Here is a 121,221-nt window from a genome sequence, read left to right on the forward strand (position 1 = left end):
ATTCACCAGTTTTTAACATAAAGTTTGTGATTGAAATTTCACGATGCCGTTCATGAAAAATTTCCAAGAGTTCTACTAAAGTCTTATCATTCAACAAGTGCTTTTCAAGAAAAGTTCCAGGATTATGCTGCATACCACTTATTCCATTTGAGCGTAAGTATACAGTTTATCGTTTCTAACACACAACTTTCACTAATGTTTTGTCCACAATTCTCACTATCACAATACATGATTACTAATAAAAGGAAATCAAACAATTAAAAAATGAAAACAATACACAATTTACCATATGTCCACGTATTTCTCATAATCTTTTTCTAGTAAAATTTTTAATAGAATGGGTCTATATTCAAAGTCCCACACAAGATCTCGGAAACGTTCAATAAAATTCCATATAATTGCAAAAGGTTGTCCATGCTTTTTTCTGTAAATTGATAATAATTCTTCACGAACTTCAACTTTCGTTACAGCATCTATAGCTTTCCGTTCAAGAGATTCCGTAGCCAACACCAAACAATCATGTGTCCATTGACTGCCGTCTCCGAAGCCGCAAGCAAATCAAATACATATATCGTCTGGTTTCCAGTATATTATACAGTCTTTTATACAATCCAATGATGTACGTTCCACAGTACACTCACATGGCAAATTCAAAAATTCTTCCAACTCCCAATTCTCCACCGGAGAATTACTCACTGTTGGTGAAGGTGTAGGGGGATATTCTTCTATATCCAGTGGCGGAGGTTGCGGGCTCACCACCGGTTGGGATAAAAATTCTGTTTCCGGCAATACATCCAAGTTGGCCGGGGTAACTTCTGTTTCCAGTGGCGGAGGTTGCGGGCTCACCACCGGTTGGGATGAAAATTCTGTTCCCGGTAATACATCCAAGTTAGACGGAGTAACTTCTGTTTTCAATGGCGGAAAGTGAGGGATCACCACCGGTTGGGATAAAACCTCTGTTCTCGGCAAAGATGACGATTCTGCGAGATCACTTTCACCTCTTGTACTAAAATTCAAAGGTTTCGGTAAATCCATGCTTTAAAACCAATCTATAACTCCTTTTCACTAAAACACGAGGTATTTAATATGTTTCGTCCATCACGTGATATCCCATTCCAACGATCAAAATTCCAGAAGATTCTCCAACAGCTGCCGCGTTACATGTCATGCATATTAATATATTAAATTGTTCTACGTGTGTGATCTGCTTATTTTATTTCCGAAAGGTCTTTCTGTATTCTGCTTGTCCAATTAACATTTCTTTCACCGGAAAACATTTATTATATGTCATGTTCTCTATACAACCTCCGGCTGTAGGTGTATACATTATCGTATTTCTTCTGTGTCATTAATATGCGGAAAAAAGGGTGTATTCATACTTCAACTGCTACCATGTCAGGAAAGTACACACTCATGAATATTCATGAGTGTTTACTAGATGGTAACAAACTACTCGCATTGTTTTAGTCATTAATGAATAGTGTGTAGTTTGCAACACTTAACTGTTCCAAGGTACAAATTTTGAGCAGTAATATTATACTGATGTATACGAATGTAGGAAAGAGAAAAAGAAGCTTGAAAATAAAAAAAATATTTGTGATTAATAGTGAATAGTGAAGGCCAGAAATGAAAGGGGTACGTAAGATATGTGAAAGTAACAACAGGTAAGTTGTAATACAATGTTGGAAATAGATTTATGTGTGTGCGGCAGTTTAGCCTTGATAATATGCATGTGATTGACTGCTGTAACACAAAATCGTATTTTCTGTGTGCATATTTTCATTCATAAAATATTAATTTCTGTATGTACTAAATGCAATCTCACTGTCTTACGAAATGTTCCTTAAGGGAGTTATTGCGTACTATTTTATTTTAGGATAGCACAGTTACATTCATGAAATATATTAACAATGTACTTTTACTGCCTTAGAAAGTGTTTCTGGAGGGTGTAAAGTATATTATGCACCTGTAGCCAAGCTACACGAGGTTTGTGTTCATTGTGAGCATTGTACCATTTTCTGTAGCATAAAAAATCTCAATTCCTACCATACACATTTCTGCACGGAAGGTTAAATTGAAATTTCAAATTTCTTACGTATGTCAGAAATTCTCCGAAAGTCGGAATATTCTTTTTCCCATGCACTCACCCATTTCATCCGTGGATTACCAATTTTATTCCTAACTATTGTAAATCTGCAACAAATATTTTATTTAACTTGCCAACCTACTCCACGTCTACGCGCTTGATACTAATTAAAAAAGCGATGGATAACATACACGGGCTCCATAATCTTACATTTTACAGTGCATGTGCGCGAGAAGGCGCGTAGATACCATGTGCCATTCCTCTACGAATGTAAAGTTCAGTACTTGGGCGAGAAAGTGTGTGAATGCAAAATTGTCAATTGTTTAAAGACGAGGCTCCGTACGCGGGTGCAATAAGGAGCGTGAATACAATTTCTTTAAAGATAAGGTTCCATACATGAGGGTAATAGGTAACACGAAGACTTACTATGTAATGAGGAAAACAAAGGTAAATATGTCTGTATGCTCCAACGAAAGATATTTTTTAAATATATGTACAATTTTTTTTACAATTTGTGTAAGCCTAATTCTTTGTGGGATTGCATCCAGTACTTCCCCCAAATGCATTGACGGCTCCGGAGTCGGCACTGTGACTTCCAGTAAGCGTTGAGAGTCACGGCTCAGTGGTCTTCACATGTTTAAGGCTTTGTCCTTAATGAATATCTTCAGTTATTTTAAGCATCGTGTCTTATTTTTAACCTGTAACTTCACATTTTATTATTGGTGGAAGTTATCCTGAGCATTCGGCCCTCTCTTTCTTATGAATTTTAATGTAAGTGCACGGAACGCAAAATAGATTATTACAATTTTTATCTTTTGCACGTAAATAGAAGTATTTTGTCTTGTTCTTGACACTTTCTTCAATAGGGTTTGAAAACAGCGTAGTATTATATTAACTATTGGAAGAAGCAACCGATTTTTTACTACTAATTACTCTATACGTTGAATTTAATAATACACAAAGAAGGAAAAAGTGCATGACTGGACCGGGACTCGAACCTGGGATATTGGGTGTACTGTGCCAATGCGTTAACCACTACGCTACTTATTTCACTCACTGTGACCTAGTGAAAGAGCATTGACTTCAATAGTGAGAGTATATGGTTGTTCAGGAAGCGGACTCGGTAGCATAGTGGTTAACGCATCGGGTTGATACGCCGAAGATCATTGATTCGATTTGATTTCATTATATTTGAATTTTAGTTTAGTCCCTTTAGCAGCGATTCTATATGGGACGTGGACTACAGCTTAACGTGGAATCAGATCCACATTAACTAACGCCGGGAATCGAACCCGGGTCTCCCACACCAAAGAATCCTTGATTCGAATCTCGGTGTAGTGATGCACTTTTTCACCCTTTCTGTAATTCTGTACTAGTTTTTTAATTCCATAGTGTATGAGGTAGGAGATTGAAAAAGCGAGAAAAACCCGTCAATGTACCTGTAAAATATAAAAATTGTAATAGGTATTATTTTTTGGTGTTAAATGTTGTTACATTAAGTTTAATTTAAAAAAAACTATTTCTTTTATTTAGGGTAGGTCCTAAAAACAAGGTGAATTATCTAAAGAAGTTACAAGATAGAAAATAAAATACGTTTCTTTTCAAAGTATAGAAGTTCAAGCTTTAACAGTGAAGAGCTGTTTGCTAAACATATTATAAGCCTTCAGGGTCCTTGATATTGGAAACTTGATAAGAACTCCATAACATTGTATGGTATTTTCTTCAGGAATACAAAGAGGATTCTATAGCGGTTTTAGGTTCGGAAGCATACGTCCCTGTTCGGTCGCCATTCTATTGCGGTCATTGGTTTTCGTCCCAATGAGAGAACGCCATTCTCTAGCGTTGCCTTGTTTGACGCATCTCGCTACTTCCAACATCAAAATACAGGCTGGGATGTGAATGATTGTATGGTGCTTCCGTACCGGTCCTTATTTTGGCTTTAGTGCTCCCTTAGCCTACAAAAAGTTACACTAATACGCTTTGCACTATAGTTTAACTTGCGAGTCCCCCCAGCTATACCCCGCCCGAGTCCACCATGCAATAGTACCGTAATTTATTGTATACCAGACCCGTGGACAGCTTCACTTAGAGGCACCCACAAAGTTTACCTGTTACAACCATCACTTCAGATCTGTTTAACCCAAAGTTCGTAGACCAGAATTTGCTCGTGTAACCCTTTGTACGGGCTCAATATTAAGCTGTATCAACAATACACATTAAATTGGACTTTTGCACAGCTTTTTGATCACATGCACACTTAAAAAAATATTGTGCATGCCTGCGGAAATTCACAAAAACACAAAGATATCATGCATAATTACGTATTTATCCAAATATCAATTGAAATGTTTTTATACATTTATACAAGTATATTTTATATTAACTGTACGATTTTAACCCTATATTGTGCAATTTATTAATTGTTTCAAGAAAAAATATGTAGATGTTTTTCTTACTGCATTCGCGTATCTAAAACGAACTAATAACAAATTTTGACTCACAAATTTACCATATGACGTAAGGAGGATTGTGTATTTGAATTAACATTGCGCTATTATGAACCTTATTTCTTTAATTTTTCATTGATATCCAATACAAAATTTCTTTTAGACGTTACAAACTTTCTTAACACAGAGTATTGTGCAGATTTTCATAACATGCTTTAGTAAACAATATGTATTTTAAGATATGCTGAAACACACCACATTTAATCTGAAATTACTAACATATCTTTCATGGATCACACCTATTGTGTATGGAATGATAGTAAATAATTTTTCTTTGAAGTAAAACACAATGCCGTAAGACATGTTATTAGTAACTTGGCGAATTCTATAGGACGAACTTGAATACCATCTTGTCCTTGGTATACGAATAATGGACATGAACATTACGATTCCTAAATATTTCTAATTCTAACTTAGTTAGTTCCAAAGGTTTATTGGGGTCCTTCTGGTTAGAATATAATATGCTTTCACGAACGATTAACTCCAGAATATCAGCACTAAAACATTCGAAAATATTCAAATTGGAGATTTGACTTCATTTGGAGAAGACAAACACGATTTCTATTGTGGTGCCTGAAGAGGTGGATCATTTCTTGTTATTCTTTTCCATTAGGGCAGACGACTGGCAGCAGTTGTAGCCTGACTGGAATTGGCATTTACTGTTTCATCTGTAAAAAATACAAACGATTCAATCAATTTACTAATCTAAAAGTATCGATTTCAATGAAATCAATGCAAAATACTCGAGTGCAATAGTTTTGAACATATCTTCTGATCTATTTGAAGTTTCAGATTTAGGACGCCATTCTTAATTATCTGAATCTAAAACTCCTAAATTTTCATCGCTTACCTGGAGCTGCTCATCCTCATTGTCGTCAGGCGGTATGTACGGCTGAACGAGTTGTCTTTCCGAAAATATATTCTCTTAACGTAATATAAGCTTTTACAATCAAGATCTTTATCGGGCAATAAATCGGTAAATAATACGAAAGAGTAACATAAAGGAAACTGAGAAAGAGTGACAGAGGTTTTCAAAATAACACAAAATCGAAATCAATAGAGGAAGATGTCAGAAATGACGTTACGTTTAGAAATTTTTTCGTGTTCAACTTCGGATTATTTTCATTGATAAGTTGGTAACACTGAAAGCATACACTTCACGCAACAATGCTTTCCATGAGCCAATAAAAAATCCAACAAAATTCAAAGAAAAAAGGTAAGAAACCAACCTTTCAAACTTTCTATTAGACCTATCGAAGAAATGTTTGATTCTTAGTAAAAGAGGTTCGTAATAGCAGGGAGTAATCTACACCCCCCAACACCCCCCTAACACCCCTCCAAATTTCTTCACACACACCCCTAGATGGAAAAGGAATACTCCCCCAAATCCAATTGTATCAATCAGTATCATATAGGTTGTAAAGGTTTAGCGTTTAGGAAAGAAGGCAATATTCTTAGTTATTTATTTCACTTCAAAATATGAAGTGACCTCGTTCTCATGTACGGCTTCGAAAACCACATGACCTCATTGTTTCGGTCTGTGTTTCGATTGAAACAATTGACAAAACAGACCGCTCATACCTACCCTCCTGGGCTCCGCGGTCGTTTCCAAGAAAAGAGGTTGATGGACAGATGCAGATGACTGAAATTGGCAACGTCTTGAGCGGTCATTCACCTACCTCCTCCTCAATAAGGGAAAATGTGACAATATAGTAATAAGCCTATACCAGATTCAGTTGGTAAGTGCTACTCTGCAACAGGCTCGCAACTAGAGGTGGGGGCTAGGGAGGGCCTGGCCCTCCCTAAATTTTTCATGTCCCCTCCAGACCTCAATACAAAATGCACAATTTAGATATTTGTAAGGGAATTTTTAATGACTTGGCTCCTCCTAACATATTCATGGACCCTAAAGCTCTGTGGCTGGTTTCGAGCCTGCTCTGCAAGTAGTGTATCAACGGACGGACGTTAGAATGGTTTAGTCAAGACGTTTTAGAAATGAATAGATCGATCAAAGTAAGAATTATATATTTTTTAGACTGAGTCTAGTGTTATGCAGGAACGCATTTGGCGCTATCTTAATTTTTGTAAAGTATATTTTATTCAGGTAAATTCATTGAGCGGAACAGGGCTCATAGCGAGTCACTTTTTAAATTAAAATTTACTTTTTTCAAGTTGGTCACTAAAAGTTACTTTTTTCAAATTTGTCACTAAAAGTTACTTTTTTGAGAGGTAAAGTGACTTTTTCGTGTGATTTATGTTTTGCATTGGCAGTTTTCTAAGAAAAATATAAAAATAAATGAAAAAAAGCAGAAACTTGTTACTCATTACTCTTCTGAAAGCTTCAGTACTTGCTGCCACATGTGAAACAGTCAGCTTTATTCTCACTTCAGCTTTTATTCTTTCTAAAGCACAATGGATGGTTGGTGGACGCTTAAGCTCTCAAGGTGGGGTTGAGAACTTTTCTGTGTCTATTTTTTCTTCTATCATAATAATCTTTTAGTTTTCTCTCGTAATAGTTAACGCTCCGTTCAACGTTGTGTGCGTGTGTGTTTGTGTGATTCATGTTCGTCTTGTGTTATGCTTCTTTTATGTTCTTCTTAAGAGTAGGTGATGAATTTGAATATTTCACGTTTTTGAGAACTCTTAATGCGAAATTAAATATAATGTCTGGGATGAAGAAATTCGGAAATAGGCCAGAACTGGTTCCACTTACCCAGAAGCTTTTTACATCTGCTAAGTCTGCTTACCGTAACTACAAAGCATACTTTGAAAATCTAAGAAAGGAGGAAGCTCAAAAAGAAGAAGTAAAGAAGAAACAAAAGAACAAACAAAGAGAGAGATGATGGAGAAATCGAAAAAGGAAAAAGGGGCATGATGAGATTTTGGTTAATTTTTCCTTTGTTTTTGGTCATTTTTTGGTCACTTTTCAACTATTTACAAGAGATCAGACCACTATGAGTCCTGGAATTATTAAAATTAAGGTATATTAAAGAAGACAAAACAGAAAGATACAACATATTTGTAAATTGAAGAACTGGATTTCTGGAAAATAACTAAATCAATGTATAATTTTCTTATGAAAGATATTCAGAGCATTAACGTAGCCAGGAAGGAGCAGGAACGGAGATTAAGAGATCAAATAATATTACAACAATTAACGTTAACAACAGGGTTAGAATATTAAAATAATGAAATTGGAACTATGTACATTATTAATTACTAAACGAATGTGATTTCAGCATGGGACGAGGGATTTTTTCCTGATTAATATTTTGGAAAAAAAAAATCACCTACTAAAACTTGCTGGGGTGAATAAATTGAAATAATAGCAGAAATTTGCAAAATAATTACAATAATTCGTATGCAATCAATTCACATGTAATTACTGGGTAAAACAGTAGAGGTTAATTCCTAATACAGTGAAACCTCTCTTAACGGACATCTCTCAATATTGGACATCTTCGTAAGAGGACAAACTTTCTTATTATTCCATGTCATAAATATGTGTGGTGGTGTGGTGTTATGCGAGAGAACTCTTCCTTTAGGGACACCTTCATTTACGGACAAACAATCGGTTTCACCGATGTCCGTTTTGAGAGGTTTCACTGTATTACTTAGTTTAATAATAATGATAAATGCTCAAATGTGTGAACTTACTTTATTGAACCTACCGCTGCGAAGAGCTGATATTATTATTATTATTATTATTATTATTATTATTATTATTATTATTATTATTATTAGTAGTAGTAGTAGTAGTAGTAGTAGTAGTAGTAGTAGTAGTAGTATTGCAATTGTTGCGTAAAAATATACTGTTTTCTTTGAGTTCGTTAAAAAATTATATCACTATTCTGAGAGCACCCCCCTTTTATTTTGAACACCCCCCCAAGTAAAAATTTCTGGCGTACTTACTGAATAATAGCTCAATGTTATTCAGAATATACAAACACATTTTGGACGATCATATACAAAACGAAATTAGTAAGATAAGTTACAAGCATTTAAAATAAACAACAGACACCTACCTTCTAGAAAAATATTTTTCAAAGAAAAATTTCCGTTTTCGACTCCTCTTGCTTCAAAAATAAACAAAACAATGCATTTCACGTATGCTGTATCCGTCCTCGCAACAGAAACTGCTGGAAAACTTCTTCTTCCGAAAGAGACGCAGTTATAAGTGTTCATAACAGATGGCACAGCATAAAGGAAACCACCTGAAACAGAAGTAGCACCATCTATGGTAGACCTTCAAAGTATCACGCTCAACATGGTTTGTTAATTTGAATTAACATGGCGCAATATAAGGTTAAGTTTATTAAAGGTCCTGGTTTTGCGAGCGTCGCGAACTGTTCGTCCCCGGAAAAAACCCTTTCAACCGTAACTTATCTGAATGTGTTGGTTCCTGTCCATCCTCTTCACATGAAGGCACAATTTTTGCGATTTTTCCTGCTCTTGTCTATTGTACAGTTTTTTTTCTTTTTTATCATTATAGATGCACTTATCACTATTATTTTGTATTTTTCATATTGAAGACTTAAATATGTTGACGCAGCAAGCCACTGTCAAAACCGCTTGTTCTGTTCTTCGGGTTCCTGCCAGCAGGATTGCACTGTTGCCATTCCCTCCTCACAAAGGTGCTCCCAACTACCACGCAACACAATGGTTAACATAATAGTTAAAGATAGCCATGAAGCACTGTGGTTAAGAATGCAGAGGGAGTAGATTTCCTCTTTGGGTTACATTTTATAACCATATTTGGTGAAGTCAAAGGATTTTCTGCGTCGCACAGACACATACATACATATACACTTTTGTCTGTTTGCAAAGAAAAATTTCTCAGAGCTGCCTTTATACGAGATTAATTTAAAAAGTTAAAATTTTTCTTAACTAATGATAAATGAGATCCATTAGTGTTAGAATTCTACTAACTTTAGTTGAATTATTTCTTGATTATTTTTACATCCCACGATTATACCCTCTAGGCTAAATGACATAAGGATTCCACCATAAATTCACATAGCCTTGGAACGAACTACGAACTCCTAGTGCCGGAAGTGGGTGTTCTACCATTGAGCCAGTCTGATTATTTCTTTTTCTTTCTTAAGCCCAAGAGGTAGAAATCCATTGGTATAAGGTCTAGAGATATCATCATGAAACTGGAGACTCAGCCATTACGGAAAATTAATCTATAATGCCGTGGAACTTAGTCTATTTGGAACAATTTGGAGAAATCGTCAGTTCCATTTATCATGCTTGGGAACATGTATTCTTTAGGATATGTAATTGGGAACACGTCGACATATATAATTTTTTTTATCACAATTTCAGATTACTAATAAAACTCCAATTGACCAAAGCAGTATATATATATTTTAAAATTATATATTTGTGTTACAGTTTCGTCTATGTAACATAGCCGAAACTGTAACACAAATATATAATTTTAAAATATATATACTGCTTTGGTCAGTTGGAGTTTTATTAGTAATCCAATAGTATTTTCCAAAGCGACAATGAATAATCATAATTTAATTACAGGTTCTTCTGCTTTCACATAAAACGTCCAATAGATATAAATCATAAGGGCTAAAGATAAAAGGACGACACAAAAAGTAAAATAAAATGGAATCTTTCAGTTTGACGTCCCATGATTATGCTTTTCACAGCAAGATAGACCGATGATTAAGGCAAGTGAATGATTATGGAAGAATCGGTGGAGAAGATCCACTTAAACGATGTAATCCACCGCGAACTTACTTGTTCGGAGATCGAACCACAGACCTAACGCACCAGAAGTAAGCGCGCGCCTACTTTTTATTTTAATTCGCTCCAATCGGGATATTGTTCACCAGTGGCACCTCACGTCCTTTCGGCGTATTCCAAACACTACATCATACGAACATAGAAATATCGAAGACAGTTAAAATGCTGACTTTGCCCTTCAGAAGAATCTGAACCGCCATTGGCTTCATCTCACAATAGTCAACGTAACGTCTCAGAGCTCTCAGCTTAAAATGATTTTTTTTAGTTTAACATCCCACAAATATGCCCTTTAGCCTAAGTGAGACGTTGATTAAAGAACAAATGAATGATGAAATAATAATTGGTGGAATGAGAAAATGGAAGGAAACAGGGATACACCGAGAAAACCCACGGACACGATGATCTCTACCAGAAACTTACTTGGCCGTAGATCGAACGAGGGAACCCACACCGGAGGCTACCACTGTGCTACCGCGCTTCCCGTATGGCAAAAAGTGAGATAGGATAATGTCAGTCGATTCTTTAGAGTTGGAATTCTCTGCTTATCCCGCACACGTATCACCTGAAAATTTTAATTTAATTCACTTTCAGGCCTGTCATATCTTTATGTGTCCAAACGCAAGATAAATGATGTTAAAATACTACACAGATCGAATTAAGAAATAATTTTTTATTATTATTTTTATGTGAACAGAAAATCCTAGACTGAGTTTTGATAATAGCAAGTTAAACAAAAAATGGGACATTAATTAACTATTATTTGAAATAACTATGAAGTCAGTGGATTAAATGATCAACACAGGTTTATTTTCACACAGCTTCATTTCCGAACATATTTGTATTTTCAATACAATAACTTGTCGAAACTAAATCTACAATAATTAACTAAAAATTTAACCTATAAATTAAAGAGGTGTAGTTAGGGTATTTATTATTTTAACTTTCACTTACCAGCAAAATTCTTAGTTTTAATTTTTTTCCTTTACTTTGCAGAATCATATTCAGTCGTATAAAAGGGATTCCAATTACGCTTTGTGTAAAATAACCACTGAACGTATGCCAAAAGATTATGTCGTAACGTTTTCACAAGACGAAGATACTAGTATAAATATTTTTTGCGAGAGGAAAAGTGACAAAAAATCAAGAGTGCAGAGTTTTTTGTTGAAAACGTCGAGTTATTTGTGCTGAAAGAAACATTTTTGTTTTAATACTTCGGTGTAATATGAAATGCTATTAATGTTTTAAGAAAGAATCTCTGAGGAAAGTGGTAGTTCTCATTGAAAATTTTCTCAATTTCTATATGATACATGTGCACCTATACTGTTTATTTCAAGTGATATACTGGTTTCTCTTAAGCACTGTGCCCATACCCCATTGCGGTTTCATTTATGAATTCTCATTTAAAGAAACGAGAAAAAATGGTCAGGATAATATGTGGAAACACATAAGCGATAGTGATCCCCGTCTGCATAGCAATGCATAATGGGATTGGAATTCAACTATTCATTATTCAGTTGAATGCACACTCTTTGGCTCATCGGGGCTTCTAGAACAAAGTACAAACTTCTTACAGATAGAAAGAAGAAAGAATTAAAAATAACTTTTTACTCTACACTTTGTAAAGTCTTACAAGCTTGCCTGTATACGGAATTCATATACTATTTTTTTTTCTTTTGGTTGGTTGATTCGGAATGTATTGCTCCGTTCAATGCTGAAGCTGTATGAGACGGGAACCTACAACATAAAATTGGGATCCGAACCACATGAGCTTCCTGTCAGTGGTAATCCCTTGTGAACAAGGCTAAACAGGAGTGTGCGTTAAACTGGGAGATACATACTCGATTTCCGCTGCCGTTATTTCCTGTATTGTGTATTCGAGTTAATTATCGCAGGCTTTCCAATGCTTTTATATTTTCCTATTTTTCCTATATATATTTGCGTCTCTTCCTATAAACTCTTATATTTCCTACATTTTAACGAAACCTCCTCTATTTTTGTGGCATTGCTACTTCCACTTGTATATATATATATATATATATATATATATATATATATATATATATATATATATATATATATATATATATATATATATAAAAGGAAATAAGGTGTGGATGATTGGAGGGCCTTTTGTCTCCACAGTAAAGAGGTTGAATAGATACCCTTTTGTGTTTCGTCCTTCTCTGCTTATTGTCTAACGATAATTACACCAAACAATATACAGTTAGTGCAAAAAGTATTAATACACCTACAAAATGGAACAAAAATAAACTAGTGCAAAAAGTATTGATACACCTACAAAGTGGAACAAAAATAAACTAGTTTCGTCATATTCATTAAAAAGTTCTATGGAGTGTGATTTTAAAGACAAGTAATTTATTTAGATTTTAATTAATATTAATCAATACTTTTTGCACTAACTGTAGGCAAATAATTGCAGAACATGTTGCACATAGTCAAATCTTACCTTAAAATCGCCAGCTGCAGAATGTTTACATTTTAGATTTTATTTTACATTTCAGATAATTGTTCAAGGAAGGGTGTAACGGTGTTTCTGCGTCTTCTCCGCAGCGTTTTCAGTATTCGATTGTCATTTTCTATACTAAGAAACTCGTATAAAATTTTGCAACGAGATAATTATCCATTTGGTTATATTTAGAGTGGAATGTATGTTCATATAACAATTGGTGTAATTTGCGTGTGCATTTTTTTTTATTTTTACCCATTCGATAATTGAAATGTTCCTTTTTTCACAGCTTCACGAAACCGATATTTTTTCGTCGTGATTTCCTATATTTTTTCAATAGCATTGGAAAGCCTGTTATTGTTACAAATAAGTTCTAAATTGCGTAACAGTTTCGATTCAACACCGAGTAACCAAACATCGAACGGGTTGTGCAAGGAAAAATGAATATTGTGTGTTTCAGGTGTTGTGTTTGTTACTTGTGTTTAGTAGGCTACTTTTATGCATTCTTTAATATACGAAAGTTCTTGTTACATATGCAAATTTTGAGTTAATAAAGATGACGTTGATAACGTAATTTTATGTATATAAATCACAGAGCAAATATGGACACATTCTGTCTATGTGCTCCATAGTGAACGGATGGGAAGAAATTTATTCGTGGGTGGGTAAATATTGTTTCATATTTTACGCAGGGGTGCCCACAAGGGGGGGCTATGACGCAAAGTGCGTCATTGAAATATTTTTGGGGGGTAAAAATCTGTATAAATATGTTTGAGGGAGTGTAAAAATTAATCGAAAAGAAGATTTTTTTTTCATGGAAGAACACCTACGGGTAGACAATTGGGGGGGTGCGTCATGGACATAAGGGGGGGTGGGCACCACTGTTTTACGGACATGTTTTCTCTCAAGATTTAATTACGTAAAGTATTAGGCTATGGTGTAATTCCATAAGGTATTGGGAAATTTGGTCGCAAGTGTACGGAATATCTTTTATCCGCTTCGATGGAGCATATAGTAATATCGACACAGATTATGTGTTTAGATATTAGATAATTTTGTAAATTTACATACCTATGCCTATTCTTATTTTCATGTATGTATGTATGTAAAATTACAAACGGAGATGGTGCCAATCTGTTTGTAAATCTATTTATACTCTGGAATTTCTAAAACAATATACATTTTTGACAGTAAAATATTTTCTATTCCACGATGTATGAGAGAGGGGGATACGGTGTACGATTTTTACTTACCCGAGATTTTAGAACATATCGTCAGCTTGAGAAACATGATTGTTTTTCCTACTTAAACTGTGATTCTTTAGCTACATTTACAATGTACAATATTGTTTCTACTAATATCCTACCTGGAGTAAATTACATTTTGCGAAGGGTCTGCAATCTGTACCAATCTGCCCCATGTACGGGCAGATTGGTACGAGCAAAGTGAAATATCGCACAGACTTTTTGATAATAGAGATAACGTAATTTTTGGTTTTATTTTTCCATGAAATATTTTGAGATATAATATTCTATTAAACTTTAAAAAAACTCAGGTATTTTAACAATAGATTTAAGCACCTACAGCAGCAAAAATATAAAATAAAAACATGTTTCATAAAAAGAATGTGAAGATTTGTAAGAATCTTTAGTAATTCAAAAGATCTAGTTCAACCTGTTACAAAAAATAAAAAAATAAGATAAAAAGTCCAATGCTTGCTTGAGTTTTCATCAAAATTTAAAAATGCCGCAAGCTATTTACAAAGATAAAAACATACTATAAATGAGGTTCTGTCTCTATAAGGAAAAATAGAAGTAAATAATCCAAGGGCTACCTACAGTTTTACATTTTTAATTTTTCATACCTCAACTGCTAACTGGAAAAGATATTATACTTTTGTTTCGAGCATACTCCTTGTCTCCAAAGGAGGCGGAGCTTTGTTATTACAAAGGCAACCAAGAAAGTTCTGTCGCTTTTCCCCTTACAACCTTCGAACATCGATATGTCACCTAAGACGTCCTTGGAAGATCAAAAATAGTCCCTCAGCATCGACGGAACGTTCTGGAAGGTCATGGATTCCATTGCTGCAGAACAGGTGATAATCGGATGTGCAATATCAGGGAAATATGACGGATGCAGTAGCGTTTCCCATCTAAGGCATAGAATGGTGTCGGTAATCCTAGCCACGTGAAGCTTAGTGTTGTCCTATAACAGGAGAACCCCTTTGCGATTCAGATGTACTGGCTCCATAGTTTTGAGTTGTTCTTGAATACAATCCAACTACTGAAAGTCCACAGTTGCATTGATGCTCTGACAAGTTGATAGCAGTTCCCGATGCACGATGCCACGAGCATTCCACCAAACACACAGGAGGACTTTCTTCTAGTGCAGTGCTGGTGTTGGCTGCTTTTGAACCGGTTCATGGGATGCTAGCCTGTGATGACGGCGTCGTGAAGCTTCGTATAGGACCCACTTCTCATCATATGTCAACACCCTGTCCAGCAATTAATCCTTCCTCAGACAAGGTAGCAAAGAAACATAGGTGTCTGCTCGCGTTGCCTTCTGGCCCGGATTCAATCATATGGTACCCATCGACCCAACTTGTAGTGCTTCCCAAGTTGATGGAGGTGCTGCCGAATGGTTTCTTCACTCACACTGAATTGTAGTTTCTGTTCCTCACATGTCTGGTCACTGTTTGCCTTAATTGCTGCATGAAGATTTTCGTTTTGTACATGTGTTGGTCTTCCGGCACGTGGATGCGTCTTTCAGTGTTTCGTCACCGCCCTTAAACTTGTTAAACCGCCGTTGCACTGTCCGCGTAGTCACGACACCCTCCCCAAAGGCCTGGCAAAGTGACAGAACTTTCTTGGTTACCTTTTAATATTAAAGTTTCAAGAACTTCGCCGAATAACTTTCAAATAGGTTGCTGAAAGTCGAATAAATATTACGCTTACTATATGCTGGCTTTTAGCGTCCATGTACAAATATATATATATTTGAGGTTGATTTTGTTAGACATATACCTATTAAAATCACTCGCATGTTATCACCTGGGGGACGAATTTTCACATTTTTGCTATCATGGCTTCTAAATGGTTAAACGATTTTCCATTCGAAAGTTTGTGTACTTATCGGCTATACCTATAGTTCCGGAAAGTCGGAAATATAATAAAAGGAAAGTTTTCCATATTATTTTGGTTTATTTATTTGTGTGCTTTGATTACGGAAATCAAGCGATCACACAAAAGATAGCCTATATTATTAGTAACTTTTCTACTTGATGTTCATCACAGTGAAAACTGTGATACATGGGAAATGCACAAAGAGTAGTCTACCCTTACAATTACAAATGGAAGGGATCGATTGGTACAGAACAGTGGGGGCGCATTGATCCGTACTAATCTGCCCCACATGCATGTGTATTAATGTGATCCAACCGAACTTCAGGATCATTAATTCCTATAACTGAAAAATTACTCCAAGCAGGGCAATTGAACATAAATGAAATTATTTGTAAAGAATTACACTTTCATACAACATACATAAGTTTTCAAAAATTCTTTGCTTATTACAAATACAAGCTTACAAAGACATAATTGAAAACCTACTTTTGCTCTAAGAAATCAAGATTTTTTTCCGCACAGAGAAAAGAACGCTGCGTTCATCCATCAACTGTGCCTCACGATGTTCGTTTGTCACCAATGTTGCCAACACCAAACTGTTGTCCATTTACCTCTTCAGAGTGGAGAAATATCTACCTCGTACATATGTGCCCCGTGTACCAAGGCCCACCCTCTCCTCTATTTTCACACGACACAGAGTGGAAATACATCTTCAAGTGTAAAATATTTTACAATGGAAAATATATTTTGTTTTACGACTTTAAGAGATGTCAATTTATTTACATAGAGGCTTGCCAAACAGATTGCCACTTTTTTGTGTGTAAACATACCTACGAATTCCTTAAAGTGTGCTTAGTATTGAGTTGTGAGTACAATTGGCTTTAACTTACTTGAAATAACAAATCCCCAGTATTGTTTACAGTCTCGATAGTTTTTATACAATGCTTGCAGTTTATATCGACTGTTATTCATGAGTTCAAGTGTAGAGGGGATTCTGGTTTGAAAAGGTTATTATCCCATAATGTGATCACCATGAAAAGAAAACCATGGGAAACGGATACAGGACTTTCGTAAGTAGCAATTGAATCCACCAAAACACGATGGAATTCCATGCAGGAACAAGAATATAAATCCACCAAAGCATGTTAGAATTTCTTGCTAAAATCAGCATAAAATCTACCAAAGCATGCTATAATTTTTTTGCAATTACTAGCATAAAATCCAACAAAACATGCTTGAATTTCTTGCTAGAGCCAGCATACACATCCATCAAAGCATGCTACAATTTCTTGCTGGATTTAGCTTAAAATCCACCATAATATGATAGAATTCCTCGCTGGAACTAGCATAAGATCCATTTTTAAAGCTGGATGATCCAGCTACACATGGTGGAAGTTTTCCCAATAACCAGGAAAAATGCTGGCCTCTTTTCTTAGTCCAGCAACAAGTTGTTGTTGGATTTGATGGAAATTTTTGCTGGAAAATCTGTAGTTCATGCTGGAGCAGCAATAATTTTCCATCAGAAATTTCAACCTGGGGGAAGTGTGTAACGGCACCTTGTTTACCAATATATGTATATCAGAGAGAGATAACGTTTATATTTGCAATAACACATTATTCTAATTACTTTGAGGAGTAATGAAACTATTGTATATGATGAATGAAGGTATTATTAAAATCATTTGTAATACAATATAACTTTCGTGTTGTGAATTTTGATTATATGATCATAATCTTTGGGATGTTTAAGTAGGTCTGGCTGTACACTTCAAAGTTAAAAAGAGGGAAAGAAATCGTCTACATACTTATAGTTTCAGTGATATTTTGAATGATCAGTTTTCTCTGCTTATTTTGGTTTTGAAAAAGAATACAAACAGTTCAATGTGAATCCTATTGTTAAGGTTACATTCAGTTAATTGTAGATTTCATTATAAACTTTGTACACAACCTGTGGAAGGTTATTCCTGGAAAAAATTCTTGTAGATTAAATTTTATATTATCTGTATATTATCCTGAAAGAGCGGCTATCTTCCTTAACCGAACCTCCCACATTTATGGTTTTCGGTCATTTACTGTGAGAATAATTTTAAAAATCACTGTCCGATTCAGAACTGCTGCTGCTGCTACTAATACTGCTAGGAGAACTAAGACTGCTGCTGCTGCTAGAACTGCTACGACTTCTGCTGCTGGAACTTCTGCAGGTGCAGTTTTCACATCGCTCAATTGTAATGAACACTCTCCTGGTTTTAGTGCCTCCGGGACTACGATCAATGCGTTCAGTTACTCTTCTTCTAACCACAACTCTTCCTCTGCGAGGGGAACGATCACGTTCTTTGCGACTATGGGCGACTGTAGAAGGTCTTGGTCTTGAATTTTGGCCGTCTTGTAGTTCTTGGGAAGTAGGTTGAACTCTACTTTGGTGGCGGTTTCTTTGTGGAAGTCTCTGAGGTGAACGCGAATGTTTTCTATTATATTTCCTTTGTTGTCCATTTTGAGACGTTCTTCGTTCGTCAGACATTGTAAAATTGATTCTATGGCTTCAAATATTAAATCAGAACACTATTTTATTTAAATTAGAGATGATATACAGGTCATACCTTCAGACTCTTTCCTTCCTTAGGATGATAAGTTTACTGGAATCGCATATTCGTTAAGACTGTCCTTCCAGTCCCGAAAGGGAAACTGAAAATCTTTATAATATCAATTTAAATGATGATGTTTCTATGGATTAAATGAAAAAAACATTTTCAGTACTGTTACTCGTAATTTGTAAAACAATAACATGTTATAATGATAATTTTACGTTGCATTATAATATGATTTTGATTACTCATAAAATAATTTGATTACTGAACTTAATGCTTTTCATTAGCCATCTTAAATAATCGTGAAAAGCGAAAGGTTTCATGTAAGATATCAAATAGTTAAAACGTCATGAAATATATTTTGATACTCTTACATCCGTGATTTGAGGATATTACGAACATTTCTCTTTGGTACTGTGCCGGGACCAGGAACCATTTTTTTGTTCAAAAATCTCGCGTCTTGTATAAATCGATACTGTCCATTCTTCTTTTTAACAAGCATTACCGGAGAATTATACGGACTAATACTAGGCTCAATGATCTTACTTTTCAATAAAATATCTACTTGTTTTTTTTTATCTCATCCCATAGATGAAATGGTATCGAAAATTGGGGTCGATTTACTGGGATATTGTCTACTAATTCAATTTTATGCTTATATCCTTTAGCACAACCATAATCAAATTCATTCCAAGAAAAACTAGAATAAAATTCTTCTACTAAGTCATATAATTGCTGTTGTTGATGTGGCAACAATGCAGGATTAACATTTACTCGATATTTATCATAACCTTCAGGAAAAGATTTCGTATCTACTGCATTAACTTGATGAACCTTATTGTTAGTGCTATTTTGTTTCTTGAAGTTGGTATCACTGATAACATATTCGGCAGAACCCAAAACAACATCTTTTTTTAAGTAAAGTTTACTTTTGGTTGGATTTATCACAGAAATTACCGGATGAATTTCGTCTACAACTGATTTACGCACAAAAATTTCTGCCTGCGTATCTATTAATTCATTGGGAACTAATAAATTGCGAGTTCCTGCAATATCATTTACTTTTTTTAATGTAACTTGAACACTTGAACTTGGAGGCAAAACAACAGAGCGAGCCACTAAAAATTGAGGTTTATACAATTTCGCTATATGGTTAGAAATTTCATCAAAAGATACGTATGGCGGCAATTCAACTCTTGGAGGAATACCAAATTTAACAAAACTAAATGAATTCTTATTGTGATCAACCATTTCAAGATGATTTTTCAAGAAATCTTGGCCAATTATGCTATTGTACGGAAAATCTTTATACACTCGAAAAGGATGTGTAAAATACTATCCTTCTAATTTAAATTTAACTAAAGCGATTTGATCACTTCCTTGAGAATTTCCAGTGACGCCACGAATAAAAGTCGTTCCTTTAAGTATTTTATGCTTATTGCTTAAACTATTACAAGAAATTATGCTAACAGTGCTGCCTGAATCCAATAGAAATAAATGCGGCTTATTGTCTATATATGCTTTAACATGAGGCAAATCAGCTTCATATTGAATAGGAACATAATATAGTTTACTATTTCCAACATTATTACACTTGTTATTGTCTGATTTATTCCTATTCAATTTAACGTTCTCATTTACATTGACTGCATTGACAGATGCAGGAAGCAACGAATGAGAGGAGGATGCGTTGGATGGATTTCTTCGCTCGAAACGCGAATGCTCATAAGATTGTATACACACAGATTTTCCTTTGTGTGCGTGGGAAACTTTTGCGAGCGCAGTTCGTTGCACAAGGCTTTCTAACTGGATTTTGATACCGTCTAACTGAGCTATCAATGTATTTTTTTCTTCAGGATGACTTACAATTTCATTTTCGTTCTGAATATTAACATCTAAAGTATTCTCTTTTTGCTGTATAGCATTATTACTAACAGGATGTATATTGTATTCGTTTGTTATTGCCAAGGACTTCGATTGCTGACTACGCATGCTGACAAGAAAATTAATTCTTTCCTCTAAACCTAAGGACTTTGCTAACTCAATAACAGTCTTATATGATTTTCTTACAACTACAGAATAAAACGAAGGCAATAACCCATTGATTATCAAGTTAATTTGTTCGGACACTGGCATCTTCGGATCGTACTCAAGTATTAACTTCCATTTATGAAAAATGTAATCTAGGACAGATTCAGAATGTAACTGTTCTCTATTTCTCATTTCTTGCTCTAAAACTTGCGAAACTATATTATCTTCATAAGCCTCTATTAACTTCTTCTTAATCTGTACATACATAAGATTATCATATTCTGCGGTTGATTGTAAAGCTAACAGATAAGAACGAGCCCCATTTTCTAAGCAATACGGCAACAAATGACGTTTCTGTACATCACGTAGGTTATGAAGGACAGAAAAATCCTCAAAATGACTAAAAAATGACTGAACTGATTCGTTCAATTTGCCAGAAAATTTGGGGGGTTCTACTAAACAATCTATAGCAGAAGATATACCACTAGTATTCTCCATTATATCTATTTTCAAAATCACACTTGAGATAAATATCTTACACTACTATGTATATATATCCAACACCAAAATGTAAATAACACTTCTTATGTACTAACACAAAGAAAAACAAAATATAATAACTTGGCAAAATTTTCTCTTCTCACCCACTTAATCATTCAACTAAGAAACAATAAAACAAGAATTACTCTAACTGAGCAAATGAGTGAACGTAGCGAGGGTAGGAGGGTGGGCTAAAAATAACTCTACTCAATTTCTCTCGACAAACTATAAATTACACTGTACAAATTACTCAAAATGCATCGTTTCTACCGTTTAAAATCTCTAAAGTACCTGACTTATCTATCGAAATTTTAGGATCGTAACAAAGGCGTAAGCCTTACAGCATCTCCATCATGTGCCGTTGCTGTGTCATCAGTTATAGCTCAGAATACATAATAAATAAATGCAACCAAATGGGGATGGAACTGATGCACAACACGGTACTTAACTGTAAAATTGTGGTTGAATTTAATGAAATTCAAATGTTTCTAATTTCAAAATGACTAGTTGGGAAAGCTGAGAGAGAGAAATAGGTTATGATTGAAAGATAGATAATGAGCACTAGCCTGACAAATCCAATGAAGCTGGCGTCGTCCTAGTCATCTGGAACGATGAATGGTTTTCCCCTGGAAGAGCCTGGACAAGCTGGAAACAGTCAACATCTGGATCACTATCCTGTTGATCTGCAAGGGGCGTCGATAATACGTCTTTACGATGATGTCCTCCTACACCTTCATTCTACTAGTCTGCTGAAGCTTAATAAGTCTGCGGTGATAAACCAACAGAATGGTACTCTTGAACTTGGAGTCGGTGGTCCTCCAACGGTGCGATCCGCTATTCTTGTCGATCCTGCACCTATCCTAACCGTGTGTCGAATACCCCTTGTTGTTCTGTTCCTCGTGGTTTTGATCAATTCAAGAATGATGACCTAATCGGGAAGTATCAGGCAGTGCTTGAAGGTATGCGGAAAGGCAATGAGGAAACTAGTCGTGTTTATTAACAAATATGCGTTTACAAAAGCTGTCTGAGAATGTACACTTCTAATCAAAGTTTTCTTTCAAAGTTTTCAAAAGTTCATGTTTCTATATATCCAATACATAGTTACTTCAGTTACTTCACAGTACTAAATATAAACACTTTTGGACACCAATCATGCACAGTTTGGTGGTTCGAATCCGCTGCTCTGTTCGTTTTATTTATTTATTTTTTTAAACTTTTATATTTCCCTATTTGTGAGCTTACACACGTATCTTCCTTAATTATATAACGTATAAACATTTTCTCTGCAACATACAACCCTAATAGCAGAGACAACTTGCAAACAGCTTGCTATAAGCTTGAATTGCAAGTCGGCCAAGCTTGCATACACCTTGATTGGAAAACGTGCAAGTATGCCGCAAGCTGGGTTCTAGTAACGAACTTACATGGGGGCAACCTTGCATTCAGTGTTGCATTCAAACTTGACGCAAGCGTTTTACAAGTCAAGTCAATAGCCAATGAACGGCCAGTAATGCCATAACGCTCTGCGAAGGATCTAAAGCATTGCTTGCAAGTACAACAAAAGGCAGATTGTATGAAAGCATGCGTTTCAAGTGCAAGCGTAGAAAGTCAAAACATAAACACATGCCAACTGGTCGAAAGCTTTCTTGCTACTAATGTTAGTTTTACATTTAATACACCTCTTTGTATTAGATTTGATTTGATATTTACGTGGTAGTCGACGGACCTTCTAAACACGGGACCTACAGTTTTATACGTGGGTTCTGAACTAGTTAGGTGACGGCGAATGTAGAGACCCGTAGGATATCTAGCATATGGTTTCCCCTTACACTACCTAACTTCCAAGATAGCTGGATGAAGTACGTATTGTTAATTTCTCTGATATTTGATTTTGCTTATTCCTACATTCGGCGGGTACATTGGAGGGAAGATTTGTTTGTTTCTCCTTTGGTCTTGAGCACACAAATTGACTGCTACAGGTTGCTTGGAATATCCATGTATCCTGATGTAAACAAACCACTCTGCTCTTCAGAGATCAAGGGAAACTAGTACTCTGAACAGTAAAACGTTCTGCAATGATTGGTTTGCTGTAAACAAACCAATTGGTACGGTACATTCTACTGTTGGTCTGCTGGTGTTAGCGTCAAACAAGGAAGTACTACATATTAGAACGCACTGTAACGCAACTTGAAGTACATTTCGGATATTACTACTTTTCTTATTGATACAGTGAATCTTGTTTTGGTATATTCTTACATTTGATTTCGTCTATTCGGTTGCCATTCTTCTGATATGCTGGTATTCAGTAAGAAGAAAAAAATTAGAGTCTTCTCATTTACGATGAATGTCACAGAAATGCAACCACAGCTGTGGCACTGTACGCTGAACGCTACCCAGATCGACGGTGTCCTTCACCTCGTACCGTTGCCAATACCTGCATAAATCTCACAGAAACAGGAAGCTGGGCTCCCAGAAAGCGTCAGTGTACCAACAGTAACGAAATTGTTGTTTTGGCTACTGTAGCGCACAATACGGAAATTAGTACAACAGATTGAACGTGGTTCTCGAATAAGACGCAGTAGTGTGTGGAACATTTTGCATAGGCATTTGAGTTCAGCATTGTATTCTGTCTTTTTGAACTTCAGCGATTACAAGATCATTCCTCATTTCTACGTAATACTTTGTTTACGGATGAAACTTTGTTCACCAATCATGGCAATGTGAATCTCCGAAACAAACACTACTGATCCGTGCGAAATTTTCATTGGGTTCGCACGGTTGCTCATCAACGGCAGTGCAATGTCAATGAATGGTGCGGTATAATTGTTAATCGTATTATAGGTTCGTATTTTTATCAGCGAACAATAGGCGGGAAGCGATATGCATCCTTTCTGCAAGACAATCTACCGCTTCTCATAGAGGACCTGTATTTGGAAACGCGTTTATTAATTTGTTACCGGAATGACGAATGCCTCGCACACTTCACACATGTCTTCAGAGCAATTTTTGGATGCATAGTTTCCAAGCAGGTGAATAGGGCGAGGTGGGCTTGTGCCATTGCCATCTAAGTCCCCCAACTTGACTCAATTACACTTCATTCTCTGGGGCACAGTGAAAGATATAGTGTATCAAGAACCACCAACGACACGAAAGAATATACAAGAATGTATTACCACGGAATGTGCAGCAATATTTGTGCAAACACTACAACGCTCTCTTGTTTGCAGTTTCCAAAAGTGTATTGATGCAAACGGCGGGCACTTCAAACATCTGCTGAAGTGAAACAGTTGCATCAGGTAAGAGATTTCTAATTCTTTTGTGAGTACGTTTTTCGTGCTGGTTGTAATTTACAAACATGAAACTTCTATGGGCTACTGTATAGACCACTAGTAAGTGTATTTAGAAAAGTTCAACCATGTCCATTATCACTAATTGCACCTGTAATTTTAAGTTTGCTAGAGACAACATACATTTTTGATGGTCATTTGAAAACAGTGCCCCATATTGCAGATGTTTTCTCCGACTGTTATTGCATTCTCCAAGATCTCTCGAACGAGTTTCTGACATCTCTATTTTACACAATTAAAAAAAAATTACGGACATAACTTCTCCTGGAATATGACGCTCCGATTTATTGTAATTCAAAACCCGAAACTATTTCTGCATATTCTAGAAGTCGTGGGTTGCGTTACTTTTTCAAAGTAAGGGAATGTCCTTATGTGTCTGATAAAATTGTATAGTTTTACATGAAATCCAAAAAAAAAAAAAAAAAAAAACATAACAACTTGTGCCGACTCAGTTCCTGGATGGGTAATCTTACGCCAGACTGCGCATACAAAAAATAGGAAAGGAAATTCTTGGAGTCTTTGTGTGACAATTTTTGCCTATGTGCAGTGTGTGATATACGATGGTACGTTGTGTGAGTCGTTGACAGTCACTTCGTGTTGAAGCTAATCCAGGTATGTAATATATATATTTTCTCAAACGCAAAGAAAGTGCAGTTATGAAGGTAGGGAGGCTTAAACTAGGACTGCAACGACTTTCCACCACTTGTAACATTAACATTAGCTAGCAGATTATTTCTGTGACTTTCCTTTATTTCCTTGGGAAGGACGCCAGTAGAATGACCTACAGTCATGAGATGTTTGGCTACGGGCATATAATTTGAAGTACTCGACAACTACCTCTATAACAATTGTTGCGGAAGTACCGGAGGATTCTGAATCATGGATATTTAGATAGGGCATATACTAGTTTCTAAGTGAAGTCTTGACCCGACTACGGTAGGCGGCAAACTTTTGGAGCTACGGACCTTTAAAAATAATTTTTTCATGTTTTCGGCAGCCTATAACTCCAAAAGGAAGCATTTGTGCTCCCAGGTTGGTTTATACTTTTTGTCTTATCTTGGTGTCAGGAATCACCTCCCAAACGTTGTCGGTGTTGTTTTGAAACACCCTGCATATAGGCCCATATATGCGCGGATCCAAGGGGACAGCTATAGGGGATAGGGGCTATAGCCCCTCCTTAACGCTCAAGTATACACTGAATAAAATGGGCTTCAATCTCACTTTCTTTACACTGGTTAAAGCGGCAAACTATGGTTCAGCCTCTCCCTTGATCATATCCTGGATCCGTGGCTGTATATAAAAACGGAGGGACTTTGCCTTCCTGTTTTCATATCAGTGGCGTAGGAGAAAAATTTCTTGAAGGAGTCTAATAATTACCATGTCGAAGAGCTCGCACACATATATATATATGTGTACAGCATTTGACATGAGAAAGCCAATACAGATGGCGCTGAAAGTCCATGCACTAATGATGCGTTAATGGCTGAAATATACGTCATATTGCAGAACGGACTCTTGCGACCCGAAGTTTAGTATTTTATTTCAGTACATAGGGGTGTGGCTAATTGCGGAAGAGATAGACAATAAAGAACTCGTTTCTTTTGTTCTCTCTAGTTACAGGATATCGAAGTACTAATGAAATTAGCTAATAGATTAAAGAAGTACTAAACTAAATTATCTGGCGTTACAGCCATTGATGAGCTATGACCGGTCAGATGGCCCATGTTCAAGTGGATAAGGTGTAGTCGGCGCATCGGCTCCCAGGTACCATTATTTCTAGCTTTTTGAATCGGAGTTTGCTACCTCTTAATTCAGATACCATCCTAATTACTCACGATGGTGGGTCAATAACACAAAATTTTAGTGTTTTGACCGTATATAGAACCTGGATATACATACTGAAGTCACGCGAACTAACAATTCAGCTAAAGAGAAGCTCAGTATATTACTAAAAAATTAATTAATTAAAACAAAAACTTTATCATCTATTTTCTTTTTAATACTCTCTATTCGCACCCGTATATGCTAATGATAAACAGCTTTAGAAAATGAAAAAATACAGTATGAAACTCACAAGTTTTATTTTTAACGTGACTGTACAATACTTGTTTATTGTGATCCAGGGCCGTGCCTTGGAAAATCGGCGCCCGGGGCGAAAGTATACTTCGGCGCCCCCATACATATATTCCAAGTAATTTTTCCTTTCTTTTGCCCCTTTTTCTCCCGATTTTTTCGCCCTCTTACTTCGGCGCCGGGGCCATCGCCCTGCTCGCCCCCCTGTTGTAACCACATCAAAAGTGTGGGGAATCACAAATATAACATACTGCATGTAAGCAGAATACATTTTCGGTATCACTGTTCTAAGAGGAGTAGATTTGAACAGTATCAGCCCCTTGCCTACGCCACTGCTTTCTACTGTATATTTTCCACATACATGTACTTTTAGTTCAATACTAAATATAATACATTTACTGCGGTTGCTTACTTATAGATTTCTCTCCTTGTAGCTACATTATAATATGAATAGTATTTTGCCCTTAAAACGAAACAAAAGATAAACGCATTATGTTTTTAACAAAATATACATCAAATCCTTTTCGTGTGTGTACGGAGACTGACTTTTTATCTCATTTCTCCATATTTACATATGAATACTGTAGATTACATATGAAATAGATTCTCTTTCACATCCTCAAAAAAGCAAAATGCGTTGTTTCTATAGACACTAAAAATATTTTCTTTTCTCTCATGATTTTTTTAAATCTCAAGACCACCTGTCGATTTACAGTGAAGTAAAACCAAATACGAAATAAAAGAGCAATGATGTTATCTATTCTTCACAAATCAAAATAACATTTTTATTCTTAAACTAAAATGGTTTGGAACTATCTAGACACACACATACAATGTATCATTTGAATAACAAATTACATAAAGCTTCAATTTTAACCTTTAAAAAAAGAAGCAAAATTGTTTCTTGAAAAGGAACAGATTTTAAATGTTGATATCCCTTGTTTGTGCTGTTAGGTCTTGGTTACTGTTGGTCTGTTTCTGTTACTCTCCTCTGCATAGTCTACATTTAGCTCTGTGACACTAGAAAAGCGTTGTGTCTGGGCATCGTTTGAGCGGGGGAAAAAAAATTAAGGTAAGTCTCCAATCTCAGTTTTTCGGCGAAAACAAATTCTTGTTTATACTATTTAGTGCATTCGAACATTGATTACTTTCTAAGAATAAAATTAAGAAAAAAATGTTGTAGTTGAGTTGATTTAGAGTTTAACGTCTCTTTCAGCAGCGAGACGATATGAGACGGGACCTACTGATTAACATGGAATCCGAACTAGATTAGCCCCCACCGGGAACCGAATCCGAGTCTCCCACGAAAAAGGCGCGTACGTTAACCCTTAGCCACAAAGGAGCTCAAAAATGTAGTAATATTATAACACTGTTCTTTTTTCCGTTATTAGGATCATGATAGTGGCCCTTATAATATTAATGTTATTATCATCACGCTAGCGGGCTTTATAAGATTGTAAGTTATTAGTGGGTCTTCTAAGATTGTAACGTTATTATGATCAAGCTAGTAGGTTTCATAAGATTGTAAGTTATTAGAAACACGCTAGTTGGGCTTATAAGATTGTAATGTTATTAGGTTCACGCTAGTGAGTCTTATATGATTGTAAGTTATTAGAATCACGCTAGTCGGGCTTATAAGATTGTAATGTTATTAGGATCACGCTAGTGAGTCTTATATGATTGTAAGTTATTAGAATCACGCTAGCGGGCCATATAAGATTGTAATGTTAGTACGTCTGTCTGTTACTTCAAACGAAAAGTCTTGAATGAAAGCGAATTTTTGAATTTATTGCAATAGTCTAGATATGGCTAGAGCGATTGTCTCGGCTGCTCAATCCGTTAGCATCTTCTATACAGGTAACGGTAACTTAAAAGGTGGCTATTCATATTCCAATCATTCATAAGTGTAATGAATGAGATTTCGCGTAACGCTAATACCCAATCCTCTAAACATTTAAGGGGCCGCGGTGGCTCAGTGGTAGAACGTTTACCTCTGGCGCATGGGATCCCTGGTTCGATCCCAGCTCGCGCCAAGTGAACTTTGTGGTGGACAAACACCGTGTGCGTGAGTTTCCTTGGGTATTTCCTGTTTCCTCCCACTTCCTCACTCCACCGTCTCTTTTAGCCTAGCCGGCATAACCGTGGGACGTAAAACCCAAAGATTTCATTTAATTTCTAAACACTTAATTGTTGGGGGGTTACATAAATCTAGGCAAACATGTTGCGATAACCTTTATCATAAACTCTAACTTTATAATAGACTTAACTTATTGTAAGTGTACATTTCGCGTGATCCTCTTTAATGTATTTAGCAGAGTTTATTGTTGTTGTTATTATTATTATTATTGTTATTATTATTATTATTATTATTATTGTTATTATTATTTCAATATAGATAAGGAGAAGATAGTGTATAACAATGGTCAGTGATCGAGTACTTTTCACAAAATTTAAAAAGTGTTTCTTACAACCTCGTAAACTATTTATGGGGCAGAAACAATACAATGCTACAGTGCCCGAGAATTAACCTGGCAGTGACGTAGACTTCGCTCTTGCTCAAATGCTATCCCACTGGTTATAGCAGACGCTTCGTTCAATTCAACGTCCAATCACAGGAAACAGAAAATGCGCGAACACAAATACCAACTTACAAGCACGCTCCCTTCTCTACAACAGGAAAGCGAAAGGAAATGAACCGAAATGGGAGATTCATTTTTGATAAATATACTTCTCATCTTTGTATAACGATAACTGGAGTTCGAGAAGACATAAATGCTACATTTTTTGCTATTATATTTATATAACTTTCATGAAGAACATGGTTATTTTATATTTGAATTTTATATTATAAGTATGTGGAAAATAATTTTAAATGATAGCCATTTATGTTTATTATGTTCTAACAATACTCAGATTTCAACATGCTACAAACTTTCGTTCTATTGACGATAGACACAAACATGCTGTGGACGAAATGGGAAGGGAAGTCCAAAGTTTATTCTAAAGAAACTCCCATGTCTTTACATATCTCGGTTCTTGAGTTAGAGGATGATATGTGAACGTGTTTCCTGGTCGCGGAAACAGAACGTGGGGGTTAGTGAATGTAGCTTCGAAAAGTATAACATTTACCAATAGGACATAAGAACAGCACTTCCAGGAAAAACACACAAACAAATTAAAAAACAAAAGCGAAATGAAATGAACTGAAAAGCGCATGTTTTCTTTGTGTAGGGCTGTTGGTGAAAGTTGTCAATCCTTTGTTTTATTCTCGTTCTCGAAATTTTGTGTATAAGAATGGGTGATGGTACTCTAAAGAAAGGCAAGCCGTTGCATTGTGATACAGGAGACATTGTTTTTAATGTTTACAACTTTTCTTGCAGCAAACAATAATAAATCTGGCAGTGTTCATGAAACCTCCCGAGCAACATGTGTCAGTGAGAGATCCGTGTGGCGAATTGTGAAAGAGAAGGAGTAAAGTCTGGACAACATGTCGTAACACCCTGTAAAGCAAGGCCAATTACACAGAAAAAACAAATAAATTTAGATTCTTTCGATGAAGTAGTAGTTCGTAGAACAATTCACAATCTCTATGCTGAAGGCATTGTCGCCACCTTAAATAAATTATTGTGCGAACTTAAGAAAAGCACTGACTTCAAAGGTTTTGAGTGGGCATTACAACAAATACTGCGCATGTTGAGATTTGGGTTTAAACAAAAATCTATTGGAAATAGAAAACTGCTTTTTGAAAGGAAAGATATTGTCGTTTGACGACATAAATATAGGGTCTAATCTTAATTTTTCTTTCTTTGTCGTAACAATGCACATATATATGCTAGTATTATTCAAATACATTGTTATCTAAATTCTCTCTACTTCGCTACCATCATTATTTTAAACTGTAGTTACGACGTGACGTGCGAAGCGTTCAGTGCGCCATCTAAGCACTATTTGTGAATAGCTTAAGTTGGTAGCCTTGCAACTGAGAGCGTTGACGTCACTGCCAAGATAGTTCTCGCCGACTGTAGTAGAAGTCATTTATAAATATCATACTAGTGCTGTTACTTTCTATTTGTTTACTTTTATGGTACACACAATAAATTGTAAAAGTTATTATTTTTCTTATTCCACGTTAGTATTCGTACAAGACTAGACTCTTTGTGAAACATATCACTGACAGATTCTAAGCTTCATACCAAGTCGCGCTATGAAGTTTAAGCTTGGTAATGCTTAAAAATGATCAGTGAACTCTTTTCCACTATTCTTTTGAACAGGAGTTTTTCTCTGTGTGCTTTACTTTCAATTTTAGCAGGTGATGTATTTTCAAATTTGTATGTATATTTTGGAGTTTGAACACCTTTCGAAATATCCAGCCCTCGGTTTCGGATACCCGATTCTCGGATTCGAATTCGGATACCTGATTCTCGGTTCTGAAGCCGGGTACCCAATCTTCGGTTCTTATCTGGGTAGTTATTCTCGGTTCGGGAACCAGGCATCCGATTCTCGGTTTTGATCTGGATAACTGATATTCCATTCTCGAACCGGGCATCTAATTCTAAGAACCCGGTATCCGATTCTCACTGGATCCGGAACTATAGGTAACTCGGACCCGAAATTTTCTGACCATTTCTAGTGAACGGTGTATTTTAATTTTCTTTATTCAACAGTCAGGTTCCATTTCATTAGTCTATCAACATAATCTAAGTACTATTCATAGTCTTATCTTTAGCGTTAGGCTACGGCAACTTACATAGAACAGAATTATAGTGCAATAAAACACCGTTTAACATGTAGTACTTAATGGTGTACTCATTAACTGCGTTCCAGACACTAGCGGATCCAGAAGGATCGTTTGGAGGGGGCGGTTCGCGTCCTGGAAGATAAGTGTAGCCTCAAGGTGACTAGAATTTTAGTTTGCCAGAATAAGACGTATATGATTCCAGGACTGGAGGGGGGTGTAAACTTTATTCCCAGATTCTACATTGGGACCCGAATTTGTATGCTTTTTAAATGAACGTATATTCTTTCTGTAGATTTAGATCAAATACGCACTTCCATTTCGGAGGTATGAAGGTGTCATGATTCACTTCACACAGAGTCACCGCGATATATCAGATGTGCTGTCTTGCACAGTAAATAGATAACAAAAGTATACATGCATAAAGAATAATATAAAATGTCAATAAATAACAAAAGACATTATGATATACCTACGTACTTTTCTTGGTAGCTTAAAATTAATAGAATAATTGATTATAAAGTGATGTTTAGTAGTATATGGCACATATTGTTCCAAATAGTTCAAAATATAGAGGAGGAAGCTCTAGATATTGCTTTCATTTCTGTTTATATCAGATATAATTCAGTAAATTGAAAATTGAAAAGTAAAAATATAATATTCAAACTGAACCCCAAGGATGTTTTAGTGACTGATTATTTCTCGTGGTAGTGATTGCCCGAACATGAATTTCGTTGCTTTCCCCCGAAATAAGAATGTTATGTTTTCTCCCTTACAAGAACTGGCCTGCTCACTCAAAGGGACAGATCAAGTACTGGAGAATGAAATGGATACACTTTCTAATACATAATACTAATCATCACTGCATTTAAACCTTGTACCGTACTACTAACAGGAACCCAGAGCGACGGTTTGGAGTTAAACTACAGCAGTAACATTTAAAGAAATGAATTGTGAATATAAATCCTATATAAATATAATATTGTAGTACTCCTTAACTATATAAATCACTACTAAGGTAAATGTACAATTCATTCAGTAAAATGCTGCAAATAATGTAATAAAAATATCAATGCTAAACTTTCTCTTAAAGAAACTAGACAAAAAAATTTTGTCAAATCTAGCACGAACTGTGTATATATTTTACATGAATGAAAATATGAATTAAAATTATTTAGAATTACAATATAAGCCATTATAATCCATAAATAGTAAAAAAAAATGAAACCTCTGAAAGATTTACAAATCCTACAATAAAATGAACGAAAGAAGATCAGAAATGTAAAACCAAAGTGTTATTTCCGTTCATTAGTGCACACGAACTATATTTCCTTTAACATACCGACTAGTGATATTTGACAATATCAAATATTTGAAAAAATGCAAATTAAAATTTAATTTTGAAAAATTCTCATCTTTAAATGAAATTACTAATAGAGAATAAAGCACGTGTAACTTGTTGTTTTTCTTTCATCTCAGATATAATATGAGCCCCATTTGGCCTAATGATATGCCCTCTCGCTAGCACATGCACCTTTGGTGTACGGGGTCCCGGGTTCGATTCCCGGTGGGAGAGCCTTTGGAATTTTAATCGTCCTCAATGTTTCTGCGTTCGTGTCCTTGTTGTTCGAGGTTAATGCAAAAACGAGCAAAAAGGAGTAAAATAAGTAGAAACCTAGTGTTAAGTAGTTAAGCAAGTTAATGAGGCACATTTGGTGGATTAGTTAACTTTTTAAAAATATATATATAATGGCTAACACGCTTACTTTTGGTGCGCGTGCTCCCGGGTTCGATTCCCGGTGGGAGTACAGTTGAACGAAAAAATATGTTCGGATTCCACTATAATGATTAGATCCACGTCTTCTTTAGCCGTTCTGGTACAATCGTGGGACGTTAAAGAAACAAATCGAATATCATATGTATAATATACGTATAATTGTTTATTAAAAATATACACATTTTTTACGATTGTAGTTGTGCCCTTTTGATTCATTTAAAGATTTAGAAAAAGCGATTTCAAACTTTTTCGAGTTCGTTCATCCATTTTTCTTGATTTTATTTGCGATTCAGATAAATCCAAAGACTTCAACTTTAGACTCACTCATAACTTTCTGGAAATACACGAGTTGAAAATAATTACGGGCAAAGACCACGACTTGCGGAAACCACCCAACGGTCTTAATTACCTTGCAGTCCATCTCTGTGATGTTACAGCACAAGCTAAAATCTACCTTGTTTCTGGCAAATTCCATGTTTCTAACCTTCAAAGATTCTTACAAGCAAGGTCCACAACGAGGCACACTCAGATCCGACTCAAACTTCGCCCAGAGGACACATAATGGAAAAGAAGAAAAAATGCCAAATTGGAGCTGCCCAATGCCAGAAACACCGGAGTTATGCTCCCCAAGATAACGCACCACGCGACAATATGATCTAAGGTAAGAAGCACTGGGATGATATCAAAAAGATACCTGATATGTTATAACAATGTTTTGGTGGCCATCTTGAAAGCCACGATCTTGGATATAGCGTAAGGTATTGAAATGAGAAGTGGGATGTGTGATATATCAATGTAAGGTAAAATGCAAAATGAAAATCAATGATGTAATCGCGAAAAACATATATGTAATGGTGAGAACGTGATGAAGTGTAGAAGAAAAATTGAAATTTTTTAGTTTTACATACCGCGCTTATGCCGACCAGGTTAAAGGAGACGGTGATTATGAGAAATGAATGAAAGGTTGGAATGATGAAAGTGTAGAAGACTCGGGTAAAACAAACGTGTATGCGAAGGACAAGACGCCACGGTATTGGGTAACATGCCACGGCAATGGTACGCGACAAGTAAACGTAACAGTGTCTGTACATGGAAGCGTCTCTTTATTGGCGCATTATGTCTTTCAAGGATATTGGGACCCGGCTTGGTACAGTAAAATCCATAGTTGCACCCGCGATACGAGCGTTCGTTTGAAGACTACAGGAACTACAAAGGGCTATCTATTGTGAAACAGCATGAAGGCAGTTCGATCGGGAGAGTAGGTAATATAATATTGGATTGGTTACCAAAAGCAGGACCTACCTGGGATCGAAACTCACTCCTGGGCAACGTTTTGTACGTTTCTTATTCACTTTTCCTGCTTTTTCGTGAGAACAAAGGACATTTCGGCCTGCGTTTGTTTAAACAACAGTATTTGAAACAAAGTATGCATGGGTGATAAGGCCCAGCCATGTTCTAGCTGACATTTCTTTACGAATGTTTCTTTTCTTTTGCGCAATGTGCTACACTGTTTTTCGACGGGAGACGCGGCGACTCTGTGGTAGAGCGTCCACCTTTGGTGCTTGGGGTCCCTGGTTCGATCCCAGCTCGCGCAGTGTGGACTTTGTGGTGTACAAACACCGTGCTCGTGGGTTTTCTCGGGGTTCTCCCGTTTCCTCCCTCTTTCTTCATTCCACCATTTCACTCATCTCTCATCATCACTGTCTCCTTTAGCCTAACCGGCATAACCGTGGGACGTAAAGCTCAAAGATTTCATTTCATTTTTTTATTTCTCGACGGTCCGAAACAGAATCACAATATCAGTGAAAGGCAGCACTGCGGAGTCGAGTTCCATGAGTTGTTGCAATCTCCCACGAGAGAGCTAATTTACCACACAGTGAGACCACTCGAATTGTGTTTACGGGTTTCACTGGCACAGATGGAACGAAGTGAGCGTGACAGCAGGTGCTAGCCCGTGAGAAGTGATAGTGTGTTTTTGGCATACGCGAGTCAAAACGCGCAATATTCTGTATAGTGAATGTGTCCGCACTATTGTTCATCTAAAAACGCCAGTGTAGACCTGCAATATGAACCCTCTCAATGTGGTGTTAGTTATGCAAAGGGAGCTTTCAAAACAATGGTACGTTCAATCGACAGAACCGACAGTGGCGGAACGAAAAGCAGCTGAATACATGCTGGAGTTTTTGAACAACTACGATGTAACAGAAATAAATGTGGACGAGACTCTCGACATTGATGAATACGAACCCGGTCCGGCCCAAACAGGTGAAGAGGATGCCGCGGATAGTGGTGACAGCACGCTGCCTTGGAGTGATTCTTCGCCCGAACCACAGGCAACACTGTTCTCGTCCGACAGTGACTATGAGCCGAATGGAAACGAAGGTAATACAAAATAATATACGCTAGAGGACAAAGTTAACATGTTACACTACTGGCTTGACGTAAAAGGCAAAGGACGTCAAACATTCGCACATCGTTCATATCGCTCGATGAAACACAGATTCCGCAACTGTCCCTCGGTGACGAAACCAAGACCATCATGGAGGGGTTTGAGAATGCAAATATATGGAATGCTGATGAATCCGGTTTTGCGAAAGAGTTGACAAGTGGGCGCACATTAGCCAGAAGAGGATCATTGCACATTCAGGGCTGTGTCCAGTCTGTGCATGAAACGACGCATACGTACACTGTGGTGCCGTTGTTGTCGAAAGCAGGGGTGGTGGCGGATAAACTATTTGTCATTCTCCAGGAACCCGTAGCTTTAAGTACTAGGGTTCAGGACAGTATGTTCGCCGCACCAAATTTAGTGGTATTCTGGACGTCTTCTCGTAAAATGACAAGGGAAGCGTATTCGGTTTTCATCAAAGAATGCGTAATACCACAAGTAGCAGCAGATGCTCCCAACACACAAAGCCTTCTGTTGCTAGATTCATATGGACTTTACAAGGACAGAGACACAATTGCAAGGCTACTTCATGAAAGTGGTTTCACCGCCGATCATATTCGCATCCATATTATACCTGAAAAAACTACTTCGCAGTGCCAACCGTTGGATCTGTATTACTTCCGTATGTATAAACACATGGTATGACAGATTTCGGAGGCATTGCGTGACCATACCAACGTAAACCTTCACCAGCGAGACACCGTCCTTAAGCTGCATTCACTGGTACACAACCAATTTTGTTGTCCACGATTTCATATGGCACACCAATACGGGTGGAAACTAGCTGGATTAGCAGAGGACGTTGATTTCCAGTACAACACAACTGACTTTTGTTTCAATCTACGACAGCGTGAATGTTGTAAAGACGAGTGCGCAGAACTTTCTGTGATCAAATGTGCTTGGTGTTTGCGGGAGCTGTGTGTCACCCATTTCTTTACTTACTATCACTACTGCCGATATATCTGTATCTATGTATATATATCTGTGTGTGTATGTAGCATTCCAACTCAAATGTATATGTTTCTCTCTATGTGTGTGCGTGTGTGTTTTTTTGTCGCATCGTCCATGTGTTCTGGGTTCCTTTGGCCGTTTCTGTTTCATCGCGTTAAGAACATAACTTCAGCTGTTTTTCCATACTCTGCTCGCATGAATTCCTCTTCACTTTAATACCATGCTCGATACGTTATTAGAGTTTGGGCATTGGTTTTCTGTTTCTAATTCTATCCGACATCGATCTTTCACAAGACATCCTTCACGTTTCAATACCTTACGATATATTCACGATAACGGCTTTCAAGATGGCGGCCAAGTCTGTGTTATAGCATATCAGGTATCTTGGTATCATCTCGGTGCTTCTCGTCCTTTCCGATTTCGACCTAAACGGGTATCTTGCGACGTTTACCTTATATCATATTGCCGCGTGGTGCGTTATGTTGGGGAGCATAACTCCGGTGTTTCTGGTATTGGGCAACTCCAATTTGGCATTTTTTCTTCTTTTCCATGATGTGGCCTCTGGGCGAAGTTTGAGTCGGATCTGAGTGTGCCTCGTTGTGGACCTTGCTTGTTAGATATTGATATCTTATTATAATAATTGTAATCCCGCCCCTTTTTCTTTCCACCTGTTTTTTCCCCATTTTATTACGTTGAAATGCGTGTCAAATTATTTTAAATGAGGAATCGAAATTCCAAATTTCAAGTGTGTAACCTTAAGAGATTCGGAAATATGGCCATCTTATTAAAACAATGTCTACTCTGTCCCCCTTCCTTTCTTCGAATTTCCAAAAAGAATACTTTCTTAGTGATACCCTACGTCACAAATCTTATCTACTGTTCGAATTTCAAGTTTCTAGCTTAATCATTTTGGCCTGTGCGAAGATCAGTTATTCACTCAGGACATCGTCTTTTATGTATGAATTACAATAACAGCTTAGCTTGTGTTATTTCACAAGAAAGACGAAATGCCATTAAAAATCACAATGAATCTCTGGTGCCTTCCTGATGTTTCCATGTTGAACCCTAAAACTCACGGCTCTCTTTGTTGATCTAGCTAGCACAATGCACCATTGACCTTTGATACATCAGGTTCTGTGTTTTGATTCCCGGTGAGTGAGCATCGAACGCACTACAGTAGTTTAGACCCAACTTTAAACTTTAGTACTCGTTCTGTAAAGTATCGCTTTTGACAAACGACATAAATATATATCAATCAATCAACAAACAAACAAGACTCAGTTTCAGAGAGCTTTTTGGTAAGGAGCGCTGAAGAGTCTATATTTATCTTTATTCAAGATAAAAGTAATTGAACTCTCGGGACCCGAATTTCATTTCCACATCTTTTTCTAGGACACAATTTTAAAATACACATTTTTAGTTCAAAGAGTGAGTCGTCTTAGCCTCCTTCCTACAGCTGTTCGTCCAACGAATGAATCATATGCTCGCTTCTTTGGGGCTTATGGTGACCGTCTCAAGGAACTAAGGACAGAAGTAGTCACAATTCAAATATGTCTGTATTAAGTACTATTAAGTCAAACAAATTTTGGTCAGACTCTGCTAGGCTTGTCACACAGATTGGATCGGTTGGGAAAAGAGCATATTTGTGTATCTCCCAACGGCAAATGTCGGAAGTAAAAACAGACCTTTGGAGGGGGCGGTCGCCCCCTCCGCCCCCCACGTGGATCCGCCAGTGGTTCCAGATACACCAATGTGTTTATTTCTCAAAACCTACAACTTTGCAAAACTTTGTTTTAATGTTATAAAATATGAAAAATGTGAGCAATATAGCAAATGTGATTTTTAAACACTTGTTACATCTAATTTGTCGTGTTTGATTGTAATTTTATACATTGGAAAAAGATGAATTTTTATCAGCTCTTCGCTAACCACAAAACTTCATGAAATATACCCTAAATGGTAATTTTACTCTTAGAAAGAACTGAGCCCTTTGTCTCTAGACACAGGAGGTACTACAAGAAAGGCATTTTTTAAGGTAAAATTTTGAAAAAATCACCTTAAAAATAAAACTAGACAGTGTCAACGCAATATCCTTTAAGCAAGTCCAGTCTATGACACTCATGAGTCAGGACTTTAGGGTAATGTGTGGTCAGCACATCGCCTCCACTCGCCGTTAAGGTTGGATTTCTAGACTGGAGTTTGCTACTTCTTTCTTTCAAGTAGCTCTCCAATTGCCCTCATGACGCTGAGTTGACGCCAGAATGCAAAAAACATCTAGTGACTATGAACTGTCACATATCTTTCCTTGGACCAAACCTGACACTGCCTGACGTCGCTGACCTCACGAGAAGTGATATTCCAGTGGGTAGGACGTTGTCATAAAATATTTTAATTATGAGATGTAAACATTATCTCTCACCACGTCTATTCGGTATAGATTACTTATGCTGGAAATAATCCTACTAGTTTTTAAGGTACCGGTACATTATACCCAAAATCCAACTAATCTACCGATCTGAGGGCCAGTGCACCTTCTTCAATTTTGCTATTGAATGCACTCTATCTCTTGAGCTATACCCTCCAATTTTAAAGTTAAAGCGCTCTAAGAAGTGATATTTCACACTTTCGGCAGCTTAAATGTCTTTTCTTATTTATTAGCTATATAACAATTTGCAATCATAGTGGTACGTACATTAATTCAAGTTGCCTGTGTTAAAGCTCAAATCAAATCAAATTAAATTGCACTAAATAATTGTTATTTTGGCGCTAGATATGTTCTACTTGGTCTACATATAAAAATTCACCTAAGAGTATAAATCGTCCATAAATCAAAATGTATCAAAGAGTAAAACTCAGTTCCCGGTACCCATTTTTGTCTCAATAGCTTATACCACAAGTCTAAAAGAAGCTCCAGATAACTGCAGTAAGTACAGGAGAAGTGCTTCTCTGTTACTAATTCAAAGTATAAGGGACTAGTTTTCCTGCATATTTCTTTTTCTGTAATTTCAATCAGAAATGTGAGCGAGCACGGGATGAACATAATTTTCTTTCCACAAAATTAGGCAGATGTTAAACAATAATATTATTTATATTGCTCTGCTGGCATTAAACAAATCGTTTTAAAATATACCAACTTATCAACTGCTAAGGCTGATACAGGAGCAACTTGATTTAAAGTTGAATGTTTCATCGTGTGGCCCGTAAAGTTCTTTCCATCATTCTAACATAACGAATACTAGTGTGTGTGTATATATACATCAAGGCCTATTAGCCCATATAGCAAATACGGCATATTATTATTACTAATTAAGTATTTCTCTTTATTTTCAGGATGATTATAATAGTAGCTGTGTTGGTAGTGGTCATAACTCTTCTTGTTTATCTGGATGTACGGAAACCTTACAATTTTCCTCCAGGTATAGTTTCTAATAATGTTTAAGTCCTGATTAGGGAAGATATATTTTATTGCTCACGTTTTATGAATTCACTGTAAATATATTTTTAATATATAACAGGAGATGAAGGTACACGACTGATTTTTTTTAATCTAGAAAGGATTAAGTTATAATACCGGTATATATAAATGTGTGTATGTTTATGAATCTGAAGTTCTATAAGTCTTTTATTTTTTCAAAGATCAGAAAACATATTTCAGCAGTGTATTTAATTTTACTGCTACTGTAATCTTACATACATAATACAATAATTTTAAAAAAAATTTACAATTACTCATTTTTAAACATTTGAAACAAGAGAAATTTTCACAATTTTGGAAAATAGAAGTTTTCTTTCATTCTTTTTTATAAATTATATTTTCTTTGGGAACATAGTAAGATCTCTTTTTAAGTAACTGAAGCAATATATATAAATGTGAATTCACTGATGATATACGGGATTTGAAATATTGCATATCAAATTGTCTTTTATTCGTATTTCTTTGCATCCGTTTGGAAAACTAAAATTTTGCATAGTAATCAACTTTACAAATACTAAAACACGTAACACAATCATAATTACTATACCGAAATCATATTAATACCTAGGTACTTATATTACCCTCAAAAATCCTTAACAGTCGTTAATAAGCTCTTTAAATGTTAAGCACATCGAGATCGTCGATGTGATTATACAATTCAATCTCTGATGTGTCATTATATTGCAAACAGAAAATGTTAATCTTCCAAAATTTTCTTATTTACATTTCATTAAGGTTCTTCAATTTGGTAAAAGCACTATTCATGGGAAGACGTTTTATATAACTATAAAACAATTAGAGCGAAGTTTTATTGCTTGATGAAATAATGGAAATGCTAATTTCATAAGACGAAGACTCCTGAATTATATGTTAATCATGTTGTCCTGGAAAGAATACAAAAAGTGGATGGAAGTATAAATAAGTATTTGTTGCTCTTTAGAATTAAGAATATAAGTAATACACCAAAACAATTATCTGATTAACATAATAGCACGATGAAGAGGGTATATAGTACTTATTCATCAAAATTTAGAGATTTACAAAGTACTCCTGTACCAGTTCCCGCGATCTTCTCAAAATATTTTTAAAAAAATAATATTTTGTAAATATTGTTTTATTTAAACTTATACATAAATGCAAATATACTCTTCCGGCTAAAATAAAATTACTATACAATATAAGTTTAAATAAAACATATTACAAAATAAGAGATAATATAATTGTTTCTTGTTATGTAATTTACAATCGATATAATTGATAATATAATTTACAAGAGATAATATAATTGTTTCTTGTTAAAGTTAGTGTTCATTCTAATCAGTTGGTAAAATACACTTAGATTTAGGCTCACAATCAGCGACTGATTATAAACAGCTCAAAATCAACAATTTTATTATTGTTTCTTATGACTTTTCAGAAAACTCAAATATATTAAGTGGCACAAGGTAAAATGCTAAATTTTCTTAACAACTGTCCTCCTTAATAATAATAATAATAATAATAATAATAATAATAATAATAATAATAATAATAATAATAATAATAATAATAATTATTATTATTATTATTATTATTATTATTATTATTATTATTATTATTATTATTATTATTATCATCATCATCATTGGTCGCGGTGGTCCAGTGGAGAATGCTCACTTCTGATTCGTGAGGTCCCAGGTTTGATCTTAACTCGCCCAAAGTGGATTTCGTGGATTTTTACGGGATTTTCTCGTTTCCTTTCACTTTCTTCATTTAATCATTTCATTCAATATCATCGTCGTTTCCCTTAGCCTCGGTGCATAATTGTAAGACGTTAAGAATTTTCTGATTAAAGCATCATGACTAAAAGTATTTATTCATTTATTATTAATGTTACCATTTATTGGAATCTATGTATAATGGACATGGAATCTATAGCTATATATTTGTTAATAAATCAATAAATAATACATAATACATAAGAAACTGTCTTTATGGATACAAATTTTCCTCTTTAGAATTCAAAACTCAAAGTCACATCTGAGCTTAAGAGAGTGTTCTCACTTTGTCAGTGGAAGGTCTGACTTATAATCACGTGGAAAACCAATGTGGTAGTTTAAGTTATAGGTTTACATCATACATTATCTCAACGTTAAAACGTGACGCACGTGAAACTCCCTTTAAAAAAATAAAAGAAAATACCTTAAAATGGCACATGCAATACATATTTTGAAACGGCTTTGTTATATAAGTCTTCAGGACATTAATTTCTGACTATAATTTCTACCAAAACTGAAGAGAAAATAAAGGTATTAAGGATCTGGAAAGACCATCATATTATCATCAAGTACTTACGTCAGGTTAGTTATTACTTAGTTATAAAAGGAAAAAATATATAGTATTTAAATCCATGAGAAAGAGAGAATTCATTTGATACAATTACTGTTGTTACTTGCTTCTTCGAAATTCGTCTGGTGATATGAGTAAAAAGGAAACTGGGATTTTTTTTTAAATGCAAAAGATCTAATTCTCAAGTAAGCAGGTTATAAATTGCATCATACGGCTAACGTTATATTTTTATTTTCTCTTCTTTCAAAATACTGTTTTTCGTTTTGTATGTATATTTTACACACTGAACATTTATATGTAGGTGTTCAATATTCTACATGTATGTTTTATATGCTGAAAATTATATTGAACTTAAAGTATTTTTACCAACAGTTGCAGCATAAAATTGCAAAATGACAGATTGCTTAAATGAATTACATTAATTAAAAGCAAAGAAGTTTAGTTTTTGATAATGGTGCATAATAGCATAAATTCAGTTTCTAATCAAAGAACATTGATATTCAATTTCATGAAATTTTCAAATCCTGTACTCTATTTTATAATTGGTGACAAAATTTATACAGTCAAATGGTTGATGAACCTGCCTTAAATGAACACGGTTTAATTTTTGATTACCGATACTTTATTGAGTATTCGATGTTAGACTCAGAATAAAAAGGTAATTATTAAGCTATTTGAACCGAGCAGCCATGTTGACTACACATCGCTCGTTTATTTATTTATATATTTTTAAATTTTGTTTTATTTACGTTAATTAAAGTTTAACCCTTTATTTGGCACTGTTGCTCTGAAGCAACATCGCATTCTATTGCGTTATCCGCACTGATTATGACTTCAGTGATCATTTAATTGGCGTTATTGCTTTCATACAATATTCATATACATGCTTTGCGGGTCGCTTCTTTAGATACTTCTAATCTTCGTCAACAGAGGACAGTCAAATTTAGTATTGTAGAAGCTTTATCTCCTATGTTCCGCGAAAGTTCTTTTTTATTTATTTTTTTTTATTTGTGGTTTCTTGCTCTGTAGGAAAATATTTAAACGAAACTGCTGCTAATTACTGAGAATATTCTTATGATATTTTACCATAATAGGGTAAAGCTGCTCAGTAGCTACACATAAGACCCTATTTTGTGGCAATGTTGCTTTGAAATGAACACCCTGTATTTTGTAAACCCAAGTTCAAAAATACTTTTAAAATTACGAAATTATGATCAGGAAGACATGGTTCAACCACAAAAGCAAACTAAATAATTTAATGGTAACGTAATGCTATCAATGCTTGCCAATTAAAGGGTTAAACGTTCCACGATTATGTACCGAGGCTAAGAGAGACGGTGATGAGATAGGTGATGATGGTGGAATGACGGAAGTGGTAGGAAATTGAAGAACCCTGAGAATTCGATTTACAGGTCTCTGGTTGACTAAAAAAGTGCTATTCAACCTTTTTTTCTTGCGTACTCCTAGACAGTTCGTCACCCAATTGCGTACCCCTGAAGCTGTTTAAAAGAAATTAAATCGAAATTAACTTATTAAACTTAATACACAAACATGTTCAGTTGATTAAAAACGGAGAGCAAATAGAGACGAAGCAAAATGACAATCAGTGTGTCAATCAGAAGACTATTTACAAGGGGATAAAGTGCACATCCAAAAAAATTTAACCTGGGAAATTTCAAAACATATGGGAGGCATCCAGTTCTACTGAGGAGGATTTCCCCCTCATCCTCCCTGTTAATTCGCACACTGAGGACAATGTTAAAAATTCAAAAAGTAAAACTAACTTTAGAACTAACTTGTTGATGAGATGACTGAGCTTGTTTTCGCTACACCAGCTCCTCGATTCTTGGTCAAATCTTCGAGAATGCGAAAATCAGAGCTTAATGTCGATTCAAGCAGTTTATGTACTTCGCTTTTATTGATGTTAATGCAGGGAAACCCTATTCACACAAATATGTTGATGGAAATGGAAGAAGTTGTGAAATAGCACTGTCACTAACTTCATTGTACTCTTTTCGAGCATAAATCCAAAACTCACAAATGGACAAGTTGTCGAATTTCATTTGCAGTGAACTGTCAACCGACATTTCTAGCAGACCCCAGAAGCATCATTACGTACCCCCAGAAACATCTTCGCGTACCCCCGGTTGAATAGCACTGGACTAAAACTCTTCGTTAGCTGTAATGCTTTGGAAAGTTTTATTTTGTATTAAGAATAACTTCCGGACTTGTATTTGTGTCTAATACTTGAATCGTAATCGAATACTTTCTCATTTTATTCAGTCTTATTCAGTCCTTCAGGTTTAATACTATCTTTGTATGTCTTTTCAGGTTCAGTTTCTTTGAGTAATCTGACAATAGTTAAAAATTTAATTTTAAAAGAGTTAATAGACAAGATCAATTGACCATATCTCTTTAAAGTGCAATAATTTACTGAGAAAAAAATTAAATCACATAATATACGTATATTACTACAAGGGTTTACTTTGGGAGCAATTACAGAAGGATTCTGCAAATTAGTCACTTCATCTTCCCTAGAAATAAAACAGCAGATGCATACTTATTTGGATATCGAAGCGACAGTGGTAATGGATATTGGATGCACAGTAATTGAAGGATTTCTGTACTGGCATGAGTTTATTTCACATTTGATTATGGAACAATTTTGGTCTTCGAAAAATATGTTAACTGTCCTGGAGAAACTTCAGTACGATATACCAAATTCCTATAGTTATTATTATTATGTTTTAGCTAGCATTACTGATAATAATGTAGTACGAGTAACATGATTCGATTGAGCATTCTTTACAGTACTAAGACTATCTTAAATTGAATCGTTGAGTTCGAAAACCGGTCATCTTCATCGAAGCAAATTTGAGAGGAATGACAAACAAAACTGAATTATTCAATATGTATCTCGCATATAGGTTTATTTTCATTTTTGGAAAGTAGAAAAATGTCAGTTCTACGGTCCGAAAATAAAAACAGTCCTATATGTCATATGTATATTGACTAATTCAGTTTTGTTTGCCACTCCTCTCAAATTAGCTTCGATAGAGATGACCGGTTTTCGAACTCAACGATTCAATTGAATCTACAACCTAAACCGTGATCCGAAACACTACTTGAGTTTGTGTCAGAGGAAAATGCCCAGCACCAGTAATCGAACTTGGGACCATTACACACGTTAGCCGGGAAGAGGTAAAAACATCGTTATATAAAATTACTTTGTACAAAATTATGATTTCAGTCACATTGCGTATTTCTGGTTATAGTACTAGTGTGTAATTTTATAAACTGTTATTTCGTCAATAACATTTCACCAGATTGACAGTTCCTGTGAACCGTTTAATTGCCTTTATTTTTAAGAAATTATTTTTTTATTTTATTTATTTAACAATCATCAGATACAGCTCAGAGGCCATTTTACACTGGATATCTAACAACAACAATAACAATGGAAAGGATTTGGGAAAGTATCGGCCAGGGCCTCTTTAGTAGGTACCATCCCAGAATTTGCCTGGCAAGACTGAGGAAAACCCTGGAAAACCCCAGTCAGGATGATCGGCAGCGGGAATAGAACCCGCGACCTCCCGAATGCGAAGCCAACGCTCTACCACATTAGCTTATAAGTGTCTTCTCATGCGCTTGCATGTTCTAAAAGCAATTAATATACATAAGAACCAAAATTCATCCGCTGTCACTGGCCTTAAAGTGCAGAAGTCCTAGAACACAAGAAGCCAATTCCAAAGAACGATGTAATCCAGAAGACGTAAAAGAATTCCTTTAGCTGCAAAAGTCCTGAGGTAGGGAAGCAGGCCGGTAGCCAGCCCTTAAATGTAGGGGGGCCGGTAGAAGTTAGGGGGCGCCGATTCAAACATATTATAGTTCATTTGCAAGCTTACCGTGAAACTTTTAAGGGGCAGCAAAAATTTAGGGGACGGCCCCCTAGACCCTCCTGGATACGGGCCTGTAGAGAAGTTCTACAATTTAGAATTTGCACTCAAATTTTTAGGATTTCTGAACTTTGTGGATTATGAATGTCACTCTATTAATATAAATCTACCTATTTCAATGTATAATTACCTTATTTTATTACCTTCAGGTCCTCCGTGGCTTCCAATAGTTGGTAATTTTCCGATGCTGAAGCGAGATCTGAAGAAGTTTGGTTATCATCATTTGGTTTGGGAGAATTTATGTCGCATCTATGGGCCCGTAGTGGGCTTAAAATTGGGTAAAGATCGAGTTGTAGTTGTATCTGGATACAAAGCTGTGAATCTTGTTCTTAATAACGAAGATTTTGATGGACGTCCCAAAGGATTCTTCTTCCAGCTGAGAACTTTAGGAGAACGAAGGGGTAAGTTTTCCATCGGTTTTTCTTTAGTCTTGCTTCAAATTCAAGTAATTTTGTCGTATTACACCCAGAGATGAAGCGGGACATTAATTTCGTGACTCATGATCCGCATTCCTAGAAGTAGTCAGATCTGTGGCTTGAAGTGACTCAAAGACGACAAAACATCGTCATTTACTGTATGCAGAGAGTCTGTATAAGGCTTCTAATGTACTGTAGGCCTACTTTTAACAAATATGATATCTTCTCTCTTTCTCTTTTCTCCTAAATTTATAATTTTCTTTCTCTCTTGTTGTGTCATTCTGTCTGCGTGAAACATTGCACTAAAAGTTAACGGGATGATCTACCTTTTCTCGGCACAAAAATTTTTATATTGGACCTTATGGGGAGAACATGGCTACCGAATTTCCTCAGTTTCTAAGGAACTAGGTATCTCTAATGGGAAAGAAAAAATTTGCAGCATTCTACAGAAGTTTATTAACAAGTTGAAATACTTAAATTGTATATTTGTCTGCTACTTTAGCAGAAATAAATTATTAAAAAATAAATAAATTAGTTTCTTTTTATACAAATTATAATATGTCTAACTTTGGAACCAATTATGATATTTGGTCTAGGAATTAATTCGTGCGGTTGGTACGCACACATTGAAGCTGTAGTACAAACACAAAATACATAAATACCTTAAGAAAAATATTGTCCATCGCTAGCCACCACTTTCGCCCATCTGTCAGGCAATGTACGGATTCCGTGGCGAAAGAAGTCCTCATCCTTGGAAGCGATCCAGTCAGAGACCCATGTTTCGATATCTTCTGAAGAAGTAAACCGCTGTCCAATCAAATCGTTGTTCATGCAATCGAACAAGTAGTAGTCCGAAGGAGCAACGTCTTGTGAATACGGCGGGTGGGGTAAAACTTCCCATCCGACATTTTCTAAATAGGTTTTGACCGGTTTTGCGACATGTGGGCGAGCGTTATCATGTTGAACAATAAGTTTATCATGTCTGTTCTCCCATTCTGGTCGTGTTTTGGCTAGAGCTTGCTTCAAACGCATTAATTGTCGTCGATAACGTTCTCCATTCATAGTTTCACCCGGTTGCAGCAGCTCATAGTACACCACACCTTTCATATCCCACCATATGCACAGCATAACCTTTGCACAGTGAATATCTCGTTTTGGTTGTGATGGACCTGGTTCACCTGGTTTCACCCAGGCCTTTTTTCGTTTAGGGTTCTCGTAATGGATCCACTTCTCATCACCCGTAATAATTCGATGCAGAAACCCCTTTCTGCTCTGTCGTTGAAGCAGCAATTCGCAAATGGTTTTTCGTCTTTCAACGTCTCTGTCTTTCAATTCATGTAGAACCCAATGTGACATCTTTTGAATCATTCCCATGGCTTTCAAGCGTTTGGAGACTGTTGTTTGATCAACGCCTAATGCTGCTGCAAGTTGTTCCTGCGTTTGACACGAATCCTGCTCGAGCAATGCTGTCAATTCTTCGTCTTGAAATTTTTTTGGCTGTCCAGCTCGCTCTTGGTCTGCCAAGCCGAAATCACCACTTCTAAACCGTGCAAACCACTTCTGACACGTTCGCTCAGCTAGAGCATGGTCACCATACACTTCCACCAAAATACGATGACTTTCAGTCGCACTTTTCTGCATGTTAAAGTAATGCAGCAGGACACCCCGCAAAAACACTTTATCAGGCACAAATTGCGCCATGTTCACTTAACTACAAACTGGTGTTGTTGACGCGTTAATCCACTGCCCTATACTACGAACGATACGCGATGACAGGGGTTTGCAACACATGTGTGGATACACGGAACTGTGGAACGCTCCGTTCGTTGCGCCATCTCTTGTCCACCCGCACGAATTAATTCCTAGACCAAATAGAAAGATCAACTTTTTTTTGTTTTATTCCTTGAGAAGAAACGACTCTAATAGTTTTAATCACAACTATATCTGATACGCCAATTAAAAAATAGTATTTTAATATAAGTATTAAAGTCCACCTGTCACGAAGTTTGACGAGGGTAAGGCATCCGCGCCCACCCTTTTCTTCTGTTTTCATCCCGAGAGATATGAAGAGACCGTTTTCACAGCAGGTGTCAATGCGAATGTAAACATCCTGTCCTCACGTTCAATAGCCCAAGTTCGGCCACTTTCTCTCTCTCTTTTTTTTCTCTCTCTCTTCCGAGGAGGTGTTTCTACCCTGTAAGAAAATTATAGATATGTAGAGAAAATGGTGATCAATTATTTCTGATAGCCAGATGATAGACAAGCATTCTAAAATGCCTTCGAATTCCAAAAATGTATCGACCATAACTTTACCATCTGGTTATTTTCAGGAGGCAAAAGTTATATTATTATTATTATTATTATTATTATTATTATTATTATTATTATTATTATTATTATTATTATTATTATTATTATTATTATTATTATTATTATTTGGAGTTAGGGTGCAAAGCCACGAAGATACAAATGGCTCCATTGGCTAAACATATACATAGCTGCCCCCATTCAGAACATCCCTTTGTGCGTTAGAAAACATGCTATAACAATGCGCCCCTCGCAAAAATATAATTCAACTATTATTGACCTCAGTAGGGCTTACTAATAGCGTAAATGCTATAAATCAGGCATTTGCAAGTAGGAACAAGGATTGGCCGAATCACAGAAATCTTACTGTCGTCACGGGCTGTAAAAGGTAATATATGACATTTTCACAAGAAATAATTATCGGATAATTTAATAACTGACAATTTCGCGGGCTGTATAAAAGAAGTCGGCGTGTCATATCCGGTCCTGTAAGGACTATTATGAACGGAAGGTGGCAGTCAGTAGTGAAAGAATCAAGATAATTGAGGAACAAACACGTGATCAAAGCCTAACTGAGACTTGGTTTGAGGGAAAAAAATCCGAATTACTGCATCAAATGCAAAAAGGATTGCTTGCAGAAAACAAAACACTAGTTGTGCAAAGATAGTGAAGGACCTGGTGTATCCTAAGGAATATAACACTGTTGCGACAAATTGGGGGAAAGCACACGAGGCTATAGCACGAAGAAAATATGAGCAGGTTCTAGGAGTCTGTTATTCCTTGTGGTCTATTCATAGATAAACAAAACCTCTTCCTAGGGGCAAGTCCTGATGGTGTCGTTTATCCAGATGAAGGAGAACCATATCTCTTGGAAATAAAGTGCCCTTACAGTGCACGATTTTGCGAAAGTATCGCTGAAGCTTGCGAAAAAATAAAATCCTTCTGGCTACGCAAGAATGAAAATTTTTTTCTCCCAAAAAACCACACGTACTACTACCAAATTCAACAGCAAATGCTTTGTGCTGGAATGAAGAAGTGTGATCTTTTCGTGTTCATCCCTGTAGCAAGTGAGATACCTAGTAATCAGAATGAAAATTATGCCATTATAACAATAGAACGTAATGAAGACTTCCTCAATGACCTTGTGCCAAAACTGCGATGGTTTTACGTATATGAAATGTATACTACCAGAGCTCGCTGATTCTCGTGTGTTTCGTGGGCCTCCAATCAGGGAACCAAAGAGGCCATTCACGAAGGCAGATGACAATCCACAAAAAAGGTACAAAGAAAGTAATGATGTGAACCTCGGTGTCAGTAACAATAAAACTATTTAGTGGTCATAAATATAAAGCATATTGTAAGTATGTACTGGGCAGTGTAACGCATTCTTAAGCACAAGTTTATTTGTGAGAAACTGTCACTTTGTGTAAATATACAAATTCATATATCACTCAAATATGAGTAGTACATGGGAAGAACGATGAAAGCCACATTTTCAGTCAGGTTTGGCTATGTTCAGAAAATGTTTTTTCTGCACCAAAATATATAAAATGGATGGTGAATGCAGGTTGTAGTTCACTCATGGGTACATCCACGAGTGGATTACAACTTATTGTTACCACCCATGTTATATATCTTGGTGCAGGGGGAAAAAAATTCTAAACCTAACAACCAAACCTTACTAAAAATGTGATATTCGTCATTCTTCCCCTGTACTATTCATATGTAATTCATCACAGTAAACATTTGCAATAACCTATTGTTTACAAAATATTACTCGTATTCTAATGTAAATATTGTAAATAAGTGCATGGATGTCATTAGTGAATAGTCTCAGTAGCTTAATCTGAGTTGAGTTGATTTTGAGTTTAAAGTCCCGTTCAGCAGCGAGGCTATATGAGACGTGGACCTACTGATTAACGTGGAATCCGAACCACATGAGCTCCCGCCGGGAATCGAACCCGGGCCTCCCACGCCAAAGGCGCGTACGCTAATCGCTTAGACACGAAGGAGCTCACTAGCTTAATCTGAATACAGAAACTGCAAATCAATGGTTTCATATGCCTACAGAGGAACCTTCCATTGTAAAAGTAAAAAGGTAACGCATCATGGATAGTACCCCTCGGGTGATGTGGAAATCTATCCAGTTTTTTTCTGCATATATACATCTATATCTGCATATATATATATATATATATATATATATATATATATATATATATATATATATATATATATGTTTGTATGTGTGTGTCGTGGATGAATAGTTACGCTCATCCCTTATAATCATGGAGTCCTTTGTTTGATTCCCGATGAAGACACAAGTGGTTCGGATCCTACGTTAAACTGTAAGTCCCACCCATAGGACGTCATCATTCTGAAAGTATGTTCTTTTCTGCGTATCCTGCTTCTTGTTTCAACTCTTTAAGATAAATCGAGACTAACTGACAGTGCGTAGTCTTAGCTGGGTAAGCGCGGAAAACGAAAAAGTCAAAGAAAACAGGGCTTTGCTCCCTTGTCCCCATATAACAATGCACAGTATGGACACCGTTCCAAATGGGTCTTATAGGAGCTATCATGGCAACATTTTTGTATAAGACAATTGGTGTGTGTCGTCTGCATGGTTGTCTGAGGACAAAATAGGGCAAACATGTTTTTCAATAAATAAATAAATAAATAAAAGAAAACGTGCATTTTTCAATTCCCATATCCTCGTCCTAAGAAGGCGCTTAGCGCAACGAGCCTAAACTTTAAATGCTTTGAAAGTTTGTTCTTTTTTGCGTATCCTGCTTCTTGTTTCAACTCCCTAGGACAGTGATGATTTCAGGGATGATTCTGGGGGGAATTCTCCCAAGAGCTACGAAATTCACCCTCGGGTGCTTGAGATCTTCGCAGAAATTTCTGTGGAGCACGCAATTTTTAGTCGCTTTCCCCCCTGTGCGTGGTGCCTCCGGAGGAAATGATCTGAAATTAAAACTGCTATAGGATAATTGGAGATTGGCTTACAATGCTTAGTCTTAGCGAAGTAAGCACGAGAAACCAGAAATATCACAAAAAACAGGGCTTTTGCTCCGCTGTTCCCCCGTGAAAATGCACGGTTTACACACAATACAGGTTGGATCTAACAGGGCTATTTAGAGAACGTCTTATATAGCATTTGGTGTGCAGTGTTGTCTGCGGACAAGGAGGCAAAACCGTGTTTTTCATTAAAAAATGGAGTATTTTAAATTTTCCTCGCCCCCTCAGGAGACGCTTCTTCAATGAGACCGTATCCTGCCTCTTTCTCCCATTCTCTAGGCTCTAGGCCAATTAGGACTGACAGGCATTTGAATAAGTCCATTACTTGGTTGCCTAGTAATTAGCCATCATATTGGCTGCCATATTGGATTTAGACAAATGTTCTCTCATGTTACCATGTAAAATATGTCTTGTCGTGGTGAAAGCTACCAGAAAAAGTAGGTTTCGTTTAGTCCTGAGGAAGTACGCTACATCCTAGAGTAATGCGTGCATATACGCATTTGTAACTTTGTACAGTTAATCGTTAGACAACAGTGTTGCCAGGTTGTAAAGTTTCTAAGTGCAATAAACAATGCCATATTTAAATTCATCGGCCTCAGAAACCTATAGTTTGACACCAAAATTATCTTTCTAAGTGCCTTGGTTCACGATCTCTCTCTTTATATATATAGGCCTTATATATATATATATATATATATATATATATATATATATATAGAGAGAGAGAGAGAGAGAGAGAGAGAGAGAGAGAGATTTACGTAGGGCGGCGGCCATATTGGAAAATGACGGCTACCAGGAAATCACCTCAAATTTGAAATATATTCCCAAGACATTATTATAAAAAAACTTAGGGGACATTTTTTTACGGACACCTATATATGAGGGCCAGGACTTTACATTGTCGGAATCTTGTGGGGGGGCACCCCTCTGCCCCCTTCCCTTCGCCACTACTGTATGCTATAATATTTGTCCGGAAGGGAAAAAAATCCCAAAATAACAGCGTTTTCTGATATATACTGTTCTTCCCGCGCACTCTAGAATGCATCTTGATGAACTTCTAGGTTCCAGTGGTAACGGGGAAAAGAGGATACTTCATACCACATAGTCCAGTCTCTTAGTATGGAACCATTGAGGGAGACAAACTCTGTAAAGTTAACAGTATTTGGCAGCTGACAGGTAATCTCAGAAACTGATCGAGAACCTGTTTCATTCAGACATCCACCCCCTTCCCCCTCCATTTCACCACCCCCACCCTTTCCGCGGCCAAGCTTAGAGTGGGGCGTGACTTACCCTCGTCAATCTTTGACAGGTGGACTTTAATACTTATATTAAAATACTATTTTTAATTGGCGTATCAGATATGGTTGTGATTAAAACTATTAGAGTCGTTTCTTCTCAAGGAATAAAACAAAAAAAAAGTTGATCTTTCTACCATAATTGGTTCCAAAGTTAGACATATTATAATTTGTATAAAAAGAAACTAATTTATTTATTTTTTAATAATTTATTTCTGCTAAAGTAGCAGACAAATATACAATTTAAGTATTTCAACTTGTTAATAAACTTCTGTAGAATGCTGCAAATTTTTTCTTTCCCATTAGAGATACCTAGTTCCTTAGAAACTGAGGAAATTCGGTAGCCATGTTCTCCCCATAAGGTCCAATATAAAAATTTTTGTGCCGAGAAAAGGTAGATCATCCCGTTAACTACAAGCTTTATCAGATTATAACGCGTGAGAATCTCAGAAAAGAAGGGCCTCGTGATTATTTTAATGAGGGATCATCAAAATGTAATCGAACGAGGTTGTAACCCTTATCATGTAGATGTCAGAAGTACCACAGATCATGAACAATATACATATATTGTATATCACTGCACTCCAAACCACTGCATTATTCTTCAATTTAGGAAGACGAATAATCAGTGCGTTTCGTTCAAATCTTCGTAGTTTCAATTAACTACCGTGAAGAAGTACGACGATTTGTGAAACAACTGTAACACTTAATCTAGAACCAGATCTTCAGGTTTTGTTTTCTTGACTTGAAGTCGCCTGTTTTCACTACGCAGAGCCACTGTCGCATAAATAAAAATGACAGCTCTTCAAAATGCACGGAGGCACTGGTGTGGTATGCTGAGACAAAATTCATGAATTTAACGCAACGAGATTTCAGACAAGTGTACGGACAAGTTGCACTTGATGCTAAATCAAATTAAGCTGTGGTCAAGAGGTTTCTAAAAAGTAGGCAATGTCCTAAAGCAATCTGGTAGTATTCATCGTCGTGTGTCAGATGAAAATGTTAAAGAAATTCAAACAGAGTTTCAGAGTAGCCCGAGTAAATCCATCCGTCAGGTCCTTGGCAATCCAATTTGTATCCAAAAATACTGCATCGAATTCTACACAAGCGACTTTGGTTGTATCCATATAAAGTGCAGATTGTGAAACAATTGAAGCCAGATGACAAGTCGTATCGCAAAGATTTTTCTTACGGAAATGCTGCAGCGTATCGACATGAACACGTACCGGTACTTTCTTAACAGCATTCTGTTTTCAGACGAAGCAACATTTCACGTGTTGGAGAGTCTCAATCGGCATAACGTATGGATCTGGGGATCAGAAAACCCACGTGTACATAGAGAACATGTCCGCGATAGTCCAAATTGAATGTTTAGTGTGATCCAATGACGGATAGAATCATAGGTCCTTTTTTTTATGAAGATACAATAAGAGGCCCTGTTATTTGGACATGTTGCAGGAGTTCGTGTAACCTAAGTAGTTGCTGTACAACTGGATATAATCTTCCAACACTGTGTGATTGCCCCACACTTGGGACTGAATATTCGGAGATCGCTCAATTCGGCATTTCTTTATAGCTGGATTGGACGCAATGAACCGATATGGTAGCCGTCATGTTCGCCGAACCTCGCTTCCTTGGAGTTCTTACTCTGGTATTACGTCAAGGATGGTATGTTAGTGACTCCAGTAAATACAATTCCAGTGATACGAACGAACCAAAATCCGTGATACAATTACAACGGTAACAGGAAACATACTGGAGAGAACATGGCAAGAAGTTGAATACATACTAGTAGTGTTCATATTACCAATGGGACACATGTGGAGGTGTATTAGTATGTGGCAAATAACATTTATGAGTTTTTTCTTGAATTCTCTCAGATTTCATTGCTTCGTCATTCATACTTACATTTCTATGATTAATTGAAATTAGGGAAATTTTAATGCAATCCTGGTCAGTTCGGGTCACTGGATTAGATCGGGTTTGAGAAGCAATACCCACTCGTTCCATCACCCCTTACTCAGAGGTTTTGTAATTTATTTTATATTAAATAATACTGTATTATGAGTATTATTTTTAAATTGTTACCAATATTAATACACATTTGGTATTATTAAAACGTAAGAAATATATTATATTTCCGATATATTGGGTATCCGAATAAGACAGCAAGATTTAGTGTTTAATAAAAAGTATTTTCAGTTACTCAGAGAAGCCGATATGTGTAGTCGAGCGGTTTGAGGCGTTAGTGTAACTTCCGTAAGGCGAAACCCATCAGGGATTCGAGTCCCTCTAAAGAGCATGGGTATTTTTAATATATTAAACGTTTCTGTGTTCATGTCCCTGTAGAACTGGTAGTAAAGTAAAGGAAAGACATAATAAGGACAAGAAATAACTTTCTTTATGATGATAGTGTGCTCACCTCTGATACGAATATCAAAATGAACAAGGAAGTAAAATTTGGAAGAAATAAGGCATATTACCATGGCAGTAGAAAATAAGAATGGGAAGGTAGTTAGAAAAAGGAGTAAAATGTCAGAAAGATGGGAAGAATGTACTGAGGATTTGTATGAGAATGGGAGTAGAGCGCAAGCCCTAGATGCTGATGCAGAAAATGTATTACGCGGAGATGATAAAGAGTTTAATATACTTTGCGACAGCAGTTTGGAAAGGGTATATTGAAGATGAAGAATGTAAAGTCTACCAGAATAGATAATATGAGGCGAAAAGGAGAGGAAAGGATTGTTTAGACTCTGTAATGCAGTGGTGCCCCCCCCTCATGTCCATGACGCACCCCCCTCAATTGCCTATCCATAGGGGTTCTTCCATGAAAAAAATCTTTTCGATTAATTTTTACACCCTCTCAAACATATTTATATAGATTTTTAACCCCCCCAAATATTTCAATGACGCAGTTTGCGTCATAGCCCCCCTTGTGGGCACCCCTGCTGTAATGAAATGTACGAAACTGGACAATGAACGAAATATTTTCTAAAGACGATGATAATACCATTGACAAAAAATTCGAATTTAGAGAGATTTGTGGACTAAAACTATTAGTCTCATATCGCATGTGGCAAAAATTTATGTTCTGAATACTGCAAAGAAGGTTGTATGGATTAATAAATTAAAAAATTGAGGAGGAACAGTTGGTTTTAGGGCAGTAAAAACACAAAAAATGCAATTGGCTTATTTAGAGTAATATATGAAAGTTTTATACAGAAAGAAGGAGGAGTACGTTATGTTCATTGATCTAGAAAAGGTTTTTGACCTGGTGAACCAGACATTGTTAATGAGAATTCTAGAGAAGGTTGAGTTGGAATGGAAAGCTCGAAGACCCATAAGAATCTTACGTATATATCTGATTCAACAATAGGGATGGGCACGAGTCGAGCTAAAACTCGACTCGACTCGAAACTCGAAGCGAATTCAGTCGAGTTTCGAGTCGAGACAAAGGTAATATTGTCGAGTCGAGTTCCGAGTCGAGTCACTGTTTTAAGGTCGAGTTTCGAGTCGAGTCGAGTCGAGTCTTATAAATGACTCGCTCGTTTAGCTCGTTTTAACTCGTTTTGAAATCATTGCCTGATTAGACTGGAAAGCGAAAGCTATGAAAAATGTAAGCAGTAATGTGGAATATTTTTAATGTTGCTCACGAGATGGGACGCTGGTCGCATCTTGTCTCGTCTCGATTAACAAGATGGCAATGGAATTTTATAACGAGACAGATTCAAATGTCGTGAGCACCAATATAAGTATATAGTGTAGTTCTTACCACCAAGGCTGAGACCTGCACGGTCGAAGTTTTGAGCTCAAGCAGAAGCCCGGTTCAAGTGAGCGAACAGCTCGAGCTTCTCGGTAGAGATGAGGCACCAACTCGACTCAGGTAAGCCATCGGCTCGAACCAGCTCGGTTGAGGTGAGCCATCAGCTCGATTGTTTCGGCTCGAGCCGGCTCGGTTGGGTGAACTGTTGGCTCAGCTCAATAGTGAATGAGCTGTGAGCCGAGCCGTTCTTGCAGTTGACAATCCTAAACCTGGGCCGAACAGTTTTGAACATGTGTGGCCGGCCCCCTCTAACTTTTAACTATTTTTGTCTCGAGCCAGATACTTGCTCTTCCGGAACTCAAACCCAGTACCCCGTAAACGACTCCTAGACTCCTAGAATAAAAGATATGAAACAATTTAAGGAAGTGTTACGAAGAATTAGAATGAAAATAAACGTTACAAAAGCAAAAGCAATGGAGATTGAAACGAAGCAGTCGGTATTCAATATAGAAGTAGGAGACGAGAAAATAGAACGGGTGACTAGTATTCGGTACCTGGGTAGTATTATTAGTGAGGACATGAAGTGTGAACGCGAAATAAAAGCAAGGATAGGAATGGCGAAAGATGGCTATTGTGACTGTGAAGAAGATTGGAGAGAATTAGCTCGTTCGAACAGGAAACGAACGTGGAAATGTGGCAAACAGTAGAGAGTAAAGAATAATTTTAGATTTATCAATAATTAAAAAGAGAGAAAGGAACTTGTTGAGATATTGGCTGAGAAGGAATTGTATCATGGAAGATGTGATAGAAGACATGATGACAGGAAAAAGATGGAGGAGTGAAAGACTACAGTTGGTGGACGGTATTAAAACAGAAAATTCTGTATGAAGACGAATAGATTAGCTGAAGACTGCAGTGGATGGAAGTTTCTCAGTTTATGACAAATGACTTAGTAATAATACAAAATAATGATGACGATTTCAATTTTCTCGCTGTATAATTCTTCCTTCCGTTCCTTCTTTAATGTTCTCATCTTCTCATATATTTTCACATTTCATATTTTTTCAGTCCATTATTTAAATTTCCTAGTATCCTTTGTAAACCTTCTCATCAGTGCAATCTCATCTACAAATCTATTAAATGTACGTACTGAATAACTTTTCGCTTGCTTTTATGCCATTCTATTATGAGTAAAAATGTGTTTTATTTAACTGCTTGTGAGTTACTTAACATTAAATAAATTCGATTTTCTCCTACAGGAATAGTATTTACTGATGGACGTGCATGGCAGGAACAGCGGAGATTCTCTCTACGGCATCTGAAAGAATTTGGCTTCGGCAGGAGAAACATGGAGTCACTAATTCGAAACGAAACTGAAGCTCTCATCGATGGTCTGAAAAAGAAGGCATCCTGCTCTTTGGCCATCCCCATGCACGATGCTTTTGACATCACTGTTCTCAATAGTCTGTGGGCCATGACTGCAGGGACTCGTTTCACTCACGATGACCAACGTCTTGCGGAATTACTGGAGCTGCTCCATTTAGCATTTCGAATGATTGATATGTCAGGAGGCCTTCTGAACCAAATGCCATTTCTAAGGTATTTGGCACCTGAGAGATCAGGATATAACGAGCTGATGAGGATTCTCAATAGAATGTGGAATTTCCTTCAGGTAACCTGGTCTACATATAATCATGAAAGCTACCTAACATTATTTGTGTATGGCAGAATATTAGAATAAACGTGAAGAATATTTGGAATGCGTCTCCTTTAAAATATGTCTATTTCTAATACTGTAGTATTTACTAAATGTCTTTGGAGGAATATTTGAACGGACTATAAATATTCCTCTCGAACTCTCGGGTACCACCTACTAAACTCCACCAATTTACTTTGGCTATGCAACTGGGAGACCATGGATATAACAGCAAGAAATGCTATATCATTTGTACTAAAAGCAATTCTTTAAAAGCATTTTCAAATTTTCTTGAATCAAACAAGGATTTTAGTACTTTTGCTTAACAAAATCAATTTAGTTTTATATGAAATGAAATTATTCTAAACTTTCTTTAAAACTACAATACATATGGTTAATTATTTGATGGTACAAAAAAAAATTGTACTTACCCCTACATCCAGGGCTAAACATGGATTTAGAGCTCCTTCGTAGATAAATAGCTAATGTTCCTATTGGATTTGATTGTCAGAGAGGTGCTTGTCTCTAATAAAAGACCCTATTAGTTTTTTATGATTTATTTTAACCAGTAAGTACCAACTTATGTATTTTTGGTATTGTAGAGGGAAGTTAAACTCCAATTAACCAATATATTGATTAAGAAACTTTATTGCAACTCATCTTAGAAATGCGTTGAATCACCCAAGAAGAGATGTTCCAACATACACCCATAGCTTCTACTCCCAGACTTCAAGAAAATCTTTCCCTGATGACAAGAGACCAAACTACAATATTAGCTTCATGTGTATTCAAATTCCAGTATCATTAACTGGTCCTTAGATAGAAACAGGTCCGGTGCTTATTCAGAACTTTCGCCGAAATTCAAAAGCAAATATCTGACATAGCGCCATTCCACCAATATTGAACGCCATTTCCTTTCCTTAAATTTTTCCTTACTCAGTACTGAACATGTAATATCATATCCTGTCATAACAAATTCACGAGAAACTGTAAGCTACGTGACTCAATTCTTTGCAATTCAATTATACTTCCAATGTATTAAAATCGCATTTTACAATTGATTAATTATAAACTTATAAAATGTATATTACTTGTTTTAAAATTATGTGTAATTGCTCATTTACCAATCTGAAATACGTGGCGGACTCTTCTACAATACAGGAAAAACTATTAGTAATGTCGGATAAGGTAACTCAGCCCTTTTTAGTTTAAAAACATATAATTATTTATTAATGGTATTTTCTGTTTAGAAAACGTTAAAGGAATCTTATTGATATATGGTACGAAAATTGTTTGGGAATTTGTTTTAATTATTATTTATGATTGGACTTGAAGTTGTAATGGTAGATGTGGCAGTTTAGTACAGTTAAAATTGAAATAGTATAAAATACAATTAGACTTACCCTAATCTATTCACAAATCTTGGTATAAGTTCCGTTTGTCAAACATGTTCGAAACTTTCATTTACAGTTAATAATAATAATAATAATAATAATAATAATAATAATAATAATAATAATAATAATAATAATAATAATAATAATAATAATAATAATAATAAGTGAAATTACATGAAAGGGTATTTGTTAAGTTAATGTGTTTTATTGACATGGAGGATACAATCTTTGAAACAGGTATAACAAATGGTACAAAAAAGAAAAGTATTGGAGCCAATACTCTAAAAGATGTTTGAATGCTAAAACGAATTAAGACCTTCCGTATATGAACCAAATCGTTCAGCTATAGATTTCCCTATGAATTTTATCTCAATATTAATTATTCGCATCTTAAGGATATAAATATCATTAATTCTATTTTCATTCAGTGAACGAAGCGGTTTCTTTTCTTTTCCAGGAGACCATAAACAATCACAGGGAAACTTTATACGAAGATCAACCGCGAGACCTCATTGACGTCTTTCTTCTTGAAATTCAGAAAAACAAAGGAAAGAATTCCACTTTTACAGGTAAACTTTTATATATCTTTAAAATGGATATTTTTTAACAATAAAGCTCTTTGTTAAGTTCTCTAAACAGTTTTCAGTTTTATTGTTGTTTAATTAACACAGATAGAGAAGCAGAATAATTCTTAAAAAATAGGGTATTTTCTGTTTATATAATATAAGATGATACAGGATGTAATTAAGAAAGGAATGCGCTTCTAACATGTTTATTATGTAGAATGCTTTTTGTAGCAGGATTGAAATAATCTATATGTTATAGAATGGAATATACACAGTATTTTATAGTATACTAAAGTCAATTACCCGCTTTACTGGATTGAAATAAGAAAAAAAGAGTAATATGTTTCGTTAGTCAATCACTTTGTTCTATTACTACAGTGCTCTCGGTTGGGCGGTTCAAGAGTTCTTAAGTTACAAACATAGTCACTTTCATTATTTTTATTGATGTAAATTCGTCTTCAGTTTCATTTGCTTTTTCAACTTACGATCACTTCAATTTTCTTTTTCAGAGGAACAATTGTTGTCACTGTGTTTGGACTTATTCATGGCAGGAACAGAGACAACTAGTAACTCTCTAAGCTTTGCCATTCTCTATATGATTTTGTATCCAGAGATACAGAAGAAGGTCCAAGAAGAAATTGATGCAGTAGTTCCACGAGAACGACAACCAACATTGGCTGATAGAGTAAAGTAAGTATTGTAACATCTTTAAAGATCATTGAATAATGATTAATAAAATAGTGAATTTAAAGATCATTGAAACTAGAATGCAGAGTTTATTTATGTTTCATCCTTTTATTTTTCTGAGAACATCTTCAGGAAGGTTTCTGAAAATATCACCGAACTACGTCTTTTTCATAGCCTTCTGATTTATTCTTAATTTATAGTAAATCAAATTTCCACTCTGGATCACAAAAAGCCCAAGTAAAGCAGTAAGTACTGATTTTCCACAAAAAATATTGTTTGTTACGGAGACATCCGCAGAAATCATATTCAGTAATAGACAAGACAAAACAAAAACTATTACAATAAATTGATACTATTGAAAATAAAAATATCAGCCATTGTTTGCTGATTTCTTCAGGTATTAAGGTGGATCACCACCCGGAAGTCAGTACATATTTTAGCTCATTCCTTTAACTACTGCGCAACGAAACGTTACACATTATAAATATTTTACTATAAGATAAAGTTATGTTTCAGCTACAACACAAGACACTAATTCATTTGGTTGTGTCTTCTGATATCGTAAAAGGTAACAAATAAAAGAAAATATTTGATTCGTTTTACGATGAGCACACAGGATGGCACTTGCTGTTAGATCTTACTAAAAGTGCTCAATTTTATGAAATGTTTATTTGAATGTGTAAAGTACTTTAAAGTAACGATCATATTACGAAATAGATATACTGTTTGACCGGTTTTCGTGTTACGTTACACATTTTATTTAAATATTAATTTACACTTAAGGAAATAGATTTTGAGAAGAAACTTGCACAGAACGCCATAATGCGTTGTTGCTAAATTTGTACGTTTAATTCCTGGATTCTAGCGTTGTAGTTCGAGAAGCGGACTTAACTGTGAATTGCGGTAAGGTTCGAAAACTTATTTCACCAGTAAGTATCCAAGCAGAATTCCATCATTACTTCCTTTATTATCTGTCACCAGTAAACACTCGACACTATCTGGCAACGCCGCACTTTTCAAGCAGTGTTTAGCATAACACCGAGAACAGCTAGTGATCCACCTTAATATCCTCTGTTGAAAGTAAAAGAGACAAGATAATCTTAGAGGTTGTATATGTGAATTGAGTGCTAGTTTGTGTAGTTCCTGGCGTAAGCACACCTGAGCTAATACTTTCACTCCAGGTAATCCTTCTTAAGTTATATTTTATCTTAATGCTTCATAGGTTGCATGAATGTTCAATTAATATTTTCACGAATTTTCACAAAACTATATATATATAGAGTTTTGTGAAAATTCGTGAAAATATTAATTGAACATTCATGCAACCTATGAAGCATTAAGATAAAATATAACATAAGAAGGATTATATCTCCCAATCTTAAATTAAAACCCATTTACAATTTCAGACAATAATCCACTTGAGCAGACAGATGAATTGGAATACCTTCTGCATCCTTAAAAAGCACCATTACAGTGTAAACTTAGAGCTTACTCCTTGTCTTAAAATTTGATGCTTACAGCCTTTTGTGAACAAAAATAGAAGTATGCTTTTCTGTTAATTATGAAGAAATAAGAAGGATTCGAAAGAAAATTAATTCTGACATTTTGACAAATCTGCCTGAAGATGTCCTCTGAATAGTAAGAAGACGAAATATTGCAGCAGATTATAAATAAACTATGCAATCCGGGTAAATAACTATTTTATTATTCAACTACAGATGATGATCAGAAAAATGGAAACACCTGTAGTTGGCAACACGTCAGATGTATGGGTTGGCAGTGGTGTCGTGGCGCCCGCAGCGCCGGACCGCTAGTGGTAGTGTGTTAGGTCGGTCTCCATACTACGTCAGGCGCAGTGGAACACTAGTGTCTAGTGGCTGCAGTAGACGGAGGTAGTGTAAAATGGGAGACCTCTCACATTTTCAAAGAGGGCAAATTGTTGGTGCGCGGTTATGTGGAGTGAGTGTGACGGCAGTGGCTACTGTGTTAGGTGTGTCGCGTGGGACAGTGTTGAAGGTGATGACGGCCTACACAACACACGGGAAAACCACATCGGGGAAGCGGATCAGTCAGCGGAAGAAAATCATAAGTGACAGGTCACGCCGGGTATTAAAGCGCATTGCCACGCAGAACCGTCGTGCCACTGCGGAGCAAGTGACGGAGGAACTCAATCAGCACCTCCCTCACCCTGTTTCGACAATCACAGTCCGCCGCGAATTACATGACATGAACTTACGGCGTCGTGTTGCACGGGCCAAACCGCTCATCAGGGACCATAACGCTTTCGCACGCCGCAAATAGTGCCGCGACCATGCAACTTGGACCGTTGAGGACTGGAAACGTGTGATATGGTCGGATGAGTCATCCTTCACTCTATTCCCAAAAACGGGCCGTGTTTATGTATAGAGAACGCCCAAAGAAGCTTATGATCTGCAGTGTCTCTGTCCAACTGTGAAACATGGCGGTCGCTCGGTGATGCTGTGGGACGCCATATCATGGTTTTCATTAGGTCCTGTGGTCACACTTAGCGGACGAATCACTGCCAACGATTATGTCGCAATTTTAGGAGACCACTTGCATCCTATGGTCCGGATGTTGTTCCCGGACAATGACGCCATCTTCCAGGATGTTAATGCACCCATTCACACAGCTGGCGTTGTTGCAGCGTGATTTGAGGAACATCGGGATGAAGTTCAACACCTCCCCTGGCCCGCCCAATCCCCAGCTCTCAACACAATTGAACATCTGTGGTCCGTCTTGGAAACACGACTCCAGCGACGATTTCTATCTCCATCCTCTCTCACAGAACTGGCCGATGCCCTGCACGAGGAATGGTGTAAAATTCCACTTGCTACCGTTCACGATCTCTATGCCTCCATCCTACGTCGCATCACGGCTGTTCTGAAGGCGAAAGGTGGCCCGACACCATATTAATCTGGTAAGTTGCAATTTCGTTAAGGTGTTTCCATTTTTCTGATCAACATCTGTATATAAAAGTGTATAAATATGCGTAATTTAACTTATTCATTATTTTTTCACTATGTCTGGTGAAATAATCGTTTTCACTATTTCTGCCATTGTACAGCCAGACATAATATTGATAGCGATTATAAGGATTCATCGGGTTTTAAAATGAAGTAGCTGAAGATTGCGTTCGTGCTAATTACAAAACGAAAGAACAACTGAAATTTTTAATTTATCATATCCATAATACTCACTTGTGGTGATAGTTGGCACCACAAGTCTGGTTTCCAAAATGGCGTCTCCAAGATGACTTAACCTCCTAGATCCTCGAATCTGAAAGTTTGTGAATTTTTTTTGGGGGGGGAGGGTGAAAGACATAATATATATGCCTCTACTATCAACAACTTTGAGTGAGCTTCAGGATCGCGTTACAGATACATTTACGACCATTAGTAGATATCCTAGAGCGTGCGTGGGGCGAACTAGACTACTTTATAGATCGTGTCGTGTGACGAAAGGAAGCCACATCGAACATTTGTAACAGTATATCTAAAACGTGGACAATTTCTGCATATTTTCAAGTATTATTCGTTATTATTGTACTTTATATCTTTTGTTAATCCTGTCTTTTCAAACCCGATGAATCATTTATGATTACTTGAAAATCTCTAGTTTCGTCTTTTACTAGAAAATTTAGTAGCAATGATCTTTATTACTAGTATTTAGAATTCTAATAATTGAATATTTTCAAACAATCAAATCAAATAATTAATTAGCGAGCGTTAAACATTAGAGAATTTATCAATGTAATTTCCATAGCATATGTCTCTACAATGCATCCATATTGTAATATGGTATAATAATTAATAATAGTCAGGATCTATTGATGCTTTGAGATAAACTTAAGCTTCTAATAAATAATTTATTTTGTCTTAGTATATTTTATTTATCCGTGACAGGATGCCGTATGTGGACGCTGTTCTAATGGAAGTGCAAAGGCGAGCATCGATTGCTCCGGTTTCCGTTGCACATAGAACTCTAAAAACCACCAAACTTCTTGGATACAAAATTCCTCAGGTAATAAATTACGTAAATGCAGTGTAAATCGGTAAATGAGAGCTCTGAGCTCACTTATCTCTTCCACAATACACACAAAGTTTATTCAAATCTATAGCAATAATTTAACATTAATGTTATATGGATACTGTAATGAACATGTTTAACGTAGCGAATATTGTTTAACCTGTGAGGTTCTAGTGTCCTCAGTTTGAATTTTTTTTTAGTTTTAAACCCATATCTCGTACAAAATAGCATTCTGTTAACAGCTGTTATACTGAAATCCTTGTTTAATAACTCCAAAATACATAACTAAATCGAAATTCCTGTGTTGGATTGCAGTGCGCGTTAACTAAAGCTCTGAAAATGGTTGATTGATTTGAAACTTTAACGTCCTTTCTCAGCACTGACTCTACGTGATACATGGACCTACAAATTAGCGTGGGATCCTAACTAAATGAGTTCTCACCAGTAATTGAATCCTGGTCTCCCACAGGCCCATATGCTTACCATATAGTCATGAAGGACCTTTAAGCTTTGCAAATGAAAATGGATGTCAGGGCAAGAGGAAGAGTTTATCTTCTTCTTAAAGGAGATATGCCAGAATTAATTTTGTCTTTTTTCTGATGAAAAGGGATAAACCAAATATCTCGAAAACATAAATATTACTTTATTTTTAAAATATGCTTTTAAAACTTACCTCGAAGATCAAAACACTGAGACAGGTGAAGGTTATGAACCTAACTGTGCACTATACAATTTGATATTTTTACCGAATCTCTTTATTTGTATAAACCAGGTAGAATTAGCTATGTAGATTAGCCAGGTAACGTTAGAAATTGACATCGATAAGTCTTTTCTTCGGCTAATATACAGAATAGGCCTGTAACGAATAAATATGTATTTATAAATAAGAAGAAACCCAGATCCAGTATATATTTTTTTTATTATTAATGGCAAACCGTTACAAAAAATCTGGCTGGTTACAACTCTTGGAAGGTAGTACCTGACGAAGGTTATTAGTTCAATTTTTTAAAAATGTGATATAAGCAATGATGTGTTATAATCTCTGATATAGTTTTCATGCGTATCAAAGTTTCGTACTATAATCTACATTACTGCATTGAAATTACAACACCAACAAGGAATAAATCCAAACACCCGATTTAGTACAGCAAGGTATGTCATATGAACAATTATAATTTCAATGTGAATGTACACCCTATTGCAAAAAGAATGAGCGCATTCATTATGGCTATTTTAAGCTAAAAAAAAATTCTGTCTAATTTCGGGTGCCGTCGGAAACAGTAAACCAAAGACGAAAATTCGATCTCACAAACCAACCTTCGCAATCGAAAAAAAATGCGCGAATGTTTTTTTTCCTTCCTTTAAGTGTAATAAGACATTGAAATGAGTGTGGAAAAAAATAATATTCATTGAACTACACAATCATACAGTATTTCGAAGCTATGCATATATGTGAGCACATGCTGATTTTGTTACTTACGTTCTCATACTTAAAAAAACCTTTCCAATGAAAGACAGAGAATATAGTTGTTGTAGTATCCATTTTAAAATAAAAAAAGACAAAGAAGAAAAAGAATAGCATATGCTACGGATATGTCATTGTCTTGGAAAATCAGTTACATTTCTTCAGAAGGTGTTCCGCAGGATTGTTTGTTAGCTCAGCGGTAAACTGCGTGAAATATAATCATAAAATTATAAGTTCAATTTCCGTTTTGGTCAAACTTTTTGGTGTGTAATGCTATATTCCTTAATGCATGAATATTTATACAAAATAATTACATTAACACAATGAGCTCTGTATATATATTCATATGATCATTTTAGGACAAAAATAATTATATTTAAAATGTACCATCTGAAATGCGGTGGAAGTAGTACTGGCCCCACCCTATGTCACTTTTGATTATGCAATTCGGGACCTCATGGACCATAGTGAATGAATCAGAGATGCTTTGGCCCGGGATTGCGTCACCTATTGAAATTTTGCTTATGCTTATTCAGGGGCCATGCACGCTGGTGCGAATGAGTCAGAGATACCTTGACCTTGCTATGACGTCATTGAATTGGAAGTTTTGGATCAGATGTTATGATGATTCTTTAAAATTACTAAAAATTTGGTCTTGATGATTCATTACGTTATGAAATAATACAGGTTTACGAGTGCTTTTTATTTTTCGTTCCCTTTTATGGCATAAAATTTGGAGATTGTTATCCCTTTGATGAAATGGACTAACACTGGTGCAAATGAAATCCACCCACGGTTATGCCGTTTAAGCTAAAGGAGACGGTGACGATGAGAAATGAATGAAAGTGTGGGAGAAAATTGGAGTATCCCGAGCATAATGTTGCCCACCACAAAACTATTTTGGCGGGGTTTGAACCAGGGACCACATACAGCAGAGGTGAACGCTCTACCACTGAGCCACCGCACCCCTACTGGTATGAATGAATTAGAGGTATTTGGTTCAAGCTAATATGTTCGTTTGACGTCACTGAACTGGGATTTTTAGCTTGGAGGTTATGATGGCTTTTTCGTTCCCTTTTATGGGTATAAAATTACTAAAACAAGGTTTGATCTCTTTCTTGATGATCTATTACATTATGAATTAGTAGACCACAGTAATAGTTTAAATAGTATTAGTATTAATATGAAACTCGAAAACTTTGGAGTTCCTCCGTGGCTAACCGGTTAGCGTATGCGCCTTAACGTGGGAGACCAGGGTTCGATTCCCGGAAGGAGCTCATGCGGTCTGGATTTCACGTTATTTAGTAGGTTCTATCCTCACTGCTGAACGGGACGTTAAACTCAAAATCAACTTAACTCGAAAACTTTGGGAGGAATACTTGATTTTAGTTAAGGTTTAGTTTCATTCATGGAACTTATGGGACTCGAACCACGATATTCAATTGTCAAAAAGTGTGTCCAGGAAAGTATACATTTATTTGAGCCGCATAAAAGAGGGGGAGAAGCGATCCCGGACTTGGTTAACAATAATAATTTATATTGTATTCGTTTGTGGATTAAATAAAACTGTTGGAAAGATTTAAAAAGCTTCTTTCTGCATTGACTTATAATCATATGTTGAAAAGGAAACTTCAACTATATCGTGTTACATATGCTTAAGTATTCGTTGTCACAGTATCGTTGGCATTATTTGTTCGAACAAGTACGGTGTTTAATTGTCAAATAGTGTGTAATGGTTTACTTTGAAAAAATATATTCATTCTTTGAGAAGGAGAAAAGGGATGAGATGAGGTTATTTTGGACCTAGTTAGTACCTCTTGTTTTCGTCTGTGACGCCACATTTACTTTTTGCTTAAAACTGATTGGTTCATTGTAATAACGATTAATCATACTTCTGTAACGAGATAACATTGAGGAGTTATTTCTTATGACAAACAAGAACACTTATGTGTAATGGTTTACTTTGAAAGAATACATTCATTCCTAGAGAAGGTAAAAGAGGGAAGTGATGAGCTGAACCTAGTAACTACTTTTCGTTTCCGTTCGTGGATAAATAATAATGACGTCATAAGTATAGGTTTTTATAGGGCATGGGTACATGAACGAACATAAAATTTCATGATTGGTGGATTAATTTGGCAGAACCAAAGTCATTGTCTCCATAACTAATTTTAGTATTTGATCACCTAAAATTGCTAAAGATATAATTTGGTAAGGTTTCTAACCTCATGTATTTTCTTTATTATATTATAGGCATGCACTATCTAGATTTAGTTTCCGAAGGTCATGTGTTTGATTCTCGATGAGAGCTTATATGACTGATATTAACAAATTTTTGTGCTGTTTTGGATTTATACTCTACATAGACGTTGTGTGAGCTCTTCAAACTAGAGTTTACTGTCACTTTATTTACATATAATGAGGATATGCGTACCTTAATGCACTCATCTTAAGCTTTCTGATAAGAGAGAACCACGATACTTTAAGGTTACGTTCTTGGTCATGTTGTTAGTTCGTGTAATTTATATCTTAAATAACATTGATGGTTTAGTTAAAATCATCATCTCAAAATATTGTAGCCAAAAATTTTCAGTGGGTACAAATAGGGAATTGTTTCACGGTTAACCGTTAAACCTTATCCGGTTTTTAACTATTCGATTAACAAATAAACGGTTTTTAACTATTCGTGTGTTACATGTGCTTACGTATTCGTTGTCAGTATCATTGCCATTCTTTTGTTATTGCATACTGAACGTATACAGTATTTAATTGTCAATGGTTTACTTTGAAAGGATATATTTATTCTTTGAGAAGGATAAAAGGGATGGGATGATGTGATTTTGGACCTAGTTAGTACCTCTCGTTTCCGTTCGTGGATTAAATAAAAAGATGATTCTTTGCTTAAATCTGATTAGTTCATTGTTCGAGCGATTTTTAAAACGCTCCGCGTTTGTTGATCAGTAAGCGCTTCATTGATGGAAACAATGTTGCCAGATTTTGAAAATCTAAACTGCTCCGATTCTTTTTCGAAATGGTTCCGCTGAGTGCAAGAATTTTCAAAACTAAAAATTTTGAAAACAAAATATTCAAACAAAAATTCAAACAAACTTTTGAAAACAAAAAAATTTTCGAACTAAAATTTTCAAATAAAAAAAAATAAACAAGAAATGTCAAACAAAAATTTCAAACTAAAAGATTTCAAATAAAATTTTGAAGCAAATTTTGAAAATCTAAAACTTTTAAAACTAAAAAAAATAAAACCAAACTTTCTGGAACGTAATTTTTTAAACTTAAAATTTTCGAACTTAATATTTCAAACCGAATTTGAAAACTAAAAACTTTTCGAACCAAATTTTCAAACAAGTTTTTCGAACTCAGAAAGTTTCAAACAAATCTTGCAAATCAAAATTTCAAACTAAAAATTTTCGATCTAAAATTTTGAACTAAAAAAATTCGAACTCAAAGTTCAAACAAAATTTTCAAACTCAGAAAGTTTAAAATCAAAATTTGAAACTCGTTTCGAATTAAAAATATTTTCGAACTACAATTATCCAACTCAAACTTTTCGAAAATATTAAAAGAGATTGAAAGTGATCACCTAAACAGATTACATCGTAGATTGTGAATTGTTGCTAAAGTTGAAAGTGCAGTCAGTTTAACGACTTTTAGTTTTATGATTTGAATTTAAATTACCTTGGAGAAGTATTCAGGATTAAATTTGATATATGATGATGAACCGTTTGGCTAGTCATTGCTAGTCATTTATTTCGTAACGAAACATTGAAATGAAGTCTCAAGCTCATCTCATAAGACAAACTATCTAGTCAGCCCTAACTCACAAATCGTTTCGCTAGCCAAAGACCGTTGGTAAGCCGTAACTTTTAGTAATGTAACACAGTTTACGTTTTAAGATTTATATTGTCTTGAGAACGATTGAGTTCGTTTATGTAATGAACCCGTTGGTCAGCCATAGCCTGATTTCACATCGTAGCTCACGAAAGCAATCTTGTAGTTGTTTAGCCGTGACCATTTTTTTGGACATAGCCTGTATGATCACCAGGAATGAAATACTACTTAGTTTAGCGACCATTGAGACGTGAAATAAGGTGAAATATGAACCATCAAATGTTAAGACACCCTGCTTTAGAACAAACAAAAATCTGTTTCCTTACCTGGAGTCGAACTCCGGATTGATTTCGCAAAGGTGTAACACTTCATACAAGTTCAAGTGTTAAAGTGGCTAATATTTATTAAATCACGTCTTAATGGTCGCTAAACTAAGTAGTATTTCATTCCTGGTGATCATACAGGCTATGTCCAGAAAAAATGGTCACGGCTAAACAACTACAACAAGATTGCTTTCGTGAGCTACGATGTGAAATCAGGCAATGGCTGGACAACGGGTTCATTACATAAACGAACTCAATCGTTCTCAAGACAATATAAATCTTAAAACGTAAACTGTGTTACATTACTAAAAGTTACGGCTTACCAACGGTCTTTGGCTAGCGAAACGATTTGTGAGTTAGGGCTGACTAGATAGTTTGTCTTATGAGATGAGCTTGAGACTTCATTTCAATGTTCCGTTACGAAATAAATGACTAGCAATGACTAGCCAAACGGTTCATCATCATATATCAAATTCAATCCTGAATACTTCTCCAAGATAATTTAAATTCAAATCATAAAACTAAAAGTCGTTAAACTGACTGCACTTTCAACTTAGCAACAATTCACAATCTACGATGTAATCTGTTTACGTGATCACTTTCAAACTCTGTTAAGATTTTCGAAAAGTTTGAGTTGGATAATTGTAGTTCGAAAATATTTTTAATTCGAAACTTGTTTCAAATTTTGATTTTAAACTTTCTGAGTTCGAAAATTTTTAGTTTGAACTTTGAGTTCGAATTTTTTTAGTTCAAAATTTTAGATCGAAAACTTTTAGTTTGAAATTTTGATTTGCAAGATTTAAGTCTGAAACTTTCTGAGTTCGAAAAACTTGTTTGAAAATTTGGTTCGAAAAGTTTTTAGTTTTCAAATTCGGTTTGAAATATTAAGTTCGAAAATTTTAAGTTTAAAAAATTACGTTCCAGAAAGTTTGTTTTTTCTTTTTTTAGTTTTAAAAGTTTTAGATTTTCAAAATTTGCTTCAAAATTTTATTTGAAATCTTTTAGTCTGAAATTTTTGTTTGACATTTTTTGTTTAATTTTTTTTGATTTGAAAATTTTAGTTCGAAATTTTTTTGTTTTGAAAAGTTTGTTTAAATTTTTCAGTTTGAAAATTTTTAGTTTTGAAAATTCTTGCACTCAGCGGAACCATTTCGAAAAAGAATCGGAGCAGTTTAGATTTTCAAAATCTGGCAACATTGTTTCCATCAATGAAGCTCTTACTGATCAACAAACGCGGAGCGTTTTAAAAATCGTTCGAACAATGAACTAATCAGATTTAAGCAAAGAATCATCTTTTTATTTAATCCACGAACGGAAACGAGAGGTACTAACTAGGTCCAAAATCACATCATCCCATCCCTTTTATCCTTCTCAAAGAATAAATATATCCTTTCAAAGTAAACCATTGACAATTAAATACTGTATATGTTCAGTATGCAATAACAAAAGAATGGCAATGATACTGACAACGAATACGTAAGCACATGTAACACACGAATAGTTAAAAACCGTTTATTTGTTAATCGAATAGTTAAAAACCGGATAAGGTTTGACGGTTAACCGTGAAACAATTCCCTCTTTGTACTCACTGAAAATTTTTGGCTACAATATTTTGAGATGATGATTTTAACTAAACCGTCAATGTTATTTAAGATACAAATTACACGAACTAACAACATGACCAAGAACGTAACCTTAAAGTATCGTGGTTCTCTCTTATCAGAAAGCTTAAGATGAGTGCATTAAGGTACGCATATCCCCATTATATGTAAATAAAGTGACAGTAAACTCTAGTTTGAAGAGCTCACACAACGTCTATGTAGAGTATAAATCCAAAACAGCACAAAAATTTGTTAATATCAGTCATATAAGCTCTCATCGAGAATCAAACACATGACCTTCGGAAACTAAATCTAGATAGTGCATGCCTATAACATAATAAAGAAAATACATGAGGTTAGAAACCTTACCAAATTATATCTTTAGCAATTTTAGGTGATCAAATACTAAAATTAGTTATGGAGACCATGACTTTGGTTCTGCCAAATTAATCCACTAATCATGAAATTTTATGTTCGTTCATGTACCCATGCCCTATAAAAACCTATACTTATGACGTCATTATTATTTATCCACGAACGGAAACGAAAAGTAGTTACTAGGTTCAGCTCATCACTTCCCTCTTTTACCTTCTCTAGGAATGAATGTATTCTTTCAAAGTAAACCATTACACATAAATGTTCTTGTTTGTCATAAGAAATAACTCCTCAATGTTATCTCGTTACAGAAGTATGATTAATCGTTATTACAATGAACCAATCAGTTTTAAGCAAAAAGTAAATGTGGCGTCACAGACGAAAACAAGAGGTACTAACTAGGTCCAAAATAACCTCATCTCATCCCTTTTCTCCTTCTCAAAGAATGAATATATTTTTTCAAAGTAAACCATTACACACTATTTGACAATTAAACACCGTACTTGTTCGAACAAACAATGCCAACGATACTGTGACAACGAATACTTAAGCATATGTAACACGATATAGTTGACGTTTCCTTTTCAACATATGATTATAAGTCAATGCAGAAAGAAGCTTTTTAAATCTTTCCAACAGTTTTATTTAATCCACAAACGAATACAATATAAATTATTATTGTTAACCAAGTCCGGGATCGCTTCTCCCCCTCTTTTATGCGGCTCAAATAAATGTATACTTTCCTGGACACACTTTTTGACAATTGAATATCGTGGTTCGAGTCCCATAAGTTCCATGAATGAAACTAAACCTTAACTAAAATCAAGTATTCCTCCCAAAGTTTTCGAGTTAAGTTGATTTTGAGTTTAACGTCCCGTTCAGCAGCGAGGATAGAACCTACTAAATAACATGAAATCCAGACCGCATGAACTCCTTCCGGGAGTCGAACCCTGGTCTCCCACGTTAAGGCGCATACGCTAACCGGTTAGCCACGGAGGAACTCCAAAGTTTTCGAGTTTCATATTAATACTAATACTAATTTAAACTATTACTGTGGTCTACTAATTCATAATGTAATAGATCATCAAGAAAGAGATCAAACCTTGTTTTAGTAATTTTATACCCATAAAAGGGAACGAAAAAGCCATCATAACCTCCAAGCTAAAAGTCCCAGTTCAGTGACGTCAAACGAACATATTAGCTCGAACCAAATACCTCTAATTCATTCATACCAGTAGGGGTGCGGTGGCTCAGTGATAGAGCGTTCACCTCTGCTGTATGTGGTCCCTGGTTCAAACCCCGCCAAAATAGTTTTGTGGTGGGCAACATTATGCTCGGGATACTCCAATTTTCTCCCACACTTTCATTCATTTCTCATCGTCACCGTCTCCTTTAGCCTAAACGGCATAACCGTGGGTGGATTTCATTTGCACCAGTGTTAGTCCATTTCATCAAAGGGATAACAATCTCCAAATTTTATGCCATAAAAGGGAACGAAAAATAAAAAGCACTCGTAAACCTGTATTATTTCATAACGTAATGAATCATCAAGACCAAATTTTTAGTAATTTTAAAGAATCATCATAACATCTGATCCAAAACTTCCATTTCAATGACGTCATAGCAAGGTCAAGGTATCTCTGACTCATTCGCACCAGCGTGCATGGCCCCTGAATAAGCATAAGCAAAATTTCAATAGGTGACGCAATCCCGGGCCAAAGCATCCCTGATTCATTCACTATGGTCCATGAGCCCCGAATTGCATAATCAAAAGTGAGATAGGGTGGGGCCAGTACTACTGTGGATATTGACAGAATGTTGTTATATTATATGTGAATACTAGCAGCGTTCACCCCGCTTCGCTGGGGTCACCCCGGAACGCAATAAACTTTGTTACTTAGATAATTTTTCCTTTTTCGCTTTCAAGTGATATGATAAAAACCATAGAAGATTGCAGTAAATGTTAACATTATATCGCCTGTCATTTATGTTAACCCGCCGAGTGACACGGTCATGTGGGTTGCATATAAATACGGTTAGATTTAGCTATGATGAGCTAACAAAGGATTTCTACGTTATGGACACTTGAATGGTCAATTATCTCAAGACACTGGTAATTGAAAATTAAAGTGATATGATAAAAACCATCTAGGGTCCAAATCTTAATAACCCCCCAAAAATGAAAGAAATTGGTTCAGCCGTATTAGCGTGATGAGCTAACAAAGGATTTGTACGTTCTCTTTTATATGTGAATATTAAATACAAATTAAGAAAATGATGTAATAGCAATAAATAAGTGTATATAGTGTACTTATCTGCAAATATTTGTCATGTTTTTTTCCTCAATATTATTACAACATGGGATTTACGTCCTTGAAATATAGTCAGAGGCGTAAAAAAAAGAAAATGCGGTTATAAACAGAGAATATTCAAAATCGGATCATGGTTCCAAACAGAAAACTCACTATCCTTAAAACCATGTCCACAGGAAGTTTACGATCCCCAAAAGCCACTTTAAAATTGCACTTTAGTAAGGAAGGCAGAACTTCTTTCCATAAGTTTTCAGTTCAATACTCTGAAATGGTTGTGTATATGAGAATGGGGGGGCTTTGATTGCTTTCTCCTTCTCTTATCCAAAATAATTGAACATGACCGATATTAGTATAGAATTTATAGCTTTGGGGTCTGAAAAGTTTATTGGTAGCAGCTCGGATGACCTTCAAGGTTGAGGAAGGAGTGCGGTAACATCCTTTAAATGCAACACTTATTTGAGACGTGTACTTGCAGCTTAAAGTAGGACCTAAATAACATCAGCTGTCATCGCGAATAAAATTTAAAAATCCAACTGCTATCTCACAGACCAAGCTTCTAGTATAAAATTATATAACTTTATTTTTTCGGAAGATATTAAATTAAGAGATGACTTTTATTTTTCCCTCCTAAAGTAACTTTATGAAAAATTCATATCCTTGTGTTCTCCTCTTTAGGATACGACTATATTGGTGAGTCTTTGGAGTGTTCACATGGACCCAAATCACTGGGAGGAACCAGAAAAATTTCAACCAGAACGATTTATGGATAAAAATGGAAAACTACAGCAGGATGATTGGCTTATTCCTTTTGGTTTTGGTAAGATGCCTAAATAAAAATTATGTTACGATTATTAATAAAATTATATTGAATAAACTTTTAAATATGAATAATTCTATTATGCTTTTCAGCCAGAATTGAGAGTAGAAAATTTAGATATCTTTATTGTAAATTTACATGTGTAATCGAGGCATTATACGTTCAGTAATTATATCATTAATATTATTGCCTAAAATTGATTAACACTGCATCACTTCTCCCGAATTGACAATTTGCCGCCATCGATGGCAGACCGCCTCCTACTTCAGCGGTGAGGCCGTCAACACAGGCGATGTCAAGTCGGGATGTTGGCGTTGCCCGCTTATGCCTTTTGTGGCTCTTTCCCGCTGGCAGCTCGCCAGCGACGATAGCAGTTGTTCCGCTAAAGTGCCCGCGATGCAGTTTTGTAGCTCAAGAGCCTGATTGGAGAAATCGTCGTCTGGTCGCGCTGCTTGTAAGTTCGGTTCGCGTTCTTCATTTGTTACATAGTGATGCAGTATGGGTGGAGTCCTTCAAACTTTTACAAAGAGAGTTTACACGTTTACAAATGGGAGAAGACTTTTTGTGAGTGATGAAAATGTGCGTACATTATACCGTAGTGCTTTAGCAAATGAACAATTGTTTGGCAACTGTACCAAGTTGCTGGTCAAGCGAAAATGACAAGAACATATGTGTAAGTGGCCCCCGGTGAGGAAGACGACGAATAAAGTAAATGTTCACCGGCTAATGATATTTCATGTAAAATCTGTGGACGAAGTGGTAGAGCTATAAATATGTGGTGAGTTACACTAGCGCAATTATGCACACTACTGTTCCTACAAAGCAATTTTTCGATTATTTTTTCAGTTTGATTACAGGAAAACGGTAATATTTAGTAATTTAATTTGATTCCTCCGAAACCTGGCCCTTGAGACCCAGGCATTTATTCATCCGGCTGCTTGCGTACGGATTTGTGGTCGTAAAACCCATAAATCGCTGACCAACGAGCGTGCGACATTTTGGCGGAAGCAGTCACGTTACCGCTAAGCGAGCCGCCGGCGGAAAAAGTGTAAAGTCGTTGTCGAGCCGCTGTCGATACTGGTAAGTCCTGAACAAGTATATATAAACGTATCGAATTCAGAACCACCTCCTTTATTTGAAACCTGAAGATTAAATGTTAAACGTAAACCATGTTGAACTTGGCATCATGAACATTCCGCCATCACTGGCACAAACGGTCGTCACATTGGAGGCATTTCCAGTATTATGCGAATCACAGCTAATCTCTTTCTTCTTCTATCTCTTTTAATATAAATGTTTAATTTTCAAATTAGATAATGGTATATTCAAATAAATATGTATATAAACCAAGGATCTTATAAAATAGAGGATCTGCCCTTACAACAAAATCTTGAAGATATACATCACAGTTTCGCCACCCCTACTCTGCCCACTCCGCCCAATAGGATCGCAATGTTTTCAGCAAACAATCATGGTGGAAACGAAAGTAACCAATCAGACGATGGCAGAAACGAGAGTAGCCAATCAGACGTGCCGATGCTCGGTTGTTTTTGGCTTTATCGATTTAATAGGATGAAGATACATATTTGCAGATCCTCTACTTATAACATCCTTGATATAAACAAATCAATATATATATATATAGTTTTAAAGAATGTCTCATAATTTTAAATAACTTAATTGAAATTTGATATTACTAGCATGAACATTTGGTCGTTAATTGGAAAAGTTCAGTTAAAACAAGTGAGTATCGATTCACAGTATAAAACTAAGACCTCCAAATAACGTGAAATCAATATTCAAACTTGAAGTGGTGCATGTATCAGTACTGGTTGCAATAGAGTATTAAGATCAAGGACAGAACCTGTTCCTCGGACGTTGAAACCATATTTGAAAAAGTCATTAATTACTATCCTTTACCGTACTGTTTCTGTTCTATGGATAAAGGTTGAAGCCAAAAATATTTTATTTCAGCCACTTCTGGTTTGAATATAGAGCTAAGGGAGGGGATAAAACTATTCTTGGGACTCTGAATCGATTGCGAGAAACTACATATTGATAGCATTTATCGTTTCTGTTCTACAAAAATATCTATTTGAAACAAGAAGTAATAGTAAATTTAACTCACTTTCGATTTCGGTAGAGTATTGTGCATAATCATAGTATGTTGTCTTGAGACGCTTAATCGCCTAAAGAAACACTTCTTGCTATCTGCTGCCGTTCTTGTTTTATAGCGATAGATTGAAACTGAAAATTGTTAATTTTAACAACTTGTCATATTGTCTTGGGACACTGAATCGTTTGCAAAAAAGCGCTTCTTGCTATCTGTTGCCGTTTTCGTTCCTTGGCGATAAAGGTTGCAATCGAAAATGGTTTGTTTTAACCACTTCTGGTTTAAATAGATGGTTAATGGAAAGGCAGAAGATATTCTTAGAACGTTGAATCAGTTATTTTTTTAAAAAAAAACGCATCTCAATATCTTTTACCGTTTCTGTCGCTTGAAATTCAGTACCGAAACCGGAAGTAGTAGTAAATTTCGACCATTTCCGATTTTAGTAGAATGTTCGGGAAAGTCATAGTACGTTGCCTTGAGACTCGCGTGCAAAAACAACTTCTTGCTGTTTTCGTTTTCGTTCTATCGTGATATACATTGAAACAAAAACAGCTAATTTTAACCACTTACGTTTTGAAGAGAAGGTTAATGGCGAAAATAGATCGTATTCTTGAAATGCTGAATCAATTAAAAAAAATTGCATCTTGATAGCATCTACTGCTTTTGTTTTACGAAAATTAGTATTGAAACCGGAAGTAACAGTAAATTTGAACTTCTGGTTTTGGTAGAGTGTTCTGGATAGTCACATTATGTTGCCTTAGACGCTGAACCAATTACAACTTTGCCATAGTTGGCTTTGCTGTTATAGTTACTTATTGCATTATTGACATTGCGTTGCGTTGCGTTGCAATCCGCAAATTTCGCGACGACTGTTGTGTAAATGAAGCCCTTGGTAATAAATTACTAAAACGAGCGTATAACCAAACTAAATACAACAAAAGGCAATTTACCTTTGTTTATTATTAGTTAACAACGTATGTTCTCTTATTTTTCTTGTTTGTTAAAGGTAAACGCCGTTGTTTGGGAGAAGGCCTGGCACGTACGAGCATGTTTCTGATTTTCACCGCTGTTCTTCAGACATTCAACATAACCTCAGCACCAAACCATTCACTACCAAGTCAACATGGACATGACGGAGTTACTCTATCTCCGAAGCCTTACTTTGTAACACTAAATATTCGAGAGTAACTAACAACTAATACTTTGTATTGCCACACCGATTAATTTTTCTCTATCTATTAATTATAAATAATAAATCTTGATAGAAATCGTACATAAGTTACATTGATTAAAGACAGTTATAATTATTTGAATTTTAAGCTCTAGTTAGGTTAGATTATTTACATGTTCTTTGTATAATCCAATGCAATATGAAAAAAAAATCATATGTTGATTTGCTGAATCAAAATCTGTTTCAATTTATTGAATATATCGTACTTAAAGCATTTAACCTAAGTTATATGTTCTGGCTAGAGTATGTGAAGATTTATGAAATACAGTGTGGGCCAAAAGAAACTTCCTAATTTCATTGTAATATTATATGTGGAATACATAACAAAAGTAGAAATTGAACGCATTGTATGGTTCAACACACTAGAAAGTTTCGTTTAGGTAGGATTACCCCCTTTACGTGTTAAAACTATTGTTTCTAGTGTCTTTCTCCTGAACATGTAAACAGTAGGCCTACTGATTTCAGATTTCGGCCTGAGACTCTTTATAGGGTTTAGATGAGCAGTTGAAAAAGCGTGATGTCCAGATACCAGTAACCTACATTGAGCATGAACTGTGATATGGCTGGGAGGATTTTTTTTTTTTTTTTTTTTTGCCCCTGAGGGAATTTTCCCTTTTGTCGTTCCCTGAAGTCATCAGAATGCATTTAGACCATTTGACTTTTATCATTGCCTTTTCCATAACTTTCGACAACACTTCAAATTTCAATTTCTGAACTTCGAGCGGAATGTGATGTTGAACTATTTGACTGATTAACCTGAGTATACTCGATTTCATTCGACTTATCCACCTTAATTCATACAAGCATGTCGTTTTCAATATTAATACTTGTAAATCAAACTTTTGGCTCTACGTTGTAACGAACAAGTTTTCTCTTAGTTACAGATAGTGTTTAATTGCTCCTGCCTTTCTGTAATTTCTTATATCACGTCCATGTAACTTTATTATTGTTTAGGCTACTTTTGTGTTAGTTATTTCTTTTACATTTGTTAACGATATTTCTCGTAATTAATTTCACATTTACATGTACTTCCTATCTTTATTTAAAGCGATTTTGAAAATTATCTCAAATATCTTGAAAATGTATGTTTTAATTTATTATAAAGTTATAGAGACTAATGTAATCAAGTATGTATTTCAATGTAAACTTTCTTATCGTTAGAGAATATAAAGACCGAAATGTAATGTAATGGGTTATTTTCGTCCTGTTGATATTTGTAGTTTTTTCATTGACATTGTTAACACTCCCAGCAGTTTCGCCATATTCTTCTGGCCCTACTTCTTCTTGATTCAGCTGTTAATCTTATCATTCTATCCTATGTTAGGGAGTTAAGCTTACATTGATAAAATATTGACTTCTCTTAACAGAAAATGTACTCTTACTGCCTTAGAAAGTGTTTCATAAGCGAAAAATTGCATTAATGAGTGCAAATTGTGTTTAAGAGAGCTGAGTTGGCAAAAAACTACAATGTATAAAACACAAACCACTTGTGCTAGGTGTCCATTAAAAAAGCACGAATATTATCTAACCAAATCAGAGCAGGAGCTCCCAGAGGTGCCTTCATATGTGTTAGCCCGTCCGCGACGTTGAGTATACGTATAAAAGAGGACAGTGGGAAAATAAGTTCATATGGTATAAAAACACATGCGTTGAGTGTGGCCCTGTTTTGCGAGACTCATGTGATCATTTTGTATATCTGTATTCATATTGTTCATCACATCATCATGTCTTCGTTGTGGATACCTGGTAAAGAACACATTTACTTCTGCTCTAATTTTGTATTTGAATAGCACATCACTGAGTTTCACCGTTCTCTTACACTATTTTTGGACACTATCATCATTGTCAATATGTTATTTCAGACTGCTCAGTGAAAGGAGTCGGAGAACTTTCGAATACTTCGATTATTAGGGATCACGACCTACAACACTGTTTACTATGGCTTCTGTGTTTAAGGGTGCGTTCTTACGTGCTTACAAATGTACACTTTGTAGTACATATTCTCGTATTTTACACATATCACAAGTAAGATACACAAATTCAGATTACTCATGTGTTCCTCTTTCGAAATCAGAATTCATATGTCTTCCGTAAACTTTACAAAAGTATGCCTCCTAAATTAGGATAGCATCGATCCTGTTTCCATGAACGATTTCATCAACGTTCGAATGCAAGAAATGGGCGAAATAGCCTTAATCTTGAAAACACATATGACCTCTGGGTTGCAGTTGTGGACCTATTGATACTAAAGTAAATATCAACAGTTTATGCTGTGTATGGCGTTTTCTGTCTAATTTCCGTCATTTATCTTAAAACCTGTAGCTCAAAAGACAAAAATTAAATACCAGTATATAAAACGTTCCCCTTATTTCTAAGGGGAACGTTTTATGAGAACACTTGAAAGACATTATTTTTAACAAATAAACAAGGATAAACAAAGTTCCCAAATCGGTTGATTTATGTAAAAGTCATTTTAATATTCTAAAATATTTTCTATTAACTTTCATTTTAACATGACATATGCTTAACATTTTGATTCGGTGCCAGAATATGAAATTTACCTTTTTTCACAAAGTATAATATTTCACCTTCATGCCTCTGTATTCGTAAACGTGAATTATTTCCTTTTATTACTGCTATCTTAATTACAATTAAGAATGTATGATTCATCAATTTTTCTATTTGTTGTATTTTCAAAGGCATATGTAGTATATTTTCACAATTTATAAACTTCTACGTCTTATCATTTCTATGTTTATATTTATTAAAAAGGTAACAGTTATTTAATAGAAATAGTAATTACGTACCAATTATCATAAATTGTTGTAATAAATAGGTAATTAATGAAATTCTACATTAATATAATAAATAGGTAATGAATGAAATTCTACATGAGATGAACAAAATTAACTATATAAGTGGAAAGGCTCATGCGTGTTTTCCAAACAAAATGGAGAAAAGCCGATTAATTTGTAAACAAAGAAATTGATGTTGCTTGAGGACCAACCAACTTACTGATATGAAACTGATGCTGAAATGTACTCTCCGTAAGCTCTTCATTCGGACCCTAACAAGACAACCATGCACAATATGGTTAGTGGGAAAGAACTCATCAACTCTTAAATTGTAATTTCCGTTCAACATAAATATTTTCAAAGTATCCGGTTATAAGTAAATTTTTTACCATATTTATTGTATTTAAGGGGGAGAAGCGGCGCTAAACATATTTAAATTATAATGAGTATTTTAAGATTGCAATGAACTTAAATTGTTTAAAGTTAAAAAAGTGATAAAAATTATAGCAAACCTATCTTATACTTATCTACTTGGACTCCATCTTCTTTCTCCTACCAGGACAAATTTCCACGTCAGTTTTCAAGAAAATAAGAAAGACACTTCTGTAACGCTAAACCGTGTCATTCAGTAACAATAATAATTTTGAGAGTTTTTATTTTGTTGAAATCATTATTTACTTAGGCCAACTTACTGTACGTAGGTATATTATTCGTGTATTTATCTGATGTATTTAAATAATAATAATAATAATACAGAAACTGCAAAGAGTTTTAGGTTTGAAGCAATATATAAGATTCAATATATAAGTTATTAGGGACTTTTGATCAAGGTAGTGATCTAAATGTTCTTAAAATCATGTATGATCTGGGATTTGAGAGAAAGAACTTGAAGCCACTGAGAGAGCAATTTATTTTATATAATTCCTATTATTTCGAGAGTCATATTCAACGAAATAAAGTTTGTTCCCAATCAAAGTTTGGTCATGGATTTCATGTAATTTAGTAATTTTACATAAGAGGATGAAGAAAATATTAATTCGTAATATTGATGTAATGATTTATGACTACATTATTATACACTATATCTATAATAAGTAATAAAATAAAATACAATCATTGAATGTATGTACAAAAGTTAAGTTTAGTAGCAGGAATAGAGTAGCTGTTCTTCATTCGTTAATGAAGGTCTTTATTAGTAAGAATATAATTGTAAGAAAGATGATACAAATAGTAAACATAATTGATGTGAACAGCAGTATAGAGAACCTGAAATAAATTATTCTCATTTCGTTTATTTATCTACAGTTATTAGGATTTGCCATTACTCTTTTTGGTAATAAACGACATTTTATAAAACATTCAGATGTTTTAATTACGATCTGTAAGCTGCATGTGTATCCATTGGAGGTAAAATATAGGAATTCACAGACATTAGCGGAGATATTATTATGGTGAGTCAAATATTGGCAGTAATAATCACATTAGGGTTTCGAAAGTGGGTCCGTATTTGGATGGGTGCTTTTATTGCTAAAAATTAAAGGGATCATTTATTTGAGGAACCAAATATAAGGGTCAAAAACTAGGTAAAAGACATGTAATCTTTCCCAAGTTGTGAAATTAAATGGATAAGACATCTGTGACGCATCAAAATCTGATTTCTTACATCCTAGAGAGGTCCTTCAAATTTTGGCAATAATCGAGATGTGCCCACCAAATCAAACATTCAAGAAATTAGGCTGACAACTTTTAGATAACATCTCAGAGAGGATGGTCCTGGTCAAATTTGATGGGTCGAAATATAACCATTTCAATGAAAACCATTATAACCTCTAAATTTACTCAATAACCAAGACAGAGCCTCGGTCTCTAGTGAGAGTAATAAAAATTTGTTTGGAAAAGAGGAATATTTGATAAGTAACTTATACCAAGGGCAATATACATAGTCGACCGCGTAGGGGTTCCCTACACGAACCGTACCTGTGGGATACCTCAAACTTTCCCTTGACTGTGCAATGCTTAAAGTTTTTAAACTGATCCCTCGGGTACGGTTAACACTGAGGGCTGGTGGCACCTCTGGCGAGGCAAAAAATTTGTCAAAAACAGTTGAAGATATGCTCCGAAGCTCAATTCTACTATTATAAAACACTTAACAATCGTAAGAAGTAATTGCATAGATACAATGCATGTCATGTCAAGAAAATGAAATAATTTTTTTGAACTTTGTTCTTGAAATACAAAAGTGGAAAAATAAAGGTGTAGATTAGGAATACAGTTTTTTTTTTTTTTTTTTTTACTTTTCAGGTAAAGTCTGTTAACTCGGAAAAAGAAACAAGGAAAATATGTAGCTAGAAAACCTGAGGCTGTAGCTTTACAACATAGATCCCACTAGAAATAAATTACATCTTTTTGACATCACCTCATAATATTTTTGAGAATGTATTTTCTAAACAATTTTCCAGGAAAGTTAATCTTAGGAGGACTTAAAGATTATGTTTATAAATACAGTATTTTCTTGTCAAAATTCCATGCAAATAGCGTAAAACTTATTATGAAGTTATTCCTAGAGTGTTATCAACCAATTGCGTACAATTGTGTAAGACACATACATACTTAGCTAGTACATCTAGTGAAAGCCACACGTCTCAAAACCATGCACAAATTTTGCAAGCTGCTCATTACAAGCTATTTTTGCATCTATTATGGTTTGTGTCAAGGTGACGCTGGAGGGCTATAGTCGAGGTGCATCCGTAGGGAACAGGCGAATTTGCGATCGTGGATGTACGCGTAAGCAAATTATTGGTTCACTCGAGCAGACGGTTCTATCAAGTAGAAAATTTATAGGTAAAATACGATGTGAAACATTTTTCGTGAAGGAATGAGAGTGTGAATATAAGTAATTACAATCAATCACAGCATAATTAAATCAATTTTAAGTGATAATGAAAGTATTATATGTGTAAGTGTGCGCTCTTCCATTATCCTCGTTTATGCATATATCCCCGTCGCTGACGCCCCTACTCATTACGGACGCACCCGCTCGCTATCACTCGGGACCCCCTGCTGCGCTCCTACCTTAAATCGGTTAGATAGCATTCGTGCTATATAATGGCCATCAAGTACAAGTTGATTCGTGTCTTGTGCCATATGTCCACACTGTATTTATACTGAGCCCTCCTGAAGTCAATCTGCAAGTAGCAATGGAGCTCTTAATTTAGTTCATGCTCTGCTACAATAAATACAAAGCTCTAACCTAACCTGAAGATGTAAAAAATGCGACAAAATTTGGTAGAACTGCCTGCTAGAGTAATGTTCAAATTAATACAAAAAATATGCACCAATCTGTAGTAGGTGGTCACTAGAATCTAGTTTTGCATTATAATTATATAATTATGAACCATACTTCTTAACGCTGTTTCTATAATCACAGATTACTTACATATGTAACGAATGTGTTTCGATCAATTACAGGGCAAAAGCAAGAGGTTGATGTTTTCCACTATTGTCTTTTCTTATGCACACATCACCATCGCTAATGTGTCTGCTTCCGCGGACAAAATCACGCGTGATCCCTCAAATTGTGCTCTGCTTGGAATCGAAATAAATGAAAACTTAGCTTGAGTTGGTCACTTAGTACAGATTCGTGCGTGGTTTTCGCTCTTATTTATTTGCAAGAATATTATAAATGTGTACGCAGCTGGTGGACAGGTAAGAAACTAAGAATGCAGAAGAGATGGTGGGTAACGCTCCTCAAATGTGCCTATGGTAACTGGGAAATATAGGCAAACGCAACCAAGGAAGAGGATTTAAAAGACATCGGAATAACATTTTCACGATGAAATATGTATAATTGTTGAATCAATTTTCCCTATCAGTGATGATTCCAGAATTTTTTTCTGCTGGTGGCGAATTTCAATATACTGGGGATGAAATGAAAATACTGGGAATCCACATTAACCACGATAGAATATGTGGTCCGGAGGAAATGTCATGGTTCTCGGGGAGAAATTTCCCACGGCCGATCCTTGAAATCACCACTTGTCCCCGTAATTCTTAAGTTAATCTATAATCCAATCTAAAATATACTACAAAACTTTGTAACACCAAATATCACTAGCTTATTTTATTTCAAGTAGAATTTATTAGTTTACTCCCTTTAATCTGGTATTCAATATTTGTAGTCACGAAAGAAATGTCAGCCGGGTAATGGGGCGTTTACACTTGGTCGATTTAGTCGCACGACTGAATCGATTTAGTCGCACGACTAAATCGACTCGCTGCATTTGCCACTAAATCGAAGCAACTAGGCCGAATCAGATCGATGGATGTGTTCAATTATTTCAACCACAGAAAATAGAACGTCTTTTAATTCAGTTGCCAGTCGATTAGTCGCTTTCGATCAACAAGCGATTAAGTTGAATTCCCGTTTACACGGTCGATTCAGTTGAAAGTGACGTCAATTCAACTGAATCGAACGCAAATCGACTAAGTGTAAACGCCCCATAAGAGGAGAAAATATTTTCAACCCTGTTCACGTGAGTTAACTTCTCCGAGAGACCTGCTGCTTTCATGTGAGGTCTGTGAGCAACTCCCACAAACAAATCTAGTGTTTGCTGAAAAGCGATGTTCTTTTCGATACTAAGCTAAGTGCTTCTAGACAGAGAAGAAAAACAACACTTGAAATTGTCTTCGAGGAAAACAAATAATTCATGCATAGTAGTTTACAAGTGCCAGATTAAATATTATAATTAATTTAGATACCTAAATACTCATGATCTACTCACAGGTTGAGGAGTGAACAATTAAAAGTGATTTCGGAAATTCAAGACTGCATTATTGGTCTAATACTATGAAATGAAATGGAACATCGCACAATTATGTCCTGGAGGATAAAGGAAACAGATGATGAATGAACGAAATTATTTATGAAAGGAACTGAGGAATGAAGTGGAAGGCAAAAAAGAACTCTTAAGAAACCAATGGACAGAATGTGTATACTATGTGTGTTCAACACCAGTGTTGCCAACAAGTTGTTACAAAAAGTCGCTAAATAGGAGATGAAATTACTCCAATTTTGGGTGAAAAGTCGCTAAAATATTTTTCGTGGAATTTTGCCTCTTTCATATATATTTTAGCGACTTTTCACCCAAAATTGGAGTCATTTCATATATATAAGATACGTGATCAATTCAAGCTATAGTACTATCTACAAGAACTTATATTAAAGACTCATATATAACTAACAATAATTTCACTTTTAAATATTTTTAACTTCAATTTTGCTTCAACGAAATCAAAAATGAGTTTAGAAAAACGAAAAAAAAATTAAAGGTCTAGAAAAAATCTTACTTCAGTTCTAGTCATGCTTCTACAGATAATCAGTTTGTTATCGGTAATGTATTATTTGTGCCTCTAAACGGAAGCTCTGTAAACTAAATGTCATTAAAAGCTGGAGTTGGTCCCCGGTAGAAGATAAGAGATAACAGCAATCAAAGTGGGAATATAGAGATAAATGTTGTGTACTTTCCCAGATCGTTGACACCTGCACTGATTCAAATAAGCAAAAGGAAAAAGACATATATATGTGAACTGATTTGAGCTAATAGTACTTATTTTAGGACAAGTTGTTTGTAGCACAAAAGTCGCTAGATTTGTAAGTAAATCGCCAAATCGTCATTCCAAAATCATTTAAAAAAGTCGCTAATCGGAAAAATTAATTTTTGTCGCTATCCTGGATGACAAATCCCATAGATTTAGCGACATTTTCCCCAAATTGGCAACACTGTTCAACACAAACACACATAGTATAGCCTGGAATCGAGCCTATGACCTTGAAACCAAAAGTGAGCGCTCTATCATTGAGCCATCATACTCTAATTATGACGGAAAGGCGCTCCCGATTCCGACGTCGATTGGTTGGGTAGTGGATTGATTTGGAGTTTAGTATTTTGTTGAGCGCATCTTAACGTGGAATCTGAACCACATAAGCTCCCACAAGGAATCGATTACGGGTCTCTCGTGCCGATGATGAGCACTCTAACTGTTACGATGGAATTCCCCACGGTCCAGTGGTGCTATTCAGCCGGTTTGCTAGAACCGGTTGTAAAAATATTTTCAGTTTTCAGAACCGTTTGTTAAACCCAGTCAACAGTAAATGTTACCCAGAAACAATATTTTTTTGTTTAACTATCTTTGTTTTTAGAGCCTCTTACAGCTACAGGGTTAAAAGTATGATCTCTCAGAATAAGGTATTCTATAAGCGTTTATTTCTTAATCTCAAATGCTGATATGTCAAGAATGAGAACTGCGATTACATCAGTATAGTTGTAAGGGTTATTTATATTCGAAACTTATACATACCATTAACGATAACGACGTAAATTTCGTGATTTTTGCTAGTGTTGTTCACGAAGGGGGGCTCTCTCATCTCGTGAAGTATCATGGAAATTCAATTACGTTTTCAAAAAGGTTTAATTATTTATATTGGACGATGTCGTTTTGTCTTTTCCTCAGCAACACTACTTTCTGCACACAATAAAAAGGAAACTAAAATCCAGCGGAATCACCATAAGAGAAGATCTGTGCCAGTCAAGATTACAACTCCTTAAGATGGCGACAACGAAATTCGGTACAAGGGACTTATATACACAGGATGGGAAAATCGTCATCATAAAAGACAAGGTAAAACATTTCATAACCACAGCTAAGGAACTTCAGTCGGTGTAATTACACAGAAGAACAAAACTGGGAAGTGCTTTTATGTTTCTTTCTATTATTATTATATTTTTATTTCACTAATATTTTTTTTAACCAATGGTTAGTGCCGTCCTTCTTATAAAGTGCAAGGCAGAAGTACTACCTCTGTGAGTAAAAACTGACTCCTCCTTTGTACATTATCTCGTTTTGACTGCTTTTATTACCAGCAACTTTCTGTGCAAAATAACTTACTCTTTAATATTCATTATGTGCAGACAATCATGCTTAAAACATTATTACGAAAACGTTTGCTCGAAAATGGACAATAAACTGGAGCGTGTTTCATATATAGTGAATATCTTATACGTTGTGTGCTTATATTCTTTATTTAGTGAGTGTGTTGCATTGTATCTAAAATGTTATAGTGTTGTTGCTTGTGGTTTCCATGATCTGTGCCCCTTTTCTCAATCTAAGCCACCGACGGAAGCCCTTGTTCATTTGCAGCCTGACTGCAACTGTACTGTAGATACTCACAAAATGTCTCATTACTGCTTTTTACGTTCTTACTATGTAATATCGTTTAAATTGTTTTATTGTGTCTTAAGCTTACTAAGTATGAATTCTCGGGAAAATGTAAGAAGTTCAAAATATCCTACAAACTTCTGTCTCATATCTGAGGTAAGTGCCAGGAGGATAATCACTGGGTTAGATATTATAATATACATAATACGTACCGTATGTCATAAATGTAACTATGAGTACGACTATGGGTAACTCTACTGGACATTCTCATATTCTTGACCTCTCTGTTATTAACAGAAACCGTGCTGTGGTATGCACAATACCTGCAGATGTCAAAAGAAAATTTACCGTTATGCATGCTAATGTTCGCTCACTTCTTCCGAAAATTGATGAAGTAAGATCTCTTATCGCTACGAATGAATGTGCTATATTTATTGTAACTGAATCATGGTTAGATAAATCTGTTAATACTGAACAAATTGATGTACAAGGGTATTCCGTTTTACGACAAGACACGGGCAGGGGTGGGGGGATAGTAGTATATTATCTTAAAAACCTAGAACTTATGACTTTTGCATCCAGCTCTGGTGACGGATTAGAGAGACCAAACATAGAATTTCTTAACTTTACTGTAAAAATAAACTCTTATTCAATAGGTTTTGCTGCATTATACAGATCACCCAATACACCCTCCATTCCGAAAGAAACCGAACTTTTGAAAACAAATAGTACCACTAGTGCCATCTGTTGTAATATTTTACCGGTAGATGACGTAGTCCCTCATTGACAACTGGTATAAATGTCATGACATTTGGATGCACGGCAACAAAGTTATTGCGTTTCAACTGTCAGTGTGTTGTGTACATCGGTCGGAAAATGAGTTTCAAACAACGAGCTGCAATTGAGTTTTGTGTTAAACTGGGTAAAACTTTTAGTGAAACGCACCAAATGCTACAAAATGCATATGGTGATGAGTGTCTATCCCGTACGCAAGTTTACGAGTGGTTCAGGCGATTCAAATCGGGTAGAGAGACGCTGGATGATGACGAAAGATGAGGCCGTCCCAGAACCGGATTATCGGAAGAAAACATCGAAAAAGTGCGTGAATTCATCAAACATAACAAAAAATCGTCGGTGAAAGTTATTGAAATGGAATTAGGCATTCCTCAAACAACCGCATACCGCATTTTGACCGAAGTTTTGGGCCTTAAGAAGGTTAATTCGCGGTTTGTACCACACAAACTCACCGAAGACCAAAAAGTTGATCGAATTGCGCATTGCAAAGACATCGTTAAAAGTGCTCGACAGGATCGAAACTTCTTGAAATCGATTGTAACTGATGATGAGACGTGGTGTTTTGAATATGAGCCCGAAACAAAGCGGCAAAGTGCTCAATGGAGAGCGCCGGATGAAGGAACACCCAAAAAAAGTCGCTTGGTGAAGTCAAAAGTTAAGGTGATGCTGATTTGTTTTTACGATTCAAAAGGAATTATCCACAAAGAATTTGTTCCGCCCGGCCAGACAGTCACTAGAGAGTTTTACTTGGGCGTCATGAAGCGTTTTCTGGCAAGAATTCGTCGTATTCGGCCCGAATATCGCGAAATCGGCAGTTGGACTCTTTTGGATGATAATGCACCATCTCATCGTTCGCGACTTGTAACTGAATTTTTGGTCAAAAATCACATTATTCGGTTGCATCATCCGCCCTATTCACCAGATCTCGCTCCGTGTGATTTCTATCTGTTCCCGAAACTGCAATTGGCGATGAAAGGAAAGTGGCACGCATCGATTGATGCCATTGAGAAGGCGACGACCGCCGTCCTAAAGACCATTCCAATAAAGGACATGGAGAAGTCGTTTGACAACTTGTTGGAGCGTGCAAATATGTGTATCGATGCAGAAGGGGAATACATTGATTAATAAAAATGATTTGTTCCAAAATGTACATTGCTTTTTTGTTTTTTTTAAAACGTTCGGTTTCTTTTGGAATGGAGGGTGTATATCGTATACTTCACTATCAATTATTGAAGATATTGTCATCGAGCTCTATCCACAGGTCGATTCTCTGTATTTAATTGGCGACCTGAACTGTGACCAAACTTGCATAAACAAACCTGAAACGGTATATTTAAACTCAATATTAAATAGGTTAAATCTTATTCAAATAATTAATGAGCCTACTAGGATAACTGAAACAAGTGAATCTTTGTTAGATGTTATTGTTACTGATAACAGAGACAGACTGGCGTTGCATGGTGTTAGCCCCCCTATTGGAAATTCTGATCACTGTGTTATATACATGGTTCTTGATATTAATAAACCGCCTAGCCCGAAACCTGAAATTCTTAGCTGTCGAGATTATGGTAGTTTTGATGAAAATCTTTTCTTTAGCGATGCTCAATACATACACTGGGAAAACATTGAGTCATTTGAAACAATAGACGGTAAGGTTTCCTTTGTACAGGACGCATTAACACATATATTCGATGTACATGCTCCTACAAAAAGATCAGGCTTTCTAAAACTAAACTCCCATATCTCTCAAGTAATACCAAGCTATTAATGAAATTGCGTGATCGAGCACATCTCAAGTTCAAGCGTACCAAAACCCAGCAAGATTGGGAAGAGTTTAAAAGGCTTAGGAACTTTACAACGTCAGTGGTTCGACAAGGAAAAATTGCTTACTTCTCTTATCGTATTAAAAACTGCACTGCAGTTAAAGACAAATGGAAAGTAATACAAGAGCTGGGTCTTTGTAACAGAAACAATGATGTAGCGCTTTCCAGTGAAATCAATGATCCAAATGTTATTAATGATCATTTCGTCAGTCTTCCTGGTTTGCCTCCTATTAATTCTGAGAGAGTTGACAAACTAAGAAATTTCTGTCTAAAAAACATCCACAGCTACAGACAACATTTCTATTTAACCCAATAAATGAATCCGATGTGAGAAAGGCGGTACACAGCATAAAATCTAACTCAGCTGGCCTTGATGCAATAAGCACTAAAATGATCAAATTAGCGTTGCCATTCATACTATCACCTCTAACGAAAATAATTAATTATTCACTAGTTAACGGCTGCTTTCCTACTGCCTGGAAAACAGCAAAAGTGGTACCGCTACCAAAGAAACCCCGCGTAACTTCCTTAAACGAGCTACGTCCAATTAGTATCTTACCAATAATGTCAAAGATCGTAGAAAAATTAGTAAACCAGCAATTATACGACTATTTAAATCATAATAATATTATCCCTATTATTCAATCCGGTTTTCCTAAGCATCATAGTACTGTCAGTGCGATGCTCGAGGTAACAGATGGGATATTAAACGCAGTTGATAACTCTCAAGTTGCAATCATAGTCCTCTTAGACCTAACCAAGGCCTTCGATCTAGTTAATCATAACCTGTTGTTGGCTAAACTAAGGTATTATAAATTTTCTGATACCGTCATAAACTGGATTGAAAGCTACTTACTAGGCAGGAAGCAACAAGTATATCTTAGGACAGCTCAAAATCCCTTATCTTCGGCACTCGTTATAAACAAAGGAGTACCTCAAGGATCAATCTTGGGTCCCCTTTTATTTTCTATTTACATTGCTGACCTCATAGATTCCATTAAATACTCTACTGTGCAGTGCTACGCGGATGACACACAACTTTGCATCATGTCATCACCACAAAATATTGAACAAACTGTAGAACTTGTGTAACGCCCCATTATATAACTTATTTACAATTGTATTACTAGTATAACTTACAATATACTTCTTGTAACCATTTGTATTTGGCAACCCTGTTGAAACATCATGTTCGCGGGTGCGCGAAAAGGATTCTGGGTACTCAGCCAGAAAAATGAAAACGTAATGGGTGACAGTAATTTTCGCCTGCCGACATATTTTCGATAAATCTTGTTTATTAGTGGTCATCCGAGTATCCAAAGTGGTTTTAGTTCACTTTGCAATATAGGGAACGATTCCTCACAGACAGTTTGTGCAATTAGTTTGAATAGCAGCAATATTTAGATGGAGTTGGGAAACAGGCTCCTGCCTTAGCCTACCACGTGAGTCGACATTGTGTGCGCGACTTTCTCAAGTTATCTTCAACAGTTCCGTAGAAGCAAATTTACATATATAGTGTGCAGTTTTAGGGAGTGGCTTTGTCACTATGCCAGTATTAGCGCACATATTTAGTTTGTGGCTTAAACTAAATCTTATTATGCACAGCTAAGCTCTTGGTAGCGGGGCCCCCAACCCATCCACGTCGGCAATGAAGCAACGCAATGGTTGATCATCTTTTCCATCTGCATTATCACTTTGCATCGGTTCAGTTACCTACCAGGGAAGTTCTAAGATCGTATTGTCAACCCATCAAGGGCAAACTAGCCTTCTGTGAGTGTATTCCAGGAAGCAGCCAACGCAACAAACCAAGTGATCAGTCCGTATGGTTAAGTGACTATCGCATCTTTATGATAATCTTGAATTTATTGCACAGCAGTCCAAGCTCTTGTAACCTTATAGTCAATCTGAGCAATTATTTTCGTTTGCTATGTACAAAGGTGAGCATGCAACAATAAGTCCTGTAAATGGAGTAGAATCTTGTACTTTGGAGGTGTAGAGTTCCAAGTCATGAAGTTTACTTGTGCGTGTTTTGCTCAAGCGCTTCTTCAGTATCTTGGTAAAGCAACCAGTCTTAAGGGTGTGGTGATAACCCAACGTTCGTGCTATTCATATAGTTCACTCAGGTTTATAATCTTAAATCGGTGTACCATCACCGTATCATCGGGACTGCCCATTGTCATCCAGGAAGTGGATGCCCCACCATCTCCTCTCTGCCCGGGGAAAGGTCATTTGAAATGAGGATGTCTTCCCACAGTCAGACTCCAGTGCTGAATTATCCAGAGGATCAACCCGGCGATAGTGATTGGGCAATTTATCCAAGCTTCAATGTTAAGTGTGTGAGTGACGCAGTAATTCGTGTGTCTTGTGTAATCAGTGTTCTTTTGGAAATGTTTCTCACTTGTGTAGAAAGTGTATTTGAGAAAAGGATAGTATGTCATATTTATCCAATGCCTGCCATAAGGGTAAGTACCCCATGTGATAAGAGCCCGCCTTCGCAGCCGGCTAATAATTCTGCTTCGCACAGAATTTGTCTTCACTTTCAGTGATTTATCGACGTAATGTGTACATATCGCACCCTCTTGTGTATTTCCCAGTGCACTACTAAAATGTTGGTTTGCAGGTAATCAGTTGTATTTATCAGAAGTCTTAGTTACTTCAGAAGCAGTTTATGAATAAGATGAAGTGCATAGCTTATAACTATCCTTCAAGATCATTATGGTTAAGCCACGAGCACGTCTCCACCGTTTAAAGTTTGCTTGGCCACGTAGCACAAGTTGGTCAAGAGTGTTATCCTCTTTGGTTGTCATGGTTGTGTTACAGCTGATGTAACTCTTTGTAGGAGTCATACTGTTCTCGTTCTAGTTCTTTCTTCTTAATCTCTGCCTGAAGGTATCTTAGCCGCAGTAGTGTTCCACTGCAAATTGACTACATGTTTTATTTTTTTTATTAGGTATGTCCCAATGTTTATATTATTGTGGTATGTTACAATGTCAATTGGCGTGACTTGTTACAATGTTTTACAGCTATGTCTATCTAACTTGTCCACCTCCTGTCCACCTTAAATAATCTTACTCCGTCAGGATCGATTGTTCGTCTTGGCAACGTCTGCTATAAACAATCACAATATAACATGATGTTTCTCTTGAAAAGGGTTTATTAGCCTTTTTAGTAATAATTTGGTGGTGTATGATGTTTGTTTATACTCATGTCTCACTCAATTCTATGTCCACCCGACTAGTCGAGGTTACTAAAGTTAAATTGCTCGAGCTATTTTGTACTAAATAAGTACTAAATCCATGGTGAACTTATTAACATAATGTTTTGCTTGTAGTGTATATCCTGGCTGTTTTTTTTATCTTTATTATTTTTCATTTTTTTTAATTATTCAGTATAAGTCTAATTAGTCTCATGATTGTGTAGGTTTAAGAGTTACAGAAACTTTATGTTGTTTGATTTCAATCTCAATGTCAGAAAACCTAGTCATTCCATTTACACGTGTATTAATTAATCTCACATGTGAATATTTACTTAGTCAAATAAATATTACCACCCATTTAATCACAATTTTATATTTGAAAAACCAAACCTTACAGGTGTATTTTTTAATAGATGAGTTTTCCTTGTTTTATTCTCAGGTAAAGAAATCACGGCACAAGGAAAGGGCTGTTCCCTGTGCACTCGTAGAGTGTAGGATCTTGTTGGTATCGTGTTACAATTCTTGTTTATCAGTATCTTGTATATCTTGTATGTTTCTTAACTTCCGAAGATGGATACCGTCGTCTCTGAATGTTTCCTAAAAAAAAAAAGCCTTGTGGTTTTAAGTCAACTTTCATTGTAAGTGAAGTGCAAGGCACTCTTTGTTGACAATGTCGGATTGGGTTGGGGACCCGCATCATATGTCAGTGAAGTAAAAGTCAATTGAGTGTTTAGCGTCAGATAAACTATTTTTGCAGTGTATTCTTTTAATTTTAGTGCATGTGTTAAACTGTTAGTGCCGAATGAACAAGTCTAAGAGGAAAGTCGTCAGTGTGGCCATTCAGGCACTTTATTAGAGTGTACTTCCTGTAATACTTGGTACTGTAAGCAGTGTTCAGGATTAAGTGAAGAAGCTTTTGCCGAAAAGGGCAAGCCTAATGTTTCATGGGATTGTAATTTATGTTTGGTACAATCTCCCAACTTAGCAGATAATACTATTGAAATAGATGATGTAAACACCAGATCTTTGGTAAAGAAGAGTCAAAGTGGAAGTAGTAGTGAAATTGGTGTTGCTTCTAATTTTTCGGAGCTCCTAGCGCAGCTCACTCCATTAAGGTAGTTGTGACTGAAGAAGCCATACAACTAAAGTCAAAGGTGATTGAGGAAACTGCTCAGCTACGGTTGGATGTGGCCAATGAAACCTCCCAACTAAAAGTGGTTGTAACAGAAGAAACTTCTCAGCTGAGGTCAGATGTAGTTAAAGAAACTTCCCAACTAAAATCGGCTGTAACCGAAGAAGTCTCTCAAGTTAAAGCAACAGTGATTACTGAAATTTCTGAAGTTGTAGAAAAGGAAATGTCGGAGCTGAAGGACACCGTAGATCGTCACATTAAAGAGCAGGATGCTCGTATTGCAGCCTTGAGTAACCAATTGGAAAATAGCACGGCGGAATTGAATCATCAGCTGGAAGTGGTAAATGAGAATTTAGCCTCTCAAGAAGAAACCTTACTTAATTGCTTAAGGGACAATAGTATGTGTAAACGTCAATTGGAAGCTTTGTCTACCCAGGTTAAAGAAATCCATCAGACCAGCAACTCCTGTCTAGGACTACGGGACGAACTTGAAGCCTTAAAGGAGGAGGTGGACAGCCTTTCTGATCAAGACTACGATGAAGAAGTGGAAGAACAGGGCAACCAGCTCAATTCTGATGTTGTTAGTGTGGAGCGTAGACACTTCACAGACTTTGAAAGATTTTTAGGTCTTGATAATTCTAGTACTTGTGAGAGCAGTAGTCATTCTGAAATTCCAGTGGTTGTTTCCAGCCCGTTGATTGGAACTACTTCCGTAACCACTACTTCTTGTTTTCGTCCTGCCAATGTTAATCTATCCCAGGTACAGCATTTCTTTAATAATGTTAGTTGTGTTTCCACCGCTTCTTCTCATGGTATGCCGCATAGTCGTTGTGCTCATTCTCAGCCCAGTTGTGACAAGGGTTTGGATGGTTGTAGAGCTGATGGTTTTTCTGGTTACGAACGAAATAATTTATTCAATCCTTTTCTTTCTCAAAATCTTAAATCACGAAATGACTTGCCTTGTGTATCGTCAGTCAGTGTTGGTCAAGATGACTCTGCTTACCCAAGAACTTCCACCTTGGAACCAGATGTCCCTTCATTCTTATCCAATGGTTGTCCATTGTCTAGTATTAATGGTAACAATAACAATGGTCATGGTTTGAAGTCTTTACGTTTGTCAGACTTGAGTCATTTCCCTGAGTTTACAGGTAATGTGTTGGAAATTTCCCCACTTGATTTCTTGCAACAATTAGAACAGAATTTTAAGTTGTTGAATCTTGATCCCGAATACCAAGTGTTAGTTGCTATGAGAGCCATGAAAGATTCTGCTGCTTGTTGGATCTCTCAGGTCTCAGATCAAATTCATTCATATCATGACTTTAAACGTCTTTTCTTGTCCCAGTACCTAAATCCAAAGGTTTGTAGGGCTCAGTGGAGATATTTGTTGTCTACTAAGTACAACCCCAGCATTCATGGAAAAGCTTCTGAGTTTGTATGGAAACTTTCTAAAGGTCTGAGAATGCTTAAGAATAACATGTCACAAATAGAGTTAGTGGATTATCTAATCGATACATTACCCTCAGAGTATCAATTTACTTTAAGTCAAGTGGAAAATACTTCTGTTTCTGAACTCGCTGAACGCTTGATGAGACTAGAAGTACCTGACAAAACTAAGTTACTAAATAGTCCTTTAGTGTGTTTAGAGTCATTTAGTTTTAAGCGCAAAGCAGGTAATGATAACGACACTCCTAATAAGAGTAAGAAACGAAATGTGCATTTCGATGTTAACCTTGCCACTACTATGATCAATGAAAATAATAATGAACAAGGTAGTTCTGGTGCCAATTCCAATTCTGAAAATAAGGTAACCACTAAAGAGAAATGGGCTCAAGTGGGATATGTCAATGTAAAGGATTACTTAGGCAATAATCCTCCTGGTAATAATAGTAACAATGATAATAATGCTAATTTTAGGCGTAATAACAGAAGAAGGTTTGGTTTCGGTAATCGTAATAATAACAATAGTAGTAATAATTTTAGTAATAGACAAGGTAACAATGGTTTTCAAGCTAAACAGAATAATCGCAACGTCAGACGAGTTAACGTTAGAAATCGTAACATTAATAATGGTTTTACCAGAAATACCAACAATCAATCAGGAAATTCTTGTGAACAGGCTGAACCTATCTCATCTTGTTGTAATTGTAGTCATTGTCCTAACTTTAGGAACAACCATGAAAGTATGGGTGTAAATTCACAAACTGTCTCTGAGCCTTATGCTCAATGTAATGCCGCTTTAAATTAACAGGGCCGACTCCTGATTGGTCGCCTGGAGCCCGCCAAGATTGTAGTCAGCGGCCAGAAGCTATGTTATCTAACAGAACTAATGGTACTTGGTTTACTCAGTCTCCTCTTCAAGTTTTCTTTATTTTGAATGAAAATTCTCATGACAGTGTTAGTGAAAATAGTACTTTTGTAAAGTCACCTTATTTGTCAGGCCAAATAGCCGGTTTATCGTTGTCTTGCATAATTGATAGTGGGTGTGAAGCTAACCTTTTGAGTTATGATAAGTGGAAAAGAATCGTAGAAGTGTTGCCTACCGCCAAGCTAGTTCCAGCTAAGCATGTAACTTTGCAAGCTTTCGTGGGTGATAGCAAACACCGAGTTAAAGGTCAAAAGACTTTGTATCTAGAATTCTCTGGTCATGTTCTTGAGGTTTCTTTCTTCATTGTGGAAGGTATGAAATCAGACGTCCTCCTAGGAACTCCTTTCCTGAATAAATACAGCTGTGTGGTAGACTTTTCTAACCGTATTCTTACATTCAAAGATCTCGATGGTAAGCCAGCGAAGCTGAATCTGAACTCTTTATGGATAAGTTCAGTGGAACCAGAACCCTTAATACAGGAAGTGAACCAAGAAGACGATTGTTTGGTGCCAGTGAGCGAAATTCGAAATACCATTTTGTCTAGAACTGATTTAGCCGAGGATGTTAAATCCAGATTGGTAGATTTGCTAATTCATTACAGGGAGCTATTCTCCGAGCGACCTAGACCGGTAAAAATAAAGCCTCTAAAGATCGAGCTCACTGATAACGAGCCAGTGGTGTGTAAGCCGTACCCAATAGCCTACTCTATGCGAGAACCATTCAGGAAACTCCTGCAGAAATGGCTGGAATGGGGAGTGATCGAAGAACGTTTGTCACCGTATTTAAACCCTGTGCACTATGTCTACAAGGCAGATAAGCAGTCCATCAGGCCCACGCTGGATTTGAGACACCTAAATAGAAAGGTAATAACTGCTAATGTGCGCGTGGAGCCCATACAAGATATTTTGGCTCGCCTCAAAGGTTCTGTTGTGTTTTCCTGATTCGACTGTAAGGATGGATATTATTGTCTACCCTTGGAATAAGAATCCTACGAGAAGACAGCTTTCTTATTTGAAGGAAGGCAATATTGCTTTCGTTATCTAGTGATGGGACTGAAATCCGCCACGAGTTTGTTCCAGTTCGTCATGAACAGTATTTTCGACTTGTCCACAAAACATTTTGTCTCCTGTTATTTAGACGACCTTCTTTGTCGAATGGAGCGTCGTCTGCAGAGAAATTGAGCGCTACATGAGAGAAGAAAGTTCTTTTAGCATGAAGTAGTTGATGGTGCGAGGTGCGGAGATAAAAATGAAAATAATAATGGAAATATATGTTGATGTTTTAATAAATTCTGTTAAGTTCCATTGTGGATCCAAGGTCATCCAGATTACCACAAACGACACGTCGTGAACAAATTATGGGCAGATTTAAGTAAAGAACTTGGAGTGGGAGATATGTATAATTTTCTTGGTTTTCTCTTTAAAATATGAAGATCTAATTAATACACGAACCGCAACTTTTTATTCAATTTATATTTCCTCTTTGTTCCTCAAATAATGATTTTATGAATACATATAATTATTGACTAATATGTTTGAAATAGCAAAAACGGGTTTTTTACTCATGGAGAAAATTTTCTTAGAAAGTTCGTTGATTTTGCAATCTCAAATTTTATTTAGTTTATTTATTTTAAAGTGAACATAGCGGTTACCTCAGAAGCATAATAATAACAGGAGCGACATTTGCGACATTCACTCTATTTTGCACATAAAGAAAATTAATACAGTATTATTATTATTATTATTATTATTATTATTATTATTATTATTATTATTATTATTATTATTATTGCTCTGAAAACTTTAAGATATGAATTTTCAAGCAAAAATATTTCACATTGAAGGTTTGAAAGAGATATTACAACTTGATTCGCATTCACAAAACTTCTTCGGATGTAGTAGAGGCACATGAATTCGCAGTTCGCATTCGCATTCGCGTTCGCAGTCGCATTCGGATGCAATGGAGGCGCGGCCTTATGCTTGCAGTTCCGAAATATTTCATCACTGTTTCCGTTATGCATATAGGTTCTTTAGCTATTTAGGCTACTTGTTGTTTAGAAAATAAAATGGCGATTACCATGACAACGAGAAAGATGTGACGTCACAGTATTTCAGTCTATTGCGTAATTGCTGCTCGTGAAATTTTCACCAATATTGTTTCAAGCGTTTAAGTCAACAGGTTTCATTATTTATTTTGTTCAGGGGGAAGCTTGGACCACAAATTCTTTATAAGTGAGTGGGCGCGGTGGCTTAGTGGTAGAGCGTTCACCTCCGGTGCATGGGGTCCCTGGTTCGATCCCAGCTCGCGCCATCTGGACTTTGTGGTGGACAAACACGTGATCGTGGGTTTTCTCGGGGTTTTCCCGTTTCTTCCAACTTTCTTCATTACACCATTTCATTCATTTCTCATCATCACCGTTTCCTTTAGCCTAATCGGCATACCTGTGGGACGTAAAACTTAAAGATTTCATTTCATTTTTTCTTTATGAGTGAGATTAAGAGGTTAAGGAAGACTCATGCTTGATCTTGAAGGAAGTAGTAAAAAAATAAATAAATAAATAACAACTTAGGTAACAGGAATAAGAAAAACTTTGTAGTTGAAAATTATGCTGCCCACACCAAAGGAAGAATTTTATTTTCAGATGGACAATGACTCAGACATCTTCATCTTCCATTAAATAATCAAGGATCAGATCTCATGTAAAACGTTCCAAGAAAACTGGTGATTGAAAGTGTTGAGAAATAAGATGATTCATTCATTATGTGTACGGGAACACTTGGATGAAAAGATGTAACAGCTTTTACAGTCCAGCCATTCTGAGTGAGGTTTTTCTTCGGCTCTCCTCATTCATACCAGGCAATTGCCAGGATGGCATCTAACATACAGGTCCTAGTCCACTTCCTTCTTTTCCCATTCCTGTCTTCCTTCGTCACTAATTGATTCCATGCCTACTCGAATCCAGGCCTGCAACCAACCATAGAGGTTGGGGGTATGAATATGTTAGGGGGGAAAGTCATTAAAAATTATCTTACAAATAACTAAATTGTGGTTTTTGTATTAATAATAGCATTTTGTGTTAAGGTCTGGAGCGGCCACGGAAATTTTAGGGGGGCCAGGCCTGGTTGCGGGCCTGCTCGCATCAATGCGGTGATAGATAATCATGGTTCGTGAACACGCTATTAGGTTTAAAAGTATAAGATATTTATGTTTATTGAAAATTGTTTCGTTCAAGACTAATATTAGTTTGAAGATAGGGCCTATGAAGTGTTCACGAGCAGAAGAAATAAATAGTTCTAAGCATTTGGAATTGTCAAGACAGACTGAAATATTTTATCTTGTTCTTTTTGTTTAATAAGTGTAATCATATTTTTCTTTTTCTATGGAAATTAACAATTCTCTTTCTTGCTTTCTTGAATATATATATATATATATATATATATATATATATATATATATATATATATATATATATATATAGTCAATTTACAGTTGTAGTCTATATGAATTATGTCCGAGGCAACTATTTATCGTTAGTGGTTACCCATCATTCAGAGAAGAAGAAGAAAAAATACACTTTTTCTATGGATGTTGTATGAACGTTACGCCTATAGTGATCATTCGTTTTTTCTATGATTGTAACGAGAAGGTACTTACTAAATATGTTTTCACTATTATTGATCTTCATTCGTTTTTCCTTTTTAAATTGTTCTTAGGCTTACTACGGGAGAGTGGGTCCAGCAATTTATCACCTTATCTAACCAAAGTAACGTAAACTACCTAAGCTTAAGCTATACCTCAGTATGGCATTTTTTCCGAAGTTGGTCATCCGCCTAGTTCTTGGCTAAAGGCGTAATAATTGCCTCTTTTCTGTTCCAAAGTTTAATATGTAATTCACATATTGCCGAGCGAGCGTTAGCGAGTGAAGGCGGGTTAGAGCCCCGCAGGTCACGTTGTTTTGTGTCTTGCAGCTAAATGGGAAGGGAGATGTTCTAGAACAAGGTGTCCATCGGACACAAAAAAGTGATGAAATCTTCAAACGGTCATGAAAGTCACGAAATTTAGCTAGCTTTTGGGTCATGAATTTTTTAAACTGTGTAAAAGTACAGATTGGAAAATTGTGTTCTATAAAACGTGTAAATTCACCAAAAATGTCTATGGTTGGCTTTAGACGCTGCCAAATCGCAAGGAAAGTACGTTTCTATCGCATGGATGAAAATTTGCTCTTGAAAATGTTAGGAAATTTTATGATTTGGTAAAGAAAAGGTCATGAACAGGGGCGTCATTTCAGACTTTGCTGGGGGGGGGGTGGCAAGAGCACCACCGACATAAGAATTTCCCGTTTTCTACTAGTATATTATTAAACAATCGACTAAAGTATATGTATTCCTCAAACTCTTGGGGGGGGGAGGGCAATTGCCCCCTCCTGCCCTCCCTAAACGACGCCCCTGGTCATGAAATTTAATTGTGGACTTTTAGTAGATACCCGCCATGTTGGTTATGTACTTACCGTTACATTAAAAATTATAACTTTCTCCACGTTTCTTTTAACTTATTTGCTTACCACGTATTTTACAATTTACTTTTAGATTTATTAACCCCTGACTTCGGCATTTGTGTCGTATCGCCGGACCACTTTGAACACTGAAAAAAAAAAAAACTGAGTGTATTGCATTCGGTTATATTTTGTTGGATTACATTAAATTACGTTATATTACGTTACATGAGGCGTGCAGTATTACTTTAATACGGATCCATAGTATAAGTATTAGTAGTAGTAGAAGCAGGAGTAAGAGTAGTAATAGTAGTAGTAGGAACGGGTTAGAAGCCCGGCAGGGGTTGGTTGAGTTCTGTTCTCGAAATGTAATGGGCAAATTAGAGACTTGCCAGTTCTTTTCTGTACATTTTACAATTACTGGATCCGTATAGTAAAATAAGTACACCTCTCCGCGAAATAGTCCATCCGCCTCATACAGTGTCGCTAACAACATCAAAAGCAATCAACAAATGCAACCACTTTCTTAACTTTTACTATTCCACTTACCTCCCTTCTACTCATTCTTTCTCATAAACTTAAATAAATGCTGCAATTGACCCAGTAAATTTCCTAAAATTGGTCCGGTCATACGGCACTTAACCCCTTACTTTTAATAGAAGAAATGCTCATTACATTCCCATAATCCTGCCAAGCAGTGACCTTGCCCCAAGTAGTTTCCTCCGCTTGCCAAATAGTTCCACGTATAGAACCAGGGTTGGCAAAAAGCATGGTTTTTATTGAAAAACCAAAAAAACCGATTTTTTTGTTTTAAATAATTTGCTCTATGCATTTGTATCACATATAAACAGAAATAAGGTTGTTTCAATTTGGTGTTGTTATACTGGAAGGGGCCACATAAGCTTGAAGCGGAGTCCAAACCGTTTCTCGACTTACATTCGAAACAGATTGTCCTCCATTTGAACTCGAAACCGGGACTAATTGGCCACAAATGTGATACGTCTGCCGACTCGCTCACGAAGGACTCCTGATAAAAATACGTTGTACTGATCTTTACATACTTTTAATATAATTGTCAAATTGTGAAGAGTCATTTGAGAAGGACAAAAAGATAAACTGTCGCACAAGTGAAACCATTATACAGAGTTACGTATAGATAATTTCAAAATTTTGCAGAGTACAGAAGAAGTAATTAAGTCCAAGTTAGTTCACTGGACTTTTATTAGTCCATGTTAAAGAAATACGACATATGTTTTTTTTTTTAATCAAATCAACCAATGAGGGCTAAGGTTCCGCTGTTAAACTTCAGCGATTGGAGGAACATGAAACATAGTTTAAGAATAATCAATCAAATTTAAAAAAACATTTTTCTGTCACATTTCTTGCATTAAGTAATTGTGTAACGCGTCCTGAATTGTTATTACCATGGCAACAACTACTTATGTACAGATTGATAATATGAGTGCAAATTGATGTGCATTTGCTATCTTATTATGCAGCTATGTAAATTCATTCGCAGTATCTTAGGAGTTGTTTCTGAGTGAAGGAGATTCATTCATGCCTGCAGATTCACGTTATGAAGACTTCCCCTTACGGTATGGCATTAGGGTTGCCAACTGTCCGTTTTTTCACCAGCGTGGCCGGAAATATTCATTAAAGCAGGTGACCGGTAAAACTTCATATCAGCCTCTTTATTAAAGTTTTTTTTTTTTTTTTTAATTTGTATCTAGTTCAAAACAATTTCATCTAGTTCGAAGTATAGATTTAAAAAGTAACTTTCATTCTGTAAATCTTAAACTGTCACCTTTCACCATCTATCAACGATTAATACATTTTGTTCATCTGTGTAGATAATTTTAAAGAGATGACAGAGACTGTATCAGGTAAAATTTGAAATTTACTTGTAAGGAATGTTATACATTTATTGAAAGTGTAAAAGGACTTCTTAAAGCAATTTCCTGTAGTTGAAGTATAAGTTTAAAGAATACATTTCATTTTCCAGATCCAGAATTTTAACGTAAAGATTAGTATACTTTTGTTCATCTGTTTCGATAATTTTAAAGAAGTGGCAGTTACTGGTAAATATAATAAAATGATTAATGCTGATTTCAGTTTCTCATTTATAGCACAATATATCTATTAAGCTCATTAGTGAATGTACTAAAGATATGCAGAATACAGGTGCTAATGCACTTTTGTTCACGATAGTACGTTTCCTTCCCATGGATGGGTCCGCAGCGATGTAATTACGCTAGTTATCGCGCAGGCAAGACCTCACTTTAGCGCCTCCCCTCCTGACCAAAGAAACCACAACGCTCCCTCAAATATTTGCCCAATTTTGCGCGCTCCCAGTCCGGCGCCCGGTTTCTCCTCTAGTTACGTCACTGTGGGTCTGAACAAAGATACTTCACACTCAGATACGGAATCTTGATACGGATGTCGGTTTATTTCTTTTTCTTTTTTTTTCATTATTTTCCAGAGTTGGCAACCCTATATGGCATTTAAATTCTCCCCCAATTCGTTTCATGTCTCCAGAACCGAGTATCTTGTTTTTGTCTAACTTTTGATAAAAGTACAGTAGAAAATATGCTGGGCTTCTAACCTCCTTCGCTCGCACAGCTGTGTTTTGTGGAGTAAGTTACACTGGTGATCTTATATGTAGAAGATTGAGGGACAAACTAAATGCTACCCATGCTTTTGAACGTATACCATAAAAATAACTGTGGAAAGACAGAAACCAACTTCAGGGTTCCTACTCGTCCTGGAAAATGCATTTTTATCCTTGGAGTTTACAGAATTATTGAATGTCAGATTTTCATACTTATAATGAAGATTTTAATCGATTGATATTTTTGTTTGCTATTTATTCTTGTTTTTGTGCTGAATAAATCCTACATGTGTAGGTGGTTGGTGGGCTTTCTTTCTCCCAACAGGGTGGTTGGTTGGGAGAACTTTCTTCTTTCATCCACTAGTCTGACAACCCATTCTTGGATGCTATGTCTTCACAAGCATTATCCTCCAGAAACTGTGCTTTGTTCCAGTGTCAGTCCTCCATAATCAGTCTATTCTCAAACACTACTTACTCTTCAGTGAAATTTCATATTACTGCTATTGTGACAATGCCACATCTAGGTAAAACTCAATTCCTTACTATGCTAAAGAAACTTTAGGCTTTCCTGAATTGTGTAAGTTGTTTCACTTAGGACTTCATTAGAAGGTAGTGAATTCTCTAATATTTATTTCTATGTTGGACCGCGCTCGGGGTCCCTGGTTCGATCCCAGCTCGCGCCGTGTGGACTTTGTGGTGGACAAACACCGTGCCCGTGGGTTTTCTCGGGGTTCCCCCGTTTCCTCCCACTTTCTTCATTCCACCATTTCACTCATTTCTCATTATCACCGTCTCCTTTAGCCTAACCGGCATAAGCGTGGGACGTTTAATTTAAAGATTTCATTTTTCTATGTTGGACCGTGAGAGGCTGGATTGTTTTTACACAAAACTGTTGGAGGTTCGGAAGAATTTAAAGATTTGTTGTTAATCATAAATAAGATTCTGGTTTTGTCTCAATGATAGTCTGCTGTCGAATGAGGCTGCAGCATAAATAAAGATCTGCTTGTTGAAAATATGAAGCAGAAATCATTGGTCGGTTTGAGATTGGTGTATGATAACATTTCCAATAAAGACTTTACTTAAATTAACATCACGAAAGAAATGCTGCATCATGCCTTCCATGCAAGGCAGCGCTATATGGCAAAGCTGGAGAAAATAAGGACTGTTGAAAGAGAAAGTCAAGTGCAGAGCAAGAGGAAAGATATATGAAAATGTACAGCAGCTGCAGAGAAAGAAAAGGAAATTTGATGGAAACAAGTGAAGCTTTGAAGACTGAAGCATACCAGCTTGCACACGAAGCAGAGCAGATATCTTGCTTTACTTTATTGACAAAGTCAAATGCTATCCGTAGAGCAGCTTCGCTAAAGAAGAAAGAGATTATGTCTATAGACGAGGAAATCACATAACTCCATACTCAGTTGAAAAACTTGTAATATAATTCCTTTTTTTACCCTAATTATATCTGTCACACTCTCACGCAATGAAGATGCCGAGTACGAAAAGCTGGTTTTTGTTTGTAAATTTGTTCGGTGCACAATTAAAATGTCATGTAGAAAGAATGAAAATACATGTGCTGGATGTGGGTGGATCGGGTGCCTTTAAGGGAAGCCACCAAAATAGCAGCACATTACGTTTCGCTTTGTGTATTTAATTATTGTGTATTAATACTGTACTTGCATTAATATTCACTGCATAAGCTACTGTACTTTTCATTTCACTGTTGTGAATTTTGAACCTACACTTGCAATCCTGTTATACCTTCCTGTGTCGAAGTCCTGGAAAATTGGTGATTTGTCCTGGAAATTTTTTGGGGAAAGAGTGACAACCAGGGTTGGCTGGTTTAAACCAGCTGTTTTTATTTAAAAAAAAAAAAAAAAAAAAAAAGTAGTTTAAACCCAAAAAGCGAAAAATGTTCGTAAAAGTGTAACTAGGCCTATTCTTAAAATCTTGATGAACACATATTTGTGGGTTATCACGTTTCACTCCCATATATTATTAGTACTACAGTATATTCAGACCTAAATTCCCCACAAACGCAACTTTTTTTTTTTTTTTTTTTTAATGTAACTTTATGGATGTTTCTTTTGTAATTTTTTTAATAGTTTGTTATATTGTTATACAACCAAAGGAAAATTCTAAACATTGTTTCGTTTTAATAATGTTTACTATTGATAAAATACATCGAAATGCCGTACTTTTTTGGGGAGCGGGGTCATACAAACCCCACTGGAGGCAATTATTCAAATAACAATAATCTTTGGTGACTTTTTTTTGTATAAATGGGTCAGAGCCAAAGTGGATTCAAATAATTCGTATCTTTATTCACTTTTCTTATTGATATGCAAAGCAAGTCGTTATATTTCTTTAACTTGGACTAATAAAAGTCGTAGTGAACTAATTTGGCCGTAATTAGTTCTATACTCTGAAGTATTTTCAAATTGCCCATATGTAATTCTGTATAATGGTTCCACTTGTGCAATTGTTTATCTTTTTGTCCTTCTGTCCTAATGACTCTTGATGATTATATTAACAAATATGTAAAGATTAGTCAATGTATTTTTATCAGGAGTCCGTGAGTGAGTCGGCAGACGTATCGCATTTGTGGCCAATTAGTCCCGGTTTCGAGTTCAAATGGAGGACAATTTCTCTTGAAGCCGAGAAGCGGTTTGGATTCCGCTTTAAACTTATGTTACCCCTTCCAGCATAACCCGGTTGTTGCATACTAACACCAAGGCGAAACAAGCTTTTTTGTGCATATGTGATATAAATACGTAGAGCAAATTATTTAAACCAAAAAAACCTGGTTTCTTGGTTTTTTCAATAAAAACCATGGTTTTTGGCAACCCTGCCTATAACTTGTGCTAGATGGTCTTAAAGCAAAATTGCTATCAAAGTGAGTCGGCAGATATGCAACAGGAAAGCCCTAGCGGGGATTCGTCCCTGAGGAGCAGGTGGATCAGTGAAGGAGAGTATGTGCAAAGACAATTGCTATTGCGTAAGTTAGAACACTTGTAATGGTTTCACAGTTGTCTATACTTGTAAACAGTAAATATACTTTTCTTAAATCCTAGGAAATAGTCCGCCGGTAGAAAGTTGTATGTTACACAGTTGTCTGATATACACTTATTTATTTTCACCTAGCTTTTGTAATGCTTTCACACTTGTAACAATTTGTAAACATGAAATACCGGTACTGGTTTCCTGCAGTGTGAAAAATTTCTCCGCGACTGGACTTTAATATCTTTGGCAATCTTCTTTCATATGTATTCAATCATTTTAGCCGTAAAATTACCATTTTATGATTGACTATTCTTAATCACTACCTCAATTTCATTTTCGTACTTTATTTGTAATTGTATTTCGCAATTATTTGTTAATTTCTTTTTTTCTATACTTGATATAGTATAAAAGCATATAAGTTAGAGGACGTGCAGCGGTGATTCCTCCACGGAACAATAAGAACAGGCTGTTTTCTCATTTTTGTGTCTCTAAATAAGATTTAAATTATTCTAGAAGGGCCGCGGTGGCTCAGTGGTAGAGCCTTCACCTCTGGTGCTTGGGGTCCCGGGTTCGATCCCAGCCCCGCCAAGTGAACTTTCTGGTGGACAAACACCGTGTGCGTGGGTTTTCTCGGGGTTCTCCCGTTTCCTCCCACTTTCTCCATTCCACCATTTCACTCATTTCTCATTATCACCGTCTCCTTTAGCCTAACCGGCATAATCGTGGGACGTTAAACTTAAAGATTTCATTTCAATTTTCTTTTAATTATTCTGAAACCTACATTTTCTAAAGGAAAAACAGTCCATTCACTGCATTTCTGCAAACTCCATGTCTTATCTGGAAGAGCAGCGCCGTTCAGGTTGATTGCGGTGGTAGTGGTATTTTCTTCCGAACGAAGCCAAACACGCACGAACATAGCTACAAAGCAAGGTGGAAAAAAATCATGATTTTTTTTTTTTTTTTTTTTTAAATCAATTTTGATGATTCTTTTGATTTAAATCAAATCTTTCTCCTCGTATAATACAAGTTGCGAACTGGAGAAAAAGCATTACGAATTAGTATTAAATGCCAATTATGCCATTTAAGTGAAAGTATTGGGGTTGAATTTTTAATTAATCCCTAATCGTTAACTTATATCAATCCCAAACAATATATCTTAATTTTAAATTATGGCTTTTTTTTTTTTTTTTTTGTGTGTGTGTGTGTGTGGTAAATTATAGACTTTCAGTCAAGCATCATCCCTATTTATCCTAGGATCATGGTTCATACCTCATTCCCTTCAGAATAGAACAGCTTTTAAAACGGTTACATTCACAATTTCTCTCATGTCCCTGAAGCGGAAAATTTTGAGAGAAGTCGGGATTTTTTTTCAAATTTTGATCCCCTCTGGTCTCCCCCGTGTTAACGCACAGATCTCAAAATCAATACTAAGGGTGTACTAAATGTGTGTACAAAATTTCAATCTTCTATCTTGAATAGTAAGGGTGGGAAAAATATTTAACAATAAGCTAAGAACATCCCCACAATACCCCAGATGTAATATAAAAATTTCCTCAGACATCCCTATTTATCCTAAAATGATTTGTGCATTAATTATTCTCTTCAGAATAAAACAGAGTTTCAAACGGTACCATTCAAATGTCTCCATTGTGTAGGCTATCTGGGGCTGGAAAATCACGAAGAAAAGGGATTTTCTGTTAAGAAATATCCCCTTTTTTACTTTTTACCCCTCTGTACCGCCCCTGTTTAAGGGCAAAAAATCTGAAACACATCTAAAAAAATACTAAGGGATGCAGTGAATGAGTGTCCAAAATTTCAGACTTCTAGATGCGAAGGTAAGCCCGCGAAAAATAATATCCCCAAATACCCCAGATTCCCGTATAAAACAGGATCTCAGGTAACAGTTTCCTGAGACATCCCTATTTATCCTAAGATCATGATTCGTACATCAGAATAGAATAGAATTCTCTTCGGAATAGAACAGCCTTTCAGATGGTACCATTCATATGTCTCCATCTTAGGCGGGAAAATCACAAAGAAAACTACTTTTTGTTAAAAATATCCACTTTTTTAAAAAACATTTTTGCTCCTCTGGACCCTCCTGTTTTCACGCAGAGATCTGAAATCATCTGAAAAATACTCAGGGTGCACTGAACGAGTATGCAGAATTTCAGTCTTCTGAATGCTAAATGCAGGCCCGCCAACAAATAAAAATAGGCACAACAATTTTTTTTTTTTTTTAATTTATGACGTTCTCACATCCTATGTCTCGTTGCAGGGATGCGTGAAAGCATATGTAACGTGCTCTACAATGCCTTCAGTCCTGAAAAAACGAAGTAAAAAGCTTTATTGGTACTTTTTAATCGAATAATGAATATTTTATCCTATACATTGTTCAGCGTAAGCTCTAAACTCCGATAAACAAAATATTTGTGTCCTTCCGCTTGTCACAAATGCTATTGGCTAGTGATGTATCACTGCCACTCCCCACGGGGAAGAGCAAATTATACACGTGCATTTTGACAATGTCTCGTGTTGTCCAGATACTTACAGCAGCAGCAGAAAAGAAACTCGAAAGATTAAAAAAAAAAAAAAAGTATTTGAAATTCGCTCGTAAACAATTGGGTTTAGTGAGTAAAGGTTTGCCTTGTTGGTGTTTCACCACAACACTCGCGGAACTGGGATTCATGCCAGTCATCTTTCAGACTTTAAAAGCAAAACACCCGTCCACAGTTGAGTTGGCGCCATAATTACTGCGCATGCTTAGTGTTTATTGTTTCATTAGCCACACTCGATTGCAGTATTATTAGATAATCCGTATTATATTTTTGTCATTTATAAAAATATGGCAGTTTTATATGAAGCTTCATAGTAAAAGTAATAATGCAATCACATGAACTATTTTGCGGAGGAGTACAAGCGTCGGTAGGACAACAGCAAATCAGCGAGATTTAGTTTCACGCGGCTTTGTTTATCGTAGTTTAGAGCTTACGCCGAATAATGTATAGGTGATATAATTTAAAAGGTTAAGCGTTAAGAAAAAAGTACAGCAACGCTTATCAAAGTGACCCTTTTTTCCACAAAAGTTACTGATATTTGGCAGGGGCATATTTTTAAGGAAATTGTAACTAGCTTGCGGCACGAAATGCATAAATTTTGCCTAAAGTTATAAAATCTAAAAAAGATTTCGGAGAGGAGATAGGACACTTCTAAATATGCCCTATCTGGGAACAAATATATAGACGCGCACACAAAAGAATCTTCGTCTTAAATGTCGATGGTGATTTTCCCGTTGGAATAGTTAACGATTTACAATATAAATCCTATGTTACGGAAAGGAAAACAGGATTGTCCTGTTACCGTTCAAAACGGGATTTTCCTTAATCATCCTCTGCATGACACTTGTTTTCATACTATTGCTGTACATACTGTACAATTGAATTTCATTGTATGATGATTATCATCTTCCATAATCGAAATAACAGGACAGAAACGAGACTTTACTTATTTTCACTTTAAATTATTTCGGAATTTGATTTAAATAAACGATTTTTATTTAAAAAATCAAGTGATTTAAATCAGACTGATTTAAATCAGTCCACCCTGCTACAAAGCAGAGGAAGGTGTGCGCTTGGCTCATTCCCCCCAATGTATTGGGCATAGTGGAATTTGGCACACCATACAGTTCAGTTTGTTAGTGTAATTTTAAGTTGGTAAGGAATAAAGGAATTTGTTCATCCTTTTGTATGACGTTGTATGTTATATTATATCGCTTTTTAAACAAAAATCGGCGAGGTTTAGGTCTCCACTCTGTGCACATAAGACTACAACGGGTAGATGAGTGGTAGATATTTAGGTTCACACATTCGGAAATTTCGTCTTGCACAGAAATGAAGCAACCAGTGTACGATAAATCAAGCGAATTTTGTCCTTGTGGTTCACTGAATTTTATGATAATAACAGTTATTTTAAATGGCGGGCCTACCCTTCACCCTACAGAATTTAAAGCGAAAATAAAATTTTACACTAGGCATTTTCTAAATAGTCATCATAAATCTAAGAAACGGTTAACTGGGTGTTCATCACCTGATAAATTGCCATATTAGTCATGTTTATTTTGTTACTGGAAGGGTGTTTAGAATGTGTCAGAAATCAGTTATCAGTTTTTATTGTAAATATTTATTTATTTATTGAACAAATTCCCAGATACAGCATAATTGTGCCATTTTACACAGGGAAATGTCAACAAGCGGGAAAAAAAGAAAAAAATTAAAAAAATAAACAACAACAATAACATTAATAGTATTAACAAAGAGTGCACAAGTAATATTATTTAGCCAGCGCGCGTTTTATTGCTCTTTCAAACACCGGGTAGCTCGAAAAAATGTCCACCTCACTTGTTAGATTATTATAATAGTTGGGTACTCGGTGAAAAAGAGACCTCTGTATAATTGTCAACCTAGGGCGTGCAAGATGGAATAGGTGGGTATTCCGGGTTTTGCGGGAAGGGACATGTAAGGATAGTTGTTGAATTAGGATTTCTGATCTTAGGTCCCCATTTACAACGTTATGAAGAAACTTCAAATCAGAGTTATTTCTGCGTACTTCCGGCGTCTGGATATTAAGATATCGCAAAATTTCCTCCGTAGGTAATATTCGAAGTGCGGGAACACGAAAACATACTATTGCAATAAAGAAATTGAGAACAGACTCAAGTCTAGATAGATGTGTAGGTGCGGCCATGGCCCATATGGGAGAGCAGTATTCGATCTTGGGTGCTATTAGAGTTTTATAGAATGTTGTTAATGATGCCACAGTACGTAGTTCAATCAAAATAGTAGGTGTTTTGATTGGTCCCAAATCCATCTCCATCCATCCAAGTTCTCTGTAAAGACAACTGGGATACAAGTATTGACGGTCAAGTCGGTTATCAACATTGCTATGAGAGAGTTAAAAATAGTGTTCATGAAATATAGAAAAAAGAGAATGTTTGGTTAGGTTTTCTTCAGGAAACCAGAATGACAGAGGTTTTCTTTAGGAAAGCAGGGATTGGAACATAGAAGACATAGAATAGCAAGCCAATGAGCAAGAGCAGTTTGATTGAACTGCTGAATTTGTTTCTAAGATATGATTAGAAAGTTGGAAACCATTTGTTGAACTCAACTACGATTGCTAGCACTTTCAATAGAGTGAGTTAAGCAGCTGTGTAGCTGAGAAAACGCTTAATAAAATAAGGCATGACATATTCAGTTCTCTGTTTGTTGCAATATTAGTTCCCAAAATAACTACAAATGTAAAAGTGGTGTCCATGATTCACAGATACTGGAGATCGATAACCTGCAGTATTGGCCGAGCATTTAGAGTATAAAAATGAAGTAAAGTCTTTAATGCCTTACAAATATATAATTTAGGCTAAAGAAGGCAGATGATTATGAAAGAATACGTGAAATGATAATGTGGAAGAAAATGGTAGAATCTTGAGAAAACTCATGAGCATGACGTTTCCCATGTTAAACGCATGCTAATATTACGTGTTTAACAATGCCCTAAAAATACCACCTAGTTCTGATTGATCCGTAGTTTACGCACTTTTCTCCCTTTACGCGCATACCCACCATCGCTAACGCGTGTTACCCTGCAAGAGCTCGGGGCGTCCAGTTTTGCCCTTTCCTGGATCAGAATAGATGCAAGATTAACTTGTAGTAATCACTTAGCTTGTTGTGTGTGTGTTTCGCAGTTGTTTTTTTCTTTATATGTATACATACACTTCGCCTGCTTCTACAGGCTCCTTCTGCATTTACGTTCTAGTCTCGCCTTTTCCTAAAGTGGAATAAATGCAAAGTGATCTTGTAGTCACCACACAGCACAAGTTACTGCGTGTTTTCCCCCCACTTGCGTCCTTTACTGTAATACCCATCATCCCTAACTCTGGTAAGAATAATAGTTTTTATGACAGGTATATTATAAATGTCGACGAACTTCGTTGGCAGGGTCCCAGAAAATAACGGTATAGATCGTATTAGGATATTATTTACTTGAAGAAATACAACAGTGAAGTGTTGTAACGATGTGATTTCGTTATCTTAATCTGTACGAGATTACCAATATATAGGGTGTTTCAAAACAACACTGACAACGTTTGGGAGATGATTCCTGACACCAAGATAAGACAAAAAGTATAGATCAACCTGGGTGCACAAATGCTTCCTTTCGGAGTTATAGGCTGACGAAAACAAAAAAATGAACTTTAAAGATCCATAGCTCCAAAACTATGGGACCTACCGTAGTCAGGTCAAGACTTCACATAGGAACTAATATGTGCGCTGTCCAAAAATACATGTTTCAGAATCCTAAGGTACCCACATAACAATTTTTATAGAGAGTTTGGCTTCGGGCATATCATTTGAAGTATTCACCAACTACCTCTATAAAACTTGTTGCGGAAGTACCTCAGGATTCTGAAACATGTATTTTTGGAAAGTACACATATTAGTTTCAAAGTGAAGTCTTAACCCGACTACGGTAGGTCCTATTGTTTTGGAGATATAGACCTTTAAAGTTCATTTTTTCATGTTTTCGGCAGGCTATAACTCCGAAAGGAAGCATTTGAGCACCGTGATTGATCTATACTTTTTGTCTTATCTTGGTGTCAGGAATCACCTCCCAAACGTTGTCGAGTGTTGTTTTGAAACACCCTATATAACTACTTGTGATACATCTCAAACAATTCCAAACACTTCTTCTAATTTTTCGCATAAGTTAGACCTTCAGCCATATATATATATAATCTTCCATCAAAGAATGGAAGGGGTAGAGGGGTTCAGAACAATATCTGCTCTAAACTTATCTGGAATATTATCTCATTTTAGTTACAGTATACTGAGAGAAAGTTATTGATCTAATATTTTGTCAGAATATATATATATTGTTGTCTGTTCGTTTCGTTGAAATAACACAATAAGTCATTTTCCGTTGAGGAGCCGGCATATGCCTTCCTTCTGGAACTGCCACTGGTAAAAACTCAGCAGCAAACGTGAGTGAAATATAGGGTAGAAAATAAAACGACTACGCAAGAAACTGGTAAAATCTTTATTTATAGTAACTTTTCTTTATTAACAGGCTTAATCTACTACCAGATTAGTAAGCATGTGTCAGCTGTCAGTTACAGCAATGATATCAATATTCGTGTCAACCGCATCACAAAACAAACGAAAATGAAATGAAATCTTTAAGTTTTACGTCCCACATTTATGCCGGTTAGGCTAAAGGAGACGGTGATGATGAGAGATGAGTGAAATGGTGGAATGAAGAAAGTGGGAGGAAACGGGAGAACCCCGAGAAAACCCACGAGCACGGTGTTTGTCCACTACAAAGTTCACTTGGCGGGGTCTGGGATCGAACCCGGGACCCTAAGCACCAGAGGTGAACGTTCTACCACTGAGCCACCGCGCACAAAACAAACGAACCTTAAATAAGATTCTTATAATAAAATATACATAAAGCTATGCTTCGCTTCCCTTCCTTGTTCAGTCGTGCAAGGAAAGAAAGGTTTCGATGGTCTTCTATTAAATGCGGGATTCTTGGAAGAACAGCTACTGTCTTTTTATTTTTATTTTGGTAAATAGTATTTTGTAAAACGTAGAAAATAGAACCAGATATTAAAGGAACCGTAACCTTATTTTTTTTTCTTCTTTCTTACAGGAGTAGTGATTGGTATCATGTTATAATTAAGGAAGGTATTTTAAGTCAAGCTTATCAATATGGAAAAGAAACGCAGGAAACCTTGGAAGAAAAATCTGTATGAAAATGCTGATTACCCGGACAATTATACGGACAAATCGTTTCTCTACGAATTGAAGAAGAATTTGAACGTGAAGGAAGTGTCGCTTTCGGAAGCATTGCTTGGTGCTGGATTAGTGACGCAAGAGATGTGTGTCGTCGTACTCTTCGTTCTTGTGTTCGTATATTTATACAATGACTGGATAGATCCAACGAGTGTTTTCATTGGTACCAGCGCTGGAACTGTAATTGGATACACTACTTATTGCCTAAAATTCCTTAATAACAAGTTCCGAGTAGCTTTACCAAAAGATGTGAGAACGGTTGTGATATTTCTTGCTTTTGGGTACGTGTTGTCGCCCATCTTGAAAACTTTAACCGATACCATCAGCACAGATACTATCTACGCAATGACAGCCTTTATGATGTTGATTCATTTAGTGTTTTTTGATTATGGTGTTTCTGCCGCCATTGTTTCGAGTTCTTTATCTTTAAATGCCGCTATTTTTGGATCTGTGTGCTTAGCATCTCGCCTATCTTCCTCTTTTCACGCGTTTGTTGTTCTAACAGTAGCCATGGAGTGTTTTGTGTTGGCGCCGCTTTTAATGAGTAAGATAAGCGGATCTTTTTCTCTTCTTATATTGCTAATCGGAACTACGACATGCTTACTGTGTACAGTGTCGAGTACATTGACAGTCTTGTTCGTATGTGATGTCTTATTTATTAATATTTTATGTCCCGTGTGGTTTCTACGGTGGCACCGCCATAAAGATAACATATACGGACCGTGGGATGAGGCTATTGTACCTGATACTGAATTGTAATTAAAAAAAAAATATTCAAAACTTTTATTATTGTGCGTTATGTCCTGTCCCCATACGTTGAACATAGGGAAAATATTTCAAAACAATACCAGGTATTCGTAAAATAACGGTAGCGCTTCATGAGTGAGTAAATCCGGGTGTAAGGAAAGCAGTACAATTGCTACTTTATGATGCTTATTCAAGATCTATAAAAATTACTTATCCCAGAAGCACAGAGAGTTATCTAGTGTTTACGTTTCAGCAAAGGATTTGTCGCCTCCGTCATCACAAATTCTTTCAGATAATTAATGTCTGTGAAACTACGTCCTGTATCATCTTCTGAATACAATTCTAGTAGTTTTTCCTTAATTTATAAAATTACTCTTGTACACCTTATTCCAAAAAGAATGAGCGCATTGATTATGGATATTTTGAGCTGAAAAAATTTCGAAGTCCAACTTCGGTATCTTCGGAAACAGTAAACCAAAGATGCCCGGTTCGAGCCCCAATTCAGTTATATTTCTTCAGAAGGCGCTCCGCAGGAGTATTCATGTTAGCTCAGTGGTAAAGCATGGGATTTCTAATTGTAAGACCATGAGTTCGAGTCCCGTTTGGGTCAGTTTTTGGTATTTAATGATACATTTCTCAGTGCATAAATAATTACATTAAAATAAATCAGTTATATATATATATATTTCATACAGTCATTTCAAGACATAAATAATTACTGTTTATAAAATATAGTACCTGAGATGTGGTGGGTTTGAATGAACGTCGGTATATTATACCTAGGTATGTGAATGTTAAATACAAAATAAGTAAAACATATAATGGCAAAACGTAAGTGTTCGTTGCGTATTTGTCTGCAGCAGTAAGTATGCCCGAAATTTTTACTTGGGCGGAGGGTGTACAAAGTAAAAGGGGGGTGCTCTCAGAATAGTGATATACATTTTTAAACAAAGAAAACAGTATATTTTGTTACGCAACTATTAGCAAGAGTAACTGGTTCCATCTCCCTCCCCTCCCTCGCAGCTTTCATTTATGGAGCTCAATCTGTTAAAAAAAATGTAATAGATTAATTTCTGCACACTGGGTCATTAAAATAAAATTTCATATTAACACGAATATGAAACTAAGTTTAAAACTTTCATATTGATACAAAGAGAAAACCAAGTTCAAATCCGTAATTAAAAAAAAAAAAAAAGTTTTATCGATACACCCTATTGTACAGCCTATTATATTTATGTACCAACTAAATGTAATTATTATAAGTTTTGCTGTATATTATTCTGAGGAGAATGGGTTAGTAAAGAAATGATTCGGAATTAAAATACTAAATAATAGTGTAATTCAAAATACTTTGAGGGAAAGTGCTTCCAGGGTGCGAAATAATGACAAGGAAGTGGGGGGGAGAAAGAAGAACAAATACTACTACTACTACTACTACTACTACTACTACTAATAATAATAATAATAATAATAATAATAATAATAATATCAGCTCTTCGCAATGCTAGGTTCAATATAGAAAGTTCATACATTTCTTATTATTATTAAACTAAGTAATACAGTGAAACATCTCAAAACCAACATAGGTGGAACACGATTATTTGGCTGGTTCCAGTGAATAACCGGCTAAGTCGACTTTTTTGAAAATTGAGATTTTACAGATATAAGCTTCTTTTGGTGAGTTCTACATTGTGTAGAAGCGGCTAAGGCAAATTCATAAAATTGAGGAAGTTACAGCATTTTGTTATGTCAAAATTAGCATTGTAACTGTTGTAAAATTTAACATTAAATTGCTTTCCTGTAAAATTTACTTTTCTCGACTTAGTCGTTTATTCACTGGTCCGTAAATGAGAGGTGACCCTAAAAGGAAGGGTTTTCTCTCATAATACCACACCACATATATTTATGGCATGGAAGAATAAGAAAGTTTGTCCTCTTATGAAGGTGTCCACTATTGAGAGATGTCCGTTAAGAGAGGTTTCACTGTATTAAGAATTCACCACCACTATTTTACCCAGTAATTACCTATAAATTCATTACATACGAATTATTGTAATTATTTTGCAAAATTCTGCCATTATTTCAACTTATTCACCCCCAGCAAGTTTTAGTGGGTGATTTTTTTTTTTTCAAAATATTAATTGGGAAAAAAAATCCCTCGTCCCATGCTGAAATCATATTCGTTTGGTAATTAATACTGTACATAGTTGCAATTTCATTATTTTAATATTCTAACCCTGTTGTTAATTGTTGTAATATTATTTGATCTCTCAATCTCCGCTCCTGCCCCTTCCTGGCTACGTTATTGGCTCCGAATATCTTTCATAAGAAAATTATTTATTGGTTTAATTGTTTTCCAGAAATCCAGTTTTTCAATTTACAAATATTTTGTACCTTACTGTTTTGTATTTTTAAATGTAATTTTAAAAATCCACTCAATGAATTTACATGAATAAAAATACAAAAAAATAAATAAATAAAATAAAATAAAAAAATAAGCTAACGACAAATGCGTTCCTGAATAACACTAGACTCACAAGTCAGTCTAAAATCTATATATATATAAAATTGAAGATCATTATGTTTGTGACTCTAAATCTCCTAAACCGCCCGATCGATCTCGATCAAATTTGTAACATTGATGAGGTTCGAGGCTGGGCTGGTTTTAGGCTATTTACTTTGATGGTAGAATAGAGGGATGGGTAGGGAGTATAAAATAATAAATAAAACTTAACTCCTGAACCACTCAACCAATTTTGATCAAATTTTCAACATAGATGAGGTTCAGGCGTGGGATCATTTTTATGATTTAAATTTGACGGAACAACGTAGGGGAGGAGAAGGAGGGGAATTTATATAAATTGATTTTTATATGAGACTGAAAGTGACTATTTTTGTAACTTAATATCTCTTGAACTATCCGACCGATCTCAATCAAATTCTCAAGATACGTGAGGTTTGGATCCGGAAACATTTTTGTAATTTCGCTTTAACGGTAGATCCGAGGGGAGGGGGACGTATAAATAAAAACTAATAAAACCTAATAACTTTTGAACCATCCAACCAATCTCAAATTTTCAAACATATATGAGGGTTGGGCCTTGGATGTTTTTTTATCGTTTCACTTTGACGAGCCATCGTAGGGGAGGGGGAGATATATATGTAAAAAAAAAAAAAATGACTGCCTTTGTGACTTCATCACTCTTGAACCACCCAACTAATCTCAATCAAATTTTCAACATACATGAGTTTAGGGTCAGGAACTACTTTAGGCTATTTACTTTGACGATGAAACGTACGGGAGGGGGCGGGGGAGAGAAATTTAAAAATTATCAGAAATGACCGATATTTGTTGAATCCAGTTTTCGGGGTCGATGAGAGAAACAGTGACATTTCTGATGCTGTTTTAACCCAAGTTCAGCCCTGATTGTTGGGGAGGGGATAAACATTTAAAAATGATCGGAAATAACTAATATTAATGTTGAATTCATAGTTTTAGGAGTAGCTGAGATTAACAGTGACAATTCTGATGCCGTGTGCCGCAGCTCGAAGGAGGAGCTATATATAATCATGATCAAAAATGGCCGATATTAGTGTCTAATCCATAGTTTTCGGGATCATTCAGATGAACACTGACATTTCCGACCCGGTTTAAATCCAAAATCTGCCCCGCCACTTGGGAGAGAGGAAGAAAGAGTATATAAAAATGATCGAAAATGGCCACTATCAGTGTCGAATTCATAGT

General features: G+C 36.0%; 2 protein-coding genes across 2 annotated transcripts; both read left to right on the top strand.

Annotated features, from left to right (window-relative positions):
• Positions 1 to 39,761: 39,761 nt before the first annotated feature.
• LOC145662405 (methyl farnesoate epoxidase-like) lies at positions 39,762 to 83,997 on the top strand. The gene is made up of 8 exons (XM_081727944.1): positions 39,762 to 39,846; positions 46,339 to 46,590; positions 58,248 to 58,660; positions 60,539 to 60,650; positions 61,157 to 61,337; positions 65,258 to 65,375; positions 75,979 to 76,120; positions 79,240 to 83,997. The coding sequence occupies exons 1-8, from the start codon at positions 39,762 to 39,764 to the stop codon at positions 79,419 to 79,421; spliced, it is 1,485 nt and encodes a 494-aa protein (XP_081584070.1). The 3' UTR covers positions 79,422 to 83,997.
• An 18,335-nt stretch (positions 83,998 to 102,332) lies between these two features.
• PIG-C (phosphatidylinositol glycan anchor biosynthesis class C) lies at positions 102,333 to 120,771 on the top strand. Its single transcript, XM_081727945.1, has 2 exons — positions 102,333 to 102,431; positions 116,587 to 120,771. The coding sequence occupies exon 2, from the start codon at positions 116,646 to 116,648 to the stop codon at positions 117,486 to 117,488; it is 843 nt and encodes a 280-aa protein (XP_081584071.1). The 5' UTR covers positions 102,333 to 102,431; positions 116,587 to 116,645; the 3' UTR covers positions 117,489 to 120,771.
• Positions 120,772 to 121,221: the final 450 nt, after the last annotated feature.

The sequence above is a fragment of the Thermobia domestica genome, chromosome 10, assembly GCF_964235325.1.
Source record: "Thermobia domestica chromosome 10, izTheDome1.hap1.1, whole genome shotgun sequence".
Classification (NCBI taxonomy): Eukaryota; Metazoa; Arthropoda; class Insecta; order Zygentoma; family Lepismatidae; genus Thermobia; species Thermobia domestica.

What these genes read in the sequence shown, in the direction of transcription:
- LOC145662405 (XM_081727944.1), top strand. Translation starts at nt 39,762, where the DNA reads ATGATTATAATAGTAGCTGTGTTGGTAGTGGTCATAACTCTTCTTGTT. An exon ending in AACTTTAGGAGAACGAAGGG is followed by an intron (nt 46,591 to 58,247) that starts GTAAGTTTTCCA and finishes TTTCTCCTACAG; the next exon opens with GAATAGTATTTACTGATGGA. An exon ending in GAATGTGGAATTTCCTTCAG is followed by an intron (nt 58,661 to 60,538) that starts GTAACCTGGTCT and finishes TTTCTTTTCCAG; the next exon opens with GAGACCATAAACAATCACAG.
- PIG-C (XM_081727945.1), top strand. Translation starts at nt 116,646, where the DNA reads ATGGAAAAGAAACGCAGGAAACCTTGGAAGAAAAATCTGTATGAAAAT.